The sequence below is a fragment of the Panicum virgatum genome, chromosome 9K (genome assembly GCF_016808335.1).
Source record: "Panicum virgatum strain AP13 chromosome 9K, P.virgatum_v5, whole genome shotgun sequence".
Lineage (NCBI taxonomy): Eukaryota > Viridiplantae > Streptophyta > Magnoliopsida > Poales > Poaceae > Panicum > Panicum virgatum.
This window is the reverse complement of record NC_053144.1, coordinates 11,283,128-11,411,192: the sequence shown is the minus strand read 5'-3', so window position 1 is coordinate 11,411,192 and position 128,065 is coordinate 11,283,128. Positions and strand designations below refer to the sequence as shown.

The 128,065-nt window shown below is 48.7% G+C and overlaps 10 protein-coding genes and 1 long non-coding RNA gene across 16 annotated transcripts; 5 read left to right on the top strand and 6 right to left on the bottom strand.

Moving 5' to 3' along the window:
• The first annotated feature begins 22,348 nt into the window (after positions 1-22,348).
• Positions 22,349-27,212, top strand: LOC120650130 (HIPL1 protein-like). The gene is made up of 7 exons (XM_039927152.1): positions 22,349-22,568; positions 22,667-22,842; positions 23,586-24,377; positions 24,453-24,669; positions 25,327-25,505; positions 25,863-26,104; positions 26,605-27,212. The coding sequence occupies exons 1-7, from the start codon at positions 22,442-22,444 to the stop codon at positions 27,002-27,004; spliced, it is 2,133 nt and encodes a 710-aa protein (XP_039783086.1). The 5' UTR covers positions 22,349-22,441; the 3' UTR covers positions 27,005-27,212.
• Positions 27,213-28,669: 1,457 nt separating this feature from the next.
• Positions 28,670-31,614, top strand: LOC120650129 (beta-glucuronosyltransferase GlcAT14B-like). The gene is made up of 4 exons (XM_039927151.1): positions 28,670-29,428; positions 29,532-29,607; positions 29,702-29,817; positions 30,763-31,614. Exons 1-4 carry the CDS (start codon positions 28,816-28,818, stop codon positions 31,308-31,310), a joined length of 1,353 nt encoding a protein of 450 aa, XP_039783085.1. The 5' UTR covers positions 28,670-28,815; the 3' UTR covers positions 31,311-31,614.
• Positions 31,615-36,495: 4,881 nt separating this feature from the next.
• On the bottom strand, positions 36,496-38,032 carry LOC120650127 (CLAVATA3/ESR (CLE)-related protein 25-like). Its single transcript, XM_039927150.1, has 2 exons — positions 37,740-38,032; positions 36,496-37,020 (listed from the first exon to the last, which is right to left on the bottom strand). Exons 1-2 carry the CDS (start codon positions 38,009-38,011, stop codon positions 36,981-36,983), a joined length of 312 nt encoding a protein of 103 aa, XP_039783084.1. The 5' UTR covers positions 38,012-38,032; the 3' UTR covers positions 36,496-36,980.
• A 146-nt stretch (positions 38,033-38,178) lies between these two features.
• On the top strand, positions 38,179-39,160 carry LOC120650128. Its single transcript, XR_005665478.1, has 2 exons — positions 38,179-38,320; positions 38,404-39,160. It is a non-coding gene; the product is annotated as an uncharacterized LOC120650128 (long non-coding RNA).
• Positions 39,161-57,169: 18,009 nt separating this feature from the next.
• On the bottom strand, positions 57,170-61,755 carry LOC120650126 (protein SOSEKI 2-like). Of its 3 annotated transcripts, none has more exons than XR_005665477.1 (7): positions 61,124-61,754; positions 60,727-60,949; positions 60,552-60,621; positions 60,347-60,462; positions 59,296-60,235; positions 57,628-57,977; positions 57,170-57,535 (listed from the first exon to the last, which is right to left on the bottom strand). XR_005665477.1 is itself a non-coding variant. In XM_039927147.1 (7 exons), the coding sequence occupies exons 2-7, from the start codon at positions 60,881-60,883 to the stop codon at positions 57,460-57,462; spliced, it is 1,641 nt and encodes a 546-aa protein (XP_039783081.1). In that variant the 5' UTR covers positions 60,884-60,949; positions 61,124-61,755; the 3' UTR covers positions 57,170-57,459. The 3 variants fall into 3 exon arrangements, 2 of the variants coding, with proteins under 2 accessions (XP_039783081.1, XP_039783083.1); XM_039927147.1 differs by having other exon boundaries at positions 57,696-57,977; positions 61,124-61,755; XM_039927149.1 differs by having other exon boundaries at positions 57,696-57,977; positions 60,727-60,939; positions 61,124-61,755.
• A 3,641-nt stretch (positions 61,756-65,396) lies between these two features.
• Positions 65,397-65,837, top strand: LOC120647705 (S-antigen protein-like). The gene has a single exon (XM_039924565.1). The coding sequence runs from the start codon at positions 65,397-65,399 to the stop codon at positions 65,835-65,837; it is 441 nt and encodes a 146-aa protein (XP_039780499.1).
• A 2,182-nt stretch (positions 65,838-68,019) lies between these two features.
• Positions 68,020-74,191, bottom strand: LOC120650125 (hydroxyproline O-galactosyltransferase GALT6-like). Of its 3 annotated transcripts, none has more exons than XM_039927146.1 (7): positions 73,480-74,191; positions 71,410-71,642; positions 70,949-71,233; positions 70,728-70,856; positions 70,437-70,610; positions 69,910-70,017; positions 68,020-68,942 (listed from the first exon to the last, which is right to left on the bottom strand). In XM_039927146.1, exons 1-7 carry the CDS (start codon positions 74,129-74,131, stop codon positions 68,781-68,783), a joined length of 1,743 nt encoding a protein of 580 aa, XP_039783080.1. In that variant the 5' UTR covers positions 74,132-74,191; the 3' UTR covers positions 68,020-68,780. The 3 variants fall into 3 exon arrangements, with proteins under 3 accessions (XP_039783080.1, XP_039783078.1, XP_039783079.1); XM_039927144.1 differs by lacking the exon at positions 68,020-68,942 and adding an exon at positions 69,094-69,603; XM_039927145.1 differs by lacking the exon at positions 68,020-68,942 and adding an exon at positions 69,094-69,603 and having other exon boundaries at positions 71,410-71,639.
• A 4,255-nt stretch (positions 74,192-78,446) lies between these two features.
• On the top strand, positions 78,447-78,758 carry LOC120647704 (uncharacterized mitochondrial protein AtMg00810-like). Its single transcript, XM_039924564.1, has one exon. It carries the CDS (start codon positions 78,447-78,449, stop codon positions 78,756-78,758), a length of 312 nt encoding a protein of 103 aa, XP_039780498.1.
• Positions 78,759-85,302: 6,544 nt separating this feature from the next.
• On the bottom strand, positions 85,303-89,124 carry LOC120650123. The gene is made up of 2 exons (XM_039927143.1): positions 88,543-89,124; positions 85,303-85,749 (listed from the first exon to the last, which is right to left on the bottom strand). The coding sequence occupies exons 1-2, from the start codon at positions 89,050-89,052 to the stop codon at positions 85,744-85,746; spliced, it is 516 nt and encodes a 171-aa protein (XP_039783077.1). The 5' UTR covers positions 89,053-89,124; the 3' UTR covers positions 85,303-85,743.
• A 1,913-nt stretch (positions 89,125-91,037) lies between these two features.
• Positions 91,038-94,872, bottom strand: LOC120650122 (protein WHAT'S THIS FACTOR 9, mitochondrial-like). The gene is made up of 3 exons (XM_039927142.1): positions 93,461-94,872; positions 92,170-92,302; positions 91,038-91,479 (listed from the first exon to the last, which is right to left on the bottom strand). Exon 1 carries the CDS (start codon positions 94,745-94,747, stop codon positions 93,545-93,547), a length of 1,203 nt encoding a protein of 400 aa, XP_039783076.1. The 5' UTR covers positions 94,748-94,872; the 3' UTR covers positions 91,038-91,479; positions 92,170-92,302; positions 93,461-93,544.
• A 6,423-nt stretch (positions 94,873-101,295) lies between these two features.
• LOC120650121 lies at positions 101,296-106,843 on the bottom strand. Of its 2 annotated transcripts, none has more exons than XM_039927140.1 (9): positions 106,454-106,843; positions 106,006-106,095; positions 105,466-105,867; positions 104,650-104,785; positions 104,384-104,546; positions 103,509-103,637; positions 102,195-102,389; positions 101,947-102,069; positions 101,296-101,868 (listed from the first exon to the last, which is right to left on the bottom strand). In XM_039927140.1, exons 1-9 carry the CDS (start codon positions 106,695-106,697, stop codon positions 101,767-101,769), a joined length of 1,584 nt encoding a protein of 527 aa, XP_039783074.1. In that variant the 5' UTR covers positions 106,698-106,843; the 3' UTR covers positions 101,296-101,766. The 2 variants fall into 2 exon arrangements, with proteins under 2 accessions (XP_039783074.1, XP_039783075.1); XM_039927141.1 differs by having other exon boundaries at positions 101,377-101,868; positions 106,006-106,092; positions 106,454-106,697.
• Between the last annotated feature and the right edge of the window lie 21,222 nt (positions 106,844-128,065).

Here is a 128,065-nt window from a genome sequence, read left to right as displayed (position 1 = left end):
CGCGGGCAAAACCGGGCTCCAATACCGCCTTGGGGGTTGTTTGTATCATTTGTGAAAGTTTAATGTGTCTGGTATATAGTTTCATACCTCAGAGTCCTATGTATCCAACGTATCATAGTCTGGGGTTATTTAAACTTTTTCAGAATCAATTCCCACGGTCGATGTGATGCATTCAGAAGCCAACGCGTGGTTTGCTAACAGTTGAGGCGTGTTTGGGAATTGAGATTCCTTTTCCCGTGCCATCCTGCCTGCTTACAAATTAGGATAATTTTTCACCTGTAAACTACCATTTTCTTTAAATAATTTTCGTTCAGCAAATTTGGCGTGTTAGGATTCGGAAAGGTCATAAATTTTTTTACAAAGGGAAGTTAAATTATATACGCATGTTAACATAAAAGTTTTATTAATATAGTAATATTCGCATCTACGTATCTTTTAAAACAAATTGATTTTAAAGCCATTTTCAAATTTATAATATCGTTGTAAGAGAGGAAATTGGTGGTCAAAGACTTTCCTAAATATAACATATAGCTTGGGCTGACTCGGCTAATGGTATCGACCGAGATATCATCTCACTTCGTTAGCTGAAAATTCAAATTATGAATACTGAAATATTGTCAGCTGTATACAATAAGTTAATGACTGTGGCGATCTGACAATAGTAGCACTCTTTCCTCTTTATAAGAGTAAATATGCCTGTTTATAAGAGTACTAGTCGATTCTGGTGGTGGCAAATAGGGATTTTCCAGGTAGCTTTGCTTAGAACTGGTGTAGGAAATTAAGGCGGGTTGGCAGCCTGAAAAGTGAAAACCATAAAAGATACAACAACTACTTGCCCCCCATGCAATTGCAAAATATAAAATCACCGACAGTCAAAACAATGCTAGCAATAATCTGCATTACGCAGTTGAAGTTTACATCCATTGTAGACAAAGATAAGAAACAATAGATAATCTTCAGTGTGGATGACAAATAAGCTACAACTCGTCCAGATCAAAACAGAGGATGTCAACTCAGATTGATGTACAGACGCTTCTCTCTGTTCCAAACCATAGATACAAATTCAGACGTCAACTCAGATGGATGTACAGATGCTTCTCTCTGTTTTCACATGGAAACCTTATTTACACAGAGATCACCGGCAACTAAGCCCTAACACGTACGCTTCACTCGAACTCTCAGATCGCTCTTCTTTCCTCCATGGCCGCCTGGGCTTCTCTGCTCCTCGCCTTCTCCCTCGCGGCATCAGTGAAGACCACCCGCCCAGCCGCCTTCGCCGCGGGCATCGAAGGAGCAGCAGTTGCTTTCTTGTGCATGTAGGCCACTGCGGCGTTCATTGGCCGCGCCGGCATCGGAGTGGGCGCGCACAGGTCACGGCGCTGGCGGCAGGAGCAGCAGCACTGCTGGTGGCGATGGTGGCGGAACGGCTGCTGCCCGTGGATGTCCATGTCTCCGGCGAACTCCTGCGCGCTCCGGACGCGCCGCACCGGTGCTGGTGGGGAGGCGAGCCGCCGGTGCAGCTGCGCCCTCTCGCTCTGCACGCGGCGCATGGCCGGCGCGAGGGGTGGTAGCCTGGCCGTCGCTCTCTGCTGGTACACGACGCCGGCGCCTGAGCCCGAGGCGGCCGCTGTGGTGGTGACGACGAAGACCCGGAACCTCGCGCCCGGTCGGGCCGCCCGCAGGCGGTCGTACTCGTCGCGCATGTGCGCGAGCTCCTCGTCGCAGGTGACGGACACGAGCACGTCCTCGAGGCCCTCGTCGTCGGCGAGGCGGTGCCGGATCGCGCGCACCTCGGCGCCGCCGGCCACCTCGGCCGCCCGCGCGGCCAGGTCGCGGAAGGTCGCCGCGCGCGGGACGACGAGGACGCGTGTCTCGCCGCCGACGTACCGCAGCGAGCCGTCCGGGCCGCCGCCGCGCGGGACGAGTTGGCCGCCGTGGCTGCACAGCAGCTTCATTCGCGCGTCGAGGCCGCCGGCGGCTGCCGCTGCCGCCATGGTCGAGAACTCGAGATCGAGCGCGAGTTGTTCGCGAATGCGAAGTGCAAAGGCCGGCCGGTTGGTTGCGCTGCGCGGCGCACTTGCGAGTGCGTTACGGCGGCAGGTGCGATATATTTATACGCGCGGCGAGCGCGAAGGAGGTACCGTGGTGGTCGAGTCTCCGACAGACCGACACCCCCCGACTCGTGCGGGAGCAAGCTGGGCCGGAATTTATTAAGTGGGCCGGATATTCTGATGGACATGGACTTGTGTATTGAGATTTCTAGCCCATTAGGATTTCACTTGCCAGTCGTTTCCATTCCTCAATTTTTTTTATGGAAAAAGTCCTTTTTACTCCCTGAACAACAAAACCGGCCCAACTGGCTCCTCGAGGTCTCGAAACCGGTCAAATGACCTCCCTGAGCAGGTTTGAAGGCTGTTTCGTCTGAGCTGGCGCCACGTTGACGCCACGCGGCTTATATGACGTGGCACATGCCCACATGTCAGCTCCCACGACACAAATACACCCGCCGCCGCCGTCCTCTCCTATCCGCTCGCATTCCCCATTCCACCCAAACCCTAGCGGTAGGGAGACCTGAACTCCCCCATATTCCTCCATTCCCCCATTCATCCCAAACCCTAGCGAGCGGGATTCGTGGTGGGATGTCGCTTTCGGTGAGCTCGAGCCCTGGTCGTGGCTCGAGGAACGGCAATGGCGTGCACCGGCATTCGCCTATCCCGTACCGGAGAGTGTCGTTCGATTATGAGCCGGCCGTTTTCTACCACTGCGGCACGAGGGCTGCGCTCTGGAAATCCTGGAGCGATGACAATCCTGGAAGGAGGTATTTTAAGTGCTACAATGCTCGGGTAAGTTGAGAGATTTGGATTGGATTTAGTTGATTTTGCCAATTTGCTGTTAAATGGATGTGCGTCCGTGTTGGATTTGCAGTCTAGAGGTTGCGACTTCATGGGATGGTACGAAGGGCCTGTTGATGTGTTCATTCATGGCTTGCTCATCGACCTCCGTGACACCGTGTGGGCTCTGAAGCGTGAAACGATGGAGCTGAAGGCTGCTCTTGAGGAACAGAAGAAGGAAATCGATGCGCTGAGGGTGGAGAATGAAGCTCTGAAAGCTGGGAACAAGGGTTCAGTGCTGAAGTCTGTGATGAAAAGGGTGTTGCTGTTTGGTTTGGTTGTTCCAATTGTTGCTGGTGCTGCAGTTTTCATGCGCCTAGATTAGGATGGAGGAGTGACACATTTTCTTTTGGTACCGATGCTCCATGAAGTAGAGGTGTTAGTAATGGCAATGCTCTGAATGGTAGGTTTGTGTTGTAGTATTGACAAGTATGTATTGGATCTGTTAGTATGTGTTGGATCTATGCTGGAACCTCTTAGTATTTGTAGTTTGGTAACATTTGTGCTGGAACATGTTATGGCACTATGTGATCTATGCAAGCAAAATTGTCATTGAATTCAGTTGTGTATGTTATGTGAGCCATTGATACAAAAAATGTTTATGTCATGTCTCAGAAAGCATTACCAATGCACAAAATATCTAGATGCCATACAATAGTTTAACATATTGAATAAGTAAACCAAGTTTCAGAGCAAACATAATTAGCCATAGTGTTTGGCATACAAAACACAAGAAGCCATAGAGTTTGGCATACACCACAGACAATACACCATAGAGTTTGGCGCACACCAAACACAATAGGGCATACAGTTTGCCTTACAGACCACACAATAAGCCATACAGTTTGGCATACAAATTGCAAGACAGCATACAGTGGAATCACTTCACAACTTTGCAGAGTTCCAAGGAGGAAGAAGCATAGGCCCTGGTGCAGTGGCCCTCTTTTTGACTTGTTTCTTCTTTGCTGGTTCATGTGTAGAACATTGTGCTGAAGCTGATCCAGACCTCACATTGATAGTAACAGTAGATTGTGCTGTTGACCCTGGAGCATGTGCAGTCAACTGCATTGTAGCTGACCCTGATGCATTGGTTTGAACCCTTGCTTTGGCCCTGCTGTGCACAAATCCAAGACTTTTTGCCTGCAAGGTTGTAAACAAATAAATCAATGATGTAGATGTTCCAGTTCTTTTGCATTTCAAGTAGAAAAAGTATGTGTTGAACTTACATTGGACATAGAACTATTGGGCCCAACTGAGTCTTGGCTTCCAATTCTCAGGGAGAGCTTTCTTTTGCTACTGGTGCTGCCTTGTTGAGTACCAAATTCAGTTCTTGGAACCGTAATAGGAGCAGTAGCAGGAGTAGTTGCTCCAGTACCAGTATCAGGAGTAGGAGCATTAGCAGGATTAGATGCTGGAGTACCTTCACTACCTTGGCCATTGTTGTTTGAAGTATTGGCTTTTCTATTCCTTCTATCACAAGAGGACCTATTGTGGACAGTACATTTGCACTTGGTGCATCTAATGACAGTTCCCACTCTTGACACCTTAGTTGCTTTTGGTTTTTCATGAGGTTCTCTAGTCCTTTGTGTCTTGGGTCTACCTGGCATTTTGATATATCCTGGAGCTCTCAATTTTTCTCTGTTAGAGATTGGCTAGCTTTCTTGTCCTTCAACTAGCTCTAAGCAATATTGGTAAGTCTTTCTCAAGTTTTCTACTGTGTAGCAGTCTGCAATGTAATGATCCAGACTATTTGACTTGAAATATATGCTAGATATTGCATGGCAACATGGCAACCCAGATAGTTGCCAATACCGGCAAGAGCATGTCATTGCTTGAAGGTCTACTGTGAAACTATGATCCCAATGCTTGACCTCAAATTTGTCTGCTCCATTACTTATTGCATGGCAGTAGCCTGACATTTTGATGTATGAATTCAGCTTTTTCATGATGTTTGGGCAAATTGTCCCCATCAACCTTTCTACTTTGCATCTTTGCTCCTGAATCCTAACCATAACTTTTCTTCTAATTGCCTCTAACATGGTGATGATAGGAAAGAATCTGGCCTCAACTATCCATTTATTGAAGGACTCACAAAGATTATTATCTACTGAGTCACAATTGTTTCCTAACTTGAACCAAGTCCTACTCAAGTGTTATGGATGAGTGTTCAATATGGCTTGAGCACCAGGTTTAGTCTCTGTTGCCAATCTAGCTCTGGCAAGATTGAACAACAATGGGCATGGAGCCTTAGCACAAGCCCAGAACATCTTCTGCCATTCTTTTTTGTAGAACTCCTTCTTCCAGTTTGCATATATATATGCCTTGCACAGTTCTTATGTTCAGCTTCTGGTGCCCATTTGCTAACAGCATTCAAAATAACCTTCTGCTGGTCAGATATGAACACCCACTCTTGTCCATCACCAACTTGAATATCCCTAAATAGCAGGTCATAGAACCAATCCCAGTTCATATTGCTCTCTTTGTCCACGACAGCCCATGCAATGGGATACATTTGGTTGTTGGCATCCCTTACAATTGCTTGTAGCAGCTCACCACTGGTTGCACCTTTGAAAAAACAACCATCCAGACCAACCACCTTTCTACATCCTGCCATGAAACCTTTCTTACATGCATCAAAACAGACATACATCCTCCAAAATGTTGGCTCTTGAACATCAGGCAGCTTGTTTATGACAACTGTGCTTCCAGAATTACTTCTAAGCAGCTCCAATTGTGTCGGTGCCTTGACCCGGGGGGCCCAGATCCCAACTAGTAAATGCTGCGTGTTTCCTCATCCCATATGTTGATGCAAAAGGCAACACAGTAACGCACGGGTTTATCCTGGTTCCGGCCGCGGGGCTGTCCGTCCAGCAAAGGGGGTGTGCGAGGGCACTGTATTATCTTGCACCCTGAGTGCTTGTAGTTGGGGGTACAAGCGTGGCGAGAGAGGGAGGGAGGCTCCCAAGTCTCTGCTAGAAAAGGAGTTGTGCGTAGCGAGTAGCGATGTTAGAGTTAGAAGCGAGTGCGTGCGCTCTGTGTGCGGTGTAATGCCTAGAGAGCCGACCGACCTCCCTAAGGGAAGCCCGCCTCCTCCTTTTATAGACTCAAGGAGGGACGGGTACATGTACAGGGGATCACGGAAGTCGTCGTGTTCTCCCCGAGTTGTGGGGATACGACAGTCGAGTACTGTGGGAAGTACACTGTGGGGTATGGCGTTGGGCGTGGTGGTCGTCCTTGTCCTCGCGGAGATTGCGCCGACGTCCTGCCAACCCCAGCAGGCGGCGTGGTCCTCACTGTAGGATGTTCAGTCATCCAGATGTGGCGTTCCGTGGATCCTGCGTGCTCCAGTGGTGGCGGGGCACGCGGTGGTCCCGGACCCTCCCGGATAAAGTGCCGGTGTGTGCACTAAGGAGGTCCGAGGGTTGCGTGGAGGACCCAGACCCCTCGAGGGGGCAGGTCCGGGACTCCGGCTGCGTGTGCTGTGCGTCCCTCTTGGAGGGGCACGTGGTGTCGCCGGACCCCTTCCCAAGCAGGGGGCGGGTCCGGGGCCATATGTGTGATGAGGTGGAGTCCGGACGGCCGGAGTTGGCAGAATAGTACGAGAGCAGTGCCGAGCACGCTGCGTCCCGCGTCGTAGGTCCCACAGTGCTGCCACAGTGCCCGGGATGGCGGAGCAGTGACCGGAGTTGGCGGATGGGACTCCGGTCACAGCCACTGTGGGGAATGGCGGCCTGACACCGTCTGTCCTGAGCACTGTGGAGGAGTGGTTGGCATTCAATGCCTCTGTACGACGGGCGGTTGTGCGGCAGGGCCGTTTGTCCCTTACGCCGAGGGGTGGCCTCGAGCGAGGCGGAGATGAGTTACCTACTCGAGGGGGGTTCGCTGCCCTCGAGCGAGGCGGAGATGATTTGCCCGCTCGAGGGTAGATTCGCTACCCTCGAGCGAGGCGGAGATGTGGGGCGCAGTCGAGGGTCCCGATGGGAGCCCTCGAGCGAGGCGGAGATCGTCCCGCGGGCTTGAGAGGGGTGCGAATGGGTCGCATGCTAGGCTTCTTTGAGTCCTTTCCTTTCTTCCAGATTGGAAGGAGGCAGTGGGCCTTCGTGGGCCCAGTTGTCTTAACACGTGTTTGTGTTTTTTAGAGTGATCTTAATACCCCGATTAGGGTGTCCCTAATCGTGGTACCCGACAAATTGATAGTCATACAGCACCTCATATTGACCTCTGGTTGCATCATAGGCTCTCTGCATAACAATGGACTTGGCTCTCTTCAACTTGAAGATGGAAACATCAGCAAACATCTTTTCTAAGACTGTATTCTTCATCTGGGCAAAATTCCACCCAGAGTTTGCCATTATGAACTTCTCATACTTGGCAGCTATCCTCCTTGCAGTGACATGTTTGTTATCTCTCCTAGGGGGACAAGTGTGCACATCTTTAAATGTGGCAATTTGCCGGTTTTCTGTCCTTGAGTTCCTAGAGCACAAACACACCCAAGGACAGTGTTTCCAATCACATTTAGCCCTGACTCTTGTTGGCTCATACTTGATGAACTTCACAACCTTTCTTTCATGCAAATAGTAACTTATGATAGCCTCCTTGAAATCTTTCTTGCCACTGAACTTTATCCCCAATTCAAATCTTGGGACATCATCACTTGATTTGAACATCCTATAGTGCTCCTTCTTCTGCCTTAACTCCCCAACACTGCCTACCTCATCAGCTGAGCCCTCATCATTTGATTCCAAATATGAAGTACCATATCCTTCACTTTCCACCTCATCTTGAACTCTCTTTTCAGCTTGACTGCTCAAAACCACATCATCCAGTGAAGCCATTTCACCATTCCTCAACTTCTTCTTGAAAGCTCTGAATTTTCTCAGGATAACAGCAGCTTCATCATCTTCTTCAGAGGAACAATAATCACCAAGCATGTAATCACTATCTTCTGAGTCATCGGAGACATGATCTTTGTTGGATGGCATTGCCATGACTTCCTTTCCCAACTTGCTTGGACTCCTATAAAATTCTTGCAGCCTCTTAATCTGCTGCTCAGCTTTTTCCCTAGTCTCTTGTCTTCTTATAATGGTCAGGTTCTCCTCCGGCATTACATCAACACAATCAACTTCTGACATTTTTGCCTACATATCAACCAGCTTATCCTCAAATTCACTGACATTCCTATCCCCATCTGATTCATCAGCATAACCTTTTTCTACTGGAGCATCCTCCACAAAAATTTCTGCAACCCCTCCTTCAACAATGCTGTCTGACATAAATTGACAAGCCTTATCATCAAGCAGCACACGCAGGCCATCATGCTGTCCCTTTTTAGGAAACAACCAATGCAGCAAAACTCTTTTAGAGACATTCAAGTGGTCGCGCAGGTGCCCTACTACCTCTGGCAAAGATAACTTGTCCCTATCAACATACGACATTGCTTCCCTGCCTCCAACATACTTCTTCTTGTTCCCGTCGTTGACAAAATCACCTCCAAAATGGAACCTCACTGGCAACGTATCTAGAATATCCATGACTCAAACCGAAAAGTACCTACCTACATGCAATTAAGAAACAACGGCATGCTCAGTATCACAGAGTACATTGCTAATCAGCACTTCCCCAACATTTAATAATGCCATCTCAATATTAAAATACACCTACAACGAAGCCTCCCAGTGATGGAATCTGGCGAAAAGGTGGCTAAATTATTGGATCCACTACATATATCCAAAATAATAGCATTTCTTATTCCTAATCCATCGCTGGGAGCTTCCATCGAGGACTCACCGATTCATCCACCAGCGGTTACTTCCTCCACCAATGCCGACGCCTGTGCCCACCACCCACGGTCCTGTAGCTCCACCCGTCGAGGATCCGCGCACGTCGCCGTTGAGGCACGAACTAGAGGATGGCTAGGGTTTGGTAGAGAACGAATGGGGGTGGATGGAGCACAGCACGAGCGTCGCCGTGATTTTTTTCTGCTGGAAGCAGATAGGAGCGGACGGCGGCGGCGGGGTGTATTTGTGTCGTGGGAGCTGACATGTGGGCATGTGCCACGTCATATAAGCCGCATGGCGTCGATGTGGCGCCAGCTCGGATGAAACAGCCCTCAAACCCGCTCAGGGAGGTCATTTGACCGGTTTCGAGACCTCGAGGAGCCAGTTCGGCCGGTTTTGTTGTTCAGGGAGGAAACTCGGACTCGGCCAAAAGTTCAGGGGGTAAAAAGGACTTTTTCCTTTTTTGATCCACTCAGCCCAAGACAGTTATAAATTCAACTCTCCTAGAATCAGACAATTTCATTCCAAAGATATATCGCCACGAACCAACACGGCAACACCTTTCTTTCATGAAGAAAAAAGATTTTTCAGAGTTTTCATTTGATAAAGTGTACTCCCTCCGTCCAAATTATAAGTTCTTTGACTTTTTTTGACCCCAAATATGATCATTCGTCTTATTTAAAAATTTATACAAAAGGAAAAAGTTCAATTTACTCCCCTCAACCAAAGTACGGATAACCCCTATTGACACTGTTTTTTGACACGTGTCAAGGAAGATGACTTTTGTGAAGAGGAGGTGGCCGATTTAGAAGAAAACAAAAGTTGCACAGTGTTGGAATCGGTCGATGGAGTCCATCCGATGGGCCAGGAGAATATTCTGCGAAGATGCTGATTAGTCCACTCTGGTACTCGGCCGATGAAGAGTTGCCGATGAAGTCAAGGAAGGAGAAGAGGATCCGGACTCTACGAAAATCTTGATGATTCGGTTGTAATATTTTAAGTAGTTTATCTTTTAGATAGTCTTTTCTTTAGGGTCAAGTAATGTTTGCCGTAATCGGCTAGGACTTGATAGCGCTAGGCTATATATATCAGTTGTAAGGGACCGGAAAAAATTGATACACATCCAATACAACAAACTTTACAATTCCTTTGCACTTTTTTCGGCGACTTCACCTTTTCTCTTCTTTTTTCGACGAGTTCTTTCAAGTTGATCAAGGACGCCTCACATTCGAGCGATTTAATTTGCTGGTGAGTTTTCATTTTACCGAGTATATTTGAACTTTAGCTACCGGGCGCATCGTTGTGGCTTCGTTCAAATCTATTCAAAAGTTATCGAGTTTATCTAGACTTTGACTTCCGAGCGTATCGCTGTCGTCTCGTCTAAATTTATTCACCAATTATCGATATCGGCTAGATTTGTAGGTTTTCCTATGCTTTTTGGCCATTATCATATCTAAAAACATATTAGATCGGTTTTAGGTTTTGGAGTAACACTTTTGTTATCTCAAGAGCCGGTTTAGATCTATTTTTAGCTTCACATCATCTAAGCTACACATCCGTAGTTTAGATCTTGTTATACATACACGATCGGCTACATCATCTAAGCTACACATCCGTAGTTTAGATCTTGTTATACATATACGATCGGCTGTTCAAAGCTGGTTTTGTCGTTTAGTGTATCGGCTAATCCTGTCGATACGTTTGTTTATTACGTGCTCGCATTTAATATCTTTTTGTCGTCTCTAGTATCGGCAAAGCTTGCCGATACGTCCATCTGAGAGATATTCGGAATCCCAGCCGATACGCTCTCGAATTTGACTTTGTTTTCTCCCTTGTCAATTTCAGGTCAAATTGACTGGCACGCTTGGTTGACTTTTCCGTGCTTGGCGAACACTTGCCCTCGGATTCCAGTGTGTTGATTTTTGCGTCAACACATCTTTTTGAACGCCTGGTGTGACACAAAAAGCTTCAACATGGTGGAACTTACTGCTAAATCTGTAGTTAGTGAAGAAAACCATATTACTGTTCCTGAAGATAAGTTCAAAGAAGAACAAAAGAAGGAATATGAAGAGCTGGTGGAGAGATTCAAGCGTGAATGCCTCAAATCATATAGCGTCAACAGGTCTGGTGAGGTGATTAAGAAGTTTGATCTTCCATCTCTCCAGCCATTGACAGAGGCTCAGCGTGAAAGCAAGATGATAGACGCAGTTGGCCAGGCTGTGGCACAAGCCTTCATCAAGAGTGTAACAGTCATGGGCAACACGCTGCACAATGCAGTGGTCAAGACTTTTGCTGAAGGCACGTTACCAGGGTGCATGGGTCCTTGCTATATACAACCAGATCAGATGCAATATACTCCAATGGAGGTGTTTATGACAGCAGCCCTGTCGTCTCAAAATAGCCAGGCAGGAACAAGCAACAGTCAAACTCCACCCCAGATGACTACTGCAACATCGGCGGGTACGACAGATCCTATCTACTCAGCCGCGCCGCCGATTGCTACAACTGTGCAAGGTGGATCTGCGTCTGTGTTGACGCTCCTTAGCGCCCCCGATTTATATACCGCAAACGCACGGTTTCGTGTAGCTTTTCCCTTAGAGTATTCCCCCAAGGTTTATCAATCCACGGAACCAAAGAGACAAGAAACAATCCACTAGCATAGAGATTCCTTTGTGTGAGATGGTGAAAACGAATCTAATCTATTAAAAACACGACAAACACCGAAGGTAGCAAGAGAAAGTTAGAGATAACCAATCTAGATCACCTAGATCATGCATATGTTGTAGTTCCAGCTAGATAAAGTGAAGTAAGATAGATGTGAATCTCAATGAAAAGCCTCTTTAACCCCAAAATCTCCAATCCGATCCCTCGATACCCAACCTACTAAGTGGCAACGGCCTGTCACGACGCCACCCCTTTCAACGGGATACCCTAAAGCAAGTCGAACCCCCTTTGGTAGTTCCGCCATGAACCTCTAGCCACCATGACTACAAGATCATGCAAAGTGATCTATCTCGATAATAGATCTAGGATGAAGCGAACCCAAAGAAAAGAATGAAATCGAAAGAGGAGAACATGGTCGCTAAACATTCGGAAACACAAATAACTTCACCATGAATAATTGTACATCACAAGATCACAACCGGGGCCCTACCTTGATCTTGATGATCCTAGCTCCAGAACTCCGACGTGGTCTTCCTTGCAAGGTTCCCACGTCGGCTAGGGCAAACCCTAGACAACTAGCAGGACCCTCGGCTCTCCGAGAGGTGTCCCTCTATCTTCTCTGCTCCTTGGCGTCGTCTCCCGAATTGATCTCTGCGTGAACCTTGGGGAGGGGTCTTTAAATAGCCTCAGGGAACCCTCGGTCAAAGGGGAGGTCGAACCGACCTAAAAACAGGCTGGGCCGGCCGGCCCAATGAGCCTAGGCCTGCCGGCCTGGGTCTTTCCTTCGCCGGCTGGTGCTCAACTTTCTCCCCAAGTCTCCTGGAATCTTCTAGAGTTTATGTCTTTCACAATTGCACCCCTTTAGATGTCGTTATCTTCGAGATTTCTTCGAGGAGGAGGATAGGATGGAAAATCCTTCCTTAAATATCTCTTTTCTTTGCTTAGCCCCGAAGTATCTCGATCTTATCTTGTGCGCTTTGTCTTTTGGGCTTCATTGGAGGGTGGATGTGCATGAACGGGCCTCTAATCATCATGGTCTTCGATCCTTTGTTCGGGCTTTGGCCTTTGTCTTTCTTCGTGTCATCGCGTGATCGTGGGCCTCGCCATTTCATGCTCCAAAATTGGTCAAAAACCTGCAAAAACGAAGTACCTCCAAAATATATGTGCAAACGTGAAAACGACTAATAATTGGGCCGAGGTTAGGACAGTTAGTGATTTTGATATTAAATTCATGCCATTATCAAAGTTAAACATGGGATAAAATGGATACTTAAGGAGCGCCAACAGTCTGTATTTCCTAAAGGATGGGATCCTGCTACTGGGTATGGTATGCATCCGGATTTCTTTTCTACACCACCCAAGATGCAGTTTAATGCATCGGCTTCTCAACCGATAGCCTCTCAGCCTGATCCATCGGCCGTACAGCCGATGGGTGCACAGCAGGATGCATTGGCAACACAGCTGAATGCACAAGACGCATGGAGTCCACAACAGATGGCACAAGCTAATGCATCGGCGCCACCGCCGATGACCCCACAGCAGCATCTTGCTATCCTGCTCCAACCCCAGTCTCCTTCAGAAGTGTTATTGTCGCAATCTCCGCATCAGAAGGGAATTAACTGGGTATTCCACAATCAAGCAACTGGACAGATATGGTGTGTCAATGTGCCGTACATGGATATTACTGGTCAACAATCGGCTAACCCATCAGCTACACAGCTGACGATGACTCAGCAGACACCTAATCGGATAGCCCAGCAAGCACAGCAGATGCAATCGACTGGACAGCCGATGAACCATGTAGCTCAACAACTTGCGATGATGGCCAATGCAGCGAGTACGGTTTCCCATCAGCAAATGCCAATAGTTGAGCCGCAAGTTGATTGGACCACGAAGATAGCTGAAGTGATGAGGGAGAGTTTGGTTTGAGGCCAAAACAACAATCCGTTATGTACAAGACTCCCTATCCTCCGGCTTATGATCAGATTCCTCTCCCACACAAGTACAAGATGCCTGACTTTACGAAGTTCTTAGGGCAGGGAGAAGTTTCTACGATGGAACATGTTAATAGATTTCTTCTACAGTTTGGAGAAGCAGGCAACCAGGATGCACTCAGAGTCCATTTGTTCTCCGTGTCTTTGTCTGGATCGGCCTTTGCTTGGTTCCCCACTTTGCCAGCAAACTCTATATTATATTGGGCCGATCTAGAGAGACAATTTCATCTGTTCTTCTTCTTTGGGATTACTGAGTTAAAGTTGACCGATTTGACCCACTTAAGACAAAGAAATGATGAATCGGTTGCTGCTTTTATCCAAAGATTCAGAGATGTCAAGAACCGATGTTACAGTTTGGTTTTGTACGATCAGCAGTTGGCCGATGTAGCATTTAATGGACTCTTGCCGCACATTAAAAATAAATATGCATCGTAGGAGTTTCAAAGTATTAGCCAGATTGCGAGTCAGATGACAGAAGAGACTCGATCCTACGAGTCCAAGAAGTCTTTTTCAGAAGAAGATCAACTATGTAGAATATTCTGCTAATGATGAGTCTGAAGAGGAGCAAGAAACGGTCGCATCGGCTGAGTGCATACAGAACAGCAAGAAGCCAGTGACGTGTCCATTTGAAAAGAAAGAGCCTAAGTCGTATGGGTTTGATATTACCAAAGCCGACAAGATCTTTGACTTGTTATTGTCGGAAGGATTGATCAAGTTGAAGAAATATCACAAGATTCCATCGGAGGACGAGCTCAAGAATATAAAGTACTGCAAGTGGCACAACGCCACATCGCATGATACAAATGAGTGCAAGGTCTTCTGATAGCAGATTCAGATGGCTTTCGAACAAGGGAGATTGAAGTTTGAAGCTCCCAAGAAGACGATGAAGATCGACGGACATCCTTTCGCCACGAACATGGTTGATGTGGCCAGAGATGAAGGTTCTTCTCAAGCTAAGATTCTGACATCATCATCGGCCAAGAAATCTGGAGCTGTTTATCCTAAAGCACAGATAGCAGCTGATGGGGTCAAAGGAAAATGTCCGATGAGGGATGCTGAACGTTCATCGGCACCACGTAGACGTGTAACGTCTCAAATACTGTTGAGCAAGTTTCATCATGATCGTGAAAGGCGACAGCGTAGAGAAGAAGAGGAGCGACGTGAGCAAGATCATTAGAGGTGTCCTTTTTTTTGTCTACTGCTGGAAAGAAGGGTTGACATTGCCATCGGCATACAATTGTCCCGAATGCAATGGTCAAGGCAGCCGATCATATGGGGGGTCACGTCATGAGCCCTATCGGCGTGGGCGCACTCCTGTGCATGATCGGATAGGAAAAAAGGTATCAATTCATGATCGACTGGGGGGTAAGACAATGCTACGTGATCCTGCTGGGAGAAGAGTACCTGTACACGATCGGCTAGAACAGATGGCCAACGACAGAGTGCAAGATGATTAGCTGATGCGAAGAGATCCAGAACGCGAGGCTGATCGCACAGATCAATCCCAATGGTGTCCAGGAGGTTTGACCAGGTCTCAGAAGCGACGTGTTCAGAGGTTATGCCAGCTGGAGATTATTGAGGAAGAACAAGAACAGAATCTGCACAAGAAAGGGATCAGGTCACAAGTTTGGCATGCTAAACCCAGAGCCGATAGTGATCAAAATTCTGGATCATCATCTGCGCCAATTAATATGGTTTTCATAATGCCGAAAGAGTTTATGGTGCCAGATGATGAAGATCATGAACTAGAATTAGAGGAAGCCATGGCACAGTTAAATTTGGAACCATTGCCAGCAATATTTGAGATGCTAGAAGATGATAAGAGGCAACATCTTAAGGCACTGTTCCTGAAAGGATTCGTTGATGGCAAGCCTGTTACGAAGATGTTGGTTGATGGAGGTGCAACCGTGAATATAATGCCCTTTGTTATGTTGCGCAAGCTTGGAAAGAATCAGGATGATCTGACGAAGACTGATATGATGCTTAAGGATTTCGAAGGACTCGTATCTCCTGCTTTAGGGGCATTATGCGTCGATCTCAGAATTTGCAATAAGACCCTTCCCACTACTTTCTTCGTTATTAATGGCAAAGGTTCATATAGTTTACTGTTGGGTCGGGACTGGATACATGCCAATTGTTGCATTCCATCTACTATGCATCAATGTTTGATTCAGTGGGTTGACGATACTGTTGAATTAGTATCGGCCGATTCGTCACTCAGCGTGGCATCGACTGAAGCCCATATAGTTAGTTATGATTGGATGAATTGTCTTTCTGGTCAAGCATGGGAGAAGGATTTCTTTTGGATGGCTGATTATGAAGTCACATCGGTGAAGTCAGGAGATTCTTCGGATGAGTCTTGATCAAATAAGGCTATGGCCGATTGTAGTATCGGCTGGATTTTGTAAATTATAGCCAATACTAGGAAGTATTGCCTTTAGTGCAAAAACTAGGTGAAAGCCGATTTGCAAGTTAGATGCATCGGTTGTAACATGGCCGACACGATATGAGTCGCCCTTAGAGCAATAAATCATAAAGACAAGTTTCTGGGTTGAGATTAAGTTGCCTGCCGATTCTGAAAATTACACGAGATGTTTTTACAGTAATCCTAGAGCTTCCAGGATTAGTTTTATCGCACGCAGGCGAATTTGATCAATGTTTTCATTTACTTGGTTGCTATCTACTGATGAGCCAGAAATCGGCCGCAAACTCTTGTGAACATGATATGCTTGACGAGCATGTTTTTGCTTATCTTCCTCGGGTTTGGCAATGGCCGGTGGAATCTGAGAAAGATCATGATCTGCGATGTCTATTGCTTGGTTTACCCGATTAAGTTCTTGCAGAAGACGATCCCGTTCAGCTTCCAATGCCGCCTTATTTCTTAGTGCTGGCCTGGGTATCATTCAGAGATTTGATCTCACCAATGGCCGATTCTGCTAAAGCTTTGAAGTTATCCCTTTGCTTGATGATTTCTTCCTGCTGAAGACGATCGGCGAGTTGTTTCTGGGCCTTATTGAATTCTGCACGATGACTCTTGATAAAGGCTGCAGGAATTAACGCCTCTTCAATCGATTCTGGAAGCTTGCCCTCCAGTTCGTCTAAAATGGTGCGGATCGGCTGTGCATTCTTGATCAGTTGGCCGATGTCTTGATTTAGGAATTGGAGGGATTCTTGGAGTTTGGCCTTGATTTCATCCGACAATACAATTGAATCGGCCGATGTTACTTCTTCTCCTTCTTCCTGGGGAGTGGCTCCAATTTGAAAAGAAAACAGACTATTGTCTGGAGATTCTTGTGCCTGACAGGGAGATGTGAGTAGGATGGCTGATGAAGGCAAAGGGATGATAAAATCGGCCAAGGGGAGGATGCTTACCTGCTTCAGATGTATTTTTCCTAAATTGGAGCCATCAAGAACGAGGGGTTGCGATGAAGAGCTCGGGATTGCGGTGTTTGGCTGGCCAAGTAATTCAGATAGTGCATGGTCGGCAAGATGAAGGATGATTGTCAGAAATATACAGAATATGTTCATGAGCAAGTTCTGAAATTGTAACTGTATCAATGGAGACTCTACCCTGGATTTCCTGGGAGTTGGAGGTGAATGCTGTGCCTGATGAAAACAAAAGGAAATAATATCAGATTCAGGATCATGGAAAGACTAAGATACTTACTGATTAAACAGAATCATACCTGAATGATGGGTGATGGAGGAGGAGGTGTGCGTTGAGGATCTTCTTCCTCTCCAGAGTGATGTTCAGGAATATCTTAATTGTGAAGCAAAATATGATTAGTCATTCAGATAAAGTGAAATCATAAGAGTTCAGGTTTTTACCTTCTGAAGAGGAAGAAGGAAGATCAACCAGAATATCTATTTGATGTGTTGTTACTGCTGAAGATTGGCTTGGAGATTTTTTTTTCTTACGGGATGTCACCTTGGTATAAGATACCTTACGTTTTCTCCCAGTGACCACATCTGTCAGAGTTGGAGCACCGTAGCCGATATTTGGCTTATCGGCTGGCAGAGCGTAGTTGATCGGCTGCCCACTCTTACTGATTGTTGGAGGATTCCGATCATCATCCTGCAAAGAGTAGAAGTTAAAGGCTGCAGGCAAGAAGTGCTAAAAGACATTGTGGGGGTTGATTTTGCTTGTACCTCATGCTCGCCTGATTGATAATTGTTGTCTAGAGCGATGCAGTATAAGTTGACCGATTTACAGAAGATATGCTCTTGCCATTCAGACCACCATTGGATGAAAGGGGTAGTGGCAAAAGGTGCAATCTGCCAATCGGCTAGAAGTGTCATATCTACGTCAGGCTCCAGGTCTTTCAGCCGACTGTAAGAGAGAGAGCTATTGTCAAGGGCTCCTCTAAACTGAACTTTGCTAGCAAAGAAGGGAAAAGGGGGCACTTGGCCAAATCCCAATTGTCTGGTTGTCACTGATGGATTATAAAACTCATAGCTAGGGATATCTTTGCCAGCTGTAAAGTTAATTGACAGAATTCTTGGGGAAATTATTTCCTTCATGATCTTGGTGGCTTCTTCGTCGGTCTTCCATGAGTCGAGCTGGAACTTGAAGGGGTTTTCATACATAACTTTTTCGTCCTGATATGCGAACCAGATAGTGGAGATTTCTGGGAACCCATTGTAGAAAGACTTGAAAAATTCAGTAATGCCAAGGGTCTTGGGATCATTGGAAATCATGATAGCTGCTTCACCGAATGATGTGCATCGGCGAGTGATGGTTTCTTCTTCTTCAGTGAAGTTTTCTGATGGGAATTCTATCTCTGACAATTCGACTGTCATAGTTTTGTGCATGCACATGTGCAGCCACAACTGAATAAACCACCAGGGGCCTCCCAAGTTGGTGATCGGCTGGTTCTTTCTGAGTCTGGATGATACTTGATCAAGCAGGTGGTAAACTGGCCCCAGAAGATGTTTTTCGAGAGGGACAGGATTACCAGTAGCCAGATTTTCTGCCAGCTTGAGATTATTGTTTGTTGGACCAACTGTTTTGCCACAAAAGATGAATTTCTCAAGCCACATGTTGAGAAAGGCAGTATGCTCTCTGACAGATACTGATCCAGTCTTCATGCTCTTGCCGATATATCCTTTCCACCAGCCAATACTTTTGGTTTCAATCTTGAAAGATGCTTTTTCTAGCAAACGAAAAGGTCTATGGCAGCATGAATATTCAGGCCAGTGAGCATCACAACATCCATCAGGGTTGGTGTCATTGGTCCATGGTTAAACATGAATGCGTTGAGCGCATCAAACCAGAAGTAAGAGGCCGATATGAGCATCGGCTCGTTCCTGATCATCTCCGATAAAGATAGGTTCAGGCATTGGCTAATATCGTACTGTTCCCAATTGGTCTTTTGGGAACTCGCTATTCTGCGGAACCAATTTCTCCATCCGGGAGTAACATTCGGCCAAGATCTGAAGGTTGGAGTCCAATCTTGGTTCATGTTGGAGAACTTAAGAGGGATCCTGCTGGTTTCCAGGTTAATTATACTAGTTGGATCTGGATTTCCCATGGGACCTAAGCAAACCATGCCGGATTGGTTTTCTAGTGGGATGATTGCGTTACCCCTAAGATTCTGAAAAATAAAGGAGGAAATAAGAAATGCGACTAAGAAATCGGAAAAAAGAATGGGGGGGGCAAAGATGCAGATAGAAGAAAAAGACGTACCTCTGGGATCTCGGAGATGAAAGCCATTGCCGGAGGGGGAGTTCTTGGATTTGGATCCTTGAAACCCTAGGAAGCTGCAGTGGCGGCGGCAAAGCGAGTGTGTTCTTGAACAGAGAAGGAAGCGGAGGTGCTACAGGAGAAGTGCCAGCGAAAAAGAAGATGGAGATATTTATAACCTTTGCTCGAGGGTAAAATGGGGATTCGATACACCATCTGATTGGGAGATTTAGATAAATTTGAACGTTGGCAGTAAAGATTAACAGTAATTTCGGAGCAACATATCTATTATTCCGAAACTGGGGAGCATGTGTTGACACTGTTTTTTGACACGTGTTAAGGAAGGTGATTTTTGTGAAGAGGATGAGGCCGATTTAGAAGAAAACAAAAGTTGCACAGTGTTGGAATCGGCCGATGGAGACCGTCCGATGGGCCAGGAGAATATTCTGCGAAGATGCTGATTAGTCCACTCTGGTACTCGGCCGATGAAGTCAAGGAAGGAGAAGTGGATCCGGACTCTACGAAAATCTTGATGATTCGGTTGTAATATTTTAAGTAGTTTATCTTTTAGATAGTCTTTTCTTTAGGGTCAAGTAATGTTTGCCGTAATCGGCTAGGACTTGATAGCGCTAGGCTATATATATCAGTTGTAAGGGACCGAAAAAAATTGATACACGTCCAATACAACAAACTTTACAATTCCTTTGCACTTTTTTCGGCGACTTTGCCTTTTCTCTTCTTTTTTCGACGAGTTCTTTCAAGTTGATCAAGGACGCCTCACATTCGAGCGACTTGATTTGCTGGTGAGTTTTTGTTTTACCGAGTATATTTGAGCTTTAACTACCGGGCGCATCGCTGTGGCTTCGTTCAAATATATTCAAAAGTTATCGAGTTTATCTAGGCTTTGACTTCCGAGTGTATCGCTGTCGTCTCGTCTAGATTTATTCACCAATTATCGATATCGGCTAGATTTGTAGGTTTTCCTATGCTTTTTGGCCATTATCATATCTAAAAACATATTATATCGGCTTTAGGTTTTGGAGTAACACTTTTGTTATCTCAAGAGCCGGTTTAAATCTGTTTTTAGCTTCACATCATCTGATCTACACATTCGTAGTTTAGATCTTGTTATACATACACGATCGGCTGTTCAAAGCTGATTTTGTCGTTTAGTGTATCGGCTAATCCTGCCGGTACGCTTGTTTATTACGTGCTTGCATTTAATATCTTTTTGTCGTCTGTAGTATCGGCAAAGCTTGCCGATACGCCCATCTGAGAGATCTTCGGAATCCCAGCCGATACGCTCTCGAATTTGACTTTGTTTTCTCCCTTGTCAATTTCAGGTCAAATTGACTGGCACGCTTGGTTGACTTTTCCGTACTTGGTGAACACTTGCCCTCGGATTCCAGTGTGTTAATTTTTACGTCAACAACCCTCTAAACTATAAGTTGGTTCAATTTACCTCCTAAACTATATTATTTAATTTATTTTATTTCATAATATAAATTATGTTTTTTATTTCTTCATACTCAAATTGAATTTTAATTTCAAATTTTGCAGGCCCCCAGTGGACATCACAATGCATATTTATATAAAAAAATATTTTCCGCATTAGATTTCATATAATATTGAGCTCCAATTATTAATTTATTATTAAATATTCTAACCTATCAAAATAATGGTAAAAATTATGATGTATTTTCTAATAGCGTTATGGTATGTATTGTTATCTTGTAAAATTTCAACTTAAAACTATATCTATGTATGGAGAAATAAAAATGACAAATTATATTAGAGGGTAATATGAACTAAATTGCATATTTTGGGGGGTAAAATGAATCAAACGATAATTTAGGGGATTATTCAAATTTTGGCTATAGTTGAGGGAAGTAATCTAGACTTTTTCCTATGCAAAATATAACTTCTTTTGTTGTGTCTTGCTTTATCAATACATGTTCTTCAATAATGACTTGAATTTAACTATATTTATATAATATTTTTGACCTAAAATAAGTGGTCAGATTTGCAGTTAAAAAATTAAACGACTTATAATTTGAAATAGAGAGAGAGTAGTACATACTACCGTGCTAGCAAAGTCAAACCTTGTGCGACCAATGAACCATGGGCCAATGCCGACTCCAGCCGTTGAATTGTTCCCTTGACCGTGACGTGTGAGCCGCGCCGACGTTTGAATTGAAGGTAGAAAAGGCGACTTTGAGCTCGCTTCGCGCAAAGCTTTTATCTGTTTTTGTTCTTGTTGAAAGACGATCTTTGCCGTTGACTTCTGTGTTTCACGGTTTCGTCACTCACTAATTGTTATACGCAGTAGACAATGTCAATATGCATGGGCTGGCCATGCATGAATGCGCTGTGACTTTCGGTGACACTGAAAAGGCAAGTTCAAACAGTACACACCTCGCATCTCTCTGTTCGCACTCGTCACGTCAGGCGTGTTCGCTTGCATGTTGCATCGACTCGCTAGAGTCAACTCAGCCGAGGGCGCTTGCGATAAAACTAATCAAATCTTCGATCGATTTATTTTTTACAAAATAGAAACGTTTGGAATTTCAGTTTCCGCTCGATTATCTGTCGTGAAAGGAGGCAGGAGTATAGTATTTCGAGACGTTTTGTTTATCTTATCACCGTAGTATATGTTGACGCGGCCCCGCTGGCGCCCACAGGCTCTGCCTAGTCAAAAGGCGTCAAGCTCACAAGTACCACCGACCAGTAGTGGTCCCTAGCCCTCCAACCCTCACCTAAATCTATCTTCTTTAGTTTTCAAAAAATTCCTACATTCATCGCATCAAATTTTTGTACATATATGCATGAAGTATTAAATGTAGTTGAAAAATTAACTGATTTCACAATCTAACTGATTAGTACGAGATGAATCTTTTAAATCTAATTAGTCTATAATTGAATATTATTTGGCGAGTAACAACGAAATGTGTTACAGTACCAAAATCTAATCTTTTTCACCAACTAAACACGCCCTCGCTTCATCAGCTTGCTTAGATAATAGATATATTTCAAACTAAAAATTGGTCAAACTCAAGGTGCCCAGCTATGCGGAGTGCCGGGTATCAAATTAACCACATTAGCACATCTCTTAATTTTCTACTAGTACTCTGGTATCGGTTTGCCATGAGCTAATGGCCGCTTTAGATTTGCCCTTCAGCGACCAGTGCCCAGTGGCAGTGATGTTAGTCAAAGCAGTCGCCATCCGAACAGGCGAGCAGCGAAAGACAAATGCCCCTTCCACTTGCCCTCCATATTTAAAACCCAACTTGGTCAACACTCACATGCCATGCTGCCGAGCGATCCCGCCGCCTCCCGAGTCCACCTTTCCAATAAATCTACCTGCTCCGCGACGCGGCGCGGGCTCGGCCATGCCCGCAGGAGCCAGGCGCACCCCCGCCGCAGTAGCACGGGATGGGGAGGCCCGCCATCGCCGCGCGCGCGCGCGGCTCGCTCCTCCTCCTCGTCGTCGTCGTCTGCTGCTGCCTCGCCGCGTGGTCGCCGCCGGCCGCGCGCGCCCTCCCGCTCTGCACCGACGGGAGTGAGCACTGAGCAGCGCTTCTTCTCTGATTCGCTTCCGCGCTCACCCTCTGATTGATTCGGTCGTTCACTTTCTGCTTGCTTGATCGTTGCTTGCAGGGGCGCCGGTGCCGCTGAACAGGACGCTGGGCTTCTGCTCCGCCTACGGCGGCGGCGGCGGCGGCGGCGGCAGCTGCTGCGACGCCGCCGCGGACGCCGCGCTGCGGAGGAGGTTCGTCGCCATGAACGTCTCCGACGCGGCCTGCGCCGGCGTCGTCAAGTCCGTCCTCTGCGCGGTAAGGGCCGACCAAATGATTTTGAATTGCCCTGCGCCCGGTTAGCGTGGCTGAACATCTGCTGTGTGTTGACTGTTGACTGCGACTCTGGGCTGCACGCGACGTGCTCGATGATTTGCCTGAGGGGAAACGGAAGCTGGGGGATCAGTGTAGTGGGACTTGTCCTTTTTTCCTTTTCTCGAGAATACTAGGTAGTTTTTAGTTTTTAAAATAGTGCCACCGGTGCTGATCCGTCATATGAGTACTCAATCAAATATTATTTGAATCTCGGAGGCCTGGACAACTAGTGGGATCTTTGTTGAGATACGAGCGTGCTGTCTGCCGCTACCATGCCCATGTTAATACCAAGAATCTTGGGAAGAATATACTAAGAAACATCGATGTGTATCCCCAAAAGAAGAAAATAAAAGGACAAACTGCATGCTTTGGGTATATTCAGGTATCTAGTGCTTGCGCAAGCAGAGGAGTATGTTTATTCAAGTTGTTCTCTGCAGTTAATACATAATTGAGAAAAGCATATTTCTAGCTTAAGAAAAAAAATTCGCATATTTTGTTTTGTATCTAAAAGCTTGTCATGCTATAATGGACAAAGTCAAATCTCGAGCTTTTTTGTATCTAAAAGCATGTCACTGTCAGCACTATTGCTTTTTTTATAAAAAAAAAGATCTACAGTTCTTTATGTAGGCAGTATTTTCATGTTCTTTTGTTGCGCTATACTGACAAATATCTCGGTTTACCTTCAGGAATGCAGTCCATTTTCAGCTGAGTTGTTCAACTCAAGCTCAAAGATTCAGATGGTTCCTCTCCTTTGCAACTATACTTCTTCAGCAAGTTCTGCTCAATCAAAAGATTCTACCCAAGACTACTGTAAAATAGTTTGGGAGACTTGCAAAAATGTGACAATAGTGAACTCTCCTTTTCAACCTTCCTTGCAAGGAAGTGCAAGACTACCTAGTTCATCATCAAAGCTCACTGATGTCTGGCGCTCAGAAAATGACTTCTGCACATCATTTGGTGGCTCGTCTAGAGATCAATCTTTATGCTTCAATGGAAATGCAGTTTTCTTCAACACTACAGAACTATCACCCACACCTAAAGGAATATGCCTTGAGAGAATAGGCAATGGATCTTATCTGAACATGGCTCCGCATCCTGATGGATCCAACAGAGTTTTCTTGTCTAGCCAAGCTGGAAAGATATGGTTGGCAACCATCCCAGAACAAGGCTCTGGGGGAACTCTACAATTTGATGAAGCAAACCCATTTCTTGATCTAACTGATGAAGTTCATTATGATTCTCAGTTTGGCCTCATGGGTATAGCATTTCATCCAAAGTTCACTACCAATGGCCGCCTCTTTGTTTCTTATAATTGTGATAGAACTCAATCGCCTAAATGTGCTGGTAGGTGTTCATGTAATTCTGATGCTAACTGTGATCCGTCGAAGCTTGGCACTGATAATGGTGCTCAGCCATGCCAGTACCAAGTTGTTGTTTCAGAGTACTCTGCAAAAGTCTCCTCATCTAATGTTTCTATGGTATGCTTTATTTACCTTCCCCTGTAAAAATTTCTTATCTTAGTTATATTTTCTCACTGTTATTTTATTTTCTAGGCAACATATGCTAATCCATCTGAGATTAGAAGGATTTTTACAATGGGACTGCCGTATACGGCTCACCATGGAGGGCAAATACTATTTGGACCAACAGATGGATATCTTTACCTTATGATGGGGGATGGGGGAAGCAAAGGCGACCCTTTTAATTTCTCTCAAAAAAGGAAATCACTTTTGGGGAAAATAATGAGGTTTGACATTGACGGCACACAAAGTAAGTTGGCAATAGTGGTTTTGTTCTTGTTTCTTAAGGAGTCCTGTGCGTGTAATCTTAAGTGTACATCTGCATATTTGTTACTACTTTTACTCAACTATTTGTTATTGCTTTTAATGGACTATTGTAGACTATCCAGTTTGCAGGATTGTAGTTGTTTAGCTTATAGTTGCATTGTTTTTCTGAGTGGCAATGTTAAGGTTAATGTTTTTAAGCGTGGCACTTCATTAGCACTGAGAATACCACATTATATTCCTCAACCATACAATTTCTCACTTTATGGGCAATCATTTGAAATGTTTGAATTAAGGAAATTTTCATGCTCTCTGTTCAAAGAAAAGTGTTCTACTTTACTGTCAAAAATAATGTTAAATGAATCAAACTCAGAGACATTAAAAGGACATAAATTCCTCAAAAATTTGATGACCAGATGTTTCGCATGTACATATGGTTGTGGATTGTGTTAACAGAAATCTAATTGTCAGTGCTTCTTTGGTATATGGTGCCGTTAACTTAACATCTGAATGACAACGTTACTTGCTGATTTCATGTTTCCTTCTTTGGAAAGCAAATCACCTTTTTACATGTGTAGGATGAAGTATAATATTTAATTTGGATTGAGTTTTGCTCAACGTTTATAATGTTGTTATTTTTCAGGTCAGAGTCGAAACATAAACCAGAGCTTATGGGGTAACTATTCCATTCCAAAGGACAATCCATTTGCTGATGATAGTGACTTACTACCAGAGATTTGGGCCTTGGGTTTCAGCAACCCATGGAGATGCAGTTTTGATTCTGAGAGGCCTTCGTACTTCTACTGTGGAGATGTTGGGCAGGTACCATTCCAATTCTAAGTTTATTAAGCCACATTTTTCGACCTTTCAAAACCAAGAAAAAAATTGAATGGCAACAATTCTTCTCTAAACCTCTTATAGGGACGTTTTCTGTACCTTTTTTATTAAAAAAACTACTTAATGTTTTGTATATTACTATACTCAAATATAGTAGGATAAAAGTCTCGATTTACTTATAACGAATCTTATTTTCCAGTATGAAAATCCTTTCATTAACCGCTTGTAATCCTGAAACAAGGGAACAAAGATAGACTTTTGAATAAAACGTAGATCCTTAGCTTGAACTTTGCCAGGCATCACTATCTGATTTTTTTTTCGACTTTTACCCTACATGAGCAGGATGTATATGAAGAGGTAGATTTGATCACCAAGGGAGGAAACTATGGATGGCGTGCATACGAGGGCCCTTACATTTATCATCCACAACAGTCGCCAGGGGGGAATACATCACTTGACTCCATAAATGCCATTTTCCCTGTCATGGGCTACGACCATTCCTCTGTCAACAAGGAAATTGGATCTGCATCAATTACAGGGGGATATGTTTATCGGGGGTCTACTGATCCTTGCTTATACGGGAGGTATGCAGTAACTGCCTAGCGAGCACTTCTATTTGTTTCAGAGGAGTTGGGTCTAGAATAACACAGGATATAGCCTATAGTATTTTCCTTCAGCCTGAAATTCAGAGATTTGAAGTGATCTACACCTAATTTAAAGGGCAATTCATCATTGGAATAGGCTGTGATACTTCAGAGTGTTTGTGTTACAGTTCAAGAGGGCACGTTCCTTAATTCCGGTCTGAGTCCTTGTGTTATTTTGCGTACTTGTTTGTGTGTTGCGCCTAGGACTCTTGTCCAGGATGCACAGCAGGGGTATCTGGCCTCTTTTCTCCCTTTGCTCTTATACTTTTAACTCTTTTCCTCTTAATTGAAAGGCAGAGCTCCTGCCCAGTTCGTTCGAAAAAAAGTATTTTCCTTCAACATCTTGATTAATTTATTTGCCACAAGTTTCTAGCTACATTAATTAATTCTCTAGTTTGTGGAGCTCTGATTGACAGTCATATCTGCTAATGCTCTGCCAGGTACCTCTACACCGATCTGTACTCGTCTCTGATGTGGACCGGCACAGAGACCCCGGAGGGCAGTGGGAACTACACCTCGTCCGTGATACCCTTGAGCTGCTCCAAGAGCTCTCCGATCGCCTGCGAGTCCGCCACCGGCAGCACCGACCCGTTGCTCGGTTACATCTTCTCGTTCGGGGAGGACAACAGCAAGGACATCTTCGTCCTGGCGAGCAAGGGCGTCTACCGGGTCGTGAGGCCCAGCCTCTGCGGCTACGCCTGCCCCGCGGAGGCACCGGCGACCGGCAACGGAACGACGCCGCCAGCAGGGGCTTCGTCTTCCGCTCCGGCGGCGACACGGCTGGCGGCGAAGTCGGTGGCGGTAGCTTTGGCGCTTGTTGCATGCGCGTTGTACTCTTGAGCCTCTTGCTTCTTGAGAAGTTGAGATGCCCACCACCCGGCTTGTTCTTCACGCTTGCTGTGCAGCCTTGGTGACTCTACCGGCTTGTATGTAGTGTACTACTAGTACATAGTGTTGGTGTTAGTTGAAGTTTTGTACGAGACGAGATGTAGCATACATGTAATCTTTCAACGACAACAACACAAAAAAAAAAGATGCAGCTAGCATCTATGCCGGGTGTGGGTAGGGGTGGTAAAGGACTTTGCAATTGGGTCCCTTTGCAATTTGGCCTAGAGAATCTAAAGACCGGACGTCGGGCTTTAATTTTATATAATTTTGAGCTAAAATATTTAAATTCTATGGTGGACTGCAAAGATGCCATTAGGATCATGGCTCATTACCATCTTAGGTGTGGGTCTGTTTGGTTCGCGTCCACCACTCGCCACGCCACGAGTTTGAATACATTATACATATGCCACTCTGGCTTGTCTGACATCTCGTGCAAGTCACTAAATTCCGATGATAATTTTGGTGGTTGACGGGGAAGACCCGCCGGGGCGCCCGTGAGTGGAAGCGGACGGGAGAGGTTGCAAATCTATTCATGCCATGGCTGAAAACCTGGAGGACGTTTTGTGCGTTGCTTTGGCATTTTGTGTGTCCCGCAAAAGACCCGAGGAATCTGTCGTCCCCACGTCTCCGTCGTCGAGGAGACGGCTCCCGGTCCCAGCAACCCACGGAAAATGTCCCTCGCTCCCGTCCCGCCGGGCAGTTGCTCGTCCTCTGGTGCGTGTCGTGTCGTGATGCCGTCGTGCGGAGGCGTTGGCGTCCAGACGGGAGAGCAGGAGAGACCGATGCCCCTTGTTTAACACCCCATCAAGAGCGGACGGGACAAAAATCCAGGAGCGCGGCGCGTCCTTCGTTGTCAACGTTCGGCTGGATTTATCCAGCCAGCTCGCGAGGTTGCTCGGACTCGGAGATGGTGTAATGGCGACACGTCGCGAGTGACGAATGGGAGGAAGATACATGGATGCCGGCACGGCGGCACCGCACGGAAGCACGCCCGTGACTGCGTCAGGTGCAGGTCGCCGTCCGTGACTACTAGTAGAACGTTGCGGCGGCGGCCAGCAGTCCTGGAGCGGCAACAACCAACAATGGTGGGTGCAAGGGGGCCAGGCCGCCAGGGTGTGCGCGCCACGTCCTGCTCGCCGTCCGACTCCGGACGGGTTGGGACGGCGCCGTACGTACGGGGCCGGGCGCCGCCCACGCGGCCACGCCGCGCCTGCTGGCTGCTGCCGCCTCCTCGTGTCAGTTCGGCGGCCACGGCAGCGTCCTGGCGGGGCACGACGCGGCGAGGCTTCGGCGTCTCTTGTCTTCATCGCACGCACGTCGCCGCCCGCAGGTCCACGAAACGAAAATGCTGGCATCATTGGTTTCGCCGGAAGCTCTCAAATCAAGTCGTCGTACGTCCTACACAACTACGTTGTGAGCTAGGCAAATCTGGAATTTATCTGCGTCGCTGTCGAACCACATCATCTGAAATCCAAACTGTTCAATAGAATTACGACTAAATTATTCGGCCCCAGATTTAAATTTCAAAAACCTACAGCTGCTGATTGCTGGCTCAACCAACTCTTGTTCCTTCCTCCCTAGTCCCTACAGCGCGGCGCGACCGCGCGCTCCAAATCCCCGGCGCTTCGTGGCTTCGTGCTCCCCCTCTTCTCACACGCGACGTGACGTCAGGGCACGATCCATAAAGCCGCGGCCCAGCCTCCTGGGCCTCTCTCCCCGCCCCGGCCTCCTCCGACGACCGGCAGCCTCCGGCACGACCGGCCATGGAGTCCGCCGCCTGCCCCGCGCGCGCCGCCGCGTCCGTCGACCTCCGCTGGCTGCTCTCGGTGGCCGCGGGAGGCCTCTTCGCGCTGCTTCTCCTGCTCGCCACCTCCCCGTTCCAGCTCCCCTCGTCATCCTCCCGCTTCTTCCTCTCCCCGGCGGCCCGCCCCACCTCCTCCTCGCCGCGCCAGCCGCCGCCGCTCTTCGTCGAGTCCGCGCTCTCCCGCGCGGCGCCCCCCGCCGCCGCCTCCCTCCCGCCGCGCTTCGCGTACCTCATCTCCGGCTCGGTGGGGGACGCCGGCATGATGCGCCGCTGCCTGCTCGCGCTCTACCACCCCCGGAACCGCTACGTCCTCCACCTCGACGCGGAGGCGCCCGACGCCGACCGCGCTGGCCTCGCCGCCTTCGTCGCGGCGCACCCCGTCCTGTCCGCCGCCGGGAACGTCAGGGTCATCGAGAAGGCCAACCTCGTCACCTACAGGGGCCCCACCATGGTGACCACCACGCTGCACGCCGCCGCCGCGCTCCTCTGGGGCCAGGGCCGCGGCCGCGGCGCCGACTGGGACTGGTTCATCAACCTCTCCGCCTCCGACTACCCTCTCGTCACGCAGGACGGTATGGATCATCCTCCTCCTCCTTCCCAGTTCCCAGTTGCCACCACCGATTGCGCATCGACCGGCGATCAAAGCTGCTCAGATCATGACTGCTCCTGATGCAGATTTGATGCACGTGTTCTCCAAGCTGCCGCGCGACCTCAACTTCATCGATCACACTAGCAACATCAGCTGGAAAGCGTACGTGCTCTGCTCGCACCCGATTGCAGGTCCTGTGCACGCGTTCTCGATTGATTTGTTCTTGGCAATTGAGATGAGTCCACCATGCTGTCAGGTTCGCGAGGGCGATGCCGGTGATCATCGACCCGGCGCTGTACATGAAGACGAAGGGCGACCTGTTCTGGGTGCCGGAGAAGCGGAGCTTGCCGACGGCCTTCAAGCTCTTCACTGGTATGGGCACCCTTCTCCCTGTTCAAATCACCCGTGATCGTTACCAGTACCTGACAGTGACAGAAGAATCTCCGCAAGTCGTAAAGTTTCAGCGCGAGCACGCTACTGGTCTGCTGTGTCTCTTTCTCGCGGTGTTGATTGATTGCTCTACAGTTCTAGAACTGATCACGTGTTCCCATCAGCCAGTAGGTCGTTTAGAGTTTCCATCGCCTGATTCTGAATTGCTCCAATCATGAACATGAAGCGGCGCTATCCAGTTGGTTGATTAGCAGGTGGTTGCAAACCCAGTACGCTTTAAAGGTTGCGCATTTCACTCTTGGTGGTGAGTGAGAGTTTGCTCTTTCGGACAAAGCCTACAGGAACTACTAGTGCTGACATTGGAAAAGTTTTCTGCGCGCGATGCTTTCGTTCAGGCTTGCTTGCCTACTGCAGTAGTAACGGTTCTGAACCTTGGTGGTGTTGCGTGCTGGACTGCTTGGAACTGTAATTCCACCTTTAATTTCCTGCAATTTTGGCCCTTTTTTTTGCAGTTTGGGTTATACTATTGACGAATCGCATTATGGTTCCTGACTAATAATCTGTTGGTGGTGAATGGAGGCCACGTCTTGTTTTCTTTTGTTTCTGCTTCCGACGTGTTCCCCTCGTTGATGTTCCTCTCGTCAACGAACTTTCTTTCTTCTAGGCGTTGGCAATCACGCATTCAATCTTTCATGTGCAGAATTGAGTCTGAAATTCCGGGATACTTGTCCGTGACCTGAATAAAATATCGATCATTGGGGTTTTATAAGGAATGGATGGGATGATATTCTAACAGCACAGTAGCATTAGCATGGCAGCCACTACTTGTCCACAACCGACATGACAACAATTTTTTTAAGAAAAAAAGAGGGCAGCAGAATAACCTGGTGGATCCTACCCAACCTACGTGGTTGCATTGCATTGCAGGTTCTGCGTGGATGGTGCTGTCGCGGCCGTTCGTGGAGTACCTGATCTGGGGGTGGGACAACCTGCCCCGCACGGTGCTCATGTACTACGCCAACTTCATCTCCTCGCCGGAGGGCTACTTCCACACGGTGGCCTGCAACGCGGAGGCGTTCCGCAACACCACCGTCAACAGCGACCTCCACTTCATCTCCTGGGACAACCCGCCGATGCAGCACCCGCACTACCTCACCCTCGCCGACTGGGACCGGATGCTCGCCGCCGGCGCGCCCTTCGCGCGCAAGTTCCCCCGGGACGACCCCGTGCTCGACCGGATCGACGCCGACGTCCTCGGCCGCCGGCCGGGCGCCGCCGTCGCGCCGGGGGGATGGTGCGCTGCTGCTGGCGGCGGGGACGGCGACGGGAGCGGCGGCGACCCGTGCGCGGCGGTCGGGGACGCGGCGCTCCTGAGGCCCGGGCCCGGGGCCGAGCGGCTGCAGCGGCTCGTCACGTCGCTGCTGTCGGAGGAGAACTTCCGGCCGAGGCAGTGCGTCGTGGAAGAGGATAACTGATGATGAGCCGGTGCTCCTCCGTTCTCTGGCAGGCGTTTCAGCTAGCATTGCGCCTGGCAATGCTGGGGTTGTGTCGGTGTCACGGCAAACGCACGGCATGTAGATGATACCTGAACTGAAGATGCATGGTACATACACATATATACATGTAAGAGTATGCATAAAAAGGGCACGAAATGTGTACCCGCAGATATGAGATACCTGTTCTGTATTCATCTATGCAGTACTGCATGCGCTTTTGCTCCTTTGATCTTTAAAAACAAACTAGTAAGACTACCCGTGTATTTGCACGGCTTAGATGTTACCATCTCTAATGTTACATTTTTAATTATTTATATTTATTATTTGTGCTGCTAGATGTAAGTATATTTAAGGTTACATTTTTTATAGTCTATTCGGCTGGCTAGTGGTAGGTACTGTAAAAGCTGGTTTGTGGGCTTGTTTGAATAGTATTCTGTGAGAGGGACTGTAGCGGCTGGTGGCTGAACCAGCCAGCCGAACAGACCATCAACTTTCATAAAGCAATTTTTTTGTTGACGAAAATCAAGATGTGTTAAAGTAGTTTTGAGGATCAATAATTTGATTTTATTTTCATACTCCTTCAAGGTTTGAATTAGGTACCATTTTGAGATAGTTCTAAGCTTGTTGTTGTAAACATTGATTAAGAATATTTAGTTTGATTAATGTGTAATTTTTTTAATAGTACTCAAAGTTGTGTTTTGAGGGTCGGGTTAATGGCAAAAAAATTTATTCATTTGGAGGTAAAATTATTTTTTACGTAAGAAATTTTTTAAGCATTTTTTATGTTTATGTGTTACATTTGATGTTGTAGTATTATTTTTATTTATCTAAGTAAATGATTTGGGGCGGCTTCTTGGCATCTTCCTGCTACTCACCTGCCGGTGCTGCTGCTTCTTGTTTGTTGTTATTTTATTTCGTAGAATCGACAGGACGTGCGAAACCTATTCACCCCCTCCCATCTATTTCTTCGTTCTTTCCCTAATTCAATAATAGTTCTTCCATACTTTACACTACACTCCTCCACGTCGTCCACCCCCTAATCCACGCTAGCTTATGGTATTTTCTTCTTCTCATCATTTGTTTCCTTCTTTCTTATTTTTTATCACCCCTCCTTATCATTTCCAATGGAATATGGATTTATTGCATCTAGTTTGTTCTTCTTGTAGCCTTAGGTACTCATTTAATCAATTCAAATATGCTTCAACTGATTTGATTAAGACAGTTAGATAAACAGTGATTGACATGAGGTTGTCCCTAGTTTTTTCAGCACTATTTATTAGTTCCGGCATGACTTTTTACTAAAATTTTAGTAAATAGAACACATATATAATTTTGTCTGCGCATGTTTTGATTGTGTGCTAAAAATAATTTACTCGCTACTATGAGGTTACAATTATTCTACTAAAATGATAATATTTCTCAATATACTGTGAGCGAGGCTACAACTTTTCTACCTTTTCCAGCATGGTGCCGTGGTGTGCAATTTTTTTTTAAAGCTTGTCCAGATTTCTTGTATCAATCTTTATGCCTATCGAAAAAATGAAATAAAAATCGTGATGCTACAACATAATCATTAAGAATCTCGTAGATTAGGCAACGCTAGTTGTTTTTTTTATTTTTTGTTTGACTCTAACACTAGTTGTTTTAAACATCCGATTGATTTCCACATAATAGCATGGTGGGCTATATTTAGTCAGATATAAAGGTATATTGGGTCGATTTTTATCGTAATGGCAGTGGCGTAATGACATGATGGGTTATATTAAGTAAGACACAGGGGTATTTTGGGTTAATTTTAATTGTAATGGCAGTGGTGGGTAATTTTAATCTCTCTTATTTTTTTGATTAACGTGGGAATTTATAGACCTTGAGAGCGAACGTAAAGACTTTATTTGTTGGCCAAATAATAAGATAATAGATAAATACACACGCTCTTGCTCCTTGATCATTCATCTGGCTGAGGTGGCATGTTTGGTTGCTGCTTTTTTTTTCGACCCACAGCTTATCCATGATTGGCTGCTGCTTTTTTTAGTGCAGTACAATGCAGACGCTCACAATATGCACGCACACTCACCCTTATGAACACATATACATAAATTCTACCCCTATGAGCACCTCCAAAGAACTGGACTGGCAGATTTGCATAATGCCGAAAAATCCGCAGAGCAACGGCAGCCCATTCCCATTCCCGACCGAGAAACAAAGCCGGCAGCCCTTTCCCAAAAACAAAGAAAGAAATAAAACAAAAACAAAGCGGCAGCCGCAGTATCACAACGTAGGACGCCGGCCCGGTTTGGCACCGCAACAGGCTATCTGTGGCCCAAAGTTAGCTGAACGTTGTTGGCCCAGTGAGCAGACGCTTCGAGCTTCGTGCACGCATAGATAAATAATTTGAACGTTATGTGTTTCAAATTTTGCGCCTGCTTGTAATAGTTGAGGATTTATGCTCCTTCGGTGAAAGGGTATGAAATTGGAACTTTCTCATTATAAAAAAAATGATGAGATAACGCCTTTAAGAGGTTGGAACTTGTAAGGTTGCCTGAAGCTCTTTTTATCTTATATTTAACTCTTGGATTGTATCTCCACTTCCATTTGTAGCATAATGAATAGTTTTTTTTTAATTTGAAGCTTTCTTGATCTTTTCTGCGGATATGAGAAGTGCCTTAGTCAATTTCATATATGATGAATGGTAGAACATGTGTTGAGAGATTTGGAACTTTCCAGGGGACGAGCCATGCAGAGCCTAGTGAGGACATGTGTCCCTGCTCAATTTTTTACTGGATTTTATGGGCTTAATTGGTTGAGTGTCAAAATGTGCCCTGCCAAAATATGGGCATACCCATAACTTTTGACATTCGTTTGATTGATTTCCAAAAAAGTTGGTATGACTCAAATTGGCAACATTCACATGGTCCACATTTTGACATTTTATACCAATTCCCTCTTCCGGTACTTGTATTTTGCATTAAACCAATTGATGGTCAAAATTTTGACCATCTCATTTTGGTACCCAATCAATTGCTATTCTTGCCCATATTTTGGCAAATAAATTTGGCATACCCATGATTTGGTAGGCCAAATTTTGGAACCCAACCAATCATGTATGTACATGTGGCATCATCGGGTTCACATACCACTTTAAGTTGTTGATTCATGGACTATCCAGACTTCAAAAACGATCTATAAGGCCTGAAATGGTTGATTTATCGAGTTTTCTTGATATCCACAACCTGTTTTCAATGAAATCTATATTCACAACGGTTAAAAGGCCCGAAAAAGGACATGCCAAGAGTTATGAAGCCCTCTCAATTTTTGGGCTACGCAAGAACATCCAGGGTGATCCCAAATCAGCTCGTGAGCACCTTCTATTTGAGCTAAAAGAATTTTGTTGACAAAATTGATGACGAAATGTTAATCTTGGTAAGCAGTCTTTAGGACAAAGATTCACCATGAATATGTACACCAATGGGCGAAATTTCATAGGATTTTGGGCCACGATCCTTCAATTGAATTTCAAGTTTGGAGATGTGCTTTTTTTTTCTTGAGTTATTTATTGTTTTTTCTAACCCCTCTCCAAATCCATAAGGTTGGTAGTGAAATATTAACCTCTTTAGGAGTTCCGTGTGAAAAATATTCGTCATGAAGTTGTAAATATGTACAGTTCGATTTCGTGATTTTAAGTGGCCGTTAGATTGAGATTCAGAATTTTCAATCTTCTCGTGAAGAAAGTGAGATTCCCCCCCCCCCCCCCCCTCTGGGACGGGAATAAAACAACTCCAAAATTTCCCAGGAAACCATGTATGCTCCGTACTCCGTACAACAACACGAGGTCATACAGTTACTAAAATTTTAAAAAAAACCGAGGTGATCGCTGCAGATGGACTGACGAAAACGATTGCACACAGGACCAAAATCCCAAACCTACAATGGTTGCAGGCCTGCATCAGCATCTTTAGCCTCATGCCCTCGTCCTCCTTGGATTCCGGTCTCCAGCCGCAGGCAAGATAGCTAATACCTAGGCCTTGTTAGTCGCCCTTAGCGACAGGCCGGGCGGTCAGTTGGCTAGTTCGGTGTGGTAGCGTCGTCCCCAACAGGTCCTAAGTTCGATTCTCATCAGAAACAAATTTCTGATTGTTGGGGTAAAAAAACTCTCTCGTTGTGCTCGCCGCGAGGATTGGCCCTTTCGGGCATGGGCCAGGGTTCGGGAGTTTTCTCTACCCGGATAAGCCGGTGTGGCTTCCTCTTAATGAAAAAACGGTGGGGCCGTTTCCTCCCCTGGTAGAGTTTTTTTTTGTTAGTCGCCTTTAAAATTTCAAAATTTTACAAGATTTTTCATCATATCAAATATTTCAACGCATGTATGAAGTATTAAATATAGCTAAATAAAATAACTAATTATACATTTTGTCTATAGTTTGCGAGACGAATCTTTTGAGCTTAATTAACCTATGACGGGATAATAATTACCAAAAATACAAATGGAATTGCTACAGTACTTTATACAAAAAAATATGCATCTAAACAGGGCCCTAATTCCCATGCAACTAACTGAAACTGATCCAGTAGTACTCATTTTCCATGTAGCAAATCAGCCAGCAGCTGACTTGTTTGCGACTCTGGCTAGCAGGGCGCCATCGATCAGTGAACAGATACATTCAGTCCCGATCAGTCGTCATCCCCTAAATGCGCGATACAAGGCCCCCGCGATCAGCACGAAATCCTCAAAATGCGCGACTCGATTGCAGCAGCGGCGTCAGCAAAAGATAAAGCAATTAAAGACGTGGGACGAGATGCTCTGTCAGCCTGTGTGCGAAAGAGGCCAAAGGCCAAAGCTAGGCCGCAACGCCGATGCCGATGCCCAGCAAAAGAGGCCGACGCCGACGCCGGAGCCACCGTGCCAAAGAGATCAAAACGTTTCTGGCTGACTGGCTCTGTGGTAGTCCGTAGCTGCCCAATGATCAGCTAGACAGCTACCGGCCGGCCTGAACTCTGGAGCTTGATCGATTTGATTGGTGACTACTGACAAGAACATGCATGCATGAGGTGATGAGGATGTGATTTGCTGCCAAACTTCTTTCAGCCCTTTCGAAGCATGTATTCGTACACACCCAGTCGTTTAAAGTGATGGTCATCGGGAACAAGGAAAAGCTAAACTGCAAAAATCTGAGCCAAGAAGGCAAGAATTCAGTCTTTGTTCATCAATGTTCGAGCGTTGTGTGAGCTTTACGTGCTCTCTGTGTGAGTGATTACTTGGAGTTGGACTAGTGCTCCTTTTAACACCGTTAACCCCCCAAAGAAGGGAAAAAAAGGAAAAAGAGAAGAACATCAAAAACCTCATCGAGGGAGGATCCAAGCAGATCACTTTGGCCAAATAAAGTGGAGATCAGCTCATCCTCCTGTGTATGGCCTTGTGATCTCGGTCTCTCCTTTCTCACCCTCTCTCTAATACATGCATACATATAAGTATGTCTTCACTTGCGTCGTCGGCATCAACCATCATGAGCACCACCACCATGGCTACCTGGAGCTCAGGCCCGCATCGCAGGCTCCGCCATGGATATGGATGGAGAACCTTCCATTCCACATCAATGTGTGCTCGTCGTTTGTTTTAGCCTTCAGAAAGAAATCTGTACCTACGTCGTCGTCACCCTACACTCTCCTCGCCGGTGTTTCTCCCCATCTGGCTCTCCTGGAAAAGCAAGCGAATCATGATGGTTAGGGCGTATGCACAAAGGCAATGGAGAGAAAATAAAACGCAGGACATGCAGGGTGAATCCTGCTGAATCAAGGTCAGTGTTCAATGGGACCCATTGCATGCATGCCAGATTCGAAAAATATAGACACTGCATGATCTGTGCTGGTGTTTTTGCATTGTTGTGCAATCATTTGTAAATCTCTCTCATGCTATCACTTGGTTGTTTCTGCTAACAACTACCCTGTTTCCTGGTCTCGACGAGCACAACTATCGAGGTATATCTCTCCATGCTTAAGTTAAGCTCTTCTTTCCGGACTAGCATCTTTGTTTGTGACGGCATTTCTATGGTCCCCCTACCTGCACTAGCTAGCTAAACCGGCGTTTTCTGACGAACTGCCAAAGAAAGTTCATCTTACAAATTGAAATGAAACATTTTTAGAAGTACAAGTGTATAACTGTATTAAAAAAAGATGCAGGTTTTAGACATGGTAACCAGTTAACCTTGTCAAGAGTTAGAACAAAAACGAGGTAACATATCACTGCCATGAATCCATGACTCTGTTCTAACCATGGTTTGGCGTGATTGTAACTTGCAGGTCATGCATTTTTTTAGTATAAGCTCTGTTCAGTGTTCAGAGATTTGCATTACAGAGCGAACAGCGCGTTCTACTATACTGTGTAAAGAACTATCAGGTGAGATAATTAAGTACTACCTGTTATGGATAGGATCAGGCCCGTTGGGCACTTTCCTCTTGCTGTCCTTGTACGGATCGTCCAAGGGAGCCTGCTGCTGCTGGTCTGAATACACCGTGGCCGCAGCGGTGGCAACCGGTGGCGTGGGCACAGCTTCAGCGGCAGCGTTCAGCGTCGTCGCGACAGCAGGGCCAGGAGCGCCGAGGCCAACAGTCCCCGCCGTCCTGATGCCGTTCGCCACCGCCGCCGACAAGAGCACGACGCAGGCGAGCATGGCCAGCCTGCCCGCCATTGCCGCTCTGCTGCTTCTGCTCTTCAGGTAAGGTGATCACTGATCACACCACCTGCTTCTACCAGCTATATATCTCTGTCTCCTGCAAGTTGTGATCACCTTGCAAGTGCTATCTCGCCATAGCGATCGAGGTCCAAATAGAGGAGATGCAAAGGTTGCCACAGAATATACGGGAGGGAATAGGGATCAAGCAAGGTTCTTGGGAGATGGGAGCAAGCAAAGCAGACGAGTAGGAGTGACAAGTGGTGAAGGGAGAGCTGGTGTGTGTGACGATCCTAGCAACCATCAGCACATGATCTTTATATATATGTATGCACATCCTGCTCTGCTCTGAACCCTGCTGAACTTTGGGGTTCGATCCAATGATGTTGATTGATGCTACATGGATGCAGATGTGTGGGAGCGGCACATTGCTGTCGAGCGGCTTTGGTTCCTTTGTTTCCCCTCCTTTGTTGGTTGGCTCAAAAAAGTACAAATCAGTAACACCCTAGGTCTAGTCGTGATCAACCTGCGAGACTGATGATCGAGCTGGGCGCCGCCCGAGGAAGCAGAAGGAAGACAGGGAAGTTCCAAAAGAGCAGTCAGTACTGCGTGCCTTGCCAGCAAGGGCAAGCGATCTAGCACCATTATTCAGAGGGAGTTTGTCTAATTGTATTTGCCTGCAGGGGCCCTACACTGCCTGGGCGAACTGATTAGCATGCCGAGTTCGAACTAGGATTAGCCATTGGTGCTGGTGGTACGAGCGAGCAGGGCATGATGGCTGCATGCGTACGGTCCCTGCGGCGTGGCGCCAATGATTTCGCTGCATATGACGGTTGCTCTGTTGTCGTCTGTTGATGCTCTGCTCACTGAGAAAGCAGCAGCGGTGACAAGACCAACAGGCAGTACTACGTCTTGTTATCGGCCGGCGATCACAGCTTGGACGGTTGTGACCTCCATCCTCGCCTTGGAAAGACCATCTAGTTTTTTTCTCTGAAAAAAAATAGTTTTGATATACTCAACTGCGCACCGAGCAATTTCTCATGCTGGTGTGGTAGCTGGTGGCCGCCACTAGTAGTTTTTGCAACTGATACTGTATGTTAGTGAATTCATTTCACCATTTGCTCAGAGAACAATAGGAGAGATGTCGACCGCTGCAGGGCTGGTTAATTGTTTCGCGGCCTCATCAAGACCTAATCTGATGAGTGATGACCACTACTCCATGCTTCCAAGTTCCAAGCCACCGGCAGGTATCAAGGTCCAGCAGAGCGGCAGCATCCTCACACATGACACTCACACCCAACCCAACAGGCCAACACACAAGGCTATAAGAGGAAGTGCACAAGTAGATACGCGGCGGCGATGATTCTTCGGGCCCTTTCACTTTTTCCCCTTTGCCCTTTGCACTGGATATCCTTGATAATGCCGGGGTCGCCAAAGAGAGAGAGACCATGCGTGTCCGCTCCGGAACAGAACCGGATTCGCCCGGGACCCTACGGCGCTCTCTCCTCCGTTCAGGCCGCCGCGCCTCCCGACCGAGACCAACCTGTACAGCGACCGCGCGCTGGGTAAAAAACACTCGAAAACCCAGGTTCCCCCAGGGACGCGTCGCTATCCCCCGGCCGGCCCGTTGGCGGCGAAACAGCAGCCGGGCGGGGCGGCGGACCCCGCCACGGAGGATCGGACGAGCTGGCCGGTCTGGCCTTCTCTTTTCCGGCTTTTGAGATGGCAGGCGGAGGATCCCCGCTAGCCGCTGCAGGGACATGACGGAGGAATGTCTGCTCCGGCGGGGCCGGGGGATCGGAGGAGGGAGGGGGGATCATCTTTTGACCGCCCGGTCCCGCCCACCTCCGGACCCTTGGACCGTGGAGCGCGGGCAAGCTCGCCAAGCCGCGAGCCACCAACGCCCAACGGGGGCGGGGAGGCGTGCGGCAATGAGTGGAGCCACGCGCTGCCGACGCGTGGAGTTGGAGAGGCCAGGGCGGGCGCGGGCGCGGGCGCGGGCGCGGTGTCCGAGTCCGACGACGCAACGCGTGGAGAGTAAGGTGAAGCGGAGGACACGAATCCCTTGCGGTAACCACACTACACTACTACTAGCGGGATCATGTTATTCTTGATAACGCTCGACGAATGTTCTAGTATACATAGTAGGAAGTTCCAATTCTGCCCTTCCAGAAAGAACACATCAGCACAGGCAGCAGCAGCCTGATCCAAACTCACCAACTCAACAGTCTTATCTATAGATCGTGAACGGTTTCCCGATAGTACCGTGTAGCCTAGAGCCCAAACCTAAGCATATGTATGTGTAAATGTATATTCAAGTATCAAAGTTATGCTTGCTAATGTGTAAATGTATATTCAAGTATAAAATTTATGCTTGCTAGATTCAGATTCAGAGTTCGTCGGATCGGATTTTCGTTGTTTGTTGGGATCGTCGTCGGCGACGGAGGTGGCCCTCTTCAACGGCAGACACACCTTTGCGACGAAGAGAGATACACAGTAATAATTCTTCAAAATATGAATAACTAGTGAGGTGACCCGCACATTTGCGCGGCTAGTATTGATATTCTAAATATATCTTACATTTTTTATTTAATTATTATTCATAAATTTAAATCTTTCTCATCGCGTGCTACTTGTTTCACTAATCAAGAGTGCTTCGCTACTACCATATATCTTTCTTTGTCAGAAGTGCACAGCTCTAATCCTGTCACGATTGCATGTCTCCTCGATCTTAGCTACTACCATTCTCTAGTAGTAGTAGTTATCTACCAGCCCTTGATGTTGCCCACTGCTCAGTTCAACTGACTCAGCTGTTTCTTTGCTAGCTTCCCTACTTTATGATCCGCTTGGTCGTTTGTTGCTACTATATTTAATTCTGTCGTCTTGCATGACGCCATGCCTCTATGGCCTTGTTTTTATTGGGAAACAATCGATTCAAGTTTCTTGCTTTTTGGAAGCCAATAAATCTCCATAGTGCAGAGCACAAGATTCCGTTCAGATTTTCAGGAACCTATGTTCATGTTCAAGTTTGGTGAGCTTACTATACCAATCATGGCATGTTCGATATTGTTCTGGTTCCTGATCTGCTTGTGGTGTTATTTTTTTTGAGCTTGTGGTATTAATTGTGAGGTGCGGTAGTGTCTTGTAGTAATGTTGGCAACAAACTTTTGGAGTAATGTCAATGACCCTCCCTCGACAAGGATAGGGATGCAGGAGGGTTGCGAAAAAGAGTTAGGTTGGACGTGCACTGACCTTGTGCTTGCATTGGGCCTGCGGACATGCACGTTCAGACATCATCATAGGCAGTAGGTGATAGACAGTCTCCAGACTCCACGGAGGATGAAGAAGCTTGCTGCATGACGCTTACTCTTGCTCTTAGCCCCTAACTCTGTGATCCTCATCGCTGGCCCAACTTTGGCCACCCTCTCATCATGATCACCGCAGGTCAGGTGGTAGTCTAATATAGCGCAAAGCCTAGAATTATTTTGTTTATTTTGACTAATAATAATATAATCGTGAAGTGCATTTGAGATTTTAGTAATATAATAAAATATACGTGTGGTAAAACATGTTAATTATTTGTTTAGCTAGTATATGCACGATATGTAGCTTGATATGCAAAACGATGGATAGATTTATATTTATAAATAAAAATATATTTTAATGGCACTGGTGGGTAATTTATAAACATGTATATGGGTATTTTAAGCTAATTTTTTTCGTAATGGCAGTGGTGAGTAATTTTAATTTTTCTTTTTTTCTTCTAATTAATGTGAGAATTTCTAGGTCTCGAGAGTGAACGTGAAGACTCTTTTTGTTGGTCAAATAATAAAATAATAGATATATATAAAGAGATCAAATGTGAGCTGGTGGGACCGAGCAGCCTAGCTAGTTTCATGTTTTGGTGTGGGTGCACGTGCAACGGTTTTGTACACGTTATCCCAGTACACCACAACACATGAAACCTTATAGTGAATATCTCGTGACAATTAATAAAAATATCATAAGGCTGCGCATACTAATCTACTAAAGCTTCAAGGTTTGAAGTAACTCTATCTGAGCCTAGAGATGGTAACGGATCATGGTACTTTTTTCTCTATATAAAAGTTCGGATCATGAACATAATGGTCTCTTTACAATCTATCTTGTCCCTTATAATTTTAATCTTAAAATTGTATAAAATTAGAATACGACCTTTAATCTATGTAGGCTAAATTTTAAGCTTTAACACCCCCGCCCCCAACATTCTCAGAGGAACCATCAACATGCAGACCCCATATAGGTTTATGATTTACTGTTTTACAAAAAATAACATCAAATTAAATGGAAACGGTTTAACAGTTACTATAAGCGTGCATAGCACACTAATCTGACTAGTTCTTTTTTATAACAGTTATATGATATAGCTTCGGCAGAAGACAATCTTTCCTGACCATGACGCTAAATAAAAGAAACACTAGGATCTAGATCTTGTATGAAAAACCTATAAATTTTTGAAGATGCATCATGTGACAAAAATATATTAATTATTTCTCGTAATGGTTAGACGAATTCTAAATGTTGGTGCGCCTTCTAAGACCCCATTTGGTAAGACTTCTAAGGCTTCGGGTGCGCCATCTAGAAGCCCTACCACACGGAGCCTTAGATGGCGCAAAATGGTTGTTCTCATCTTGTCGATTGTGCGTGAACTTGAGACCACCATTTTTTGCAAAGTTTTAAACATCGACCGCGTTACATACATTTGAATCTATACTATAAAGGATGAAAGAATTGGATACAATTCTCACAAAAATTAATCTACCCATCCCTCTCACAAAACAACTTTTGAAGGTCCACATATAAGACCATTAGATTGACAGTGCCGGGGCAGGACAAAAAAACAAAGAGCTGGAGAATGATTCCGCCAAAAGTAAAATTATTTTGTCACCACAATCTTCTTTACCCGCTCCACGTACCCACCCTCGCGATTGCATTCCCGGCTCCGATCCCTCCCGCAAATCACGCCGCACGCTCATCTCTTCCTCCATCTCCCCCATTTCTTTCCTTCTTCGAATCCCCTCTCAGCGATTTATCTCCTCGCATTCTCCATCTCCCTCGGCCTCCTTCCCTATTCGCTCGATCCACCACAAGAAGCCGCATGGATGTGATGGCGAGGGCGAGCCTGGCGAGGAGGCGGGTGACGGCCGCAGCGAGCGGCTGTAAGGATCACCGGGGTGTCCGACCCTAGAGGGGGAGGGGGTGAATAGAGTCGCTAATCACTTTCTATCCTAGGACTCAATCTATTTGCATGAGATAAACCTAACACGTCCTATAAATGCTAGTTATGACTAAGGTTTATCTATGTTACTCTCTACTTACCCCTAAAAGACTTGCAACCTATAGCCAATCCTAATCAAACTAACTAGGAAAGTAAAGGCACGCAAGATAGAGTAAATGCGGAAACGTAATACAGTAAGTAAAGAGGTAAGGGAGAGAATATGCAAACTCCCGTGAAGACACCAAGACACACGATTTAACGTGGTTCGGTTAGAACACCAAGTCCCTCCCTACGTCCACGGCCACTTGTCCAACACAAACAAGTGTGATGCCGAGTCTCTCCGCTTGATCACCATCTTGTGTTCGCCACCAAGGCTCCCGGCAAGCAAAGGCTAAGTGACCCCAAGTCACCAAGACAAGGCCACCGCCACCGTCTCTCCCGAAGAGTCACCCACGGCACCGTTGTACGGTCGAGATGGCGGACTAGAGGGGGGTGAATAGTCCTTTCTAAAACTAATTGCGCCGGCTAATCGAAACTTATGTGGAATTGAAACTATTCGCTTAGCCAAGACTTCACCCCTCTAACTATGACTCTAAGGCACCTCCAAAAAGATCATACACAAAACAAATGGAGTGCCAATCTACCAAGAGCTCTCCTAACAATTCTAATGCCAAGCCACACAAGTCTAAGCACTATTACTTCACAAACCCGGGGAGCTCCTACACAATTCTAATGAGCAAAAGCACAAAGCCAAACCTAAGCTCACTAAATGCTCAAGGACAAGGATACACAATCCAAATCCAAAAGCTCAACTTACTTAGCTACACAATCTAAGCAAGAGCAACTAATTAAGCTACACAAGCTAACTAGTTACACTATGATCTCTACTTCTAGCTACACAAGCAAGAAGATGATTAGCAAGCTACACAAGCTAACTAATCCCTAGAGAGCAACTACACAAGCACAAGATATAGATGAATGTAAATACAAGGCTTATGATTTGGAGAATGCAAACCACCGAGAAGAGTAGACAAGATTGACATGGTGATTTTTATCCCGAGGTTCACTTGGTTGCCACCAAGCTAATCCCCGTTGAGACAAGCTCCAAGGTTGCCGCCGATCCTCTTGCTAGTGGTGACTCTCAAGTCACACTCTCCCACGTGGAGTGCTCACACCGAGCTCTAGCACATGATCCGGCCGGACCACTTGTTGCTCTTCACGTCTCGCTCAACTAGAGTTGCTCTTCGCAGCTCCCGCGGGGTGAGCACAATACCCCTCACAATTTCTTCTCCGGAGCACCGCACAATCTTCTTGCTGACTTCAACGAAGCCTCTTGCCACCAAGCTGTCTAGGAGGTGGCAACCTCCAAGAGTAACAAGCACACCGGCTTGCAACACGATCACCTAGTGCCACTCGATGCAATCTCTCAAAGCAATCGCACTAGAATCACTCTCTCACTCGATCGGATGATTACTATAAGTTAGAGTGAGTAGAGGGCTCTCAAGCACTCTCACACATGGACACCAAGTACCCAAGGTGCTCAGCACCCTCAAATGGCCGGCCACACCCTCTATTTACAGAGGGAGGCCCCAAACTAGCCGTTACACTCAAATCCCATGAAAACAGAGTTTTCGTGGACTATCCGCCTCGCAGAGACCGGACCGTCCGCCATTCAAAACCAACGGCTAGAACTGCAATGATTATGTGTCAGAGTCGACCGTTAGAGCCCCGGGCGGACTGTCCGCACCCCTGGGGCGGACCGTCCGCGGTTCAAAACTTCGAACCAACCGATTTGCAAACGTCTCTGACTAAATCTGGAAGTGACCGGCGGACTGTCCGCTCCCCAGGGGCGGACCGTCCGCCATTCAAAAAGTGAGCACACACAGAAACTGCGGTGTTTCTGTCCCAGAATTTTCAGTAGGAGGCGGACCGTCCGCCCCCAAGGGCCGGACCGTCCGCAGTACAATTTGGACACCCAAGACAGAACTACCAAGTTTCTGCGCCCGTTGCAGCTTTTAAAGGCGGACCATCCGCCCCCATGGACCGGACGGTCCGCAATCTATTTTGGACCACCAACAGAGCCAAAAACGGTTCTGTTCGAGCACATCCTAGATAACGGCGGACCGTCCGCAGATCTATTTCCAGCAGAAATATACCTCGGTAAAACGGCCATAACTCTTAGCTCCAATGTCCAAATTTGGTGATCTTGGACTCTATGGAAAGATTATACAGAGGGCTACACAACCCAACTGAATATTTGATCCAAAACAAAATGGATCAAAGTAGTATTTCACTCCAAGAGCCAACCTAATCTCCGAAAAACACCGAAAAGCCTTTCTTACTTCCCCCAAGTTGATAAACATCAACTCCAACTCTTTCTCCTTTGCAAATGTGCCAACACCACCACGTGAACAACACCATGTGCATGTGTGTTAGCATTTCACAAACATTTTCAAAGGATTTTCACTTGATCTCACCACACCACTCGATCCTAGCAACATCGCAATGTTAGATCGCTCAAGTGGCACTAGATGACCGATATGCAAACAAGTATGCCCCTCTTGATAGTACGGCCATCTATCCTAAATCCGGTCATGCACTTCTCTACACAACATTTGACCGGTGAAATGAAATGCCCTACAAGTCATACCTTTGTCTTGCACATTCCAATTCATCTTCCCAAATATTGATGCCACACAAGCACCAAACTCCATCAAGCTTTTTGATCATCATCATGAGTCAACACTTGACTTGATCTTTCTTAAATGATATGATCCACTCCATATCATCACATGACCTCTTTGGTCCATCGATCTTGACCTTGCTCGCTCTTCACCGTTGCCTCGGTTTATCGGCGCCAAATCTTGCCCAAGCTTCACCGCCTCGCGGTCCCTCGCTTCAAAGCCTTGACTTGCCCTTCTCCATTGCAACCGGTCCATCAAGCCAAGCCTTGTCTTGATCTTCTCCACTTTGGTCACATAACTCCATGTCATGTCTCATATGCAATGAGCTCCTCGATCACACTATATGAGCATAGCATCAACCCTTAGCCATTTCTCCTCCATGACACATGTTGCTCATACTAGTGTCTTTGTGTGGACTAATCTCCTGTGTATCTCAACATAAACACTTATTAGTCCACCTAAGTTGTCACTCAATTACCAAAACCAAACAAGGGCATTTCAATCTCTCCCTTTTTGGTAATTGATGACAACTCTACAAAGATATGGAAATTAAGCATATTCCAAGCTAGCACTTCACACACGTGTAAAAAGCTAACTTGGTTTGGATATTATGTTTCTTATCCACCATTAAGACTAAAAATCCGACTTGGTAGTGACAACTCCCCCTACATGTGTGCTCAAGAGATTTGGTTTTAAACTCACACACATGCATAAATATGAAATTTGTGGGATTGTTATCACTACTAAGTGATGCTAAGGTATATAGGATAAACCTTTGAAGCGTGATACCAATTTGAGTTGCATCCTTGAAGTTCATTCCTTAGCATCAATGAGTAACTAAACATTCATCAAAAACACAAGATACCTCATGAGATCAACAATATTAGCAAGGCTCTTGATTCACTTGTAAAAAAAATGTCTAGCTATAATCTATGTATGCTAGTTATCAAATCATCGATCAAGTTCTATGACTAGCATACATCACACACAAGCAATGCATATATAAATTTTAAAACTTATACAAATGCAAGCAAGCACATGAATATGCACATATCAAATGCAAACAACTAAGTTCATGAGCTTGCTCTCCCTACTTGTGTGCTCCTCTTGTCCAAGAATATTGATCCTCCTCAATATTGCTCCTCTTGATCCATGTCCATGATCGCACTCTCATCTCATCTCCCCCTTTGTCATCCAAGGATAATTCATATCTTTGTTCATTTCTCTCCCCTTTTGTCATCAATGACCATAAAAAGGGCCGAGACCACATGAAATTTGCCATGTGAAGATCAATGGCTACCACTTGAAGTTGTACCTCTTGTACTTGTAGGGTTACCACTTGAATACCTCTTGTAGGCAATCATATGAAGCGCTTGTGGTTTGATACAAAGAGTTGGACTTGGGTAGATGGTTGAGTCTTGAATCTTCATTTTTGATGGACACTTTTAAGTTGACTTGGGTACATGTGGAAGCATGAAGACCACCTTAAAATGCCACATGTAGGACATTAGTAGGATTTTTGATCTTGATATTTTGTAGTGGGGCTCCTCCCCCTATGTGTAGCGAAAATCGCCTCTCATGCCATATTTCAATATAATGTTTTGGCGATTGATGACACACACAACACTTGGACTAATGTGATTGTTAAGATAACCATTCTCATGCTTTTAGGTTCAAGTGATGACAAAGAGAAGATAGGCGTAGCTAGGCCCGAAGGGACGCCCCTACGGGGGTTCCGCATTGAAGAGACAAGAATTGAAGAGACCGTGAAGAAATCCAAGTCAAAGAAATCAAGACAGAGGAAATTCTATACACCAGTTAAACCGACGCTGAAGAAATTGCATACGTCGGTGCATTGACTTGGAACAGTTCTGGAGTGTCTTACACTCACCGGTTGAACCGATGCTACGGAAGTTATATACGTCGGTGCATTGGCAGATGAAGACCGAGAAAAATACATACACCGGTTGAACCGATGATGCACCGGTCAATCTCATCGGTTCAGTTGTCCAGAGAGGTGATTTTTCATGGAACGTGAAGAAGTTACACTCACCGGTTAAACCGACGATACATCGGTTAAACCGACGATACACCGGTTGATTGCCAACGGCTAGTTTTCAAGTAGGCAGTTTACATACACCGGTTGAACCGGTGATGGCTACTGGAGGAGCGTCGGTTTAACCGGCGTTACGAGCTTTTTCTATCAGCTTTCCTCCAACGGCTAGTTTGAGGGGTTGGGCTATATATATGCCACCCCACGCCTCATTTGATGGTGCTGGAGACTAAGGAAGTATACAAGAGCCAAAGATCATCTCCAACCACCATAGAGCTTCTTTGTACATCATATAGGCTTAAGCACACTTGTGAGAGTGCTTAGTACTTGTAATAGGGCTTAGTTCTTGCGAGAGCTCCCTTGAGAGAAGTCTTGCTGCGGCAAGCAACTTGTGATCCGTCGTGTGACCCTCCGTCTTGGTGTGGACTGGCAACGACACTTTGTGCGGGGGAAGAGGAGGCCCCCTCCTTGGTGGAGAAGCTCCGTAGTGGATTTCGGCCGGGTGACCGAGAGAGACGGTGGCGGTGCACGAGACTTAGTGTCTTGTGGGCACTTGCCTTTGCTTGCGGCATCGCTTTGGTGGCGTAGTGCAAGACGTGATCGGAAGAGCCTCGGTGTCCCGTGGACGTAGGCGTTTGTGCCGAACCACGTTACATGACCGTGTCTACTCGGGAGTTTGCATCCCTCTTGCACTTATCTCTTTACTTACCGTATTACGTTTCCGCATTTACTCTATCTTGCATGCCTTTACTTTCCTAGTTAGTTTGATTAGGATTGGCTATAGGTTGCAAGTTTTTAGGGGTAAGTAGAGAGTAGCATAGATAAACCTTAGTCATAACTAGCATGTGTAGGACATGTTAGGTTTATCTTATGCAAGTAGTTTGAGCCCTAGGACAAAAAGCGATTAGCGACCCTATTCACCCCCTCCCTCTCTAGGGTCGGACACCCCGGTGATCCTTACACTATGTCAACGTGTTTGTCAATCTACTTGAATCTTGAGCTCTTCTTGATGAGGGTAGCTTTCTTGAAATGAATTGAAACTTAAAGTTGAGGATCACTTGTGGAACCACCATTGTTGCACTAAATCTACTTGAATGAATACCACTTGTATGACCATGTATATCACTTGTAGAGATACAATGATATACCTTTTGTTGAATCTAGTATCACTTGTAAAATCATGATAGACCGCTTTGTTGAATTTTACATTGATAATCAATTCTTGAACTAGATTGTTTTCATGAGCTTCTTTCTCTTTGACTTGATCTAGACTACTTGCCCAAATAATTCAACTCGGTTTGAACCAATGACAAGCTTCTTCACACCTCATTCTAAGGGTTATCTTAACAATGTTGAGTTAAACACTTGCAAGCAAAGGCTAAGTGACCCCAAGTCACCAAGACAAGGCCACCGCCACCGTCTCTCTCGAAGCGTCACCCACGGCACCATCTTCACTATCGGAGCTTCTCACCAAGAGGGGTCTCCTTCCCCGCACAAAGTGTCGTTGCCTCTCCACACCAAGTCGGAGGGTCACACGACGAGTACACAAGATGCTTGCCGCAGCAAGGCTTCTCTCAAGGGAGCTCTCGCAAGAACTAATCCCTGTTACAAGCACTAAGCACTCTCAAAAGTGTGCTTAAGCCTCTATGATGTACAATGATGCTCTATGGTGGTTTGGAGGTGTTCTTCAAGTGTAGTAGGCTTCAGCAACTCCAGCACTCTCCAGCAACCTCAAATGACCCAGCCTTGAGGGTATATATAACCCACACCCCCCAAAAGGGCCGTTGGGAAAGGCTGACAAAATTCCTTAATGCCGGTTAAACCGACGCTCCAGTTTTGTCAACACCGGTTCAACCGGTGAGAGTACTTTCCCTTCTACAAGCCGTTACAGTCTTCCAACGGTTACTTGATCAAACGACCGATGCTCTCAAAACTAACGTCGGTTTAACTGGTGAGTGCAAGTTCAGAAACCCCCCCAAAAAATGGAGCCTCTGGACAACTGCACCGACGCTCATTTTGCCTTGATCGTCGGTTAAACCAGTGCCTGTAAAACTCCTGCTGTCTCTTCGGCCTCCAAGTCCATTACACCGGTGAGTGTAAAACACCCAACGTCGGTTAATCCGGTGCCAAGTTCATTTCACCAATGAGTGCAATTTGCTCATCATCGGTTTAACCGGTGATAGCAAATTGTCTTCGTCTTGATCTTTTCGACTTGGATTTCTTCACGGTCTCTTCAATTCTTGTCCCTTGGACCGAAGAGGTTTCAGGGCGCTTCTCTGAGACCCGCAAGGGGCGGATCCCCCTCGACCCCCGTTCGCTAATCGGTTAGCGGAACCACCGTAGGGGCGGCCCTTCAAGCCTAGCTACGCCTATCTTCTCTTTGTCATCACTTGAACCTAAAAGCCTGAGAATGGTCATCTTAATAATCATATTAGTCCAAATATTGTGTTGTCTATATCAATCACCAAAATATTATATTAAAATATGGCATGAGAGGCCATTTTCGCTACAGTGGCTTGGGCGTCGCCGAAGGAAAGCGGCGTTGTGGTGGTCAGCTGCGGGCCCGACGGGTGCGTGGCGGTGACCCCCTTCTCCTTCCCTCCCCCTCGATGTGTGCCCCCCTGATCCGCAGCCCCTGCATGCCGCGACGTATGCGAGGAGTTGGAGGGTGTGTAGGCGACGTGTGCGACGACCTCGCGGAGCCAGGGCCGGCGGATCCAGCTGTTGCAGAGAAAGGGGTGGAATCGGAGGTTAGGACAGCCAATCCCCGCCCGCTCGCTGGCCTTGCCGGCGCATCGGGGATGCTCAAGGTCGGCCCCCGCAGTCGGGAAATCTATTCATCGCATATGCGATTTCCCGACGACACATCGCAGAAGCACTGTACACCTTCTTCCTCGAGCCACGGCGGCTGGTGAGGGGTTGCGAGCTAGGGGGAGGGGGTGGCCGGGGTCCGGGGGTGGTATGTGGGGGGAGCAGCCGCCGACGAGGTCGCCAGCGGCCGGGGTGGTGGCGGGCGGCGGCGATCTTTAGGTTTCGGGTTGCCGGGGTCCGGGGCGGCTCCATGGCCTCCATCTATAGAAAAGGAGGGGCCCGGGGGCGGCGTGGGCGGTTCGGCCGGCGGAGGGCGAGGCGGCGCGGGAGCACTGCCGGCCGGGCGGGGCCGGACGACCGGTGGGCGGTGGCCGGCGGCGGGGGCGATGCGGTGGACGGGCGGCGCGGCGGCGTGCTTGGTTAGGGTTGGCTGTGGTGGAGGGCGGCGGCGGAGGCGCCGGAGGCGGCGCCGGAGCCAGGGGAGGCGGGGGATGGCGGGGGAGAAGAAGACGGGGCAGGGGACGGCTTCTGCGACAGCTCCGTGCGAGCTCGCATGTGCGAGGAATAGACCCCCCCCCCTCTGCAGTCGCGCCTGTCCCTGACTTGCCCGACGGTTCCTTGGCGACACTCTTCCCAGTCACCAAACTGCCCAACCATCACTACTCCGGCCTCCCCGGCATGCCTCCGCCCTTCTCGTCGGCATCGCGGGGTGTGTGTGTGGGGCGGGGGGGCTGGGGGCACAGTCCAGCGAGGATGCGAGCGGCGCCCCCGCTACACGGCCGCCTTTCACTCTGGCATCCCAGGTCTGCAGCGTTCAAATCCACGGATTTTCCCAATTTGCATCTCATTCATCTCATGCACACCAGGTGCTTGTATTATTGTCGAAACCGTCTCTCTAGATTTTGACCAATCTTGCCTTCAAGCATTTGCTAGCATTATCTTGCGTGCCAAGTCAATGACATGATTGGTGTTCCCTACTCCACAAAATAACTCGAGAAGTATTCTTTAGCATTTTCCGCTGGAAAGGAGCGGGCGGTTAGTGATTGTTATTTGCCAGGCGAGCCGTCTCAAGCTGTTGTTGTGCGCTATGCTGCCATTGAGTCGCCATATCCAGCAGCAAAGGGGAGGTCTACCTCAAAGCTTCTAGTGTTTGCACATGGGCGGGTGGCGCTTCCTAATGCCATCCCGAATTTAAACATTGGGATGAACTTTTGGAGCGCTTCTCCTGCCATTCCTGCAGTGCAGTAGGAAGCGAGTCGTGGGTTGGCACTGGCCCGGCGTGATAGTGTTACTCAGCTGGTATGATTGGACACGTCCTGAAACTGATTATATCGTGTGCACAATTGTTATAGACTGTCTCTTGATTTGGGGGTTTTGTTAGCCTATGCAAAGTTACAGCTAATAATTGAGTCTTATTCAGACCTATTTATTTGATTAAATATTCATATTTATTCAGGTTGAACGAGAAATGAAGAGGGAGAGGCGAAAACACTCTAACAGGGAGTCTGCGAGGAGACAAAGGTCACGCAAGCAGGTAGTATAGATTTTTCAGCTCACTATTGTTAACGCGATTTGTGTCACATGGACTCTTTATTTTTGGATAGGCGGTGTATTTGAGACAAAGTTCATCTGATTTATTTTCTATTTTGCTAGAGATGTTCATTGACATGACATACAAGAGGAAAGCAAATATTATAATGTTTTAAGTTAGTATATGGTATGCACGCTGATATCAACTTTTTTGGTTTCTTTTTTATTCTCTTGTAAGACTACAATGAAGTAGAGTGGACATATATGATGTATATGTCAGCACAGGAAGAGGAAGACAGAGTAGTGAAGTGAGCCTTCATATTCTTGTGACAATGCTTCACAAGTTAGCACCTACCGTGAAATTGATGAATCTTTTTCCTCGTGACAGCTTATTTACTTTGTTCTCCCATTTTCCTTGTGCAGAATTTTAGAGAGTGGAAAATGAACTGACCAATACAGTAAGAGTTCCAGCAATACAGTCTCAATAGATGAACTTGCAGGTGCTATGTAGTTTGTATCTTTTTCTCACAACAAAATAAGTTTTTTAGTGAAACGTTACCATTTTAGTTGTGCTATCACACTGAATATAGTTCTTTCACATGCACTATAACATTGAATTATAAGAATTCTATTGTTAAATAATTTTGTATGTGTCTCTCAATAGTAAATTTGACTACTGAAGTCTTATTACTTGCATGTGGAATATGAAATGTATCTTCATTAGTGCATATTCTTTCATATTAATTAGTTATTTACATAAGGATTGCCTATTTAAAAGGTCTTAAAATAGGTTGTCTTTGTCTGTGTGCTTATTCTTAGTAAATACTACTCATTTTGTATGGATAAATGCTATTTCTCCTGTAATGCTGAATTGAAAATAACTTCATGTGTATGTCAGCTTTTTGCTTGCCCTAGGAGCTTGTGACTTGCAGCTTCTACTACTTGATTCAATAACCTTGAATAACAGATGTTTTACTGATCTCTTTATATTTATGATAGAGCCTTGACGAGGAGGAAGAGATTTGAGATGTTGGGTGAGAAAGGGCTAATGGTGGTGGCTATCATTCATAAAACTAAAGTAGAGCTTGTCGTTATGAGTGCTATATTTGTAGAAAAAAACTTTAAGGTTACTTTAATGGTAAACCATAATGGTAGCTAGGAGACTTCATACATGGGAGGACAAGTGTCAAATACTTGGTGTAAATCTGCTGAAATATAATGATTTTCTATTCCATGGATTACGTGTACCATGCAAACTCCACTTATGAAATTCCCATTCTACATTGCCATGTTGGTTCATTTATTAGTTTATATTAGATTAGATTCGATTTCTATGAAATTAACAAATATTTTTTAATTTTTAGTAGTCATTTGATACAATCCAATTATTTTTAAATAATATTTCTTTAAACACGGGCTTGTGGCACGTGCACCTCCACTAGTAACAATAAAATAATTAAATTCACACACTTCACCTTCTCATGGGCCACCATCACTCAATAGCGGGCCATCTAGGCCGTTGGTGAGCTGCTGCACTGGAGGTCGCTGGTTTGAACTTCTTCGTGCTTAAGCCCAGAAGATGGCTGACCTAACTAAACCGGCCCCGTCCCCAGCCCATGGACTAGTTGCAAATACGACCGCAACAGCAGCCCGGTACCCGACACGCCCAAAAAAACGGTTTCGCGCGCGGCCGCCTTCTGGTCGGATAGCGCGATGCGCCGCGATCCGTAGCCGATCGGACATGCAATGCACCACCACCGCCTTACTACAACAAGTACACGAATTCCAACTCCTCATCGGACTCGACCTGCATGCATCGCATCCAGTCCTCGCATTCAGACCGCCGCCATGCTAGGTCGCCCATATAAATTTGTGCTTCGCCCATAGCTTCCTTCCTCCCAAACCAATCCCCTCGGCCGCCACCCCTCCCCCTCCGTCTCCCATCCCACACCCCTGCTCGATCGTCTACTCGATCCGAGGCGATCGATCCCCTCATGGCGGCAGAAGCGCCCCGCGGAGCCGGCGGCGACGACGGCCCGCGCATGAAGCTGCTGTGCAGCCACGGCGGGCGCCTCGTCCCGCCCCGCGGCCCCGGCGGCGCGGCCCGGTACGCCGGCGGCGAGACGCGCGTCCTCGCCGTGCCGCGCGGCGCGTCCTTCCGCGAGCTGGCCGGGAGGCTCTCGGAGATGGCCGGCGGCGCGGAGGTGCGCGCGGTCCTGCACCGCCTCGCCGACGCCGACGAGGGGCTCGAGGACGTGCTCGTGTCGGTCACCTGCGACGAGGAGCTCGCGCATATGCGCGACGAGTACGACCGCCTGCGCGCCGCGCGCCCGGCCGCGCGGTTCCGGGTCTTCGTCACCACCGCGGCGCCGGCCCCCGCCGGCTCCGGTGGAGGCAGCGGCGTCCACCGCGGAAGGCCGGCGGGTCTCCCGCCCCTGGCGCCAAAGATGCGGCGCGTGCAGAGCGAGCAGGCGCAGCTGCACCGGCGCCCCGCCCACCCGGCACCGGTGCGGCGCGTCCGAAGCGCGGAGGAGATCGCGGCGCGCCTCCACGTGCACCCGTCCTTCCACCACCGCCGCCAGCAACAACAGTGCTGCTGCGGCTGCTCGTGCCACTGCCAGCGCCGCGAGCTATGCGCACCCGCGCCGGCGGCGGCGCGTCCGGCGTACGCGGCGCCCTACATGTCCAGGAAAGAAGCTGCTGCTCCGTGGATGCCCGCGGCGATGGCAACAGGGCGGATGGTCTGCGCCGATGCCGCGAGGGAGATGGCGAGGAGCACCCAGGCGGCCATGGAGAGCAACAGAAGAGCGATCTGGGAGTTCGAGTGACGCAGCGGCGCGAGTTGTCGGCGTTGGGGCTGGTGATCGTGTTGCCACCATGCCTAGGTGTACAAACTGTAAAATTATGGTATTTTTTGGTGATCGTGATGCCACCATGCCTATAGGTGTAGAAACTGTAAAATCCTGTAGCTTGCTGATGTGATGCAACGTCCTCTGTTTCTTCGTCCAAGATTTGGTTTGGATGATTTGTGTTGTTCATCTGGCAGCCACAGCAAAATTTGTTGATTGTTTTGTCTACTTTTCCCCCTTCGATAGATGATGTGATTTATGTAAATAATAGATATAAGTTTTCGATGCCTCTGGTTACAGTCGAATCGATTTCTTTCAGAAATACAGGTGCATGATTTCTTGTTGATGCCGCGGGAGTTTAGTTTTAGCCAGATTGAACTAACAGTTGGGTTTCGTCGAGCTTAATCAAACTGAATATGAGAAGAGGAAGCTATACGACAATTAGCATGCTGGGTTTCAGGCATGTTTACTGCATACACAGGTTCTAAGCAAAGCTAAGCCTGATCCGGCCCAAAAAAAGCCATGAGCTATCACGTAGCAGGATTAATTAGCTTGCCCGATGGCGGTTTTTTTATTTTTTATTTTCGTTTTTTATAAAAATATATTTTCGATTTGAAAATTTACATAAATATACCCCGGCCGCCCGGCAGCGGGGCGGCAGGGGCATTTCTGAAAAAAAATTTGCAAAAAAAATTACATGCAGGTCCCTGGGGCCGGTCGCCCGGCAGCGGGGCGGCCGGCCTGCGGGGCAACCGGCATCCAATCACGGCACCAAGCGCACGGGCCGATGCAGCAGGCCAGCGCTGCCTCATCAGGGACGCACGACCAGGATCAGGCAGCCCGCGCAGCTTCAAGCTCAGCAGCAACGCGAGGTAATTTTCTATAGCTAATTCTCATGTCGTATCCCTTTCATGCTACAGGAATGTTCAGTTATTTAATTGCTGCATGTTTGCTCTGGCCGGCTCTTTTGAGTAATGGATTAGCTTTTGCTTGATAATCTTTGCTAGTTTTTGTTTGCTTAATTAAGAGGGCTCTTTTATAGTATCTAGTCTATTCATTTTGGTGAGTCTCTTAATTGACCTTTTAGTTTAGCTTTGTTTCCACTACTTATCTTTGACCAAAGGCTGTTCTTTGTTTGCTTAATTAAGAGGGATCTTTTATAGTATCCAGTCTATTCATTTTAGTGAGTCTCTTAATTGACCTTTTAGTTTAGCTTTGCTTCCACTATTTATCTGTGACCAAGCAGCCTTGGTCACAGATGCTTGGTCATAGATAAATAGTGGAAGCAAAGCTAAACTAAAAGGTCAATTAAGAGACTCACCAAAATAAATAGACTAGATACTATAAAAGAGCCCTCTTAATTAAGCAAACAAAAACTAGCAAAGATTATCGAGCAAAAGCTAATCCATTACTCAGAAGAGCCCGCCAGAGCAAACATGCAGCAATTAAATAACTGAACATTCCTGTAGCATGAAAGGGACACGACATGAGAATTAGCTATAGAAAATTACCTCGCGTTGCTGCTGAGCTTGAAGCTGCGCGGGCTGCCTGCTCCTGGTCGTGCGTCCCTGATGAGGCAGCGCTGGCCTGCTGCATCGGCCCGTGCGCTTGGTGCCGTGATGGGATGCCGGTCGCCCCGCAGGCAGGCGGACTGGGGGGCCGGCCGCCCCGCTGCCGGATGACCAGCCCTCAGGGGTCTGCGTGTAATTTTTTCTACGAATTTTTTTTCAGAAATGCCCCTGCCCCCGCCGCCCGGCAGCGGGGCGGCCGGGGTATATTCCTGTAAATTTCCAAATCGAAAATATATTTTTGTAAAAAACGAAAATAAAAAAAGCGCTTGGCCGATGCTGCAAATGTGTTCTAACACCTGATCCGGCCCAAAAAAAAGCCATGGGCTCCTGCTTCTACCCATGGACCTATGAGCTCCATAGATGGCCCAGCACAAAACAGAGTGAGCAAACGCTGCATTCCTTAACTGTCAACCATCTAGTATCATCCACCAATAGAAAACGATTATAGAACCACAGGCCACAGGGGGCAAAAACACAACAGATACATTTTAATCGGCACTTACAAAATGATAATAGGATATAAACTTCTAAGGAAGAAGGTAAAAAAATGACAAAAAGAACTAGCAAAGAGATGCAATGCTTCTCGCTAATCTGCCAAGGAGAATCTCCCTAGCAATCGGCACTTACAAAGAGATGCAATGCTTCTCGCTAATCTGCCAAGGAGAATCTCCCTAGCAAAAGCACAGCGGGATCGCTGCATGGTCACTCCCCTCAGCGCTCAGAGCCTTCGTCGCTCTCGTTGCAGGGGATGGTGTACTGGATCACAACGCGAGCTCCGGATGACAGCCTGCGCGAATGGTTCAAAGCACAGCCCTCAATACCAGGATGATCATTGCTTGCGTTTCATTTTTCTAGGGGGGTAAAGCATCAAGTGCATACCCAGCAGGCCAGCACTGACAAAGAGTTCACAGTAGTTTCAGGTAAGAGAGGCCACGAGCAACACTTAACTTTCCTCAATCTTGACGAGCTTCTCCTTTCTAAACGAGTCCGTCTTTGCTGCTGACGTGATTGAGGCGTCGGCAAACCTCCTGCTCCCATCCCCGGACGCCAGGTCGCTGTCCTGCCGGGCCGAAGAGCTCCTCCGGCAGTCTGAGACCGGGGATTTCAGGGTGTCACTCTTCGAGTGCAGGAAGGATGACAGGATTGGCGTCCGGGGGAGGCACCTTGAGCGCGATGATGTGTCTGCTGTATCCTCATCAGGTCTTGCGCAATCTAGAGTCTCGCCACCCCTGCACGTATAATGAACGTGTGAGTGCATCTTCCACCATAAAAAAGTGAATAAAATTCATATGCCTAGGCCACAAAAAGGTTATTTGTATATCAAGTGCGCCAATGGTCAATGTTATAGCTATACGGTTCCACCAAGGTAACATCTGGATTTTAACAGACTGAATAAACCATGATCCAGTAGCAATGCAGTTAGACTGGACCCCCCCTGTAGTTTCAGTGGCAGTCTTTTTTTTTTTGAAAAATTGGCCCCACCAATAGAATGACAGCTTGTAAGGATAACAACAGACTGTTCATGAGGATGAACCAACAGGGTCACTTCTGTATTTCAGTTGAGCAACAGGAGAATCTTGCCTGGCAGCCAAGCAATGTGGTCCTCTAGGTCTGACAAGCAGCTCGTGTGTTGTGAGAATGAGAATCACCAGAATTTCAGAAGTGAATTGGTGACAAAAAAATAACTGAAGGAAAATTCACCCACTCTCTCTATTTTTGGTTACACCTCTTCAAAAAAAAAACCCCTGTTCAGTGACATCTTTCCTAAGTCAGTTTCCCCTAACTAGTCATGGACCCTGCCTAACAATAATCTTAACATTCTAAATCAGATACCAAGCAAAAGCAAGTAAAAGAAGAAATGGTAAATCATAGAGCGAGTAGTGTTTTATCATGTTGTCCTACACCTCATCTAATACTCTCGTTACCAATTTTGGATCGTACAGACCTCGAATTCTCTCCCAGTAGATAGATTCCCGTACTTTGCTATTTGGTTTGATAGATACAGGCCAGCTACATGCTGGCATTATATGGCAACCGTACAATGTTTCTGCTGCCAACCCTGTTACACAAACTGCAAAAGCAATGGTCCTCGCATTCTTAAATATTCTCCAGTACATGGACCTCTTCCAACTATAACTCTCTGATCCCAGCCTAAACCAACCCAACCAATTAGTGGGCTGGGTTCCTATCAACAATTAGTGCAAAATTTTAGATGTAACTGCCGCATCATTGGCTGTACCCTAATGATTAGAAACATAGAAATAATTTTGGAAAGGCAACAAAATTGATAAAATCCAAACTGATAAGCTAAAAGCAGAGGACAAACAAATTCTGCAGTTCAGAATAGTATGTAGTCAAGGATGGAAGGTCTCAACAGTCAAGGTGCACTTCCTAAATATTGTCTGCAAATCTACTGCCAGTAAGTATGTCACAGATTTAGGTACAAGCTTGAACAGTTTGTCTAGACATATTTGTGTATACCCAGAGATCATATCCTAATACACGACATTTAAGCACAAGATTATAGCAAAGCATCAAAGCTTTTACCTTTCTGCATTGTAGGAAGACGACCGTTTTAGTGCCAAATACCTCTCGGCTGGAACATCTCTTTGCGTCTTAGTCTCAATAAGGCTTCCACTGAAGTATTCCTTTTCTTCCAACCTCATCCCCATTAACCTGGGATTTTCTGACAGGTAATCAAGCTCACCCATCATCATGGTGCGAGAAATTAACGGAGACGAGAACTTCAGGTTTGGGAACCTTGGCTTGTATGCCTGAACAATTCCAACATTTTCATGATCTTTCACTGAAAGCGAACCACAAGTGATGAGCTGCATCAATAAATTTGTTGGCTTCAGCTTCGGGCAGGTGGGCACAACGATGTCCTCCTCTTCAAGAATTCTGAAACTGTTTGTCGCATTATCTGCTCGTATCAAGGACTCTAAACTCTCGGACTTTCCACGGGTTGAAGGTATACTCAATGGAGTAGCACACTGGGACAGGAGTTCCCTGGAGATCCCTTGGAGATCTGCTGACCGGCGAGGGTGGCTTTGCCGGTATTCAGTAATTTCACGAACTACAGCATCATGATCTGTGCTCAGACTCTTCTTGCGCACCTCAGGTGCTCTCCGACCCAATCTTCTGCCAAGATCATCAGTTTGAGTTGCAGCATCCATGCAACCAGTGGGCTTGTAAACTCTGAACTCCGCTGGGCTCCCAGACCCACTCTCTGGCAGTTGAGTCCTCTCACTCCTATGGGGCTCCAAGTCCGGCGACATGGTCCTGAAGGAACGATCCCTGCACGGCGACGGGGTGTCATCCTCATCTTGTGAAGGCACAGATGGTGAACGCCGGGGCTTGGCTTCTCTAACTATCACGCTTGGAGGGGAGGATGGGTAGGAGTGCTCTCTTGGCAGTGGCTGCCGTGCACCTTCTTTCAGCCTGCTCTGTTGCTTGTGGTTGCCGTTACTGACAGGGTGCAATTGACCTAAGCAGGCAGAAATAGCAATCAGCAACCAACAGCATCTGAAACTCAACACTGCATTTTCTACTCCCAGTTTAGAATTAAAAATGCAAATCCAGTAAAGTTTCTGTTCACCTGAAGCGGATTGGTCCACGAGCTCGGAGCCCTTGAGCACATACTCGCCGTCGGTTGCCGGGAGGACGAGGTCATCCTCGGCGAGGTCCTGCCACACGAACCCGTTCTTGTAGCTCCTGAAACCAGGCATTTACTCGGACCGATCAGCACGCAAACACCGAAAAGCTGCCAAGAAATAAAAAGAGTACTAGCAATCTCGCATTACCTCTTGCAGGACCACGAGTACATCGCGGCCATGCCCTTGCCGCGCACCGTGTTGAGGTGGTTGATGGCATCTGCAAACCCCCAAAAAACGCAAGCGCCATTAAACGAGATCAGGTGGGCTAATCCGTGGAGAAGCAGAAGCTGCAATTGCGAAACCGCCGCGCCCACGGACTGACCTCTGAGGTAGAGCCCCTCCGGCGAGGCCACCGGCACCTCGACGAAGTGCGGGTGCTCGAGGTGGCGGCTCCGCGTGAGGTAGTACACCACCGGCACCTTCCGCGCCGGCGGCCTCTGCCGCTCCGGCGTCCGCGGCCGCCGCCCCCGGCTCTCCATCCCCGCCCCCAACTCCCTTGAGCTCACCCTTCAGACTGTCCTCTCGGTGCGCGCGCCTAGAAGAAACTGCAGTCCCGTCAGCGGCAGGAATCCGGAAAAGCCGCGCCTCCTCTCCCGTTCACATCAACTCGAACAGCAACTCCCCAATTCCCCATCGATCGATACAAAAAAGAAAAACAAGAAACGGAAACAGAGAGGAGGAGTGCACGCTACAGCAGAGCGCGCGGGGCCGGGGCGTACCTCGAGCTGCAAGTCCGAAGCCTTCCTCGAAACCTCTGTCGAAATTATCGGGCGGCGGGGGCCTCCACGACCCGCATTCTCCCCCGCGCACGGGCGCCGCCGAGATTGGAACTCGCCAGCGATCGGAATCCGGCCAAGGAAGGCGTGGCCGCGGCGGGCGGCTCTCACTGGCGCGGGCACGTGAGGGGACGGGGCGGGGCGGGGCGCCGGGGAGCTGCTGATCCCGAGCTCTGGTCTCGTTTCCTTTTGGGCGCACGCCGCGGCAGGGGGGGCGCGATGTGACCGCCGCAAGGGCCAAAGCGGGTGGCAACAAACTACAAAGCCCCGGGGTTGGAGGTTTCCGGCGCGCGGGAGGGCGTCGTGGGTGGGGAGGCGGGGGCAGGAAGCGGACAAGCAGGCGCCTCCAAGCCCCCAAAAGGGGGGTTCGGTTACAGCGAGGCGTCAGGCGGCGTGGGCAGTGGGCTAGGAGGAGCACGAGAAGGGCAATGGCAGCTGCAGCTCCGGCACGGGATGACGGGAGGGGGGATGAGGTTGCGCGGGCGGGCGAGCTCAAGAAGGGAATGAGGGCATTGAAGCGGGGGGTCGGGGCGGGGCGTAAATCGTAATGGCGGGCACGGGGCCTGCAAAACGGGGGCTTTCTCGGGCGAGCAGAGGAGACCAGGGAATGACTTTTTTTCTGGTGGGGGCGGGGGCGGGGGCGGGGGCGACGGGGAGTCGAGTCGTCGTCGTCCTCGGCTGCGAGTCGGTCTGCAGCGGCAGGCAAGGGAGCAGCTGCGGGTGGTGGTGCGCCGCGTCAGGGTAGATGGCGGGGAAAGGGAAAGGAGGGGAGGGAGCTCGAGGTCAAACGGGCCGGCCGAGATGGCAACGGGTACGTACCCGTCGGGTATTGGCCACCCATACCCGTACCCACTAGAACTAAGTTTTACCCGTCGGGTTACCCGTACCCGTACACGGGTAGGAAAATGTTTCCATACCCGTACCCGATGGATAATTTATACCCGACGGGTAACCCGTACCCGAAAAGCATACCCGAGAATTACATATAAATATCACATATTCATATGAAAAATAATTCATTTCAAACTAAAATTGGAGTGAGTGTGGAGTAGTATTTGTAGGAGAGTTCAACAATATATATACTAGGAGGGATTAATTGGATTTGGACCAAATTCATGGGCCATATGAGCTAAAATGAGTTAGACACTTAAGATGGCTTATTTTTTTGTGCGGGTATTTCTTACCCGCGGGTAGGCGGGTATGGGTAGTATACATCCGCACCCGTACCCGTCATACCCGATGGGTACAATATTTTGCCCAATAATATACCCACGGGTAGAAAACTCATTCCATACCCGTCTTCTTATCGGGTAAAACCCGCCGGGTACTCGGATTTCGGGTACCCATTGCCATCTCGAGGCCGGCGGCAGCGAGGCCGCAGAGCTGGGCGCGCAGGGGAATAAAGCAGCGGGTACTGGGAGTGCCGGAGTGGTGACGACTGCGGATGGACGGCCGGAGTGGCGCTGCGGTTGCGGCGGGTGAGAGGCGAGGGGAGGGAAGGGCCCAACCTCAGGGTCAGGGTGGGGTACGGCGGGGCTGGTGGCATTGATTGCGTTGCGCCCGTCGCGCCGGGGTTATGCAGCCTGTAGCCTTGCCGAGCCGCCGTGGTTGGAGATCGGAGACGGCGCGGCGGTGATTGGCGTGGTGGCCTCGAGGAGACGACGGGGGGCTCGGCGCGGCACGGCCTGGCCTACGTGCACCGGGGGCGTGGCGAGGCATGCCACGTTCCCCGAAGCGAAACTTACCGCCACCATCACCACCTTTACCACTACCGCCATCGTCATCATCCGAACAAAGCATTATCTCGAACAAAAGATCCAAACAAAGCAAAACAGAGCAGAGAAAGCAAGCCTACCCTCATCAGTTGACCGGGGGTTGTTTTCTTCTCTTTTTTCGCGATCGTGGCTGAGCACATATTTCATTAAGAAGAAAGCAGTTTACAGACAATTCTTGATGCAGCCAAATAGAGCTTGCACAAAGGACTAAAAAAAGAAAAAAAAACTGAAAAAAACACAAACAAACACCCAATGACCACAGCAAACAACAGCAGCAGAAGTAAGACGGGGGAGAACACCTCCAACCCTACAACCCAAACCAAAGCCAACCTAACGCCAACCAACAACTGAACCTGCTACAAGAAACTACACCGCCAGAGGTGCGAAGATCTGCAACACAAACACGGTGGCAAAGCATCCACCGACCGACCAACAACGACGGCAAAGCATCCGTCCGAAGAGAACTGAAGCCAACGACGAGGCGGCAAAGCATCCGCCAGAGCAGCACAGCAGCAAAGCATCCGCCAATAAACGACCAACGCGACCTGGACGATGTAGAGTAAACTAAGCGAAGGCAGGCGCAGAAGTGGATCCTCCCCGAGAAGAGTCATCGACCACCACCGGCAAGAGCTTCCAAGACAACGTCTCCAGAGAGGGAGCGACGCAAAAGGCGCCGTCGTCGTCCGACCAACATGGTCTAAGTTTTCACCTGGAAAGCTCACCGAGGGGAGGGCTTAGGGGGAAAGGGTGACGCCTTCAACAAGGTAAGCGACGCCCTCGAGCGTCGCCGTCATCGGCCCGCAAGCGAGCCAAAAGCTTTCGCCTTCACCCCAATCCCAACCTAGTGCCGATGACGCGGACGCCGTCGCGCAGGGGAGGCCAACGCAACCAGGGCGGCCAGCGGTGACTGAAGCGGCAGCGACGGCGCAAAGAGGAAAAGGTGACGCCTTCAACAAGATAAGCGACGCCGTCGGGCGTCGCCATCACCGGCCCGCGAGCAGCCCAAGGCTTTCGCCTTCACGGATGCGGCAGCGACGCAGCCAGAAGCACCTAGCCATCCTAGGCGGCGGCGCGGCCAAGAGCCCATGGACAAGCGGCGGCGGCGGCGGCGACGCGGCCAAGGGCCCAAGGCCAAGCGCCCCAGGTGGAGGTGCGACATGGCCGCGACGCGGAGCGACGCCGGCCGAGCAACTCGCCGCGTCGCCCAACCTCCGGGACCTCCTCAAGCTGTGCGACGGCGACGGCCAGGGCGAACGCGCGCTGCACGACGTCAACTGCGACGCGGATGAGGACCGCGCCCCCGCCACTGCGTCCGCACGCCGCAGCGTCTGCCCCGCGGCCGCGACGGGATGCACGGCCGCCGCGGGGGGAGAGGGTGTCTGTCGTGGAGTGGAAACCCACAGCCGGGTGGCGTAATGCACCCGCCTAAGGCCAGAGGGTGAGTACTCGGTGGTTAGCTAGGACTAGTTCGATCTCGCTGGAAGAACACGATGAACACATCTGGTTTAGAGTGGTTCGGGCCGCCGAAGCGTAATACCCTACGTCCACTGTGTGTTGTATTGCTTGTGTTCCCTTCGTCTCGAGAGAGCTTGAGAGAGCTTGGTGTGTGCAGCGAGCGCCTCCCTTTTATATCTCAAGGGAGGCTCGTACATGACTGTTGGGTCCCCGATAGGTGGGCCCAATCGATGTAGTATAAAATAACGTACTATTCATACATTATGGCGTTGCAGACAAAGGAGATCTCATTCCTAGATTTCCTTTCCCTGCCCGCGGGAATCCTCCGTCCAGCATATCCATGCCTTGTCTTGTCGAAACGACACCAGGGTGTAGCTTGCGGCGTTGCCTGCAGCGTAGCTGAACGGGCCGTGTAGCTTGCGGTGTAGGCGGCATGATGGAAAGGTGTCGTGCCGTCGTATCCATTTAATGCGGCAGACGGGCTCTATGCGGATGCGGCGCATGCGGCTGCACTGTGTACCTCGGTAATATGCGGTCTACAGTGAGACCTGACAAAGGCTGTCCCGTGTGCCGCGCCAGCAGAGCACGCCTCAACCACCCGCATTGAATGCGGTGGGTGGGCGAGTCTTCCAGCGGAAGACCCGCGCCCGCGCCTGCGGGACGCGTGGCGGCTCCGGACCCCAGCGGTATGTTGGTTCTACGCGCGTGGGAGGTCCGGATGGACGCGGGAGGTCCCGGACCCCCATAGGGGGTCCGCGGCCTCGGCTGTTGGCTCGGAGCTTCCCCTCCTCGGGGACACGTGGCGTCTCCGGACCCGTCCTGCAGCGTGGAGCGGGTCCGGGACCATTGGCCCAGTGAGGTAAGAGCCTGACCCGTGGGGCCCGGCCGCTCCGCCCCTTATGGTGTAGTTACGGATGACTACACGAGTCCTGCCTTGCTGCAGTTGAAGTGGGTATCCCTGCTACAGAGTACCGACAGTGTCCCTGATGGCGCAGCTGGAGCGGACGGAGCAGCAGCAGGCGCCCCGCGCCGCCGGTGGGCACAGGAAGCGCGTGGACGCGGAGGACGACGACGCACCAACCGGCGGTGGCGGCGGAGGAGCCAGCGGCAGATCTGGCCAAGGGGGGCCCGGATCCGGCGAAGAGGAGGCCGGATCCGGCCCCGGCGACCGGCGGCGGCGAGGAACAACGCGGCGAGGTTGCAGTGCGGGAGGAAGGAGGTGGGAGAGAGGAGAGGTGTGGGGGGAGGGGGCCGAGCGGAGCCGACTTCGACTCGGCCACCGGCCGCCGGCGCCGCCCGGACGGTTGCGGCCGGCGGCTGCGGCGGCCACCGGAGGCGGCCCCGGGAAGGGCGGTGGGCGGCGGCGCGGGGTGCCCCCCGAGTCGCCCACAGAAAGCGACGCGGGGGGATGGGACAGAGGAAGTTAGTGTTGTTTTCTTCTCTTGGAGGCTAGGCTCGTGTTCAGTTCCAAACTTCTAAATTCCAAATTTTTTTTCCGTCACCCGCATGCAGACTTAAATCTAGACGAAATAAAAAACGCATTACGACTGCTGTCTGTAAATGGCGAGACGAATCTAATGAACCTAATTAGTCTGTAATTAGATGCTAAATTGCTACAGTAATGCTACAGTAAATTATCTCTAATGACATATTAATTAGGCTCGTTAGATTCGTCTCGCGATTTACAGATGAGTTCTGTAATTATTTTTGTTATTAGTCTATGTTTAGTACTTCAAATATAAAAAGATGCATTTTCAAAAATTTTACAGCCTGCAACCAAACGAGGCCTAGCTTCAGCAAGCAAAACCTTTCCTATCCAGCGTGTAGCAGGCTGGCGTGGTAATCATTGCAACTCACATAGAGCGCGCCCCGCACGAAAAGGTGCCAGCTTTACGGCACAGTGTAGTGCAAGGAGAGGAGGAATGGTAACTTCCTCCTTCAGAATGTCCTTGGGAGTCATTAAATACTCTTCTCTACCCGTTATGTTAAGGAGCTCTACTTAATTAGGGTGGCTAAGCTAAGCAGGAGTAGGATTGATTGTGCGCCGCACGCAGCAGCTCCTGCTACCCTATCTGCTTTACTCCGTATCGCATTCTGCTCCGTACCGCATGCCACTATGCCAGCATGGTACTTTGTCTAAAAAATAAAACGAAATGATGAACAAATAGAACAGCAATGGGGCACACAATAGAATTCATTTTTTAATTACACGGTATAACTCAGATACTCATAACATACGTGCACTCACCTTTCATAAACTCATGTACAAAAACTCTACCTCTGTGAACGTGTTCTAATACCGAGCGAATAAATTTTCAAAATTGTTTTTTCAATATATTTTTTTCAAAATTGACGAAGGGTACCACAGAGTTCGTTTTAAGAAAGACTAGTGGCAGAAGACGACCAAATGGGAGCATGGTGCATGGGGCACCCAGCCGTGCGTTATACCTTGCCAGAGTGGCAGAAGACGACCTAAAACTGCAGGGAATTTTAATTTTTGCCAGAAGCGTGCCTTTGCTTTCCCTGACGGGTAATCAACCCTGGAGTAGGGATCACTGGATCACACTCACACACACAGTGGAAAATCTAGGGAGCTGTGGCCTGGCAAGCCCTCCTCCTTTGGCAGGGGTATGGGTCCATGGGCCAGCCCAGCTAGCCAATAAATCAAAGGCTATTGTTTCGCTACAAGTCAAAGCAATGGCTACAGGCAAACTGTTCCGCGTGGACAGGTGTTTAATATATCGCGAGCAGAGCACAATATCAATAGTTTTTATGTGTTGTCCTACCCCACGAGGATTCTTAAAAGCATGTGCATTTGAAGCTCCCCTTGACGGCACATTACCAAAGTTACCTTCGGTTGTTGGTTGGTGTCGCCGTGTTGGTTCTCAGGTTCCTAAGATTTGCCTATGGATCTGCAGATAGTGTGATGGGATCGTGAAACTTCGTCGTCAAGAGTTGCAATCAGTTAAGCTGCAAGTTTTGGACAGGGAAAAAAAATTCGTTGGTCAGCTAGCCCGTGACGATGCACCAGCCAGCCATTCGTGAGAACCCTGGCGCAACAGCCGTCCATCCAGCCAGCCAGCCAACCGAACGGGCGTATGATTCGATCTAGCGTTTTTTCTTAAAAAAACAACCAACGGGAATTTTGCCTGACATACAAAGAAACAAGAAAATATAAGGCAAAATAACTATTTTGGTCCTTCAACTTTGCTCCAGAGGTCAAGTTAGTCCCTCAACTTTCAAAAAGATCAATTTGGTCCCTCAACTCTTGTTTTTAGGTCAAATTTATCCCTATACTGATGTGATGCTCCATAATACCATGAGACTAATGCTAAAAAGTCATCTTTATCCTTGGCTATTTTCTCTTCTTCATAATTTGCATGTTTAGCAGTTGTGTAACAAATTAATCAAACATTAACATGATATTCTTATATGATCTAGACTAATACGGAATAGCATTTCAACAAACACGAAAGACATCAAACTAACGGACAGAATAATAGATCTATTGTGACCTATTATTGATTAATTACAACTGTACAATAATGGAAACTGAGTATGAGAAGGAGCTAAGAGTAAAAATGACTTTTCACATCTGTCTCATGGTATTATGGAGCATCACATCAATATATGGACAAATTTGACCTAAAAACAAAAATTGAGGTATCAAATTGGTCTTTTTAAAAATTGAGGGACCAACTTCACCTTGGAGCAAAATTGAAGGAAATGCTAAACGTACTCCTGCCAATTGTGGGTAGCCGGCAAATGTACTTGCATCGATCAGGTAAAAGCAAACGAGGCGTAAAGACAAACGTTGTACCAATGTCAGTCTGTCAGATATTTGCATCCATGATTAAAGACGGAAGCAGCAGTAAATGGTTTGAGTACAAGAGCGAGCAATACCAGTAATTAAAGCCGTAAAGGGCATAAATGTCAGGATCTGAGCCCCTCATCCATAAATTATTAGATAAAACTAGTTCGAAAAAAATAAAGAAAGAAAAGTATATCATGTTTAGATGATGTTTCAAAAGCTGGATGCTCACTTTTCTTTCTTTTGTTATTAAGAAAAAAAAAACACCGCTCTGTGTTCACCTCCTGGAAACTGATGTACATTTCGTACATGGCATAGAGATCTATAACGAGATCTAGATCTACATGCCATGTAACAGAGCATGTCCAACCAAACATGCCATCTGAGATGGGTAACAATGCAGATGCACCATGCATGCCCGAATCTCAATAAAGCAATGCAAGCGCCCAGTTACCTGCGAGAGAGAAGGCTAACCACGCGTCCAACCCAAGTCACCCAAAGGATTGTAACTCCCTAGTCCTGAACAGTGAGCACGTACCTCAGTTGGAGGGCGCGGCCGCTACTGTGGCGGCATCGGAAGCCACAGCCAGGAACACAGACGCGGACAGGACGTCGAGCCAGCCAGACAGGTGCGCATGTTAGTAGGGTCGGCCCGTCGGCACGGCCGGGCCGGACAAGCCACAGCAGCAGCCGCGCTCTCCCCTTTCGTCACGGCACGTCGCTGACAAAAGAAAGAAAGAAAAAACTCGCGGCACATTCCACTGCGCTTGTGTAACAGTAGTGATGGCCTGATTTTGCAGACATTCCGATCTGGAGTTGAGGATACTGTATAGATGAGCCTGGTGCCGAAAAACAATTCGGCTGGGCACTCGTTTGGACCAGCAGTACGCTCAGTACCTAGGGAGCAGTACACTGTGGCATGTATATATTTATATACCAAGAGAGATTGTTATACTATATATAATATGGTTGTGTTTATGTTACAGATATGAGGTGTAAACTTAAACTATCCTTTTCACCCGATGTATTCCGTGGTCGTCACTGCTTCCGATCAGTGCAAAAAACGGGGCTAGGTACCCTCCAATGATGTACAAGCGTTACCTGTGGTTTGCTACCTATCCTATTCCCGTTCATGCCGAGGTGAGCTTTCAGGGGGCAAAGGTTTCTTCGTGTCACCTTGCGTTGCAGCACTGCGGCCTCCCTTGTAGCAGCTTCTCCCAGAGGCACACCATCTGCGCCGGCGACTGGTAGTGGGCGGTCAGGTAGTCGTCGGCGCAGCCGGACTGGCACAACCTGGGGCTGTGGACGTACGCCACGGCGTTCCCGGAGCTGTTGAACCGCCCAACCCACATCCCCATGCTCACATCCTCCATCTTGAACAGCTGGACGAAACGCAATGGCAATGCAATCATTTGTTAAGCGCCCGTGCACACTGCATTGCGTGGTGATGGGCACGGCCTTTTAGCTTTTTGGTTTTTGGTAAATCTTTTCAGGGTCCGGCATGATTGGGTTCGTGTCTTTTCTGTTTCCAACAAGAGTGGCATCATCCAAGGGAACGGAAGTTAAAGCAGGTGGTTACTGAGTGCTGGAGTGGGCCCTATGCGGTTTGCACCTGCTGCGCAATCTCTTCTACTGTTTGATGCGAAATGGGTCATGAAATGGAGATAGTAAGTGGAGACAGAGCTTACATTTAGTCTTCCCTTCTCCATTTCAGATGCGACGAAGTTTGCAATGTCAGAAGAAACAATGTAGCCTGCACCATCAGCGTAGGGCGGGTACTCTTCTATGGGCCACTCCTGAGATTTGAAAGAAGAATATCACAAAGAGTTCAACTGATACAGGGCTAACTCAATTATGCTTGCACTAGTGACAAGACAATTAGCCTACATGATTACACAAAACAACAATGCATTCGTGTGGACAACTGTAGATCCTGTGATGCCAATGAAATGATATCCAGCTACATGCCAAGTAAAATGTGTTGCAAACCATTTGTTTCAATTACAGAACTGTAGTACTGCCAGAATGATAGTTCTTGTTTGCATTTGATTTGCCATCCTGACATACTCTTTGATCTGTTTGCAAGAGCTATATTCGCTAGTTATAGTATCTTAAGCCAAATAAGTGGAGGAATAATCAGTCTGTATATCATAAAGAAAATTTGCTTATAACATTTTCAAGAAAGGTGAAAATACAGAGTGGTTCACCACTTCACCTCGTATGAGACAGCCCATTTTCCCTCTCGCAGTGGCCGGTGGAAGTAATTCATGTTCCCCAAATAAAAGCTTCTGCCGTCTGAGATTTTCTTAACTTCAGCCATCACTGAATCAAGTCTAACAAAGGTATCATCATCACACTTCATAACATACTTCGCTGGAACAACACGAGCCTTCAAACAATAATGTAAAATGCAACTCAGAGAGTGCAATGTATAAAAACTGTCAGGAAATGCACTACAAATATCTGTATGATAGTTTTATTTCATATCCACCCTAGCACTACATACCGCATAGTCGCAAACGGCAATAGTCTTCAGAACCACCAGATCATAACTATCCGCAAAAGGCACAATGACGATGTCCCCGAAGAAATCTGCCTCTTTCAGCAAATCTTCATTCACTTCCCTTCTGCCATTCTGCCCTACAAGATGTTTAAGTTATTTATGCTTGTATGAACATGACTAAAAAAGAGGTGGGCAAGATAAAGGTTTCAAGGTGTTAAAATTACCACTGCAACAAAAAACCGAGCCACAGTGCTGGAGGAATTTCGTACTGAAGACATCCAAGATCTCCTCGCGGCCATGCGTTCAGTGAAATGATTACCCGCTGAAAGAATGCCTATGAATAGCTCTACATTCTCTTCAGAAAGAGGAGGGGCTTTTAGTTCTGTTAGCAACTCCAGATTTCTTTGAACAATGCTAGGGTGAGCTGTTGGTAATGAACCAGCTACTATTGATTGAACGTCAATGTCGCCAATCACAGACAAGATAGTGGCATCCTCAAGAACAAAGCCCTTGAAAGAAGAAAGTATTGTACTAACACATCAGAAAACCTTGCCGCAGCTAAATCAAGTAAGATGCACACATGCATGAATGCATGATGATGCACACATCCTGATGCACCATTCATAGAACTAGGAAAGACAAACTAATTTATCATAGCAAGGTTTGGAAAGGAAGGACAACTTACAAAACGGTAAGGAAAAGAAGTGACATGCTTCCCGTCAACATGAAAATGGTAGCCGTCCAAACCAGTGCTCAGTGTTAGAACAAACAATTCATCCTCAATGAACGGATATGGCCAATCTATCCAATTTCTGCTCTTCTGTCCAGTGATATGGTTCTGCAACCTGAATCTCTTCAACTCCTTTGATGTGTCCCCAATGTTTCCAGACCATTCCTCGCATTTCACCAATCCATCTACTGCACCACAGGTTAAAAATATAAGAGATCTGACAACAATAGCCTGCCAAAATTTTTCATGATACCAACGTTTATCATCCCAAACAATTTATATAACCATCGTATTATCAATCAGAAACAGGTAAATACATTTTATATGGAGATGTTGGGCATGGGCAGAATTGTGTAGAAACAAGAAAGGGCTGCCTCCTTTAAAATTTCAAAATGGGTGTCGTACAGATACATTTTTGTATATTGTAAAAAAAAAACTGAATCAACCTAGGAGGAACTAGGCGGTTTATATTAAGAGGAAAAATAAGCATCTGAATTCATCTTAACGAGGACTTAACAATTAAACTTTGGTGGTCTAGGTATAAAGAATAGGCTCAGCTTCCTTTGTACAATGTATAAAGACTATGGAAGACCAAAGTTATCCCCCTTTTCAAAGAAAAGAAAAGAAAAGAAAAGAAAAGGTATCCACTGCTGTTCTAGCTGTGTAGTTACTGATTGCACAACTGAATGCTAAGCGTACAAATGCTTGATCTGAGATTGATTTTTTTTTGAAAAAAAAAGATGTGAGAAAAATGTTGCCATGTGAGGAATAGAAACAACGAAAGGACACACTAGATCAGAAAAGCATAACATAAACACTGCAACGGGAAATGTTACGTTATCACTGTCATGGGGAGAAAGGAAAAGAAACAATCCATGAATTGCCTATACAAAATGTGCCAACTGCCCTGGTAAAAATGTTGACAGAGAACTCCAGGAAAAATATAAGCAGTCCACATGGCTTGGCTATTTTAGAGGAGGCAAGTCCCGATTATCAAAGCATCAAGCAAGTGAAGCAAACTTATTGTTGGCAAGAACCACATCAGTTGTACCAAAACAGCTACATGTTCTTGGGCCAATTCAGTACGTCAATGCTCAAACAGTATGTGAAAGAAGATCAACTAACTTATCTTGTTTCACTCTTTGATGGTACTGGGGCTCATTATATCACTCCTCAAAAGAACAGTCATATTTATACTCTGAATCTGTCAATAATTTTTCCAATTTTGAAATGACATGTCATTCCATCAATATAAGTAGCATAGCTACCAGTAGCTTAACTAGCAGTCAGAATCGAGAAACATGGCCAGTTGTAGCAATTTTCCTTTTGAAGTAGTTACCTAGACCACTGATGCAAGCAAATAAACACATAGGACAAAAGCTACTATGATAATTAATGGAACATCCAAAAAGGCCTAGAGGCGGAGCCTTTTGCGCACCAACTGTACTATGAAGGACACAATCATATTAACACCTACCGTGAAGGCGCGAGCCACGGCTCCATTAATGCTAGCTAACATGCTAATTTAAACGGTCGGGTACCATCACGTTTGTTTAGATCTTTACCCATAAACCCCATAAACGAAAAAAAACGTCACATCGAATGTTTGAATACATGCATGAAATACTAAATGAAGTCTATTTACAAAACTTTTTGTATAGATGGGCTGTAAATCGCGAGACGAATCTAATGAGCCTACTTAATCCATGATTTGCAACATGGATGCTACAGTCATTAGATTCGTCTCGCGATTTACAACTCATCTGTGCAAAAAGTTTTGTAAATAGACTTCATTTAGTACTTCAAATTAATAAGATTCCAATAAAAAAAAATTTGCGCTCGAATTAAACATAAACATGGCCTTACTAGAAGCTAGTCCGTCATGCATTTGGCCACCACTAACACTAATCCTCCAGTTCATATAACAATATATGTCACCGTGCAATCATAAGACATAAACCAGACACCAACGGTCAAAAAGGTTCTAGCCCAGCAAGGAAGCAAGAGATGAGAGCACCGACGCACCGGTCTCCTCGTCCGGGCGCGACCGACGGCCCTCGCACCGGAGCGCGGGTCCCCATTGTCCACGGAAGCGGGTGTTCTGCTCGATCACCGGCCGGCCGCTCCAGTCCCCGCGGAGCTGCGGGTTGAAGTGGAGGATCCTTGGGGCCGTGTCCCCGTCCCCTTCCCCGCGCAGCTCCACCGCGAACTGCGCCACGTCCCCGCGGCGCCGCGGCGAGCCCACCACCGTCACGTGCGACCCCAGCGCCAGCCCGCAGGGCAGGGACAGGACGCCGCCACCGCCACCCGTGTCCCGGAGCCGCGCGCCCGACACCACGACAGAGGGCGGGCACCGCCGCGTCGCGCCGGCAGCGGCCGAGGGCGGCGGCGCGGGGGAGGAGAGGACGTCGCGGAGGAGGCGCCCGCCGGACCGGAACGCGCGCGCGGCGTCCGCGTGGAGCGGCGGGGCGCCTCCTAGGCCGAGCGCGCGCGCTTCGAGGCTCGAGACGGCCAGCCGGTGCAGGTGGTGGGGTGACGAGGACGGCCGCCGCGCCGTGACAGTGACGAGGAGGCGGTCGGGGGAGTGGAGGGAGAAGGTAGCGACGGACAGGAGCGCGGCGAAGGGTAGGAGCAGCAGCAGCGGGCGGAGGCCGCCGCAGCGGCGCGGCCGGCGCATGGGCGGCGCAGTTTTGGATTTTCCGGGAGGGGAGGTGGCGAGGCGGCGGGGGGGGGGGGGGGGGGGGGGGGGGGGGGGGGGGTCGGGGGGGGGGAAATGCTGCGCGGCGTGCGTTCCGAGCCACGTTTCGGAAATTTTGCGGGGGGTTTTACATTTGAGAAGAGCTGCTTTTTTGCGTGCACGTCCTTTCGGAGTTGCTTTTTTGCTCTGATCGTCGCTGCTGGAGTGTACTACTCAAAATTCATAAACCTTTTATTTTGGGCCAGGAGTGTGCTCAAAAACGTTGGCATTCGCTTGGGGAGAAGGATGCAGCACCAAAAAGGCAGCAGTACAATAATCAACAGTGATCAGGAATGCTTAATTCAAATTCAAAGTTGCTACAGATTCCTTTTCATGCATAGTTGTATTTCAGAGGATAAGTAGAATGCAAATTGCAAAACTGAAATCAAAATCTAAAATGGTTTCCAGTATCTAAGAAAACAGAGGTGAACCTAGTTGAAAACCGAAAACCCGCATCTTATCTTAAGATAAAAATCTCATGTTTCATCCTAAAGAAAATTTCGTATTACCTCCTTGCAAAACAAATCTCTAATGGTAGGCAACTCTTGTTGCTTCTTAATTGTCTGTGGCATGAGGACAACATGACATGGATGTAGACCTTTTTTTTTAAAAAAAATGACATGGATGTAGGCAACTCTTGTTGCTTCTCAATTGTCTCAATTGGTAGACCAGGTAGTATCATGCCTATTAATTCGGTGCCATAATTTGGGTGGCATGGCAAAACAATTAAATATGAGAGAGAGAGAGAGAGAATTATATGACGTCTTATGTTTGTCGCAAAAACTAGATCCTTAGGTCCAAATTCAGACACAACAGCCAGTGGCGGATGCAGGATTGGAGGCAAGGAGGGGCTGAAACAATAGAGATGTTGATTTGTGTGAAGATTTAATGGTGATTTGGAGGTCTTGCTACAGTGTTTTACGTGTAATTAGGGGAGCTTGGGGGGGCTTGAGCCCCCCTAGCCCCCCTCCTGTATCCGCCCCTGACAACAGCATATTTGCCCAATGCATTGAGATATCACATGACAAGAGAACAACGACATCCCTTACTTAGAGGTATTGCCTTCACACGAGAATTTTAACGACAACTATACGAGGCGATAGTCTTTGAGTACGACATCGTGATGCAGTACATTAGGATCAAGCTAATAAAAGTGCTAACAATTCTATCTCCAAATCCAAATAGATTTAGTACTGTTGGAGACGTGGTCACGTCCCTGTATACTCGCTCCACGATCCTACTTTTCTGGATCACGTTGGTCTGTTAGGATAGGCGCACGTTGTGCTTGTATACATGTATATATACACTAACAGGAGATCAATACAAGTTGCGTTGACACTCCAATCCTCCTTCATGGTATCAATCGGGGAATCCGACGAGTTTGTTAACCCATTCTCACCGCCTTCCTCGCCTCCTTCCGCTGCCATGGATGTCAGCTCCAGCTTCTCCACCGCGCAATCCCCTGATCCCATCAGCGATCTTCTTCGCCGTGCAAACATGGGACCGCCACCCCCTCCTCCAAAACCCACCATCTCTCTTGCCCAAATCCAGACGGTGAACATTCGTGCTCATGTTCATATCGTTCTTGATCTCGAGAACACCTCCTACTCTCAATGGCGGCGCCTCTTCGACACGGTCTTCGGCAAGTTCGGCCTCCGGGGCCATGTCAGCAGCACCGCCACCCCCCGCTTCTCCGACTCTGAATGGGCCATGATCGACGAGTGCATCGTCGATTGGATCTACACGACCATCTCCACCGACCTTCTCGACATCGTCATGGAGCAGAACGACACCGTGCTCGCCGTCTGGATGGCGATTGAGGAACTCTTCCACAACAACCGCCTCACGCTGCTGGCAGCACCTCCGACTGGTACCTCGACACTGGTGCGTCGTCCCACATGTCCTCTAACCCTGCTCATCTTCATTCTATCTCCCCCTCCTCTCTGCCCACTTCCATTGTTGTTGGCAATGGAGTTTCTCTTCCCATCACTCATACAGACATCTCCTCTATTCCCACCTCTCACAATGCATTGCACCTCAACAATGTTCTCGTTTCCCCTGATTTAATTAAGAACCTTGTTTCTGTTCGTGCCCTTACCCGTGATAATGCCATTACCGTTGAATTTGACTCTTCGGGCTTTTCCATAAAGGATCTTCATTCCAAGGAGGTGATTCTGCGATGTGAAAGCAATGGTGATCTCTACCATTTGCGTTCGTCACCACAGCTGCTCACCGCATCCTCTCCTCTTGATTTATGGCATCAACGGCTAGGGCACCCAGGTCGTCATGTTCTTCCATCCATGCTGGAGTCCTTTGATTTCAGTTGTAATAAATCTACCGAGCACATTTGCCATGCTTGTAAACTTGGGAAGGATACATGGTTGCCCTTCACTTCATCCGTTTCAGTTTCCTATTTTCCTTTTCAACTACTACATGCTGATGTATGGACATCTCCAATAGCAAGTGTTTCTGGCTTTCAGTTCTATCTTGTTATTTTGGATGACTATTCTCATTATGTATGGACGTTTCCTTTGCGGCGCAAATCCAATGTTACACCGCCTTTGCTCACGTTCCATTCGTATGTTTGCACCCAATTTCAACGCCCAATAGTTGCTTTTCAAACCGATAATGGAAGAGAGTTTGACAACCATGCATTGCGCACTTTCTTTGCTTCGCACGGTGTCTCCATTCGCTTCTCATGCCCCTACACATCCCAGCAGAATGGGAAAGCTGAGCGCATCCTTTGCACTCTTAACATTGGCGTGCGCACACTGCTTTTTCCCTCTGTTGTCCCTACTGTGTTTTGGGCTGAGGCCCTAGCAACCATGACGTATCTTCTCAACCGCCGGCCATGCACTAGCACGGGTTCTTTGACACCACACGAACTCCTCCTTGGCGCACCACCAGATTACATGTTGCTTCGTGTATTTGGCTGTGCCTGCTATCCCAACATCACCGCCACCAGACCCAACAAGCTCTCTCCGCGTACAACCCGGTGTGTCTTCTTTGGCTACTGACCAGATCACCGTGGCTACCGCTACTATGATCCTGCGACACGCCGGGTGCTCACCTCCCGCCACGTGGTGTTTGACGAACACTCCTTCCCATTTCGGGCTGCTGCCACACCGCCGACGCTGTCTCCACCAGCTCGCTCACTTGATCCTACATCTGTCATGGCAGCTAACCCCCTGCAGGTTTGTTCAACTGGACGCGCCGCAGCCATCCCGCCGCCACGGTCTCCGCTGCATCGTCCCCGGTCTCACCACCAGGGGCCTCGCCATCGCGCTCACCAGTGGCAGACTCGTCGTCCACGACGTCCACGCCCGCCCCGCCGGCCCCGACACGAACGCCAGCGGCGCTCGGACCGTCATCCACACTGACAACGCCGCCAGCGCGAACCCAGCCGCCGTCGACATCGCGTTCCACCACGGCGACCTCCACACCATCGCTCGTGCCCACATCGTCAACCCCAGCGCTCGACACGCCTCCGACATACGACTGCACGCTCACGACGGCCCCGGCACTCGACTCTCGCGACATCGCTAGCATTGATCCAGGTGCACCCACGATGTCGAGGTCCACGGGCGCGGCTCCACCACGACATCCCATGGTGACAAGCGGGCGCGCCGGCATCATCAAGCCGAACCCAAGCTATGCGTGCTCCGCCATGACGTCCGCCGTCTCCCCGATCCTGGCGTTCGCACGCGCGGCTCTTCGCGATCCAAACTGGAAGGCGGCCATGGAGGCTGAATATGCCGCCCTCCTCACCAATCGTACATGGGAGCTTGTACCACGACCACCGGGTGCCAACGTCGTCACCGACAAATGGGTGTTCCGCGTCAAGTACAAGCCTGATGGATCTCTCGATCGCTACTAGGCGCGATGGGTCGTTCGTCGATTCTCTCAACGACCAGGAGTGAATTTCGAGGAGACGTTCTCGCTGGTGGTGAAACCGGCCACAATTCGCACGATGCTCTCTATCGTTGCTTCTCGTGGTTGGCAAGCTCGGCAGATGGACGTCTCCATTGCCTTTCTGCATGGAAACCACCTCTCCGAGCGCGTGTACTGTCAGCAGCCGGCAGGGTTCGTCGATCCAGGCAAACCCGACGCAGTCTGCCTCCTGTCCAAGAGTCTTTATGGACTAAAGCAGGCGGCACGCGCCTAGTATGAGCGCTTCGCCGGGTTCATCAGCACGATTGGATTCTCACCGATGCACTCCGACACTTCCCTCTTCGTTCTTCGTCGCGGGACAGAGATGGCCTACCTTCTCCAGTACGTCGACGACATGATCATCACGGATTCCTCTTCGGCTCTTCTTCAGCGCATCATCGCCGAGCTACAAGCAGAATTTGCACTCAAGGACATGGGTAACCTTCACTTCTTTCTTGGTGTTGAGGTCACCCGGTCTGCCAGTGGATTCCACTTGTCTCAAGCCCAATATGCTGAAGAGTTGCTTGATCGTGCTGGCATGTCCAATTGCCGCCCGATCTCCACACCGATCGACGTCAAGCCCAAGCTGTCAACATCCAGTGGTGAACTTGTGCCTGATCCATCGGAGTACAGGTAGCTCGCCGGAGCTCTTCAATGGTTGACCCTCACGCGGCCGGACATTGCTCATGCTGTGCAGCAGATCTGCTTGCATATGCATGATCCGTGTGAAGGTCACTGGCTCTCGTCAAGCGTGTTCTTCGCTACATTTAGGTCACCACTGATCACGGTCTGCATCTCCCAGCCTCAAAGTCACTGGACATCGTCGCCTACTCCGACACGGATTGGGCGGGCTGCCCGGACACACGACGCACTACGTCGGGCTACTGCATCTACCTTGGCGACGCACTTGTCCGAGTGCTGCTGGCTTCGACAACTCTTGGGAGAGCTGTTTGTTCCTGTTGCCAAGGCTATTGTGACAACATCTCCTCCGTGTATATGGCGTCCAATTCAGTTCACCATCGGCGGACAAAACATATCGAGCTCGACATTCATTTTGTTCGAGAGAAGGTGGCCGTCGGCGATGTTCGTGTTCTACATGTTCCTACAAGCCAGCAATTTGCAGATATCATGACAAAAGGACTGCCTACTTTGGTGTTCTAGGAGTTTCGATCCAGTCTTGGCATCTCAGCGCCCGATGCTACGACTGCCTTGGGGTGTTGGAGACTGGCATCTCAGCGCCCGATGCTACGACTGCCTTGGGGTGCTGGAGACGTGGTCACGTCTCTGTATACTCGCTCCACGATCCTACTTTTCTGGATCACGTTGGTCCGTTAGGATAGGCGCACGTTGTGCTTGTGTACATGTATATATACACTAACAGGTCAATACAAGTTGCATTAACACTCCAATCCTCCTTCAAGTACGATTAATCTAATGATACTTATTATGTATCATAAATTTATTTTGTGTCATAAATGTTAGTATTTTTTTTATAAATTCGATCAGATTTGAAACTTTTTAAATTCCTTGGGAAGCGGGAGTCACATGTTTTTTTTTAACAGAGGGAGTGGTTAGTATTACTTGAAGTGTTTCTATGACAAATTAAATCTACACACGTCGTTACAACTTGCACGTACGGCCTCCGGTTGACAAATTTGACATTTCAGACGTCAAGGCAAGTATTAACTTGTCTGTGGCCTAGTACTCCAGTTTTACTCGCCCGAAACGCCAATTGCGGACCGCGGAGGTAGCAGCATACTCGTGTAGCGCTACCACTGTTCAAGTTTCTTTCACCTTCGACTCACTCCGCGGTATAGATCGTAGACCGTAGCAGTATAGCACCGGGTCATCATGCCGCTACCACGGCGCACGTACTCACTCCGCTGACTTTTTGGGGACGAGTCTATCTTTGCGCCGCCTGGAAGCGCAAATCGCAACTCGAACTCTCGATGCAAACAGACGGGGATCGGCGGATCGCGGCCGGCAGAAGGAGACGCCCCCGTACTGACGCGTGGTACGGCGGCGGCGGTGTGTCGTGTACGACGGCCACGGGGATTCGCATGGGACGATCCGCCACTCGTCCATGTCACGTCCCCGCCGCTTCGAGGATTCGAGTCCATCCTCCGCCGACTCGGCGCTGCTGCTGACGGCGGCGCGTCGAGCTGGCCGTGCCGCCGGGGACGTGGAGGAGGCGTGTCTGGCTGATCCGGTGACGCGGCGCTCAAAGTCAAAGCGACTGACCTCGCCCGTGTTGCTATACGAGAGCGACAAGGCACACGGACGTATTCTTCCTACCTCCGAGGCTCCGAGCCACGTCTCACTGATGGCTGGCTCGATCTCACCACGCACTCGCGCAGGGTTGGTGTTTCTGTTGCCTAGCTTTGCGTAAACGAGCCGGCGCGTCACCGAACCCCGACGGAGCCGACGTTGGGCGCTGAGCTCTTGTCGTCGTGGACTCGTGGGCCTCGCCGCCGCCGCCGTGAGAGGTGAGACGGAGACGAGAAGGGGAAGCTCTGCTTCTCCGCCCTGTAAAAGCCTGCGCAGGCGCAGCGATGGCGACCCTGCGGGTTCAGGTGTCCACGGCCCCCCGCCGCAGCCAGAGCGTCCTGATCCGGACCCCGGCCGGAGTGGCTCCGAGGACGCGGCCCTGTTATGCCTGGCTGGATTCGCCTCCGGCGACGGGAGTCCGGGACGGTGCGGCTGCTCTTTCGTCGTCGGCCACGGTGGGCAGGGACATCGTGCGCGCCCTCGTGCACGAGGTTTGCTGGGAATTCTGTTTTGACATGGGCCTGTCAGGCTAGGGCCATGGGCCGTTTGACCATCTCTGGGCTGGGCTACCAAATCAGTATGACTAAATCGTGCGGCTTTTTTATTTTTATATTTTTTTAAAACATTTTTTACAGAAATATATTTTCGGTTTCACATTTTACAGTTTTATACTACCGCCCGGCAGGGGTGGCAAGGATCTATATGTAAATAAATATATTTTTTTGCGCGGAGGCCCCTGGCGGGAGCCTGCCGCCCCCCTGCCGGGCGGAAGGCTCCCCCCAATATAAAATTGGTGCTTGTGCTAAAGGTGGCCACAAACCATGTGTCCAAGCATTTGGGGCTGACCAATTTGATACAATGAACGAAATTTAAATTGAACGTTAAACAAAATACCACATAAGATATTACATTGAAGGTTTCATTCATTACAACCAAATTCTATAGAAATACGCACTGCCAACTAATTAAACAAGACATTTAGGCATACTACATACACAATATACTTAGTTTCGTGCAAACAAATACATTGGAAGGTGTGTCGTGCACAACTACATGCGGCGAATTCTTGTAGGTGGAGCCGACCCATCCGTTGGATTCCCGGAAGGTCCAGCCTCGGCAGCAGCAGTGGGTACTGAAAGCTGTGGGCACTTCTTGTAAGTGTGACCATCTGCTCCACACAAGTTGCAATGTTTTTTCTTCATTCCAGCCTCGAACTCGTCCATTCCGTTCCGGATACGACGTGTCTGCCGTCGGCCTATGCCCCTCTTCGTAACTAGATCAGGGATGAGCATTGGATGAAGATTTTTTTTGAGTGAATGGGCCTAGAATACCGATGCCGTATATCTCATGACACCAAGTCTGTGCTGCGGCTTCTTTTGTGAAATATTGAAAAACATATGACGCAGCATCTAACCCAGATACAGAATAAGCCGCGATGACATGGGAGCATGGTAAGTGATGGACATTTGGCTTCTGGCATCGGCAGAACACCCTCCCGTCAATGGTTATCAAGACTTCTTGAATTACCATTTGTCTGCGGATATCCTGTCCGGTCCTGTCCCTGCATGATACTTCAAATCTTTACTCCTTTGTGTCCATCGATATGACTGAGTGAAATCGAGTCTTTTCAATTTTTCTCTCCATGTACTCATTGACCCTTCTGCAAAAACGCACTCCTGGATCATGAAGTAAGGAAGCGGCTGCTGTGTACCGCTCCCTAAAATACCTTATACATCCATACATACGAACTTAACAATGCCAACAAGAGGAAATCCACGAACACGACGCATTACCATATTGTAACACTCAGCATGGTTGGTCGTCTCGATTCCGTAACGCATCCCATCTGTGTCATACAGAAGTGACCACTTCTCTTTAAGCGGACCATCAATTCACTGTGAAAATGACTTAGCATGTCCAACTACTGAATCTGTAGAACGTCACCTGCTGGATGATGAGGCCTGGCTCTTAAGCAATTCGGCGTTTATATCATCAATTATACCCCGCAAAGCATCGAACTTCCTCTGCTTATTCTGAGCGCACAATCGCTTGAACAAATTCATCATATTCTTGTTCTTGAACCGCTCATAAAAATTTGCAGCCATATGCCTCACACACCACCTACTGACAACATCTGGCCATATAGGAGGTGAAAATGGACTATCTTCTTGTAGCTGCCTTATAGCTGCAAGGAGACCTGCATGTCTATCACTGATAAGGCAAACATTAGGCCTTCCAACAACAACGTGATTCTTCAGACGTTCAAGAAACCAGTACAGCTTTCTGTATTCTCATTCTCAACAAAGGTAAAGGTGATGAGAACTATCTGCTTATTGCAATCAATTCTGATTGCCGTCAATATTGTTCCCTTATATTTCTCTGTCAGAAAAGTGCCGTCAATACACATAACAGGAAGGCAGTAAATGAATACCCTCACACATGCTCCAATGCAGAAGAAAGCTCTCAGCAGAATGCTTGGCCCCCTAACAAGCTCGGTACACTGTATGTATCAAAAGCACTTCCAGGATTTTTGTGCACAATTGCTTCAAGCATACGAGGTAGGTTGTCATATGATGCTTCATAAGTGCCAAACCTCATCTCAAATACTTTTTGTTTAGCTCACCAAGCCTTTGCATAGCTGATCACATATTGGAAATTCTGTTCAATGTTCCAAATTATCAATGCAGGCTCGTAATCCATTTTGTCAAGAATCACCCCATACATCTTCTTAGCCACGAAAGTTGATGTGATATTACGATGATGTCCCACAACACCTGTCAATCTACAAGTATGTGGTGTAACAATTGAACATTCCCAGTGTGTCTTGAACTTTCCCTTGTATGCATGCACTCGCCATGTACAGTCTCTATCTGCACACCTCACCTTGTATTCTTTGCTGCCAGACTTCAATACTCTGAATTCCTTCCTCAGAGATACAACCCAGAGCTTCACAGCATCCTTCACATCCTCAATGGTACGATACTTTGCCCCTTGTACAACCTCATTCACTCTGTATTCAAACTACGAACTCCTAATATCTTGTACCACTGGATTCCCAAAACCCTTTTCACGCCATTCACATAGCACTGGGAAGCGCTCATCGTCCTCATCGTCCGATGAGTCCCCACATTGCTTCATTATTCGCGCATCCTGGTCTTCTTTCTCCATGTCCTCCACAATTCCAAGTATCCGCTCGCCTTCATCTGCTAAACCTTGTGGTTCTAGTTCTGGTTCTGGAGCTTGCACGTTCTCTTCTTCTTTATCCTCTTCCATCTCTTCATTCCAGTCAGATGTTGTGTGTGTTGACCCTTCACCTAAATCACCGGCCTTCTGGTGAATCTGAATCACCATTGCGAGAGGCCATCCACTTTCAAGAGCTGCGTGCATGTAATGTTGTCATTCTTCCGTACTACTTATAGGCGTCAAATACCAGAAATCCCCATTAGTTTCCCAGGAAGTCAAGGTATGAACGGTAAGCAAATGGGTCTTTGGATTCACATTGAACTTCCTGTGAAGACATTTCCGTATGGACTGAAAACTCCTCTCTAGGGGTTTATCTAGACTGCACTGTCTTCTTTCCAATGCTGATAGATTTACTCCATAGGAATCATGAGTAATTCTATAGAAGTCACCGTAATGAACTTGAAACGCCACCTTGCTCGACATATCCGGTCATTCAAAGACTTTATTTTAATTAATCCAATATCTAGAAACATGGTATGACTTCAATTATAACCACTAATTCGAACCCTAAGTGATTGCAATAATAAAAAATACTAATCATAGAATTAAACATACAAAAAAATTTCAATGAGAAAGTTGAGAAATATTGGTTACCTGCGGTTCAGATCCAAAATCCGGCAGGGCTTCGCCGGTGGAATTACCTCCCTCACCCCTCCTCTCTCCCTCTCCCCTCCTCTCTCCCTCTCCCCTCTCTGGATCTCGTGGGCAGAAAATGAGGGTGCGGGGGAAGGGGCTCAACTTTTATATTTGGGGGGAGCCTGCCGCCCCCTGCCGGGCGGCAGGTGCCTGCCGCCCGGCAGGGGGGGCGGCAGACTCCCGCCAGGGGCCTCCGTCCAAAAAAAAATATATTTATTTACATGTAGGTCCCTGCCGCCCTCCTGCCGAGCGGTAGGCCCCCTGCCGCCCCCCTGTCGGGCGGTAGGGGTATAAAACTGTAAAATGTGAAACTGAAAATATATTTTTGTAAAAAACATTTTTTAAAAATATAAAAATAAAAAAGCCGCCAGACTAGCGAGACTCGGAGGAAACATCTCGTGCCCATAGCAGTCAGCAATAATTCGTAACTGTAGTTTCATAGTCCGATTGCAGTGAAATTTTTATGGTGACCTAACTATTGTATGTTTGAATTGTAGTAAAAACTTCATACTCATTGGATCATACATTACATAGTTATAAATTTATTTAGTGTTTATGCTTGTTAAATCTATAACTAAGTTATATCTAATCCAATGAATATGAAATTTTTACTACTGCTCAAGCATACAATAGTTAGGCCACCATAAAAATTTCACCGCAATTGGATCATGAAAACTGCAGTTACAAATTATTTCAATTAATTATAGAAAAGAATGGATAAAAAACTATAGAAAAAAATTTGTACTAAAGCATACCATATTATATTATATGTTCACTGTGTAGTTCTACCCATGTGGAGTCCAACAAAATTAGACTTTTTATTTTATAATTTTTCTATGAATTACTATAACTTTTCAAAAATTCAACCAAAATAAATAAAAAAAGAAAAATACAAAACCACCATCCGAAACCATTTGAGGGAGTTATTTGTCCGGTTTTGGAAAAGTTAGGGAATTATTTATCCGGTTTTATAAATTGGAGGGTTAAATAGTCCACTACCGATAGGTCGGGGATTATATAGACTTCTGCCAACATAACAAAATCAAATCACCCGCCAGACCAAACTTTTCATGGCGGCTTTATTCCCACACAGGATGAAAGATACCAGCAGCAACAGAGACATCCGAGAAAGATGGCAAACTTGGCAGAACCATGCGTCAATTAAACAGCCGCATCGTCTAGACGCGGAGGTGCCGCTTCGCTTCTGGGCCTCGGGCAGCTCAGGGTTTCCACACATGACATGAAATCTGAGAGTACGGGAGATTGAGGAGGATTTCACCTACATCCTACACAGGTTCACCGACAGCATACGGATATACATTTCTACATGTCTGTTGAGACGGGAGCAACGACCAGGTAGCGGTACAAGCAGGACAGACCACAGCTCAACCTCCTGGTTCCTGCACTCTGGGGCTCAGGTGATGGCGAACTAGAAGGTCCTGGAGTTTGCTGGAAGCGGATTCTCAACTCGAGATTCAGGCCTGGAAGGAGAAAATAAAATACACGCCGTCAAATTTATTAGCACTGAGGTTGAATTACTCAGTAAGTAACTACGACAAACAATCAAGCGGAGACAGACTATTGTATCCGACTAGACTTTCACACAGATGCCTATTTAGTCCAACAAAATGCATTGTGTGGCATGATTACTTAAACTAAGACAAATGACATAAGAAACAAACTAACAGTGAACATGGTATGAATTATTAAACAGTCTTAAAATTGCTATAAGCACCAGTTTCACTAAAGCACAAGATAGTGAAGGCATGACTTTTCTCTCAGAATTTATCCTAATTCAGTTCAAACCAATTAATATTGCAAACTAAAACTTCCAGCCCATATTTGCAGACAACGGTGGAAAGTTATAACTAATGACATTCAGAGCAGAACATTATCCCACACCATTAGTTCCTAACTTGGGATTCTTATCATACATGGAGCTAGAATCCTCAGGTCTCATCACCAATAGAAGATACCCTCTCTGTCGATGAGTATTTAGCATGGTGCTTTGTAAACTGTCTTGTGATCCATGATGTTGTCACTGGATCATCGTCTTAATATAAGTGAGTTGGTACATCAAAAAAAATGGCGCTTTGTCACGGATGCTAGAAAGGCAAATTCAGCCTTTAGAACCAACCAACTAGTGGATGCTAGGGCCCATAACTAATTTAGCCAAAACATTGCAGCTTTAGGCTAGAAGATTGTGATTTAAGATGGCCATGTCACAGCTTGTGGCCATTTGGCAGTACAGTTAACAAGAAAACAAGTAAGGCTATCCTGTTCACCTTATTAGTACCCGTGAGGCCGTGATGAACTCTGACGCAGTCCTCATATTAGTTGTGAAGCTAAGTTGTCATATTTCCAAAATTTGTACTTAACAGTAAATTTGCAAATGCAGAAATATGGTTGTTGTTCCATGACAACAACAACAACAACAACAACAACAACAACAACAACAACAACAAGCCTTTTTTCCCAAGCAAGTTGGGGTAGGCTAGAGAATCTACTAAAATCAACACTTGAGCTGTTTCAGGCTCATGCTAACAATATGAGGCCATGAGAAGTGCACTGCTGCCAGTAAAGGCATCAAATGAAAGAGACTAATGCCAACACATTAATCCCTGGACTGTTATAGCTTCAGAGTAGCAATTTTATTATTATCTTACAGTCAAATGTGAACAGATAAATATTCAAATAATTTTTCAACAAATATCACTACAGAATTTACCCCAAAACCTTGTGCTTTATTTCCTGGAAATCATCCAATCTCAGCTGAAGCTTTTATACCTGATGGTTTTACAGGCCTAGCCTTTACAGCGGGCGTCTAAGAGTTGTGAAACTCTATCAAAATGCCGTAACGAAAAAAGACTTGAAAACATGTGCTTTGTTTCCTGGAAATAAAGCGGAAACCTTATTTTCTCTAAAAAATTAACCCAAAAACAGAGTTTCAGCAAGTCTGCACATGTAAAACCCTCGAAAGGATACCCCTGCAACTAATAACTACATAAGTTTGCTCTCTTCATATCTTAGCCCCAGAAAAGGTCGTGTTAACCTTAACTAGTTAAAAAATGAGAGGGAATAATACAAATGGGCAGTGCTTAGCTGTGGGCGATATTGCCCCAAAATATATTCGTAATAGCACTCATTTTTCTTATTCGAAGTATTAGATGTACTCATGCACCATCCTGCAACTAGTGCAATTGATCCCAATGTTCACATCTATGCAGCACGGATACGGATACGCGTATCGGTATCAGAAGGATACGGATACGTGGATACGTCAAATTTCTGCAAAAGTTAAAGGCACAAAGGTGTATCGGAGTATCGGATACGGATACGCGGATACGTATCGGATACGTGATACGAGGTCATGTTGAAGTATCGGGGTTATATAGGTTCACATATCTGTTGGAGTTGTGGAACGGTGCATTCAACTGATTACTGGAACGGAGTGTTAGATGGCTTGATCAGAATAAGTCACTCAGTGGAAAAGGGATTAGAAAACGCAAGCATGATCGATTTGTATATTTGATCATGTGATGTAACTCATGAAAAGGAAAGTAGTAGAATTGTTTGGCTTGCCGGATAGGTAATACATGCCTAAGATGAAAAAGAAAATCAACTCTTATGTACCCAATTAACCTCTAGTCTGTCTTGAAAATTCCATATTCAACTGACAATAAGGTTTACCTGGGCTACACTCTCATCCAGGTAGCAACTGAGGGGTCTAGACGTATGGACAGACCATCCAACTTCGAGTTGAGGCAAATTTGGTGCCTATTTCTTCTTAATATAAAGCCACCTAGTTCCCCCCCTAGGTTGGTCTAGTTTTGTTTTTTATTTCAATCTCAGCCAGGTCCTTGAAACAGGGATGCATCTCATGAGACAAATTCAACCACACAGCCAAGCCAAAACCAAAAGTAGCCACCTCATAGAAAAATAATGCATTACTGAGCCAATTGGGGACTCGTACGCAACACTAAAATGAATCCATCAAAATAAGTCAACAACTTTTGGTAAATCTAAACTAAAGCCGATACAAAGGTCAAATTGGCTCGTTAAATCAGATCGTGCATCCCAAAAACAAAGCACCTCACGAATCAATCTCTCTAGCTAATTGAGCCAAAATACCACTTAACATGCAGAGATCAAAGTTCAACTAATAGATTTGAAGCAAACAAAAGTTAAGCACTATGTCAAGAGATCTAGTCCCAATCTATCTCAACTAATTCCGTGCTGGGCGACTTTAGATGCAGAACTGTAAGAAGGCGTACCTGCGCAACGGGGAGCAGGCCGAGCTCCCCGATCACCCCCGCCGCGCCGCGCAGCTGCGCGCCGACGCTGGTCCCGCAGGTGGGTACCTCGTCGAACATGGACGCGGACAGCGACTCGGAGATGAAGCCGGCCTGGAACTCGATGGTGCCCTTGTCGGGGTGCGCGACCATCCCCGTGACGTAGACCCAGAGGAAGAGCTTCTTGGCCTGGACGCCCGAGAGGTCGGAGATGGCGCCCTTGGAGAGCTTCCCCGTGATGGTCCTCTCGTAGTAAACGAGGTGGGAGCCGAAGTGGACGTAGCAGGTGCTGGCGAGGTGGATCTCGAAGGCGCCCGTGGCCTCGTCGAAGGTGTAGGAGGCAACGTCCGGGATGAGCCCCTTGGGCAGGCCGTACTTGGGGAGCAGGTCGTTCGCCGCCCCGTTCAGCGACACGCCGCCCGCCTGGGCGGCGGCCGCGGTGACGGCGGCGGCGAGGAGCAGGATGGGGAGGAGGCGGGGCAGCGGAGACATGGCCGTTGAGGGGGTTTGGGATTTTTTGGGGGTCAGGTGTTCGCTGGCGTTTCGCGTTTTGGGGATGTGGAAGAGAGAGTAGCCAGCCTTTAAACTGGGTTTTTGGCTTTTGGATTAGGGATTTTCTTTCTTTTCTTTTTCTTTTTTCTTGAGACTGAGAGACAAGCAAGTTGGACTGGTACAGGTACACCGTTCTTTATCAAGGAGGAAAGAAAGTGGTTGAGAGTTGATACGACCTATCTCTTAGAAAGGCAGCCTCTAAGAAATATATGTTCACACAAACACCTCATGATTATCATGCAAAAATCATGAAGATAGACTTCTTAGCATATTTTTAGTTCATTTCATTAGATTACCGTTCATGTTCAGACTAAATAAACGGACTTGATTGAGGTTGAAAGGTGTCCCCAAAAGAAATCACACATCATGTTTGCTATTTTGGCCGCATTGATAGTGGCTGAGCTCAACCCATTAGACAATCCGTTAGATTAGAGCTCGAGAATTCGCCTAGTTTCTCTACATATATAGTGGTGGATTATCACCGGCTTCTAACTTGATCATCAATTCAGATTTGAAGAATGAGGGGTGTTTGGTAGTACTCCTCCAAAGTAGGAGTTGGAGCTGTTTCGAAGGAGCCACAATTTGCGGCTCCTCCAAAACAGCTCCGGTTTCTCTATTTTTTTTACTAAAAAGACTCCTCATACAAAACATTTGGTAGAGTTACTACAAGAGCCATCGCAAAAGACTTGCCAAACTGAACCTGAACAACGTCGACCAGCTTAACGTTTGGCACGAGGTCGCCTTGTGGAAGTAGCGAGACATCATCCCCCGTCGCTATCGTTTCAGCTGGAGGGCCCTCCTAATCTCTTCTTGACCTATATCAGAAAATGAAAAAGAAAAAAAAAAGTTCGTCACCGGCCGATGGACCCGGTTCGATTGATTTCAGCCACCAATCAGCTCAAGATTCCTCCGAATAAATCCAAGGTATATAGAAGTACAGCCAGTAGTTGGGCCTTGATCGCTGATCCTGTCCTTGCAGCCTCACAGACTGACAGGTGCCGATCCTGACAAGTAGAGCTGAAGTATGACGGATCTGTTTGCAATGCAGGGATTTCTTCACACATCGACCAGTTTGCACCCTGAATCCTTCTCACGCGCGATCAGTTTGCAACCTTGAATCCGTAAGAGATCGTAATTTAGTCTGAATAGAGTTGAGCTGATGCCTGATTAGTTACAGGCACGTGTATTTGAACTTTGGTTGGGCTCTGCTGCAATCTCAGTGTCGGTGGAAGCAGAATCATGCGAGCCTGTCAGCCGGTACGCCGAGTCGCCACACGTTTGCCCTTTCCCATGCCTTCGTTCCTTGCTTCCTAGCAAAGCATCGCGACGGGCTGACCTCGAATTATTAGCCCTGATAGTGATCATGCCTGCAAACAACTAGAAAGTGCAGGCAAGCCGAGCACCCACCGATAATAAAAGCATCGAACTAATCTCTGAAACTTATGCGAACAATGTCTACCTCACCGGTTGGTGTCTTGATGAAAAGTCAGAAGAACGCGTCAACACTATGCGATTGCGATGGTACCAACAACTCCCTTGCGTTCGATCTGTTCTGAGTTCAAGTCAATGCCAAGACGTGTTCTGGCCATCTTCAGAAACGTTTAGTCCTCTTGGTCGTCGAATGCTAATCTTATTGCTGACGCAGTTAGCAGTCCATGATATAAAAATCCGAAGCAGCAAGAAGACTGCTCTCGATCGACAGACAAGCAGAAACCGATACTTTGACGACAACGCAAGATCAGCCTTGCACGACCACCGTTTACTATTGGATGCGTTATAGTCAAATTATGCTGTGGATTAGGTTTGGGAGCAAGAAAAAAGACGAATCCATGTGATTGTTAATCTAGATTGGCACAGAGACGCTATTCTAATTGCTGACGCAGTTAAGTTAACCACCAATACTAACGTACTCACTCCAGGGTACATCAGATAACCAAGCATATTCACATTTTTCTTGCGAGAACCGAGTACCTCAGTTTCAAATCCTCGGCAGCGAGCACGTGCTGTGGGGGGCAACGGGATGGTTGCCCTGTAACTTGTTGGCAAACCTCATGGCAAAAGCACAATTCATCCACCAAGCAATTGATGATTTTTTTTTCTAAAGCAAATAGTAAAGCAACAGCCGCAAAGCACACGTGCAATAGCAGAGAACTGGCATTTTTTTATAAAATCCTTGGATCATCTTAACAAGCTTGATCCATGCTTCTTCGGTGCCAACTGAACTCACGGCATGATATCCAAACGGCCCACGACACAGAAATCAAAACATCGCCAAGGCAGGTGAAACTAGAAGCGAGCAAGATCCACTGCTTGATCTCGGCCTTCCTCTTCTTGCCACAGCCTGTCCAACGAGCTGTCAGCATCACCCTGTCAACCAAAACGAGAAATCAGAATCAGCGGTATAGACTGATGACATACTTCTACATTTCGGCATTTCGCAGAGGACAGGATGTAGTCAGAACAAAAAAGTTTGGTCCTTATATTCAAAAAAAAAAGTTTGGTCCATTACAACATCTGCCTGAACTCCAGCAGCTAGCATGCTTATTGGTAGATAAATATAAAAAAAGCAGTCTAAATTGATGTGAGCTAATTGAGATCAGCCAAATGAGGGCACCTTAACAAGTGACAATAGACAAAATAAATGATTCCAAAAGCCCATCTAACTTCACAATTTCTCATTTCAGATGCAACTACAAAGGAAACTTGCATTTTCTTAGCACAGCAAAGCTTTACTCAGTATTACGGGGCACAATAAAATCAATCAAGAACTAGATGAAGCACAGAAGATGGAACAGATGTCGAACAATTTATTTATATCGACTCATGGTATATTGGCAAGCAAATACATTGCAAATAAATCAGGTAGGCGGGTGCACAACAATAACATTGGCATGCAATTATCCAAATCCACTGTAAGGAAATCTAGTAGGCAGGCACCCACAATGCAAAATCAGTAACCTATGCACACTTACGAATAAATGTTGCATATACAAAACTACATCTTTTAGTTGAATTGGGCAGGCTAATCAGACTGCAATCTGCAACAAGGATAATTACCTGAGCACGGACAAACCCAGAGGGGGCAAACGTGGTGAAGCGGCCATCGTACAGATCATTCTCATACAAGTGCCCGATGTTGATCTGCACAAAGGCATGGTCCTTGGCAGTGATGATCCTGTTCGTGGCAGAGCTACAGGAACAAAAAGAAAACACAGCTCAGCAACCACAACAGCATAAACACCAATCAATGCAGAAGCAAATGATAAAGTTGGCCCCGTTTGGTTTGCATGTGCTAGTTCCTAGCACGAATTTCTTTTGCATGCATGAAGTACTAAACAAAGTTTATTTGCAGAATCTTTTTAGGGATGAGTGTAACTTTTCGTGACGAATCTAATGATGGTAATTAATCAATGATTGACTACAGTGATGCTACAGTAACCATTCTCTAATTGCGTGGTCAAAGGTCTCATTAGATTCTTCATGGTTCCTAGCACAGGGGTTGTGGAGTTAGTTTTGCAAACTGCCTTTATTTAATACATATAATTAATGGTCAAAGTTACTATAGTTCCTAGCATAGCACAAACCAAACAGGGCCATGGTGACGGGCTGATGGCTGGGGGAGCTACTGCAGCCGTGACTGCGAGCGCTGAAGCAAACAATCAGCCCCATTCACAGTTCAGTTACAACTTCCATACGTATAGATTGAATCAATTCAGCACAAAACGAGGGAACAGTAACTAAGAAGGCTAACCTAGAGTCAAATGGTTCATTAAGGCATTACTACATTCTAGCACCTTATTTACACGTGAAGCTACCTGGATCCCTCATAAAACTCTTTGTCCTACTGATTTGGTTCACAATTTCAAGATTCAAGGCGAATTGCTCCTCTTTTATACATACCGCATTCAAGAATGGCACTTGGATACTTGAGTAAATAAAGTTTTTCAGTACTGCTTGTTTTATTCTAGAAGCAACCACGTCAATGTGCATTGGAGACTAGGAAGAATTATTTCATGACATCCACAAAACAATGTAGAGTAATTTATCAAACATATTTCTACAGTCACACTAGCTGCTACATCTCCTGGACAGAACAGAACACACGGTCAAATTCAAAGTACAGTGTTCATTAACTTCTGTTACCAGTAAATTAAATCCAGATGGATACACTAAATCAGAAATCTCTGGCAAAACTATACGACTTTTTGTGTGGTTTAGACATATAAAAAATAAATCAGTTAAGTACAGAATAGCTTGGAGGATGCAACTTAAATTCCCCATAGTCATTAACCTGTTTCTAAAATTGATGAATTTCTCGGCAAATAATGAGCAACAAACTGGCTCGTACCTAGAGTAGGGTTCCTCATTCTTCCTGTAGAAGCCATATTTGCACATGATTCCCATCCTCCATCTCAGCTAAAAACATGGCTTGTTATGATAAAGTTTCAATGCCATCCTCAATATCCCCAGAACCAGATACATTGGACTCCAGTTCAATAGGCTTCCCGCTCCGTCGGCCCCTTATAATTTCCTGTGACTGCTCCATCAGCTCAACATACTTCTTGCGCACTTCCAGCATGGGGTGTTCCTCAATTGCAGTGTCTCCCCTAGCCATGTACGCCTCTTTGAGGACAACAAAGCATGTCTTTTCCTTTAACAACAAGTAGAATACATGCGGGTGCCGCTCAAACACAAGATGGAACTTCTGCGGCAGACCCAGGTGCTGCCTAAGGCAGAGTAACCGCCGCCTCTCAGCAGAGCATGTCACAAACAGACTAAGCAGCTCATGGAGCACCCCGACTGCCCGCTTCTCTGAAACATCACTACCCGGACGGATGTGGCTGAAATCCTCATATGGAGACACGTAATGCAGCCGCTGGAACCCTTCCAACCAATCCTTAATCTTCTGCTTCAACCGGAGACCCTTTGACTGGAAGAGCAGGATAGGCACCTCTGCCGCTGATCCAAACTTCCTCACAGCATTCATCTGGAGAACCGAGAGAGGCATTTCCTGAAGTTTCCCATCGTCAATTAACCCCAACTCCGTCTCCCTCCCATCGCCGTCATCAACTCCATCTCCTGAAGTTAAAATCCGAAATCCATCCTGTCCGATGCCGTGATCCGGGTCCCTAAAGTAGTCCTCTGGGATGCCAAGATGCCAGAGCATGCCCTGCGCGACGCGGAGCGGGAGGCGGCGTCGCGGGCACATCAGGACGAGGCGGCGCAGGCGGCCCGCGACATCCGCGCGGCGGGCGGCGAAGACGTCCCGCTCCTCCCGCAGGAGGCCGGCGGCGGCGTCGGAGAGGCGGAACCAGGGGAGGTTGTGCTGCGGCCCCGCGGACTCGACGAAGGCGGCGGGGAAGCGGCGGAGGAAGGAGGTGACCCGGCGGTCGGGGACCTCCAGCGAGCGGCCGCGCTTGGAGACCGCCGACACGGGGGTGGGCGAGGGCGAGAGGAGGCGCGCCAGGGAGACGAGCGGGCGGAGGTCGCGGGCGTGGGAGAGCACGGGGACGGCGTCGAAGGACGCGTCCTTCTTCCACCGCATCTTGACGTCCACGTACGACATGGACTTGAGGTAGACGGCGAGGGGAGGTGGGAGGGGCCGGAGCGCCCGAGGTTTCGCCAAGGCCTCCATGGTGCGGGGGTTTGAGGGGCCAGCTCGGGGCGCGACGTTCCCAGCGGGGGAGGGCAAGGGGAACGGAGGAGGGGGAGGGAGCGGCGGCGCTGTCAGCGGGGGAGTACAACGTTGGTGAACCGCAGCAGTGACTGCGAGCGTTGAAGCAAAGTACAGTAGCAAACAATTCGGCCCGGCCCATACACAGTTGAGGGTGTGTTTAGATCCATTTTTTTCCGTAAAGTTTACACCCCAAAAGTTTTGGTGTAAACTTTACAACTTTACACCCTTTTGAATGCCTGACAAATTTGGACATGCAACAAGCAAAGTGACAGATTCCTCCCTATTTAATGCTTGTCTGGTTCAAATTTTCACATCCACATGCTGCGTGCATGCCGCATGCATCCTGCTGCACGTTAAAAACTGTAACTTTATTCAAACAGTTATCGCAAATACATGTCCACAGACACTTGAACAAATATGCGTCCAAATAAATGACAAGAACAAATACACGTCCAAATAAATGACAAGAACAATTACACGTCCAGATACATGTCCCGAAACTTAAACAAATATCAAACTCGCAGCAACATAAATATCAGACTCGCAGCAACATATCGACGGCAATTGTATCACGAAACGCATTCATCTGTTGACATTCCAATGTAATAGGAGCAGGCTCAGTAGGAGGCTGATCTGCAGAGGCTTCAGGTGACACATAGTTCTCATCACGGTCACAACAGCAAAAGTTTCTATCACGTAACCCACTCATCCTGATGAATTTATGAAGAACCATGCATGCAACTATAATATGTGTTTGGGTTTCAGGCGGATAGCATGGAATTGTTTTCAATATCCTCCACTTTTGCTTTAACACTCCAAAGAACCTTTCTATGACATTTCTTAGAGAGGAATGTGCATAGTTGAATATCTCCTCTTTACCTTGTGGTTCTTCGGTATTTTGAAACTCTTGAAGATGGTACTTGCTGCCCTTGTACGGCTGTAAGGATCGATGGACCAAGAGGGGGGGGTGAATTGGGCCTTTTTCAATTTCTAAAACAAAGTAAGGCAACCTTAACCTATGCAAAGCTAGTAGGGCACCAATTCACCAACCGGATAACTAAGCTACCTACACAAGCTAAGAGAGATAAAAACAAAGTAAAGCCTAGCAAGGTAGAGCTAAGTTATGATCTCTAAGTCAAGCACATGAGTAAATTGCATGAAGGAAAATGCTTGAATAAAAGGAATGGACAAGAGACAACCGGATTTTTTCCCGTGGTATCGATGTGTTGGCACACACCCCTAATCCACGTTGTGACACTCTCAAAGAGTCTTGTCACCTCCCAAGTCACCGAGACGAGGGCGCTCACTAAGAGTCTCCGTTCACCATCCCGGCGTGGTGGAGATCAAGCCACGTACAATCTTCTTCTCCGGGCTCCCACAATCCTTGGCAAGCTCCGCGAGAAACACCCCGATCACCAAGATCGCCTAGGTGATGCCAATCACCAAGAGTAACAAGCTAAGGCCTTCACTTGAGCAAGAACCGATCACCAAGAACGGATGCACACTAGCTTCTCTCTACTCAAGTCCTTAATCTTGCTTCTTGATTGATTGAATGCACAAGTATGTGAATGATGAAGCTCAAGGTGGCTCTTGACTATGGTATGAGTGTTTGGATGTTGCCTGGTGTCAAGAGTGGGCGAAATGACCCATTGGAGGGGTATATATAGGCAGCTCACACAAATAGAGCCGTTGGAGAAAAGCTGCCAGAAAACTGCGTAGCGCCGGTTAATCCGACGTACCCCCCATTGTCATCGTCGGTTTAACCGGTGAATGTAAACTGCCTCTTCTGAAAACTAGCCGTTACAACTGGGGCAGATTAACCGACGTAGCATCGGTTTAACCGGTGAGTGTAGTTGTCCACTGAACCACTGAAAAATCAAGTCTCTGGACAACTGCACCGACGTTAACTCAAACCTATCGTCGGTTTAACCGGTGAGTACAACTTTTGAATTCCCCTGAAAAAACCATCTCACTGGTTAATTGCACCGACGTCTTGATTCAAACAGCGTCGGTTAATCCGGTGAATAGAACTTGAATTTCCCTGGAAAAACCAACTCTGGACCAATGCACCGACGTTAAATTCAAACACGTCGGTTTAACCGGTGTATTGAATTTGTCCAGACTCTGCTGACTTCGTTTAACCGACGTATAGAAAATTGAGAGCGTCGGTTAAACCGGTGTATAGACTTTTTCTGATTTTGTCTTTTCTGATTTGAGTCTTGAATGAAATCCAAATATTCTTGAGATATAGTTTGAGAACCACTTATTTGAACTTCTAGAAACCTGAGTGACCATAGTATGCATCCATTTTCAAATGACCATGTCCATGCTCAAGTTACTAAGCCTTAACCCCTCTTAATAGTGCGATCACTACAAAACTATAAAACCTATACTAACCTAAGTGTCCTTCTCAACCTTGTGACACTTAGGACTAGAAAGATCCTTAGCCTTGACATATATAAGTTGAAAACCGAGATCGCCTTTTAGAATAACCGAAATTGAGGGGCCTCTTTTGACATATGACCAAATGAGCGATAATGATCTATTAAGCTGCACAAACTCATTAGTCACAATAATGGTTGTCATTAATCACCGAAACATACCTTGAGGGCCTAGATGCTTACAACGGCGCCAGGTAACCAAGCCTGTTGGGGTAGCCGGAGTCCACCAAGTAGTACTTCCCTGTAGCAGGACATACCTGTAAGCGTAGTTAGAAATCAATTTGACACTGGATGTAGATGTCTACCTGCAGAGGGATGAGGAAATACATGGTTGTACTTAGTCATTGCATCATCGAACACCCTCATATCATGTACTGACCCAGGCCATCCAGCAAGTACAAAAGTGAAGACCATGTCAAAGTCACAACAGGCCATCACATTTTGGGTAGTGATGCTCTTACGACACAAGTGCTGGACCAATAGTTCTTTGGACACCATGTAAGGATCACCGGGTGTCCGACCCTAGAGGGGGAGGGGGTGAATAGGGTCGCTAATCGCTTTTTAACTTAGGACTCAAACTACTTGCATAAGATAAACCTAACACGTCCTATACATGCTAGTTATGACTAAGGTTTATCTATGCTACTCTCTACTTACCCATAAAAGACTTGCAACCTAGCCAATTCTAATCAAACCAACTAGGAAAGTAAAGGTACGCAAGATAGAGTAAATGCGGAAACGTAATACGGTAAGTAAAGAGGTAAGTGCAAGAGGGATGCAAACTCCCGAGTAGACACGGTCATGTAACGTGGGTCGGCACAAACGCATACGTCCACGGGACACCGAGGCTCTTCCGATCACCGTCTTGCACTACGCCACCAAGGCGATGCCGGCAAGCAAAGGCAAGTGCCCACAAGACACCGAGTCTCGTGCACCGCCACCGTCTCTCTCGGTCACCCGGCCAAAATCCACTACGGAGCTTCTCCGCCAAAGAGGGGGTCTCCTCTTCCCCCGCACAAAGTGTCGTTGCCACTCCACACCAAGCCGGAGGGTCACACGACAGATCACAAGGATTGCTTGCCGCAGCAAGACTTCTCTCAAGCTTGCTCTCTCAAGAACTAAGCCTAAGCAAGCACTAAGCACTCTCACAAGTGTGCTTAAGCCTATATGATGTACAATGAAGTTCTATGGTGGTTGGAGATGATCTTTTGCTCTTGTATACTTCCTTGGACTCCAGCACTCTCAAATGAGCCGTGGGGTGGCATATATATAGCCCAACCCTCCAAACTAGCCGTTGGGAAAAAGGCTGACGAAATCCCTTAACGTCGGTTAAACCGACGCTCTAGTTTTTGTCATCACCGGTTTAACCGGTGAGTGTATTTTCCCAGCAACTAGTCGTTACTGCTCCAATGGCTACTTGATCAATCGACCGACGCTCTTAAAACTAATGTCGGTTCAACCGGTGTATGTAATCTCAGAACCCCCCCCGAAAAATGGAGTCTCTGGACAACTGCACCGACGCTCACTTTGCCTTGATCGTCGGTTTAACCGGCGCCTGTAAAACTTCTGTTGTTTCTTCTGCCTCCAAGTCCATTACACCGGTGAGTGTAAAACACCCAACGCCGGTTAATCCGGTGCCAAGTTCATTGCACCGATGAGTACAATTTTGCTCATCATCGGTTTAACCGGTGATATCAAATTTGCTTTGTCTTGATCTTTTTGACTTGGATTTCTTCACGGTCTCTTCAATTTTTGTCCCTTCGGGCCTAGCTACGCCTATCTTCTCTTTTGTCATCACTTGAACCTAAAAGCCTGAGAATGGTCATCTTAACAATCATATTAGTCCAAGTGTTGTGTGTGTCATCAATCGCCAAAACATTATATTGAAATATGGCATGAGAGGCCATTTTCGCTACACACCACTACAGGTATATGAGTGCCATCTATTGCTCCAATGCAGTCCTTGAAGAAGGGATAGAACCTACGGTTCATCAATCTTGAATGCATGGTTCTGAACTGTGGGTCTCTAGGTTTAATGATGTCAGCAGCAAGTTTGAGCACACACTTCAACACTTTGTGAAACATTTTGTGAATAGTCCCATAGATCTATCAAATCTGTCCTCAGCTTGCCTCACTGACTGGAGCGCCCAGCATCCAAAGAAACATTCCTAATGCCTCAATTGATTTGGACTTTGCACTATTTTTCAATCCATACTTCTCTACCAACTCATCATGAAGCCGATAGAACAAAGTAGGGGTCATTCTAAACATGTTGTAGCATGACTTCCTATCTACCAGCTTCCTCTCTACCCATTCCTCCCCACTCATACCTGGGGCAACTACCCTATACTCAGACCTATTGCAGTATTTGTCTAGATGCATGGCCATTTGATACGTATTGTAAATGAAACCAGCATCTTCTGAGTCATCAAGCAAATTGGCAATTAAAAAAATCTTCCAACTCCTTCAGATTCATCAGTATCCTCCTGCGGCGAGAGCGGCTGGGGAGACAGAAAGAGAGATAGGGTTGTGGGGCGCTGTGTCTGCGCGAATGGATAAGGGGCGGCGGCCTAGGTGCGCTTCGGGGTAATGCGTCTCACCAGAACTGGGCCTTTACGCCGTCCAAAATTCCAAAATTTTACAGGAGGCCCGTTTAGTTCTATTCTTCAAAAACATGCACTGTAGCCCAAAACTTTTGGCATTTTAAGCCCATCTAAACACGGCCTGAGTTACAACTTCCATACGTGTAGATTGAGGCCCTGTTTAGTTCCCAAAAAATTTTCACAGTACCCGTCATATCGAATGTTCGTACACATACATAAAGTATTAAATGCAGTTGAAAAAAATAACTAATTACACAATCTAACTGATTAGCACGAGATGAATCTTTTAAGTCTAATTAGTTCATGATTGAACATTATTTGTTAAGTAACAACGAAATGTGCTGCGGTACCAAAACCAACAACTTTTTACCAACTAAATGGGGCCTGAATCAAAATTCAGCACAAAATGAGGGAGGGAACAGTAACTAAAGAAGGCTAAACTACAACCAAATGTAGCACATTATTTGGCTCGCAAACTTCAGAGATCTCTTCGTGCACCGGCGGCGGCGGAGAGAGCCGCAGGAGATCGTAGACAGCTGCGGCATCAACCGTGAAGGAAGCAGGAGAGGACGAGCCGAGTGCTCGTAAACCTTAGCGTTTGGTTCTGAGCCCAACGCGAAAGGGTGCCTAGCCTGATAGTGATTGGTTAGGTGGCCTCAGTAGCACTCTTCCGGTCCTGAGTTCGACTTTCGGTGGGAGCGAATTTCAGGCTAAGGTTAAAAAAATCCCCTCGTCTGCCTACACGCCAAAGGACATGGAAATAGGTCCTGGCTCACCCCGGCCCGCTCTCACACGGGTTACGGTATGGGTTACGGCACCCCTGTGTAAGGGTGGAGCAGAGTTCGGGAGTTTTCTCGACCTGCGTAAGAGATCTTCTTCTTACATTAATAATGCTGGGGCCGGCTTGCCCCTCGCAGGCTGAGTTTTTTTTTTTTTTGTTCTGAGCCCAACAGCACCAGTCGGGCCGCGGTGATGCCCCTTCTGATGGGTCCTGACGGCCCATTTGTGATGCTACGAATATGTTTGGGCCTATCTGGTTTGGTAGAACTCGAGCTCTTAAAAAGTGAACTCCAGCTCCAGCTGTTCAATCCCTCTCTCAAAAAAAAAAAAACTCCTGCTGTTCAATGCAAATTATGAACAGCATGCACACAAATATTTAAACCGCCAAACAGGCCACCATAATAAACAGGATTGCCATTATTTCTAACCTGTACAGGTCAGCACAACCCACTGAACGAATAGCAACTGTGTTCCGCATTCACAACCTCTCGTACGGTTGCCACTTCATTTTCTTCTACCCCATTCCTGGAAGCTTTCAAAGCTAATAATATGCAACATGTGCATTGTACAAAAGAGTTTGCACCGGGACCATACTCTATTCCTTTTCCTTTTTCTTTTTCTTTTTTGCAAGATTACCGGCCGGCTAATGTCACGGTTTGAGTTTCCAGGAGCCACAATCCTATGAAATGTATATCCTACAACATTGCTCTACATGGAACAGATTGCACACTGTGAGGGTTTCAGGGTACCTTCTACTCAATCATACGCCAACTTAGTGATATTTACTAAATCTAGATTGTTGAGTAGCAACAAGGAAGGCAACCGGAGCTCTCGAGCAATGATTTACAGATTTACATGTACCGCAGTCTCCATCTTTTTTTTTACACATTTTCAGAAAGAAACCTCTATATTAGCACCACGGATTCTGACGGGACCCAGCCAGTGGTCACCGAGTCATCCTCTCGGCCCTTTGTTAGTGTTACTTGTATGTCACGCTCACAGTTGCTTGACTCGGATGAGGGCGTTTCAATAGCGGTGGTGCTTGTCAGACTGCGGCTCCTGGTCTGAAATCCCCAGGAGCCTGGTGCTGCCATGCTGGCATGGTTACATCTCAGTATCCAGCTCGCTTAGCTGGTTCATGTAAGCAATGATTTCAGGCACCGTGTGTCAAAAGCGGATGGTATTTGGTGTAATCTATCCCATTCAACCTGACACAGCACAAGATCTGCTCGGGCAGCTCTTCAGCTTTATTTCCCTGCAGTCAGGAGTAAGCACATTAGGTGACTGTTTTTTTTTCTGGGAAAGTAAAATACTGCATTTACAATTGAGGTACCTGAATAGTCAGCCCAACGTCTAGGACACATGCTTTTAGCCTGTCCAAAAATGTTTCGAAACCTTTTCTTGAGATGTAGCTAAATCTGTGCATGTCAATGTCGATCTCGAAGTAGTTATCACCCTGCAGAGAAGCAAAGCATAAGTATACGGTCCAAACAAGATACTTTTTACAACATTGCATTTCTTTTCTGAAGAACATTGATGAATACTACAAAACAACAATTTCAAGTAATAAACAATACTAACCAAATAAAATTCATGCTGTGGCCTAGAAAGGACAGGTTTCTCATTGTATGCATGCATTAGCTTCCTCTCTGCTGCACTCAAAGGAAGATCCTCCAGATTAGCCACCCGGCCAAGTATCTTTAGCCGCTCTCTGAATGGTATACTTGTTTCCATTGGAAATGCCTTTATCTTCTCTACATGATCATCAACCAACCTCTGTTTGGGGAGGGGGGAAGTATTATTTACTGATTCATAAGTAGAACAGGAATTGCTTTCACAATTGACAGATAATTGAGCACATAAAAATACCGATTAACAAATAAATTCATGTATCAATCAATGATAATAAAGAGAGACTACACTTCCAAAACAGAATTAGGTAACTGAAACCAAATTTTGACATGCATAAATGCCTAATCTTTTCTCATGTGCATATGAAAGTCAGTGCTACATAGGTGGTATGTATCTTTTCTACCTTCATCAACTAATATGCCTACCGCTCAAAAGAAACAACTAATATGCCTAAGGTATTAAATGGTAGGACGCTTTAGTTAAAAGAATGGCAAAATCCCAAAGCATCTTTAGCTGCAATCCACCCTAAAGTATGCAATGTTATATCTCCCTACCAAAAATTCTGAGCTCAGCTGCTGGGAAAAACATGATAATGTTTCTACATAACCTATCAGTTCGTACATCAATCATTGAAACCAGAAATAAGTACAAATCCACTATAATTTTGCATCACCTGCATGAATTTGATGCTAATATATATTTACCAATAAATCATTTTCATTGACTAAACGTGGACACCAGTATTATTACATATAAAATAAAATAGTAACCACATAGATTTCAAGCTGCTAGTGGCCTGAAATCCAGACTAAACCCGCACCAAACTATTTTTATTAAACACGCCGATATAAACCACTCCAGACCACCCCATAGCATGTGAAAACCAAACCACACCACTCCATCAAAGGTAGTGAGGAAGGTGGAGACCCGCAAATAGTGCAGGAGCGTGCTGGTGGTTGTACTTTTAATTGCTACGCGCTACTGATGCCTAAGATGATGAGCATGACTAGTCAAGCAAGAAGGAGGACGTGCACCGCAGCTGCTCGGAGCAATTAGTGTCCCAAACCAAATCAAACCGTTTCTGTTGTCAAACCAAAGTACTAAACCAAACCAAACTGAATGCTAGATCAACCATTTTCCACCAAATTGAAGTAGGACCAATGCAAAATCCAAACCACTGCAGCTGGTTTCCACCCAAACCATTAGCAGCTTAACATAGATTAGTGAAAAAACGATATTTAAGACCAGTCTAGTAGCTCTTACTCTGATACTTTCTATGAATAAAGGTGGAAGCTCTTTTGAGTAACCATCAGAAAGCCTAAAATACAAAACAAAGCTCATCCCTTCCCCATCAGTTTCATTCTGAAACAATGAAGCCGGATATAATGGGACCTGAGAAAAACATATAAATGTCAATACACTAATTGGGTACTCATAGGAGAATACAACTTTCACTGAAAAACATTGATAGTGCATATGTTTAACTGAATTCATGTTTTCTTTTTGAAAAGATTGCTATGCTGGCTCAATGCTACAACTTTTTTCCTTTTTGGAGAGGAGGAAGATGCTACAACTTACTTCAGGGAAAACAAAAGTGTTATACGGAGCTCACCAATTGCTTCAGCCTAATCCTTTGTACTAGTGTCACTAACTTGAAATTATTTGGTGGTAAACATAGGCGTTAGCGGGTACCTGTCTAAAGTAATACTTCCTCCAATCATAGATATAAGTCACTTATGACATTGATAGGATCTCCAATATGACTATTTGACTATCAATATTTATAGAAGTATATTATCTTATAAGGAAAGAGTTATATATTACGAAAGTATTTTTCCTAATTAATCTGATAGTAAAGGGTAAAATATTGACTTAGACAATCCTAGATGGACAGGAAGTACTTTCTGTGTCAGTAGACATACATTTCATCTACACCACCTTTACATCTAGTTAGACAGATGTCTAAGTGTAACAATCGGAGATATCGAACACTATGAGAAATAAAAGGGACATGTATATATAAACAGAAAAGTATTCCACATCTGATGCTTAAATGAATTCAAAGTTTGTGAATAAAAGAACTTCACACCAAACTTTCACCTCAAAAGTGTAATGACTTTGGTATACTTATGACTTACCTGTACATTGACCACAAGAAGAGGCGGGAGTTTACTGGAGAGTTGAATATCAGGAAGTTGAACAAATCGTGATATATGATTGAGTTTCTGTGACGATAAGTACACATCAACTCCGAATGGATAATATGCAGCATAATTTGGTGCAAGTTCTTTCTTCTTATCTCTGGAAAATTGCATTTGAATCTAAGATCACTCCCATAAAGGCATCCAGGAGTTTCAAACAAAACAGTGATGAATGAACATGATAATGAAAGAAAGACATTTACCTAAAATAGTTTGCTCCACGGACTCGGAAAGTACCAGGATCAACATGAGACCAGCTGTTGAGTATTTTCGAATCCAACAAGCATAACTGTACTTGAGAACCTGCTAGAGGCCTTTCAAGGAAATCCTTTGTAGATACTGCAAAAAAAATGTCAATTTAATATTTTTCCTAGTAAAATTGACATGTTTGACATATTTATCTTCAAGGGAAAGAAAATACTCCCAGCAGTAGTCGGGTATTATCACGCCTCAACAGATCTACTAGAATTTAATGCCAAGTTATTTAAATTTTCTTGAAACTATGACTCGCAGCTAAAAAACACTTCAGGAAGCTGGAAAGATCTTCTAACACATAATCATGGTGTACAACTTTGTTTCAATATGCATATCCTTTAGATTCTCTTATGTTCCTGCTGCTCTGCAGACCGGCAATAAGTACAACTATGGAATCTTAACTTTTTGATATGTCCAACAGTCTTATCAATTACAATGCTAACATTAAATGAAAGATGGTTGATTTGATACGGGCGAACCGTGGAAGCAATGAATATATTGTCACTACTTGAAAGCATCAATTCTCTGTGCAACCTTTTGCCTTTTCTCTTTTTTGTTGCTTACCGAACTGGGCTATGGATGCTCACAATTTGACTACCAATATGTCATTAAGGAACCAAAGCAAGTTGCTGCCAAAGTTTTAAATCGTAAAACACAAGTGTGGGAAAGTGCACCATGTTGGAAAAAACTGGTACAAACTGCGATTCAGCTTTTGGGAATGACATATTAATTCTCAATCCAATGTCTTACGAAGAAATGCTTACATAGTGTGGAAGACGGATGAGCTTCCCCAGACTTCTTCTTGAACGAGAGCTTCAAAGAAGGCATCTTCATTGAATGAGTAGGGCTCGAGGAAAGAGCTCTCTTCTTCTCGTTTACCCCAACAGCAGAGGCAATACAAGGAAGACAATTATTTGGCAGAAGCCCGCAATCATCCAGTATCCTTCCTCCACCATGTGTGCTATCCTCACCAGCAACGCTCGCCACATCATCATGGCTCACGGAGGTCCTCACACCATTCTCCGAGCTGCCCTTTGACAGTTCACTAGACTTCGGTCTTCTATGGTGATGCTCGCCTGATTGTGCAGCTCCATTGAAGCTCCCACCGTTGCCATCTCTCGAGCTCAATGTGGCTTCATTCTCAAAGCCATTCAATGAAAAGGCATCTGCAAGATTAAAAAAAGAACCGAAATCTAATTTAAAAACAAGTGTAAAATGAAAAGAAGCCCAGCACGACCAACCAAGCTTATGCTGCGAGGGGGACTAGCTACCACGCTACTGTCACATTATGGAACCAGTCTTACCATCCGGCACGCTATGGAAGTCGTCCTCGGCATCCGACTCGCTCATCGCCAAGGAGTCGTACCATGCCTCCTCAATGCTCCCGGACACTGCTGCACGAGAGGCCCCGGGAATCACGTCAGGTCAAACTGGACTAGCGAGTACGAATTGACGCGACGAACTGCGATGCGTACTGCCAGGGATACTAGCTGCAACCCCACTCTACAGAACAGGGTGAAACAAGCTTCCGCGAGCTACGAATTAAAAAAAGCGAGTAGCTGTTGCTGGATGCGCACGATCCCCAGATGCAGTGATTTAATTTAACCCCCAGGAGCGCGCAATCTCGCGCCCATGGTCCCCCGGAGATCAGAATCCAACCCCGAACGAAACGAGCAGCGGGCGGAAGCGGAAGGCGCACGGGGGGTAGAGGAGAAAGCAACCCATCCGCTCACGGCCCACCCACCCACCCACCTTGGAACGAGGGGTTGCTGTACGTCCGGTGATCGGCGGCGGCGAGCCCGGACGGCGAGCCGGGCACCTCGGCCTCCTGGATGGTCTCCATCGACGCGGCGCGCGACGGCGCCTTCCTCCGCCCCTTCCCCGCGCGGCGGCTGCGCCTGCGCCGCGCGCCGCCCGACCGGCCGGCCGCGTCGCCCGACCGCGGCGTGTGGGGCTTCCCCACGCACGCGCTGGGCCGCGACACGCACGCCCCCATCCCCCCACCCTCCGCGACGCGCTGGGCACGAGATCGGCGCCCCGGGCGGGGCGGGGCGGGGTGGGGGGCGAGGCGGCGGTGGCGGTGTGCCCGCGCGGCGGCGGGCGGGCGGTTGCTGCGTGGGAGGAGGATCTCTCCAAGAGGAGGGGGAGGGGCGGGGCCGCGCGGCGTGGCGGGGCGTCGCGCCGAGCGCGACGCGACGCGAACTTTGTGGTGGGGGAGGTGGTGGGCGAGCGAGCGAGAGAATTGAGGTGGACGACGAGGTGGTGGCGTGGGCTGGCTGCGCGGCGCGGCGCGGTGCGGCGCGGCGCCTCCTCCTCCGTCTCGTTACGTCTCGTTCTGCCTCTGGCAGTTGGGCCTCCCCTTCCCCCACGAGTGGGGTGGGGTGCGGCGGCTGCGGCCTGCGGGGGTAGGACTAGGAGGCGAGGCGAGGCGTCGGCGCGACGCGCATCCGCATGGACGCGGTCCGTGGTAGGCGGCTGGTCGTTTCGCTTCTGCCCGTGGTGGCTTTTCTGGTTGGGTGGGGCCCGCGCTTTCGCCCCCGCCGGTGGGGGTTGGGGACGGCTTGGGGAAACCTGTGACGCGATGCTTGTGGTCGTACTAGTAGTAGTAGCTCGTTGGGGGTGGGGCCGTGGGGGTACGTGAGGCACTGTTTGACCGGTACAGGTGAGGTTGGATTTAGATTTGAGGTGGCGTGGGTGACAGGCAGGCGGCCCGAGTGAATGGGCGCTGCCACGCTGCCAGGGCACGCACGTACAGGGCTGCTTGGCTCAATCGAGGTGCTTTTGTTTTGTCTACTCGTCAATGCAATGGAATGGAAGGGAGGAGGACAAAAAAAAAAGATAATTCGATCTTGTCGAGATACTGTATGTTGAGTTATTGAAGTGCACTGTACTAGTTTATATCAGAGTGATTTAATCAAGGCAGCCCTCTCTTGTGAAACTAGCTTAGTTAGGGCGCATTTAAAAGAGGGGGAATGGCGGCAGATAACATTTCTTTTTTGTAAATTAGGTTGGTTAAAGTGCTTGCGATACTAGATCTACTATTTCGTTTTCATAAAAAACCGTGACCTTAAAGGTTACTATATGTGTTTATGATCAAATGGAAGGTACATTGACGCACGTAGTCACTTTTGAATTGGGGTCACCTAAATTTTGTGTGTTGGCTATCCACTTGACAGAAAAGTCCTGTATCATGTGGCGCTGCGATGTCAAATAATGCACGGATGGTTGAAGCGCGCGCGCACCATGATCCATGCACCACATAGCCCCACCATCCCATCGTACATGGACGCCCGGTAGCTCGAAACTTTACGGCGCTTTCTCCCTTCTCGCGTCCCAAATCAACCAAAAGGTAAATGCAAATCTTTTTGTTTCAAAAAGAAAATGGTCTTGTTTGGTTTTCCGTGTACATAAGTCGAGAAAAAAAATCTCGCATGTATGGTGTACTAAATAAAATATATTTGCAAAACCTTTTCAGGAATAGGTATAACTTTTCGCGACGAATCTAATGACGGTAATTAATCGATGATTGGCTATAGTGATGCTACAGTGATCATCCTCCAATCGCGCGGTCAATAATCTCATTAGATTTTCTAGATTCCTAGCACCGGGATTCTGGAGTTAGTTTTGCAAACTGATTTTGTTCGACATTGTAATTAACGGTCAATGTGACTTGTGTGCCATCTTCTTTAAAAAAACGCCGATGACCAGCTTTAAATTTGAAACCGACGTGACATCAATTGAATGCCACGAATTGTACCGGCGGTGGACGCATCACATTCACATCACGCCGATTAAACAAGGTTGCCTCGGTCCGAAGGCTTGTTCGTCGGAACCGCCGGCCTGCTCGCCCCTCCGGCCTCCGTAGCGTGCCTTTTTCCGTTGGCGGCGCCCGGTTGTTGCGCGCGGCGGACGCGGGCACAGCCAGGACGTCACCGTTTCTTGCGGGGAATATTAAACAAACAAATGCTTTTCATCATCGCCTCGATTTTCCTTTTGTTGTCGTGAGATTTCTGGTGGGTCACCTCACGCGGAAAAGGCCTGCAGCAGCAGCCTATCTTGAACTCCTCTGGTCAGGAAAGTGGGTGGGCTCATCTCGACGAGCTATTCTTTTCAAAAACTTTTTTTTCTCCTGTTGGTATCGGTAGGAATAATCAGAAGATAATGATACAGGATACTAGTAGTGTGCATTATATATCCTTTATAGGTAGGCATTACCTATGCATGATAGGCTCATTTGGAAGCTGCTAACAAAAGAAAAGCTGCTGAAGTTGGACGGGAGAATCTGCAAGGGAACTCGACCCGTATCCCTGCGTTCTTTGACAATGCAAGGAAAATCCACACGCCTGCTGCCTCTCGATTACTTACGGCGACGCTAGGTAGCTCTAAATTGCCGGAACAAAGCAACACACCAGTGCGGCGAAATAAAAAAAAAGAATCAGATCCTACTGATACCTCTGGACAAGAAAGCATGAAACCGCACTTGATTGGACCCCGGCAAGGAGGCCCCTCGGAGAGAGAGCTGCGACGAAAAGCAGGAGAAGAAAACTACAACAGATTTTCTTTTCACTTGTTCGCTGAGCTGGAGTTAGAGTTGGTGGCTGGAAGTCGATACTAGAACGGTGTAAAAAAATATTATTAGGTTGGAGGCTGCTGAAACTGTTCGTGTTTGTTGGCTACTAGTCCACTACTGCTGCTGCCGTCGATACGAGCGCAAGGAGAAACAACAAAACTGGCCGGATGTCCGATACTGCGTGGCTGGGATTTCCACGTGCGTGCGCGTCCACGTGCGTGGATCGTCCCGCTGCTCAGACCGTGCGTTAATGCTTCTAGTGGTCGGTGGAGGTGCGGCGCTCCTGCCGTACCGGGCAGCTCGAGTCATCTTTGACTATTGACTTTCTCGATCACCTATATGATCTCGTCCAGTGCTCTTGTGATTATGATTACCACTCAGGAGTCAGAATAAAACGTGTCCCGAAAACTAACCGTTGCCTTCTCGTACTTGTTCGATTTTTCTTCTATGTGTCAGCAGTTTTTTTAGGTGAGAAAAACTACGGGTGTGTTTAGATTAGGTAAAAATTTGGACATTTCAATCGAAAGTTTGAAAAATTAAACATGATTTAATTATTATAAAACTGATTACATGGATGAATGAAAAATCACGAGACAAATCTATTAAATCTAATTAATCTACCATTAGATATCGCTTACTGTAGCACGATATTGTCTAATCATAGTTCATTTAGGGTTAAAAAATTCATCTCGTATCCGAGGTTATGAGATATGTTTTGTCAGTTATTCACATTTAATATTACTAATTAATAGTTGAACATTCGAAGTTATTGTAGCGCTGTAAAAATTTGAGGATCTAAACAAGGCCTACGTAATGCTAGCATGGCTGCTGCCTCCTCTCCGTGTCTCCGGAGATCTTTCTAACCAAAGGTAACAAATTGTTAGATCTCCGACGGTCGGCTCCCCAAACCCAGAGGACCCACGTCGGCCGTCGGCGCTTTCAAAGTTGACTGGCCGAGCGACGGCCGACGGGAGGCGCGAAAGTTAGGCCCCAAAAAAATTTCGTATAGTTGTCATATTGAATTTTTCGACACATATATAAAATATTAAATAGAGTTAAAAAAATAATTAATTACACAGTATAACTGATTAGCACGAGATAAATCTTTTAAATCTAATTAATCCATAATCGGACATTATTTGTCAAGTAATAATGAAAATGTGCTACAGTATCAAAACCTAAATTTTTTCGCAAACTAAACACAATCTTAATTGGCTAATAATTCAATGGACTAGTGATCCTCCGAGGCTCCACCATACCAGAAAGTCCCATCTCGCTCGCGACCTCATCATCCAATGCAGAGAGCCAGGGACCGGACCCTAGGGCTGCACGTGCACCTCGACACCTTCAGGCCCGTGCTTCCATCATGGCGGCCCCAGTGTTCGTACACTGAGAACTTGCAGAGCCGTTGCTCTGATGGTCTTGGCGTCGCTAGGCATTTTTTTCCCTTGTTCTTTAAAAAAATATCACTTGTTACACAGTCGATTGCTGGCAGGAAATGCTAGTCAATAGTTTTGCTGACGTGGAGAAGAGAGGAGAGAAGAGAAAAGAGACATTGGCTCTTGTTCTAGCATCAAGTTTGGCACGAAAACATAGGTATTTTTGGGCTCAAATAGTATGTGAGGAAGAGTAAGAAAGAGAAAGGTACCACATAATAATAAAAATTTATAAAAGATAAATATGAGACAACTATTGTATGATTTGGCTCTTAGCACTTAACTTATAGCTAAGCATTTGGCTCTACTATTAACCATGCTCTTACGATCATCATGTGTTCTGACATATTTTAGAATGTGATGCAGCGGCTGGCTCTAAATTATTTATGAGAAGGAGAAGAAAAAGAGAGCCCGAAAACGCATCAACATACCGCAAAATGCCCTGTGCGGTGTGGGACATCCACGGGGAGCCACGGGAGGTGTGTGGGCGAGCGGGGCACGGAAGATGGCGAACGGGACAGGTCGTCTTTTTTTCTCAACGAGGGAGAGAAAATAGAAAACAAAATAGCTAGGCGAGCAAATTACAGAGTCCGTTGAATCTGAATTTTTATAAAAAAATTTTAACTAATATATAAGAGCTATTGCGATGAAAATAGGACGCGGTGTTGCTGGCGGCGTGCTGCATAGAGGACAGAGCGCAGTCAGACTGTTCACGTTCCTGCTCTTCCTTCTGGTCGAAGCAATTGATGCTCCCGCTGGAATTTTCAGAGGTGGTGACCCAATTTTGGAGATTTCCCACGCACGCTTTAAACTAGCCAACCAAATTTTGTAGCAGGTAGTACTAGTTTTGAAGTAGGTGGCAGATTTAGGAATGTCTCGTGAGTAAAATTAAATGGAGTTGAAACTTGAGAGCAACATGGCAACGGTGCGAACTTGATCCCATCCCGTCACACTAATCAATTGTTCCCTCGGCTTGAAGTCTGTTTCCACATCCGGCGGTGCCCTTTCGTTGAGCGTGGACGCGGGTCCACGGGCGCCGCCTGCCCCCGGTCTTTAATTCTACCGTTCTGCACGTTCGCTCCACAAGAATCGCCATCAGGTCTGTGTAAAGTCGACTGGGTGCTCCAAGAAGAGGGCGAACGAAGGCATTCGCCCAACTCTGTGTAAAGTCGACTGGGTGCTCCAAGAAGAGGGCGAACGAAGGCATTCGCCCAACTCGCAGGCAGCGCCACGGAACCGTCGTCGACGGAGAAAATTCAGTCGAGAGAAAAAACTGTTCTGTTTGGTGCTGATGGAGGAGGATCCGACAGGAGGGGGCGGAGCCATCTGAGTCAGAAATACCGAGCGGAAACGAGGAAAATCCGACCAGGGCTGGACATCTCGCGACGGCGGTGGACGGAGCCGGGGAAGAACGAAGATGCCGGCTGGGTGTGTGGCTGAGACTGAGCGATATGGACATGGCGATGCCGATTTGAACTGCTCGTGTTCCTTGTAGAAGAACGTGCTAGCTGAAGGAGAAAATAGTGCGTGGCGTGGTGGCGGTGGCGGTGGTGCTGTACCTGTACGTGTACTGTTGGGTTTGCTTTGGACCAAGGCGTCCTCTGACCGTCGACTTTGTCAACTGGCGAGAGCCTACACACGATGGGACGATGATTACTCGGAACAATTTGAGCGTCCACGTGGGCTCACCGGCATCGCTCGTACTTGCTCTGGCTTTCTCAAACACAGCTCCAAGTCGTCTACTAACTGCACTCCACAAAGTCATCGGCACCTCTGCATGTGACGCGCGCGCGCCCGAGCCACGCGATCAATAATCGCGGCTTCCCGCTCAAAAAAAAAAAATAATAATCGCGGCTTCAGAACTGTCCCCCGCACTGGATCGGAAGAGGATCCCTTGCAGAGGTGGAGATGGCAAGCTTCGGACGGAGCAACTGGATCCGTGAAATGCCGGCGCGATTGAATGCTGGCTGACATCGACGAAAATGAGTTGGGATCGGAAGAATCCTCTCCATCCCGCGCGTGCATGTTTTCCCCTCTCGTCCCTCCACACGGATCGCCCGGCGTTGGTGGCGTGCACGCCATAGTTTAGCTTGGCTCGCGGCCTCGCGCTGATCAACGTGCGTGCTCGCATGAATTGGGACCGGGCGAGCTTGTATCTTCATTTTTGTTTTGATAATTTTGCTATGCGGCCTGGCGAAATTCATTTCCTCAATTTGATGGAACGACGACCGTATATTAGTACGTATTTTTATAGTTTCGCTAAATAAATATCCTAATATTATTATAGGATTGATGGATGGATTACACGATACTAGAAAAAAAATTGAAAATCAGGAGGCGCAACCGCCTACCGGCTACGCCTACGCGTTGCGCGGACACAGGGCCGAGCCGCACACGGCAACTCTTTTTCCATGACTTGAGCTGTTGAGCAACCCGGCGTGGTGTCTCGGCCCGCCTGTGGCCGTTTTCTTTCGTTTCTCTTTTTTCCTTTTCTTTTGGAAAGGTAGCTGTGGCCGAAATTCCGATGCGGCAATGCCACTGCAACTGTTCGTGCTCTTCCCTGGTGACGAAGCAATCGCTGCTAGCTGCTTGTTAGCACTACATCTCTGGTTGGCTGGAATTTCCCGAGTTGGTGATGTTCATCATGTTCTTAGGCTAATTTTGGCAAAGCCCGCCCTTTTCAGTTGAAAACTGATCAACTAATAGCTCTGTGGTTGCGGCAGGCAAGCAGGTGATTTAGAAATGGAATCTGAAAGCAACATGACAACAAAGTTGATCACACCACACCACACACACACACACAGACACTAATTAATTTGTTCCCTCGGCTTCAAGGCTGCTTCCACATCGCTAACTTTTGCGGTGTACGTGGACGCGGGTCTACGGGCTACGGCGACGCGACGCTGGCTCCCGGTCTTTGTAATTTTTAACTCATGCCTTTGCCATCAAGATTGAAGAGAATTAAGTTTTTATATAGTCACCGAGATCATGACGAGCTTCCTGTGCAATTCAGGTGTTACTTCGTGTCTCGACAGAGTCGTTGCTTCACGCGCCTCAAATCGATGGTAAACTGATAGTAGTTTATTTTAAAAAGAAAAGATAGTAAACCGATAGCAGTGTAGCAGTACCTACGGGTAGTTTGGAAGTTTTGGACGCACTTCAGAGAGAATTCCGAGGCCTGTCGCCAGCGACAGCGCAACCGGACCTTGAGTTGTCCTCGCAGCGGTGCCCGATCCGGCGATTATCCACGGACGCCCTTGTCGGTTGTCTGCTCTCGCCGTTCCACGTTTAAGAATTTTGGAGAGTCAAACCATCTCAAAGTTTGACTAAAATTATAGAAAAAAATATAAAAATTTATGACATCAAATAAGTGCACTATAAAAATATAGCTAACAATGAATCTAATAATACTTAATTGATATCATAAATATTATTATCTTGTCATAGAAATTTTGTCAAACTTGAAAAACTTTGACTCTTTAAAAATTTTGAAATAACTTATAATTTAGAACGGATGGAGCACTTGTCTCTAGCCACTAACCACGAAGTCGAATGGGACGCTTGTGTTGCTTTAAAAAAATAATAACATGGGACCTTGTGGTGATTGGGTGGCTGAACATCATTAGGACACGTCATCATTGAGTAGTTGGTCTTGGTTGATCATCCAAAGCCGGGCTCCACGATTTGCCCCCCGGCGATGGTAAATTTCTGCTGCGAGTATTTTTACATTTCCTTTCCTTTTTCGGCGGCAGTAAAAGCAGCGGGCTGTTTTTGTTGTCGAGTCCCTGTCAGCAGAACGACCGGAAAGCTGCACGCTCCCGTGCGCAACAGTTCCCACCCGGGGACCGGCCGGGAGCGGGAGGCGTCATCATTTTCGCTCTGGCCACTGTTTCGTCGTGGCGCTGGCTTCCCTCTGGCGGATACCACCGGGCGTCTGGGCGCCGGCCGGCCTTGCCGTGCGGCCGCGGCTGCTGCCCCGGATCCCGGCGCGGCCGCCGGACACGTTCGGGGGTGGGCGGTGGGCAGGTGGGGGCCGGCCAGCAGCCGCGCCGGCCATGCAGCTTCGGGACGACGGGGACGGGCGGCTGGCCGGCGTTTGGCGCCGCATGGGCGTCCATCCATCATCTATCCGTGTGCGCGTGGTCCGGGCTGCGCGCAGCGCGCGTGCCAAGGCCCGGCGGTTGGAACACAGAGATGAGTTAGACGACGTCGCTCTCGCAGCCTGGCGGCCGTTCCGGCCTCCGGGTTTGGCCCGTTCCCCAGCCGCGACCAAAATTCCAAAGCGCTCGCTGGCCTCTGGCCCTCGAAACGGAGCGAAGGGGGGAAGACCGGAAGAGGACGAGGGCGCCATGCTCGTGTGGAGCCTCCGCTCGCCGCCTGGCGCCTGTTGCGGCGTTAGTCCGGGATAGTGATCCGACAAGGACCGGTCGGGCCAGCTGCCGATCTCCGGCGTCGTAAATTCGTCGCGGATTTTTGCTATCGTCGGGTTGCGCTTTTTTTTTTCTTTTTGAAAAGAAGTCGGGTTGCGCTTGGTTGGCTGCCAGCACTCCAGCAGCGATGGGCTCATCGTATGTTGCTTCGTGCAAGTGCTCGTTCACAGCTAATCAGCTACTGTTGCGTGATAAAGTGAGATCCAAAATCCAAAAATCATCAAATGCTCCATCTGACAGATTCACAAGAACATCTCTAGTGAGGCAAGATCGTGGGCTTCATTTGCTTGTACAAAATCGGAGAACTTTATTGATTGGCATTTGAGGTTAGAGATTTTACCCAATCAGTGAGAAATTCCTCTGGTTCTGGTGGAATTAAGCCAGCAACTTCCCTGCCAGTGATCAGCACCAAAAGAGCCAAAGGATGTCGGGCCAATTGGTTCCGGCAGTCCGGCGGCACTCCGGAGGTCGTGGGTTCGATCCCCGGAAGAAGCGAATTTCCGCATCCGGTTAAAAAAACCCCATCGCCTGCTTCATGTCCAAAGTATTGTGAAGCCCGGCCTAACTCACAAGGCGACGGGCCCCGTGTACGGGTGGGACAGGGATTCGGGGGTTTTCTTGGCTTGCTGTGAGAATGTCATTCTACCTCTCAAACAATACCGTGGGGGCGGTCTTACCCCGTAGGTCAAGTTTTTTTTATCAGCACCAAAAGAAAAACCCCAAAGCTGCACAAGTCGTTGCTTTCAGAAAGCTGCGCCAATGAATGTTAAACAAACACTCGACAAGTCCTTTGTAAAGTTTTGGGCTATTCGCTGTCATTTTTTTAAAATAAAGGTTGCATTTGTCGAGGGTGCAGTTTCAACTCCTACTGCGATATTCTGCTAGAAAGGCAGCAAGACTGTCGATTCCTGCGTCAGACTCAGACACCTTCGCGATGAAGTTCTCGTCGACTAGGACGTTGCTTGTCTTGAAATCCCTGTGGATCAACGAAGGCGCAGGGTGTGCAGGTGGTTCAGACGTGCAATTCAGAATTCAGACTTTCAGGAACGTCTTCTGGTTTAAGCCCATACGCACTTGAGGCCCGTGGGCTCGAAATGCCGGCACGAACGACAAGCCTCCGCCGAAAAACGCGAAAAGCTCCGCCCAAACGGCCCGTGGGTTACCGCAACCCACCCGTGTCCTGAACCCGAGAAGAGAACTGGGAGAATCTATTCATCGCGCGCGCGAGTGCGAGCGATGTCGTCGTAGAAGGAGGATGAGGGAGAAGAAGCGCCGCCACTATTCATCTTCCTCGCGGAGACAAGCACGCCGGTGAGGGGTGGGAGGTGGGGGGAGCGGCCGGGGTGGTGGAGGGCGGGGGCGAACCTTTAGGGTTTCGGGTTGCCGGGGCTTCCAATGGCCGGCGGCCGTAGAAGAGGGGGCCGGGGGTGGCGGTGTCGGTACCCTGTAGCAGGGGTACCCACTCTTACTGCGGCAGGGCAGGACCCGCGTAGTTATCCGTAATTGTGCGCAAAGGACGGAGTAGCCAGGCCCACGGGTCAGGCTCCTTGCTCACCAGGCCAATGGCCCCGGACCTGTTCCCCGCCTGGCGATGGGTCCGGAGACGTCACATGCCCTTAAGGAAGGGAAGCTCCGTGTCGACAGCCGAGGCCTCGGACCTCCATAGGGGTCCAGGACCTCCCGCGTCCATCCGGACCCCCCTTACCGTGCGGGGGTCCGGAGCCGCCACGTGTCCCAGAGGCACGGGCGTCGGCTCGCGCGCAAGCCTTCCGCTGGAAGACTCGCCCACCCACCGCATTTAATGCGGATGGCTGAGGCGTGCTCTGCCGCCGCGGCACGCGGGACAGCCTTTGTCAGGCCTCACTGTGCACCGCGTATTACCAAGGTACACAGTGCAGCCGCCTGTGCCGCACCCACGCAGAGCCCGTCTGCAGCATTAAATGGATACGACGGCACGGCACCTTTCCATCATGCCGCCTACGCCGTAAGCTACACAGCCCGTTCAGCTACGTGGCAGGCGACGCCACTAGCTACGTTTGGCACCGTTCCGACAAGACAGCGTCTGGACATGATGAACGAGGGACTCCAGGAGCAGGCAAGGGAATCCAGGAGAGAGATCTCCTTTGCCTGCGACGTCATAATGTATGAACATTACGTTATTTTATACTACATCATTGGGCCCACCTGTCGGGGACCCAACAGCCATGTACGCGCCTCCATTGAGATATAAAAGGGAGGCGCTCGCTGTGCACTACAGGAAAAAAATGGACACACAACACATAAGCCCTCTCGAACTCTCTCGAGGCAAGGCAATACAACTCACAGTGGACGTAGGGTATTACGCTCCGGCGGCCCGAACCACTCTAAATATTGTTGTGTTCATCGTGTTCTTGAGTGAGATCTAACTAGGACTAGCTAACCCCCGAGTACACAATCTCTGGGCTAGGGCGGGTGCCTTCCGCCACCCGGCTGTGGTTTGCAGCACCACGACATTTGGCGTGCCAGGTAGGGGAAGTTAGCTGGTCGAAGTTCATCTCTTCCTCGTCTCGATGGTTCGTGTGGACGACGTGGAGATGACAGAGGGTGTGGCGTCCTCCACACCACACGCCTCTCGCGTTCCTGCTCCAGGGGAAACTGTGCCTGTGGAGCAGCCACCGTCGGCGGCGGCGTGCGCTGCTCCCCGGCAAGAGTCAGGGCGCCCATCAAGGGCCCCCTCACAAGCTGCGAGCGGCGGAGCGCTGGCAGCGGCTAGGGAGTTGCTTCAAAACCGCCCGGCTGAGGCAGCCTCGCCAGACGCCCTGAGGCAGTGGCGGGACGACGTTGACCGTCTCCTCCACCTGGCTCATGCCTCCCCCAGTTCAGGCCTCCCCCAGTTCTGCAAGGACTGGGCAATGACCTCCGTCCGGCAACGCGGTAGTACCTTACCGCCAGCGTCAGGGCGGTGCGTCGGCGTCCGTGCGCTCCCCCACCGTGAGGGGTGCACGAACAGAAGACTTGCGGGCGGAGCTCAACTGCCGGCGCGCGGGAGAGGATGCCCGCATCTCCGTTGAGAGGGCGCGAGAGCGCCGTCTTAACATTGAGGGCCGCAACCTCAACGCCGACTTGGACGTGGTGGCGCCCAAGCCCCCGGTGAACGCCCGGATACAGTCAGGCGCGCCAGTGGCTGGGGTGGGTTGTGCTGCGCTGGCGGAGAACCTTCGCACCGTGGCATGGCCGTCCAAGTGCCGCCCGCACCTGCCGGAGAAGTACGACGGTACCACTAACCCGTCGGAATTCCTGCAGGTGTACGTTACCGCCATCACAGCGGCTGGTGGTAACGGCGCCGTCATGGCAAGCTACTTTCATGTAGCCTTGTCTGGGCCAGCCCGGACCTGGCTCATGAACCTCACACCTGGGACGATCCAGTCCTGGGAAGAGCTCTGTGCGAGGTTCACAGCGAACTTCGCCAGTGCATACCAGCAGTATGGTGTGGAGGCACACCTTCACGCCGTGAGGCAAAAACCCGGAGAAACGCTCCGGGCCTTCATCTCGCGCTTCAACAAGGTACGGGGTACCATTCCTCGTATCTCAGATGCATCTATTATCACTGCTTTCCGCCAAGGGGTACGTGATGAAAAGATGCTCGAGAAGTTGGCGACGCACGAGGTGGAAAGCAGCACTACGCTTTTCTCCCTGGCAGACAAGTATGCCAGGGCCGCTGAGGGCCGTGCATGGCACTCAGCCCCCCAAGACGGAGACGCCAAGGCTGGTGGCTCCGGTGCTACCGCTCAGGACGGTGGCAAGAAGAAGAAGAACAAGAATCGGAGTCGCGGGGAACCGCATTCTGGAGGACCAATTGTTGCAGCAGCAGCGCCAGCGGCGGCGCCGGCTGCGGCAGCAGCGGCTGGGGGCCAGAATGCACATGGCAAACGCCCTCGCCTGCAAGGTGGAAATGGAGGTTCATGCCCAGTGCATCCCACCGCTCGCCACAGCGCTGCTGACTGCCGCGAGATCCAGAAGCTCGCGAAGCGGGTTAGTGGGCGGCGTGAGCAGTCCTCCAAGGACGGTTCACCCCCTCCTCGCCAGCGGCCTGGCAAGGAGAAAGCCTCCGACAGCAGAGCCGCTGCTGGGGAGAAGGAGCTGGGGTACCAGTCCCCCGCTCGGGAGCTGAAGGGCGTCTACCACGACGACGACTCCGATTCCGACAACGGCGACCGCCGCAAGAAGCTGTACGTAATGTACGGCAGAAGCTGGGAGCTTGTCTCCCGGCGGGACGTGAAGACCCTTCGCCGAGAGGTCCTTTCGGTGAAGCCGGGGGTCCCGAAGGCGGCGCCGCACCAGAGATGGATGAACACCACCATCTCTTTCGGGCCATCCGACTGCCCGGAGAATATGACCGGAGCTGGCGTACTACCTCTAGTCACCGCTCCTGTCATATCCAACGTGAGGCTGTATCACGTGCTGATCGACGGTGGGGCTGGCCTCAACGTCATCAGCTATGCCGCGTTCAAGCAGCTGCAGATCCCGGAGTCCAAGCTGACTCCCTCTCGCCCATTCTCCGGAGTGGGCCCACATCCGGTGTTCCCTCTGGGGAGCATCACATTACCGGTCACGTTCGGGACCGAGGAGAACTTCCGCACAGAGACCGTTTTGTTCGATGTTGCGGAGGTGAATCTCCCGTTCAACGCCATCATTGGCCGACCGGCACTCTACCGCTTCATGGCCATTGCTCATTACGGGTATTTGGTCTTGAAGATGCCTTCCCCTGCCGGAGTCCTCACCGTGCAGGGCGACCGCACCGCTGCCGTCGCTGCAGTTGAGAGACTGCTTGCTCTGGCGGCAGAGGCTGCACGTTCCGAGGAGGATCCATCCACCTCGCAACCCAGGGCGCCTGCAAAGGCTCCCAAGGTCCAACCGTCCGATCCAGACCATGTTCCCGTGAATACGGTGCAGATTGGAGCGGACTCCACCAGGACCACCCGCATCGCGGGGAACCTGGAGGAGAAATAGGAAGACGCGCTCATCGCTTTCCTCCGGGCAAATGTCGACGTGTTCGCCTGGGAACCGTCACAGATGCCCGGGATCCCCAGGGAAGTGATCGAGCACAATCTGAGGATCTACCCTGACGCCACGCCGGTGCGCCAAAAGCCTCAGAAGCAGTCCGTGGAGCGGCAGAACTTCATCCGCGAAGAAGTCCGCAAGCTCCTACACGCTAGCTTCATCGAGGAGGTCCACCACCCCGAGTGGTTGGCCAATCCGGTCGTCGTCCCGAAGGCCAACGGGAAGCTTCGTATGTGCATCGACTACACCAGCCTCAACAAGGTATGCCCTAGAGACCCCTATCCTCTTCCACGTATCGATCAGATCGTGGACTCCACCTCCGGTTGTGACCTTTTGTCTTTCCTAGATGCATACTCTGGTTTCCATCAGATTCAGATGTCTAGAGAGGATAGGAAGCATACTGCCTTTGTAACAGTAGATGGGCTTTATTGCTACATTGTCATGCCATATGGTCTAAGGAATGCCTTACCCACGTTTGTACGAGCTATGAACAAAACCTTCTGTAATCTAATTAGAGATATTGTTGAGGTTTATATCGATGACATTGTGGTCAAGACTAAGGTAGGGTCAACACTAGTGGAGGACCTGTCCCTCATCTTCGACCGGCTCCGCGCCACGCGCACGAAGCTGAACCCCGAGAAGTGCATCTTCGGCGTCTCAGCAAGGAAGCAGCTGGGTTTCCTGGTCTCACATCGAGGCATCGAGGCAAACCCAGCCAAGATCAAGGCGATCGAAGCGATGAGGCCTCCTGGCCGCATCAAGGACGTCCAGAAGCTTACTGGATCTCTCGCTGCTCTTAGCCGCTTCATATCGAGGCTGGCTGAGAGGGCCCTTCCCTTCTTCAAGCTATTGAGGAGGTCCGGTCCATTTTCTTGGACCGAAGAGGCTAAACAGGCCTTCCAGGAACTGAAGCAGCACCTCACCTCGCTGCCAGTATTGGTGGCTCCAGAGCCCGGTGAGCCATTGTTTCTGTATCTTGTTGCGTCTGCGGAGGCAGTTAGCATGGTGCTGGTTGCTGAAAGGACGGAGCAAGCTCGCCAAGGGAACACCAGGGTCTCCCCGGCCAAGGATGGTGAGCCGGACCCCGGACACGGGGGCCCGTCAGCCTCACCCCAGCTTGAAGGTCCAGACCCCGCACAAGCGGGTCCGGAGGAGCCTCGTCCCAGTGGGAACCCAGAGCCGCTGGGGGCCCAAGGACCTGATGTGGTGGATAAGGGCGAGCCGGACCTGGTAACTAGGGTCCGGACCATCCAGAAGCCAGTTTACTACGTCAGCGAAGTCCTCCACGAGGCGAAGGCCAGTTATCTTGAGACGCATAAGCTTATCTATGCGATACTTATCGCGTCCAGGAAACTGCGCCACTACTTTCAGGCACACCGAGTTGTCATAGTGACCTCTTACCCGCTAAGAGCGATCCTGCACAACTCCAACGCCAGAGGCAATATCGCCAAGTGGGCGACAGAGCTGGCTGAGTTCCAACTGGACTTCCAGCCTCGCCATGCAGTTAAGAGCCAGATCCTGGCTGATTTCATAGCGGAGTGGACTCCTACCCCAAGCAATTCTGGGGGTCCGGACTTCTACGCCAGACCCCCGGAGCCGGAAGTCAGGGCACCAGTCTTCACCGAGCCCCACTGGACACTTTTTTTCGACGGGTCCGCCCGCGAGAAGTGGGCTGGAGCTGGTGTGATCCTCATCGACCCAAACGGAGATCAACTGAAGTACATGGTGCACCTTGAGTTCAAGGCCACCAACAACATGGCGGAGTACGAAGATCTGATCTTTGGCCTGACGCAAGCCCTGTCTCTGGGGGTCCGGCAGCTTCTGGTGAAGGGGGACTCACAACTAATCGTCAAGCTGGTCCGAGGGGATTGCAGCTGCAACAATCCCCAGCTCGCGGCATACCTCATCCACGTGAGGAAGCTCGAGAAGGACTTCGACGCATTGGAACTGCAACATGTTCCCCGCGAACTCAACTCAGCAGCAGATGATCTCTCCGCGAGAGCATCTACTTGGGCATCCGTACCCGAGGGCGTCTTCGAAAGACGGCTGCTGAGACCTACCGCCCAGCCTGCCGAACTGGGTGAAGGGGATCAAGCTAGCACCTCGAAGCTAGCAATCCCGGCGGCATCCCACCTATGGTGCCCAACCTGGGCTGTGTGCTCTGTTGAGGATCCTGGTGACCTCGTAGAGCCACTCCCACCTGCTCAGAAAGCTCCCGATGCATGGATCTCCGAGATCCGGGGCTACTTGAAAGATAACATCCTCCCTGATGATGATGTGTCCGCTGAGCGCATAGTCCGATTAGCTAAACGCTACGCAGTGGTAGAAGGGGATCTCTACCGCCGTGGCGCCAATGGTGTCCTCATGCGGTGCATTTCCCATGGAGAGGGCCGCGAGTTGCTCGCGGAGATCCATGGAGGCGAGTGTGGAAGTCATTCCTCATCTCGCACACTTGTTGGCAAGGCCTTTCGGCATGGTTTCTACTGGCCAACAGCACTCCAGGATGCGGCTGAGCTGGTAAGGTCCTGTAAAGCATGCAAATTCCATGCAAAGCAAATACACACACCGGCTCAAGCTCTGCAGATGATTCCGCCCTCATGGCCATTCGCTGTGTGGGGTGTGGATATCCTGGGGCCATTCCCCCGGGCTGTCGGCGGGTACCGGTTCCTCTATGTCGCCATCGACAAATTCACAAAGTGGCCGGAGGTTACCCTTGTGGTGAATATCACTAAGAAATCAGCAGACGCGTTCCTCAGGTCCATTGTGTGCAGATTTGGCGTCCCAAACCGCATCATCGCGGACAACGGGACCCAATTCAAAAGCAGACTCTTCCAAGAGTACTGTGAGGACATCGGCATCCAGCTATGCTTTGCGTCCGTGGCACATCCCCGCAGTAATGGACAGGTTGAGAGAGCGAATGCAGAGATCCTCAGGGGACCCAAGACCCGCACCTACAACTGCTTGAAGAAGCATGGTGCCAAATGGGTTGACGAGCTTCCGTGCGTACTATGGGGCAACCGGACGACACCCAACCGAGCCACCGAGGAGACTCCATTCTTCCTGGTCTACGGGGCTGAAGCATGCCTTCCCCCAGAAATTCACCTGGGCTCACCAAGGGTCCAGGCTTTTGACGAATCCATGCAGGAGCAGCTGCGGCGTGACGACGTGGACTTTATTGACGAATGAAGATGGCGAGCAGCAATCCGAAATGCACGCTACAACCAGGCGCTCCGGCACTATCATCAACGGTTCATGCATAGTAGGGAGCTCCGGGCTGGCGACTTCCACTCTCGTCACTACAACTAAGATCTGTATTGAGTTGCTGGACTGCCGTACAGATACCGGACTGCTGGGGAGGGGTCCGAACCCCTAAGTACCTGCTCTGGAGAGGGGGTGCTTGTTTCCTGGGGTGGTCCGGAGTCCTGTGTAGCCGCTTAGCCGGTTCCGTACCCAAAAGCCTACACACTCCACCACCCTGTAGCGAGTGCTCTAGTACCTGGAGCCGAGTAATTAGGGGCTCGGACCTCCTCCTAGCTCAAGAGTTGGATTCCTCAGTCCTACACGGCATGTACAGCTCCATATCTCAAAGGATCGAATACGACAGAGTGACCTCACCCACTCCTAGGAAGGGTCTGGAGCATCAGATCCAGGTCCGGAGAAGTCGTGTTGTTTCCTGGAGTGGTCCAGAGCCCTGTGCAGCGCCTTAGCCTGGTCTCGCACCCTAAGCCTACACACTCCACCACTCTGTAACAAACACTGAAATGCCTGGACCTGTATATCTAGAGCTCCGGACCTTGTACTAGACTGGGGGCCGGTCCAGAATAGCTCGCGCGGGCCTGCTACTAAGCTGTAACTTTGAAGTGATACACAGGCCAAACCTTGAATGGTGGTAGCCAGCCTCAACCATTGAGCCTACCTACCAGGGGGTCCTGGCATCCGCTTTAAAGTTTCATGCAGGTCAAGGTCCAGTCTCGGTCGTAAACAGACTCAAAAACAACTGAGACTATCTCCCAAGGGGCCGGGGCATTCGCTTTATGCCACGACATCTGCATACGTCAAACAGCTAAGTTGCAGTATCATTTCTAGCATGCGAGCAAGTTGATTCTTCTCTCTGTAGAATTTTCTGCTACGCAGGGGAAGGCATAAGACGCTCGCTCAGTCTGCAAACTATGCGGCACCTATGCCCAAGGAGGTCCGGAGCATCTTCTACAGCTCAGGTGGCAGACAGGTCCAATCAACTGAACCTATCCGCCAGGGGGCCAGGACGCTGGGGTGCTGTATACCGCAAACCAACAATTAACAAAAAACTAAGTTGAAGTTTCTTCTATTCCAAAATTTCAACTAGTACAATGTTGTTACATAATGCAAAAGATACAAAGATACAATGCCCAGCTCAAGGGTCTGCAGGCTCCCGCTTGAAGTAGGCGGCAACGAAGTCGACGACCTCCCGCACACTATCCCGAGCGGCGGCCTCCGTCTCCGCTACAGGGCCATTGACCATGGGCGCCAGCGAGATGGCTGGGTCCTGGCTCCGGAGGCAGGTCAGGATGTGCTCCGCCACCATCCGGATCAGCTCGCGACCCTCGGCTTTGAGCTGTCCAGCAAGGACCGGCCCCAGACGCTGGAGCCTCTCCGAAGCAGAATTCAGCACTGAGAGGGCGTCAGCTATCGAAGCTGGCGGCTCCGCCACCTGGATTGGGCTCATCCCAAGTGGCACCAGCGCTAGGCTAGCTTCGATCGCCCAGTCAGGGATCTGCTGGGCCTCCACACGCTGGTCCTCCTGGTGCTTCCGGACCGCCTCCTGGACCGCCTCTTGCACCCGGGTGTCCAGAGACGCCTTGGCCACCTCCACCTCGCGGGACCTCTCCTCGAGCTCGCAGGACCTCTCCTCGAGCTCCGCCTTCCTCTTCTCCGACCACTCTTTCATCTTCTTGAGGGAGTCCCGCTGACGCCCAAGTTCCTTCTCTATGCCAGTGGTGTGGGCCTCCCGCTTATAGAGGGACTTCCGGTCCTCCTCCAGCTCCGCCTCGGCAATAGTCAGCTTGCCTACTCTCCTGCAGTTACTTGCGCCATCCCTGCAGAGTCGCAGAGAAGACGTCGAGCTCCTGCCTTCGGACCTCGAGACCCTGGCTGCGAGTCTCCAGCTCGGACTGCTGGGCCGCGAGGCGAGTCTCGAGGTTGGACCACTGAGCCGCGAAGCCAACAACCTCCAAGGCAAAAGTCTCCTCCCGCTGGGCCAGTACCTCCTCCCGGCTCGATACTGCAAGCTCCCGGTTGAACACCTTCAGAAGGTTGGCTCGATAGGCCTCCTGGTCGGCTTTGAGCTTTGACCAGGTTTTCGCAGCACGGGAAGCTTCTGCCTTCGTGTGCGCCTCCAGGCGGGTGTACCAGTCGGAGAGGCGCTGGCGTTCGCTCTCCAGGGCAGACCACTCCCACCGGAAGGCCGCCTCGGCGGAGGAAGTTGCTTCCACTATCGACCGCCGGACCTGGGTCAGCACCTGGGGAAGGGGAGTCGCTTCCTCCTCCGGGAGTTGGAGCTGTAGGAGCTGCCTGCCAAAGACCACCTCCAACTCCTCTGCAACAGGATCGGAGCTGGAGGTGGGAGATTCCGCTGCAGCACTCGTCTCCGACGTCTCCGCCGCCGCTGCGTCAGGTGCGGCTGCGCCCGGCATCGGCGTCTCCGCTGCCACTGCGTCGGGTGCGGCGGCGCCCAGCACCGGCGCCTCCGCCGCCGCCACGTCAGGTGCGACTGCGCCCAGCGCCGGCGCCTCCGCCGCCGCCGCGTCGGGTGCAGCTGCGCCCAGCGCCGGCGCCTCTGCCACCGCGTCAGGTGCGGCTGCGCCCAGCGCCGGCACCTCCGCCGCCGCCGTGTCGGATGCGGCTGTGCCCAGCACCGGCGCCTCCGCCGCCGCCGTGTCGGATGCGGCTGCGCCCAGCACCGGCGCCTCCGCCGTCGCTGCGTCGGGTGCGGCTGCGCCCAGCACCGGCGCCTCTGCCGCCGCCGTGTCGGACGCGGCTGCGCCCAGCACCGGCGCCTCCACCGTCGCTGCGTCGGGTGCGGATGCGCCCAGCGCCGGCGCCTCCGCTGCCGCTGCATCTGCCGCGCCCGTCACAGGCGCCCCCGCCGCTGCAGCGTTAGGTGCTGCTGAGTCTGGTAATGACGCGCCTATCAGCACCGCATCGAGCACCACTGGGCTGGCAGAGGTCACTGTACCTGAGGATCCCGCACCCGCCGTCGCCACTGCTGTCTCCGCCGAGGCAGCGGTTGCCTGGGCACCAGCCGACGAGCCGGCGATGGTAGAACTGCTGGGGCGAGGAGCCCTGGCAACAAAGCGAAGAAGCCTTCAGCAAAAAGCAGAGCACCTGGCATTAGGGAAGAGAGCAGAATAACACTAACCCAGAAGTGCTGGGTACCCAGCGTCCTCGGAGGCCCGACCTCCGCTCCTGCTGTTGCTGCTGCTCCTACAGCTGCGATGAAGGCGCAACCCGGGCCTGCTCCTCCTGCTGCTGCTGTTCCCGTTGCTACTGTTGCCGCTCTCGCGCCCGCGGCTACTGCTGCTGCTGATGCTGCCGGCGGGAGGAATCTCTCGGCGGCGATGGTGGCGGCGCAGTCGCCCCGGAGGATCCGCGAGGGGCGGTGGCCCGGGAGCTGCCCTGGCCCGCGCCCTCAGCGATCCTCTGACGCTTCGTGGCGGGCTCCGTGACTGGGGTCCCGTCACCCCTGAGTAGCCTGCGCCGGCTTGCATCCCCGACGACACAACGGAGCTGCTCTGTACCTGGCTGGAACCGGCTGTGGCGGCGCTACTGGCCACGGCCTGCTTCCCCTTCATGGTGGCGCCGGACCCCGCGGTGCTCAGTATAGCTTGATCCCCGGATGCGCCAGGGATCCGGAGCCCACGGTTCGGATCGCCTCCGGTCTGGCGTGGGGCCAGCCCCCCGTCGTCAAGAGTTGGCAGGGTAGCCAGCACCGCCACCCTCGCGGAGTCCTCGCAGAGGGGAACAATACCCTGAGGAAGGATCAGGTTCTCCGGGATGAAGGCGTCTCCCGTCACGTTCCGCACCAGGACCTCCAATGCTTCCTGGGTCAGGTCGCTCCCCTCTCCGCGGTGGGTCCTGCTGCAGTCGTTGAGGCCGGTGAAGCTCCAAGCAGGGCGCGGCCGCTGCTTCAGGGGGGCGATCCGGCGCTTCAGGAAATCTCCAAGCACGTGCCACGAGGTGAGGCCGCTCTCCGCCAGCGACCTAATCTTGCCCAGCACAGAGTCAAATTCCGGCTGCAGGGACGGCTTGGCCCTCCAGGATGCGCGGTCGGTGGCGGGCCCCTCGGTCGGCAGGGCGAGGCGCTCGTTGGCTTCGGTGGTGGTGATCACCCAATCCCTGCGCCACTCCTCCCACTTCCCGCCAGTAAGGCCGGGAATGTAAGGAGTCGGCAGGTCACTCCTTATCTGGAAGTAGTACCCCCTCACTTCGTCCTTGCTCCTTCCGGACCTCACTAGAATGAAGAAGTAGCGGAAGAGGATGACGCAGGGCCGCACTCCCACGAACATCTCGCACAAATGCACGAAGATGGACGTCAGGAGGAGGGAGTGGGGCGCCAGGTGCTGAAGTTGGAGGCCGAAGTCTTCCAGCAGCAACAGCAGGAATGAAGAAATCGGCAGCCCCACGCCGGTGGAAATGTGCGAGGTGAATAGCACAAATTCCCCGGCGCGGAGGTTGCCAAGGGGAACCGAGCCTGCTCGGACCCCCCAGCCGGTCTCCTGTGCGCTCCACCCAAGCAGGCGGCGCACCGTGTTCAACTCTTCCTCGGTCTGGAAGCGGCGGGGATGAACAAGGGATGCCATCTCTCTGTGGAAGTGAGGAGCAATCTGCGTGGGGGAACAAGGGGCAAGAA

Excerpts from the sequence above, each read along its gene's own strand:
- LOC120650130 (XM_039927152.1), top strand. The coding sequence starts at position 22,442 with ATGGGGAGGCCCGCCATCGCCGCGCGCGCGCGCGGCTCGCTCCTCCTC. Across the intron at positions 24,670-25,326 it reads TGACATTGACGGCACACAAA|GTCAGAGTCGAAACATAAAC; the intron begins GTAAGTTGGCAA and ends GTTATTTTTCAG. Across the intron at positions 26,105-26,604 it reads GATCCTTGCTTATACGGGAG|GTACCTCTACACCGATCTGT; the intron begins GTATGCAGTAAC and ends ATGCTCTGCCAG.
- LOC120650129 (XM_039927151.1), top strand. The coding sequence starts at position 28,816 with ATGGAGTCCGCCGCCTGCCCCGCGCGCGCCGCCGCGTCCGTCGACCTC. Across the intron at positions 29,608-29,701 it reads AGCAACATCAGCTGGAAAGC|GTTCGCGAGGGCGATGCCGG; the intron begins GTACGTGCTCTG and ends CCATGCTGTCAG. Across the intron at positions 29,818-30,762 it reads GGCCTTCAAGCTCTTCACTG|GTTCTGCGTGGATGGTGCTG; the intron begins GTATGGGCACCC and ends ATTGCATTGCAG.
- LOC120650127 (XM_039927150.1), bottom strand. The coding sequence starts at position 38,011 with ATGGCGGGCAGGCTGGCCATGCTCGCCTGCGTCGTGCTCTTGTCGGCG. Across the intron at positions 37,021-37,739 it reads CCTGATCCTATCCATAACAG|GAGAGCCAGATGGGGAGAAA; the intron begins GTAGTACTTAAT and ends TTGCTTTTCCAG.
- LOC120650126 (XM_039927147.1), bottom strand. The coding sequence starts at position 60,883 with ATGGAGAGCCGGGGGCGGCGGCCGCGGACGCCGGAGCGGCAGAGGCCG. Across the intron at positions 60,463-60,551 it reads TACTCGTGGTCCTGCAAGAG|GAGCTACAAGAACGGGTTCG; the intron begins GTAATGCGAGAT and ends GCCTGGTTTCAG. Across the intron at positions 60,236-60,346 it reads CGTGGACCAATCCGCTTCAG|GTCAATTGCACCCTGTCAGT; the intron begins GTGAACAGAAAC and ends CTGCCTGCTTAG.
- LOC120647705 (XM_039924565.1), top strand. The coding sequence starts at position 65,397 with ATGGCGCAGCTGGAGCGGACGGAGCAGCAGCAGGCGCCCCGCGCCGCC.
- LOC120650125 (XM_039927144.1), bottom strand. The coding sequence starts at position 74,131 with ATGCGCCGGCCGCGCCGCTGCGGCGGCCTCCGCCCGCTGCTGCTGCTC. Across the intron at positions 71,643-73,479 it reads GCGCCCGGACGAGGAGACCG|TAGATGGATTGGTGAAATGC; the intron begins GTGCGTCGGTGC and ends CCTGTGGTGCAG. Across the intron at positions 70,611-70,727 it reads TTGCCGTTTGCGACTATGCG|GCTCGTGTTGTTCCAGCGAA; the intron begins GTATGTAGTGCT and ends TATTGTTTGAAG.
- LOC120647704 (XM_039924564.1), top strand. The coding sequence starts at position 78,447 with ATGGCCTACCTTCTCCAGTACGTCGACGACATGATCATCACGGATTCC.
- LOC120650123 (XM_039927143.1), bottom strand. The coding sequence starts at position 89,052 with ATGTCTCCGCTGCCCCGCCTCCTCCCCATCCTGCTCCTCGCCGCCGCC.
- LOC120650122 (XM_039927142.1), bottom strand. The coding sequence starts at position 94,747 with ATGGAGGCCTTGGCGAAACCTCGGGCGCTCCGGCCCCTCCCACCTCCC.
- LOC120650121 (XM_039927140.1), bottom strand. The coding sequence starts at position 106,697 with ATGGGGGCGTGCGTGTCGCGGCCCAGCGCGTGCGTGGGGAAGCCCCAC. Across the intron at positions 104,786-105,465 it reads TCATCCGTCTTCCACACTAT|TATCTACAAAGGATTTCCTT; the intron begins GTAAGCATTTCT and ends TTTTTTTTGCAG. Across the intron at positions 104,547-104,649 it reads CGTGGAGCAAACTATTTTAG|AGATAAGAAGAAAGAACTTG; the intron begins GTAAATGTCTTT and ends GCAATTTTCCAG.